The 144,179-nt window shown below is 37.3% G+C and overlaps 3 protein-coding genes and 1 non-coding gene across 9 annotated transcripts; 2 read left to right on the top strand and 2 right to left on the bottom strand.

Annotated features, from left to right (window-relative positions):
- Positions 1–45,445: 45,445 nt before the first annotated feature.
- On the bottom strand, positions 45,446–49,501 carry GNG11 (G protein subunit gamma 11). The gene is made up of 2 exons (XM_003982762.6): positions 49,365–49,501; positions 45,446–45,867 (listed from the first exon to the last, which is right to left on the bottom strand). Exons 1-2 carry the CDS (start codon positions 49,458–49,460, stop codon positions 45,742–45,744), a joined length of 222 nt encoding a protein of 73 aa, XP_003982811.1. The 5' UTR covers positions 49,461–49,501; the 3' UTR covers positions 45,446–45,741.
- Positions 49,502–53,550: 4,049 nt separating this feature from the next.
- On the bottom strand, positions 53,551–109,893 carry GNGT1 (G protein subunit gamma transducin 1). 6 transcript variants are annotated; one of them, XR_002153665.1, is made up of 4 exons: positions 61,928–62,062; positions 61,734–61,839; positions 56,833–57,042; positions 53,551–53,879 (listed from the first exon to the last, which is right to left on the bottom strand). XR_002153665.1 is itself a non-coding variant. In XM_045052384.1 (4 exons), exons 3-4 carry the CDS (start codon positions 61,827–61,829, stop codon positions 56,914–56,916), a joined length of 225 nt encoding a protein of 74 aa, XP_044908319.1. In that variant the 5' UTR covers positions 61,830–61,839; positions 81,881–82,086; positions 109,822–109,893; the 3' UTR covers positions 56,778–56,913. The 6 variants fall into 6 exon arrangements, 4 of the variants coding, with proteins under 4 accessions (XP_044908319.1, XP_044908318.1, XP_019681025.1 ...); XR_002153666.2 differs by lacking the exon at positions 53,551–53,879 and adding an exon at positions 55,727–55,767 and having other exon boundaries at positions 61,928–62,061; XM_045052384.1 differs by lacking the exons at positions 53,551–53,879; positions 61,928–62,062 and adding exons at positions 81,881–82,086; positions 109,822–109,893 and having other exon boundaries at positions 56,778–57,042.
- On the top strand, positions 75,342–79,588 carry TFPI2 (tissue factor pathway inhibitor 2). Its single transcript, XM_003982759.6, has 5 exons — positions 75,342–75,673; positions 75,977–76,159; positions 76,797–76,976; positions 78,199–78,369; positions 78,970–79,588. The coding sequence occupies exons 1-5, from the start codon at positions 75,586–75,588 to the stop codon at positions 79,050–79,052; spliced, it is 705 nt and encodes a 234-aa protein (XP_003982808.1). The 5' UTR covers positions 75,342–75,585; the 3' UTR covers positions 79,053–79,588.
- On the top strand, positions 80,525–80,665 carry LOC111559680. The gene has a single exon (XR_002740792.1). It is a non-coding gene; the product is annotated as a U4 spliceosomal RNA (small nuclear RNA).
- Positions 109,894–144,179: the final 34,286 nt, after the last annotated feature.

Below are 144,179 nucleotides of genomic sequence, written 5' to 3'. Positions count from 1 at the left end.
ATTTAAAAAAAAATAAAAGTTTTCAGCTTAATGCCCCTTGAGGGGTTTGTATATTTTACACGTCTTATTAACTTTACTGAAAAATTGCTCTGAGGAAAATAGACAATCACAAACCATCCAAATAAAATCATCTTTCAACAATGCAATAACACAGCTCCATCACTAAGTACACGCAACATTTTGATCAGGTACTCCTGTCAAGGACCAGGCAATAGTCTCCTGATTCAACATACACAAAATTCAAATGTATGAAGACAACCATGTATTGAAGACCAGAAATATCCCAGACACTATCCTACTTTACACATTAAAGCAGATTCTAAGTCATTGTCAAGGAGAAATGCTTTATTGACTTTGATGCCAAAAACTTTGGGAACAGTGGACTTATCCCATGTTATGACCCTTTAACAAAGATCTGCAGGAAACCAGACTGAAGTATCCAAGTGCCCACTTTTATTAACCACAAATGATTGAAATGAGATAAAACGGGAAACAAAAAAAGCATTGCAATGCTAAGCTAATTCCTGTTGCTTTAAATACAATAAAAATGAAAATTCTTCTTTTACAGTTACCCAGAAAACCAGAGTTCAGAGATCTTGCCTACACTCAGCTTGACTAGTAAAGAAATAAAGCTGATAGCATCAAAACATTCTTATGTTTGAATTGTCATTCTACCACTTAATGTGAATATTATATATCTTTATATATATATATATATATTTCTGTATGTATACATATATACATATATAAGTACACATACCATGAGTAGATATATTTCTGTATGTATACATATATACATATATAAGTACACGTACCATGGGTAGATATATTTCTGTATGTATACATATATACATATATATATGTACATGTACCATGAGTAGATTCCTTTCAAATGTATCGTGCTTAGTAAAGCTCTCAAAATAAGCCTGTCATATCTTCTTTGCTCCACTTTTGAAAGTGAAGGCTTAACATCCTTTCTTCACAATGTGAAAGATGATCTGGATGGGAGGGGGTAGGAAAGAGCAAGGACAAAAGAGTGATTTGGGTTTTCTATCAAATAATGTAAGTCTCCCATTAATCCACTAATTCTCCGCTCAGTTTTTCTGCAGCTCTTCTGAAACTGTATTTTACTTAAACTTTAAACAAATTTTTTGAACAGCTTAGAAACTACGATGTAGATTTTTCACACGGACCCTTCAGGTTCCAAGTACTGATACTAGCAGAAGCCTGTTTCTGCTCATTTCAGCTATTCCTTGGCATTTGTCCAGAAGGAACAGGCTTCCTTTCAGTTCCATCTAGCACAGCCACAGAATTATATAATCACATGTCAAAACAATGACTCGGAGGCACTGTGAAATCCTACAGTGACTTACAAATCATCCAAGAAAGATGTAAGTTGTTTTTTTTTAACAAGTATATTTTGTAGACTCATAATACTTTGAAAATTGAAAATCAATATATGGTGCTATGGTTGAGCATAATATTAAAAGATAGTATCAGGACATTCTTCAACTATTCAAAAGACAATGGCATTTTCCACCCTTGTTCCTTCTATCTGGGATCATTTCAGCTTTCCAGTATGGTAAGAGCCTGCTCATAATCAGAACAAAAAGACGACTGAATGACAATTTAAGTATCTATACAAAGACAGCATTAATTGGCATGTAATCTCTCCTATCGAAAGCTGGGTCACCTTTGCTATTAAAGCTTGCAGATACTTTCTAACACATGACACAAAAATGCTTGCATTCCTGGGGCGCCTGGGTGGCTCAGTCCATTAAGTGTCCGACTTCGGCTCAGGTCATTATCTCGTAGTTCATGAGTTGGAGCCCCACGTCCAGCTCTGTGCTGACTGCTCAGAATTCTGTGTCTCCCTCTCTCTTTGCCTCTCCTCAATTCACGCTCCATCTCTCTCTCAAAAAATAAACATTGAAAATTTTTTTAAAAAATGTTTGCATTCCCTTTTTCAAATAAAAATGTTAATTTTTTCACAAAGCCACACATAATTTCCTGACCAAAAATAAAAATGATAACCTGCCTTTTCTGAATACACATGCCCCTGTATAGAGATTTTAGAAAACAGAAAAGTGTCAAGGAAAAAATAAAAATCACCTATATTTTCACCTTCCAAAGACAACTGCTCTTAATATTCTGGTACATTTTGTTTTAGTTGTTTCAAGTTTTTGGTTTGAAAGAGTTTTAGACTTACAGAAAAGTAGAAGAAATAGCACAGAGGACTACCTTAAATGCTTCACATAGCTTGGCTTCATGTTAATACCTTGCTCTTAATATGGTTAATAACCATAGTACAATGATCTAAACTAAGAGATCGACATTGGTACAATACATTCCAATTTTCCTAGTAGTGTCCTTTTTCTGTTCCAGGATCCTCTTTAGGATTTCATGTTGCATTTAGTTGTCCTATTTCTATAATCTCCTTTGACTTGTGTCATGTGCAGAAATTGACACTTCTGAAGAGTACTCATCAGTTATTCTGTAGAATGTCTATCAGTTTGGTTTTGTTTGATGTTTTCTCGTGATCAGATTGAGGTTATGTATTTTTGGCAAGAATACAACAGATACGATGTGTCTCTCAGTACATCATATTAGGGAGTATGTGATGTCGACGTATCCCATCATGGATTACGTTAACTTTGATCACTTTGTAAAAGTTGTGCCTGCCAGATTTCTCCACTCTAAAGATATTATTTTCCACTTTGTAGTTAATACATATTTTGGAAGAGGTACTTTCAAATGCAAATGTTGCCTTTCTCCTCAAACTTTCACCCACTAATTTTAGTAACCATCAGTGGATCCTGCCTGCAATAATTTGCTGGTATTCTAAAGGTGATTCTCTGTTTCCTTCATTACTTTCTCATTTATTAATTGGTCTACTTTTCTAAGGAAGAGGTCTCTCTCTCTCTCTCTCTCTCTCTCTCTCTCTCTCTCTCCACACACACACACATTTGGGGTTCTTCCCACATCCTGATTGACTTAAAAAAACATTTTACATACTGTACAATCCATTCTTCTGTTTTGTTTTCTTTTTTTTTTAATTTTTTTTAACGTTTATTTATTTTTGAGACAGAGAGAGACAGAGCATGAACGGGAGAGGGTCAGAGAGAGGGAGACACAGAATCTGAAACAGGCTCCAGGCTCTGAGCTGTCAGCACAGAGCCCGACGCGGGGCTCGAACTCACGGACCACGAAATCATGACCTGAGCCAAAGTCGGCCGCTTAACTGACTGAGCCACCCAGGAGCCCCTTCTGTTTTGTTTTCAAGTAGCTTTAATGCATCTTAGAGCAAAGCTCAAGAATGTTTATGGAATACAAATTGTCATTCTTTGTGGTGCAGAACTCTGTGACTTTTGACAAATGCTTAGAGTCTTGTATCTACCACCATAGTCACGATACAGAATACACAGGTACCCTCAACCCTCAGCCTCCAGAAACAATCGAGAAGTTTGTGGCAATCACCAGAGCAGTCTTGCTGAAAAGAAACAAGTAAGCAAACAAATAGCATCTCCCTGTTCACTGCTCTTGCTTTTCAGTCTCCCCATCACAGGGCTCAAATGCCAGGTACTGAGGTGTGCCTGGGAAGTCTGAAGACTGCCTTCATCTCTCTGTGTCCTTACTCTTACTGCTGAATTCCTCACAGTCACGTCACCAGCTGTTTACAATGGGTGGTTTTATACGCATAGGAAATCACTCTCTTGCTGCGCCCACTTCCCTCACAGGCCAGGTCCAGTAATCAAGACTGAAAATCTATTTTGCTAAAATAGCTTACCCTGAGCTAGTTCTAGTATGATGGGAATGAGGTGCTCCTTTGTAGTTCAGAGAGCTACAGGGTGCTGAAGCCCCCAGAACCTCACTAGAGACAATGCGAAGTTTGAGCTTTAGTCATCAGGCAGCGTTGCAGGGACCATCAGTGGACAGGATCCAAGAAGGACTTGCTCAAGCCTGCTGACCAGCACGGGAGGCCTTCTGAAACGGCAGGCTTCGGGACAGCAGTGAGACTGTGGAGTCTCTAAGAACCCTGGATGCTCTTGTTCCTAGTATGGACAGTCTTTCCGCTCGCACGTGAAGAAGTTTGGAAATCTGTGGCAGCTGTGACTACAAGCAGCCCAGAACTTTTGGGATATCTGTGAACTATACTTCAGGTATCTCCACAAACAAATGGTTCATTGATCCTTGAGAGCTAAATGAAGACACTCTCCAATTTTCCTGCTCTCCTTTGGATTCCTGGTACTCTTTAATGTCAGAGCCAACTTTTCTGTTTTGAAGTTGAAAAGGCTGAAGAACTTAGCCAGTTTACAGCTTCAAGAAATAAATGAAATGGAGAAGGTAGTAAGGCTGTCTAGAGGCAGTACAATAATAGAGAGCCTTCCCACTGAAATGTACAATTGCTTTTAAAAAATTGTTAAGGGCAGATGGGAGAAGAAAAAAAGATAAGGATGATTCTGTCTGCCCACTTTTTTTTCTAAGGCAAGGGCTGAAGATTTTTCAAGTAAAATAGGAATATTCAATTTTACCTCCATGTAGGGATTCTTATTTTAGTCTAGTACGAAATGGTTTTATACCCATCTGAAAACTCTCTTCTCAGCCAGACATCAGATTGGAGCTGGAGGTGCAAGCAGGGGTGGGACAGAAAAAGCACACACGCTGAATCAATCAGCCAGGGTTTGAATCAGCCTTTCCTCAATCACCAGCTAAGTGACTTTAAGGAAGTCACTTAATCACTCTGTCTCTCTATTTTCCTATCTGAAAAGCAACACATACCTCACAGGTCGTTACTACTATCAAACAAAAATTTTGTGCCAAAATGCCTGGCACATAATAGGTTTTCTAGAAATGTTAATTGAACCAGAAAACAACTGGTTATATGCGGTTCAACGTACTTTACCTGTAAGGCAACTCCAGTGACAGCATTTCACATGCATAATGGTTTTGTTCCCTGGCTTCCTGGCACTGTGGTGGACATCATAACTCAGGAGAAACAAACTTCATCTCGGATGGCAGCTTGCACTGTATAGCTGACACTTAACAGTCAATCACATATGAATAGAAAATACGCTAATGTCTATGGCAGAATTATGACCAAAGACTTGATGTAGAGTGTCATTCTCTGGGTAGGAAAGAATACAACAGGAGCTTGATGCCTCAGATGCATGTTCTATTTTAAGAAAACAATGCCTCCTTCAGGAACTTTCTCAAGATTACTTTTTTTTTTTTTAAATCCCAATTGGACTTTTCTTTTTAATTGCAACTGCTGAAAAGAACTGCAAAATACAAAAAAAGCATTTTTCTGCCCCTTTAAAAGTAAGCTGACTTGTGGGGCACCTGAGTGACTCGGTTGGTTAAGCATCTGACTCTTGGTTTTTGCTCAGGTCATGATCTCAGGGTTGGTGAGATCAAGCCCCACATCAGGCTCTGTGCTGACAGGGCAGAACCTGCTTGAGATTCTCTCTCTCCCCTCTCTCTGCCTCTCCCAGGTTCTCTCTCTCTTTCTCTCTCTCTCTCAAAATATATAAATAAACATTGAAAAAAACGTTAGCTGACTTCCTGGAAAGTTACTGTTTAATTAAAACTTTCTCAGTTAAATCTCATTAGCAACAAACCCACATCATTAATAAAATTTCCTATTTGTTGCCTTAACTGAACTAGAGTAACTATTTAATTTATTATCTAGACTGAAACGCTTTTGGGAATAAAAGTGGAACTATTCTGGGTCCATAAAGCATATTTGGAGATGGTTTTGGGAAAATCTGGACAGAGGGTTACTCTAATTTTCCAGAAAGGTTAACTAGCCTGATCACCAATATCTAAGAGGACTGACGCACACACGTGTGCTGTGGATGCAAGTGACGCTGCTTGGATTCAGCAGAAACATTCTATGATTCTTTTTCTCCTTGAATTGGAAGATTGGCACATAATTGTCATTTTAGCATTAACTGTTATTCTAAGAAAAACGCTCTATACCTAAATTGTCCCCAGATTTCAAAGCAGGAGTAGATTTCTTATATTGATGGCCTGGACTTTGATTTACTGTTAATGCATTAGAGACAGTATGCCACTTTTGTGATTATTAGATTTGAACCTATCATATGGCACCCTCCTCCCATGTGAAGGGACACATTATTTTCAACAGATCTGAGAATAATACATGGTTATAAGACAAATGTGGGCTTTTAAATAATGTGTGAAGGGAAACAGGAGTGCCTATGTATATATTATATTCTTAGATATTTCTGTTTAAATATTACACTATACACAGTATATACTTGAGTCTATTAGATTTATTAGTTAGGTACAGTGGGAGTTGTCTTGATATTATGCAATATTCTTTCTGCCAAATAATCTGCTTAATAACATAATAACACAAACATCCTCAGTAACTGTTATGATATGTAACTCACAGTTATTTAAAATGTTTTGCTAATGGCATCTCCCCTTTTCCAGGAATCCGACAAGGCCTATTTATTCTATTCTATCTATGCCCTGCCTTTTTCAAGCTTTTTATGTTCCCTTTGAAAATTCACCACTTAGCTCTATCTTCTAGTTAGTATAAAACTGGAGACACCAAAATATTTAAAGAAAAAAAAAAAGGAATGATTGCAGTTTAAAACCCTCATTAATACATTTTTTTTGTCAAAAGCCAGATACTATATAATATTTAACACGTTCATCCCCAGTTACATTTGTAAATTCCTTTTACTCTTCTTTTTTATAGGATTCATTCATTTCCTAATGCAAGTAGTGTTGTGAGCTCTGCCCTATGTGCTGAGCACTATCATCCTCGGGAAGATGACAAACAAAGTGACTAAGACACGTGCACTCTCTCAAGGGGCTCACTAACCAATTTTTGTTATTTTAGAATAAGGTGACAGGGTAAGGATTATGACTGTATATTTGTATTATATGGGCTTAGGGTTCAGAAAAAAATGTGCAGAATATGTAAATTCTAAACTTCTCTCAAAGTCTAGCTATTTAAAAGGTCAAAAAAAGTGTTTTCTTCTCAAGTGCTAACAGAGACGAGGGACATCTGCCAAGCAAAGAGCTTCAACTTGATCATGTGTTCATTAGCTTCTCTACACGCTGCCATTCAGACAAGAGGAGACCCTTACTGAACATTCTGGGGGTTGTCAGGCTGAATGAGTGCATTTCCCAAAGGGGAAGTCCCATTTTCCACTGATATTTAATTATGTCCTTTCTTTTTTTCTCTGTTAAACAAAGGTCTTGATAAATGGTCTTTGCAAAAGCTACCTATTTACCCCCTTCGTGAATGCTAGATTATACAAAACTGCATTTCAGAGCAAAACATCTTTAATGCAAATGCTCTTGTATAACACCAATTTTGTATAAGAGATTGATTATGAATTTAGTTATTTTATTAACAAAGAACCAATGACTGAGCATGGTTAGTAATTTATACTTTCCTCTATGAACACAAAAAAAACTGTCAAAATTCATCAAATTAATAAATATTTGGGTAATGATGACTTATCCAAGTTGATTTAAAATAAAATATATTAAATTTCCTACAGGTCGATGTTGAAAGTCAAAGCTAAATTCAGAGAAGTTGACTAGACATTTAAAATCATCATAAACCAAGTACGAATAGAACCAACTGTCATTTCCAAAATTATAAAGCGTCAAGATCAGAGAGAAGCAATATGAAAAATAAGCATGTAAAGAAGTAAAATAACCACAAAAATAAAATATAGGAAGATATGTTGTGTGAGATTCCAGTAACTGATAGAAACTGAAGGAAGCAGGAAAATACCTCCATGAAGTTAGCATATCCTCAGGTGATTGTCTTGAATGTCATGGGTTGGGTTTTTTCTGCTTCCCAGACAAAGACAGGTCATAAACACATCTTGATCCAAGGAGCAAAGTGGCCTAGCATCTATGTCTCCTTCCTGGTCACTCCTATCCATCCACATTATAACAGACAAATTCATGAGCTTACTTGTTACATTGACAGCTGGAAAGTCACTACCAAGTTACGGTAATTTACAAGGGAGGGTGCATTCTATGGCAGAGCGAGGACTTCAGGGAAGACAGAGCCTTCCTACAGCCATTCAGTGTTGGAGTCCCTTGTTACCAAATAATCACACACTTCTCCTGTCTGAGTTCTGAACAAATTGAGAAGTGGGCTCGAGAGTCAGATAGTGATCAAACTATCTACTGAAATTTCATTAAAGCTGGATTAGAGCATTCCCTGGGACCCAAGAACAAAAATATGCCTCTAATTCTTTCTCCTCTGCACTCCTAGCTATTCACCCTGTCAGGGGCAATGAAATTGGACAGAAGGGCAGGCTTTCCTCTCACCAGGAAAGAGGGACATGTGAGGTTCCTAAGGTGAGCTGAGGAGAGGAATAGAGGGACAAAATGACAGAAAAATAGGTGACCCATGAGCTGGGTATTTTGCACCTTAACTTTCCTAACATGAACCACTCGTTAGATAAATCACCTTCTTAGAAAAAAGGAGCGATTTCTATCTTATCCTTCACAGAAAGCTGAAGTCACTGGTGAATGGATAAGGAAGAATGTGAGAAGAAAAGATGGGAAACTTTATACAGGTTGAGAAAAAAAATGCCGATCCTCTAAACCAAATGCAGTAAGAAACAAAAACCTCTTCAATTACATTTGTCTGGGTTGTACTTACTTTCTCTGACTCTCTTTCTCTCTATATATACATACTCTGACTACACACACTCTCTCTCCCTCTCTCTCTCAACCACTTATTCTGATACAAAATCACATCTGGCTTCTCATTATTACTTAAACGTTTCACATGTGTGTCTCCTTTCCCCAACTACAGATTATAAATTCCAAAAGGAAGATAGAGTCATGCAGCAAAAGCACACGGGCCTTAGGTTCCCCAAGAATCGGGTGCAAATTCCAGTTCTGCAATTTGCTTGGTACATGATCTTGGATGAGTTGCTTAACTCTTCAGAGGCAAAATCTTGTCTATTAAATGATCCTAACTCCTAGGACTGCTATGGAGCATACAAACAATAATGCATATAAAACATTGACTGAATGTGCTTTAGTCATGCTGACACTTGTATTTTTCTCCCACAGAAGGCATCTGTTATCTCTTTTGAATTCTGCACATTGTCCAAAGTGGCAAATGATTTAATGGCTATTAAGCTCCCGTTGCCCTGCCTTGGGAGCCACTACTGAGCAGATACTACTTTCGTATGTATGGTTTTAGAATACTTGTAGATTTTTAGTGCTTGAATATTCTAGTCTGGTAAGTTAGAAATAATCTGCTTTTCCATTTAGATGTATTTTGTAAAACTATGCCAGCACATTTGCAGTGAATTGTTTCTATGAACAATTGAAGGCTTGTTACAAAGGGTACAACGTTTCAGTATATAAGATGAATATATTCAAGATGAATACAACGCAGAACATGGTGACTATAGTTAACAATATTGTACTGTATACTTGAAATTTGCTAAGAGGGTAGATCTTAAGTGCTCTCATCACACACACACACACACACACCGTAACTATGGATACATTAGCTTCTTTGTGGTAAGCATTTCACAACGTAAATGTTTATCAAAACATAAAGCAGTACACATTCAGTATATGCAATTTTCATCAGTTGTAACTCAATAAAGCTAAAAAATTATATTTAGTTATGTTCACCAATATTTATAGATTTGGTGAACCACCAAGAGAGTTATGCTACATTTAATTTGAAGTGGAGCTGGTGGGAGTTGTATGGAGGAAATAGATTATAACTAAACTGAAATGTATACAAATTTAATGTGTTCAATATTAGGTCAAGAAAACAGGAAGATCAAATGAAATGTCATTTTACTGTCTCGTGTAAAGCAAACAACCTTCTATTTATATGCTCTGGTCAGTATGTGTCAAATAAGTTTCTCCCAGGAGTAAATTTGTTTATCCTTCATGGGCCAAGAAATGTTCAATGGAAATGCTCGTTAGCAGTTTTCTTTTCTTTTTTTTTAATGTTTATTTATTTTTGAGAGAGAGAGAGAGAGAGAGAGAGAGAGAGAGAGAGAGAGAGAGAGAGAGAATGAATATGAATGAGCAGGGGAGGGCTGGGGAGAGAGGGAGACACAGAATCTGAAACAGTCTCCAGGCTCTGAGCTGTCAGCACAGAGTCCCCGCCATGGGCTCAAACTTTTGAACTGTGAGATCATGATCTGAGCTGAATTCTGACGCTTAACTGAGTGAGCCACCCAGGCACCCCAGTAGTTTGGTTTTTCAAATATTCATGGAATGCTGTGGTAATTTTAGGGAGGTTTCACAAGTAGGACTAGATTCTATTCTTTCTGGTGGTTTATGTGATAAATTCTGTGGAATGAAATATACTAAGCTAAACAATACAGCTCTTAACCATCTATGAATAATAGCATTTTTGGTACTCAAATGCAAAAGAACTCGTTAGAGATTGTTAAAGATCTGTAAACAAAACAGAAATTTTGAGTTATGAAAAGACTTTCTAATGCAAAATTCAATTGCGTTTTTAAAAAAGGATGTAAAGTCTAGTTTCAGTTTCTCCTAAATACGATTTAGAAATATAATTTCCAAATAAGAAAAGCTTCCCATGTCATCGCTCCTGCTCCTACCACCATTACCAATACTTTTGCACATACATGTTTTAAATGTAAGCGAAACCCCATGAAGCTGAAAGCTAATAGTAGATGGAATGGAAAGAGTGACATGAAGGTTCAACTTGCACACCCGTGACTGCCCCCTAAATAGCCCTCCTTTTCACTTCTGCATCAGTTGCAAGGTGCAGCACACTTCTGGAGGACCCACTCTGCCTTCCATCACTTCACATCCAGACAGCATACATGAAATCAGGTACCAGTCCACATTTACAACCTGTGTAATTTTTCAGAGAAGTTAAGGAAACTTAGAGCATTTTTCTAGGGTGAGTCCTGACTTGATTTGTGAAAGACAGGATTTGTTTTGTTTCAAAACAGAGAAATTGTATGCGTTGAACTACCTAAGGGATCTTAAGATATATTTATTCTTAATTTGGTGGCGCAGATTCATGCCCCCTCCCCCCTTCATTTAGAGGGGTGCAAACCTGGCAGCCATGTTGATACTGAAGAACTGAGTGTCTTAGCTGTTGATGACCAGGACTAAAGTCAACGAGTAACCCCAGTTAAATCAATTGGATTATTTCTCAGTGTGCTACAATGAGGGCAGTCTCTCCTTCCCCCCTCTTCCTCCTCCCTCATCTCTTCCCTCCCTTCCTCCCCCCTCCTCCCCTACACACACACACACACACACACACACTTTTTCTCTAGCTGGAACCATGATCCACAGAACAATTTCCACCCCTCAGATGGAAAAGCAGCAGGGAGGGCGAAAAACAACAAAAAACAGCAGAATGGGGGAAAATGTGAGAGAGACAGTCTGGAGGACATCTTAGCGCTCGGTTTTAGTCCTTATCTGTCTTTGGCATTCTTAGGACATTTCTGTTTAATGATTTTCTTTTTAGCTCAAGCTATTTCAAGTTTCTTTCTCTCACTTGTAATTAAAACAGTCCCAATTAGTACAATCTCCCACTCATACCCACTGGCACAAGATAACATGGACTGGTTGCCAGTATTTTGCTCATACTCAAAGACTGGTATACATAACTGTAGTGTCCCCAGAGAACTCCAGATGATATCTCTGTGAGTAAATGAACAAAACGGAGGCTCTGTCATTTGCCTACTGCTTCAACTTTCTTAGGAGTCTCTGCGGCAGTACTAGGTCCTTTGGGCCTGCTCTGTTCTGCAGTCAGCTCAGGCTTGGCTCATTTATCAAAACTGTCTGGTTTTCTGTTCCCTGCCTGGCCAAAGTTATTCTTGCTACATTGGCTAGAGGAAGGTGGAAAGGACCTAATGGGCAGAAAATTAGGAAAAGTTGAAAAGTGTGGAGAATGGGAGAGGTAAGGAAAACAAATGATAAAAGAGAAGGAAAGCCAAACAGCCAGAGACAGGGGGCTTGGTCAGAAATAAGGGAAAATAGGTGGACATGATAAGAAAGGGGAGTGAAATCAACAAAAGGAGAGAATAACGCAAAAGACTGCATTAGTAAATGGTAACGGCATTTTTGTTGCTCTATCTTCTTCCAGTCCCACTTTTTCCTGATTTTCAGTGAAAAGATGTTATTCCTTAATGGTTCTTTAATCTCAGCAGGTGTTCAAACCTCCTGTACCTTCTGTACCTCCTGTAAATGTGGCCACCCTAGACTTGCTCTGCAGGTTATGATTCTCAGCCCGGGTTGATCATTGGGAAATATTTAAAAATACTGATGCCTGGGCTCCACATCAGACCACGTATATCAGAATCTCTGATAGTATAACTCAGCATTGATATTTTATAATTTATTATTTATTTTTTAATATTTATTTATTTTTGAGAGGGGAAGGGGCAAAGAAAGAGGGAGACAGAATCTGAAGCAGATTCCAGGTTCTGAGCTGTCAGCACAGAGCCCGCCCAATGTGGGGCTCAAACTCACAGACTGTGAGATCGGGACCTGAGCTGAAGTTGGCCTCTTAACAGACTGAGCCACCCAGGTGCCCCCAGCATTGATATTTTAAAGAGCTGCCCAGTGGAGTTGAAGTCTGCTCACTTTCTACTTCCTCTGATCCGAGCTTATGATAAAAGCTCTTTTATTATGCCTCAAATTTCTTCATAGCTGTAGTATGTCACTTCCCTTCTTCTCTAAGATCTTACAAGTAAATTATCACATATCCTTTCCCAGATAACTCCTCTATTTGTACTCCTGATTCCATCATCTGCTCTTTGCTACACTAATTTGCTATTGTTACTTCTCTTTCTCATTTCAACTTCTATCTTTTCTGAACCTAAAAACTGCCTCAAACAACTTTTTGTTAAGGAATCTTCCCTTTCCCCTACTTCCTCTTCTGGTATCAGCTCATTATCTTCACCATCTTTCCAAATTCTTTTTTTTTTTAATTTTTTAATGTTTATTTATTTTTGAGACAGAGAGAGACAGAGCATGAACGGGGGAGGGTCAGAGATAGAGGGAGACACAGAATCGGAAACAGGCTCCAGGCTCTGAGCTGTCAGCACAGAACAAGACACGGGGCTCAAACTCACGGACCATGAGACCATGACCTGAGCTGAAGTCAGACATTTAACCAACTGAGCCACCCAGGTGCCCCACCATCTTTCCAGATTCTTAAATAGTGTTTTTATGTTTCGTGTTTCAGTTAGGTTTCATGTAACAACTCCAGTGGCACCATTCAAAGGCCACTGGTGACTTCCTGGTGCCCAGATCCTGTGCCTTTTTTCAGTCCTCATTCAGCCCCATCTCCATGCCCCATTTGAGAGTGCTTGTTCCCCAAGTCCTCCCGATGCTCTGACCTATCTCTCCTGCTTTTGGTTAAGATGTTCCATCTGCCTCCCTATATCAGTCCCCCAAAATATCACTCACCTTTAAATTTTTTAAGTTTATTTATATATTTTGAGAGAGGGAGAGAGGGAGAGAGCAAGCAGGGGAGGGGCAGAGAGAGAGGGAGAGAGAGAATCCCAAGCAAGCTCTGCACCATCAGTGTGGAGCCTGATGCAGGGCTTCAACTCATGAAACATGATCTGAGCTGAAACCAAGAGTTGGATGCATTACTGACTGAGCCACCCAGGCAGGTTTTTTTCCTAATTTTTCTTAAAGTTTATTATTTTTTTTAATTTTTTTGACGTTTATTTATTTTTGAGACAGAGAGAGACAGAGCACGAACGGGGGAGGGCCAGAAAGAGAGGGAGACACAGAATCTGAAACAGGCTCCAGGATCTGAGCTGTCAGCACAGAGCCTGACGCGGGGCTCGAAATCACGGACCGTGAGATCGTGACCTGAGCCGAAGTCGGACGTTTAACCGACTGAGCCACCCAGGCGCCCCTTAAAGTTTATTATTTTGAGAGAGAGAGAGAGAGAGAGAAAGAGAGCGCGTGCGCGCAAGTGGGGGAGGGGCAGAGAGAGAGAGAGAGAGAGAGAGAGAGAGGGAGAGAGTTTCCACCTTTAAACCTCATTTCAAACTTTCCTCCATCCATAAAGATTTTATGTCATTGAATTCTTACATCATAGAATTATGCTCTACCACTGTTAACAGGAATCCTTCCCATTATAATTAATTATTTTTGGTGTTTTTTTAATCTTTTAATTTTTTAAATTAAAAAAATTGTTAATGTTTATTTACTTTTGAGAGAGAGAGAGAGAGAGAGAGAGAGAATATATGTGTGCATGAGCCAGGGAGGGGCAGAGAGAGACAGAGACACAGAATCCGAAGAGGCTCCAGGCTCTGAGCTGTCAGCATAGAGCCCTAGATGGGGCTTGAAATCACAGATCAGGAGATCATGACCTGAACCGAAATCAAGAGTCGGATGCTTAACCGACTGAGCCATCCAGGAGCCCCTCATTTCAGGTTTTTAAATGCTACCCTTAACAAAACATATCTATTTTTTGGAAAAAAAACTTTAAAATTTTTTCTCAAAGAGGTACCAACAAGTCTAAGGGGGGGTACTATTTGGATGTGCGGAGTAAAGAAGGCCTAAGGGCCAAGGTTGGTTTCCAGGTGTCTGACTTGAGCAAATGACCTCTGATAAAGAACATGTTAAAGGAGTGAAGGACAGGGGCACCTGGGTGGCTCAGTCGGTTAAGCGTCCGACTTCAGCTCAGGTCACGATCTCACGGTCCGTGAGTTCGAGCCCCGCGTCGGGCTCTGGGCTGATGGCTCAGAGCCTGGAGCCTGTTTCTGATTCTGTGTCTCCCTCTCTCTCTGCCCCTCCCCCATTCATGCTCTGTCTCTCTCTGTCTCAAAAATAAATAAACGTTAAAAAAAAAAGGAGTGAAGGACAAAAACTATTACATTATAGAGCAGAGCATGCTGTATGCAAGATGTCTTGGGCTGCTGGTACAGACTCATAAGTAGGACAAAGACACACATTTTTGTTGGAGCTGGGGCTATGGAAGTAACTCTATTTCTCTATTAAAAGCATTTAGAGTAAGAAGGGGTCAAAGACAGAAGCCTGCAGATACAAATATTTGAGAATCAAACAAGGGAAGAGATTCCAGCTTCCTGTTTATGTAATACTCATAGAATGGATATAATCAAATACTTTGAAATATTTGATACCAAATAGGTACATTACAACTTTCAGCATATTTATCTTGTACACAAAACAAGGTACTGCACCATAAAAGGAAAGTAAATCAGTCTAGCAGGAACTGTGTCTCCATGAACTCATTCTAGTTTTTAATCACTCCCCCCTCCACACACACCCATCCACCCCCACCAAATCTTTGCTTGTGGTTCTGCCTGTGACACTTCAAGTTTTCTGTGTCTTGCAACAGATGCTAGTATTTACAGAGTATGTGGTCTTGTCTGTTAGAACAGCTCTTGTCCCTAGAAACGCCTAGTGATGGCAAGTGCCTGGACCCTAAAGTACCCACTGAAAATGTGGTCACAAGTTTGCTAGGTGATTTTTACAAGCTAACAACTACAGCAACTGTTACAGAAAAACATGTAAGAAGAGACCAAGTGAAGCATCAAATAATGCATCTGATCAAGTATGATTGCATCTTCTTAGTTTTAAAGACTTCTTTGATATTTTGTTACCATAATCAGCCTCATCCCGAACACTTTGGAACATCATGTGTGCTAAGTGCCTTTACTCCTTCTAACAACTCAGTTATGATCATCTTAAAAAGCAGAAACTGAGGGTTAGGACAAATTGCCCAAGGACACATTTTTTAAAAGAATTGTGGGGTTTTTTATAGTTTACTTATTTATTCTGTGAAAGAGAGAGAGAGAGACAGAGACAGAGAGAGAGAGAGAGACTGAGACCCATGACGGGGAGGAGGGGCAGAGAGAGAGGGAGAGAGAAAGAATCCCAACCAGGCTGTATGCTGTCAGCATGGAGCCTGATGCGGGGCTCGAATCCACAAACCATGAGACCATGACCTGAGCCAAAACCAAAAGGAGTTGATGCTTAACCAACTGAACCACCCAGGCGCCCCAGATCACATAATTATTAAATGTTGATGATCACCATCACGTGTAAATGTAGCCCAAGAGCTCCATCATCACAACTACTGTAACATCCTCTCTTGTGCTACCACCAGAACTTGAGACTTACTAAAAGCTGTCTTAACCAACCTCCACCTAACAAGTGGACGAATTGATACTCTCCATTTCCTTAACAGCACAAGCTGATACCCTACGCATGCTGCACATGACCAGGATGTCCCTGCACTTCTGCTCCAGCAGGTGAACCCGTGCACTCACCCAGACGCAGTTGGTGTTTATTTTCATACCTGCTTATGCCATTTTTACATTTCATTTTAATTCTGTGACTTAATTTAACATTACATAAATCAGTGGTATAGAAGGGTTAAAGAAAGGAGGTTGCTGTTTAATGAAAACAAAGCCGAAAAAATTTACAAATAATTTTGAAGAAGATGAATTGTTTAAAAAAGGATGAATATGAATTGTTTAATACTTCTATTAAATTAGGAATGGGTAAGATATTATAAAATTTCTAAAATTTCATTCAACATTCAAATTGCTTTGCAAGTCTGTAAACACAAACACTTGCTTCGTCTTTCATAAAAGCCAGAATGGAGCACTAAGCATTGCATATGGTTGTGGTTTATGAGGAAAAAAAAGTAGGCACTCCATTCAGTAGAAACACATTCAAAGCAAGTATCTTGGCACTACATCAAATGAACATACCTTTGTAAGTTTTAAATTTACATATAATATTCAGAGACTATATGTACCTTTGTGTGTATGTGTGTGACTCACAGTTTAATCAACTGTTTTGATTACCTGACCAACTGCTTGTCCTTTTACATCAAAGAGCAGGACTTTTTTTTAATTTATTTTATTTTTATTTTTAACTTTTATTCATTTTTGAGAGAGACACAGCATGAATGGGGGAGGGCAAGATAGAGGGAGGAGCTCCAGAGAGACAGAGACACAGAATCCGAAGAGGCTCCAGGCTCTGAGCTGTCAGCATAGAGCCCTAGATGGGGCTTGAAATCACAGATCAGGAGATCATGACCTGAACCAAAATCAAGAGTCGGATGCTTAACCGACTGAGCCATCCAGGAGCCCCTCATTTCAGGTTTTTAAATGCTACCCTTAACAAAACATATCTATTTTTTGGCAATAAAACTTTAAAATTTTTTCTCAAAGAAGTACCAACAAGTCTAAGGGGGGGGGGGTACTATTTGGATGTGCGGCTCCACACAGCAGAATTCAAAGCAGGCTCCAGGCTCTGAGCAGTCAGCACAGAGCCCAATGTGGGGCTTGAACTCACCAACTGTGAGATCAGGACCTGAGCCAAAGTCGGACACTTAACTGACTGAGCCACCCAGGAGCTCCAGAGAGCAGGATGTCTACCAAATATCTAATACCACCCTTTTCACAATGTATTGTTTGCTAACACGTTTGTCTTCTTACTAGCTTGTGAAGTCCTTGATTATAGCATTAGCAGTCTCCCAATTATTATATATATCTTTGAAAATTTTTTTTTTTTATATTTTGAGAGAGAGACAGAAAGAGAGAGAAAGAGAGAATATGAACAGGGGAGAGGCAGAGAAAGGGAGAGAGAGAATTCCAAGCAGGCTCCAGACTGATAGCATGGAGCCTAATGCAGGGCTTAAACTCACACACCATGAATTCATGACCTGAGCAGAAACCAAGAGTCGGTCACTTAACCGACTGAGCCACCCAGGTGCCCCTGAAATATATCTTTGTACTAAATATTTTAATAAAAATAAGCCTATTGAAAACTTGCAGTAGCACAAAGATAAAACCAAACTTTTGTAATCTTGATCCAAGGAAACTTAGGCAAGTTTCCTTGATCCAAGGAAACTTAGGAAACTCAGTTAGCATATTCTATACCTACATTCCAAGAACTGTTACAAATATTACCTAAAACACATTTGCCCTTGCCCTTTTTAAATCATATTTTTCATATATCTTGGAATGGTAAGTAATTAGTTTAATCCAACTCCCCCCTCCATTTAAAATTCTTCTTAGGTGATACAGGGAAGGGATCTAGTATTTATTATACACCTATGATGTGGTAAAAATGGGTTAGGTACTTTACATGACATTTAATTGTTATAGCAACCCTGCGTGGCAGAAATTATTACACTCATTTTACGGATGAGAAAACTAAAACTCCAAGGAGAGAAGTATTGTTCAGTGTTACATAGAAAATGAGGATTCAAATACAAGTTTGCCTAATTCCAGATTCTATGGTCGTTCTGATGCACTGTGGTATTTGTCACCAAGGAATAATTATATAATGTGGGTAAATAGCAATAAGAACTTGAAGGGAATAGATTTTTGTACAACCTGCTTATTATTTAGTTTGTTTGTTTATCATGTAAAGGATCTCGTGCTGTTTTTTAAATAAGCCTCTAAAGGGTAAAGATTTAAGAAGGAATGATTTACTTATTCTGAGACTAGAGGTATCTCCATCCACAAATGGTATGATTGTGTAATCCATGTCTAAGAAAAGAACTAGATTAGGTAGATAGGGAGAGGAAGGGAAGGAAGGAAGGAGAGAAAGGAGGAAGGAAGGAATTTGCAGGCCATTTATAATGGATCTATAATATACATACAAACAAATACACATACATACATATGTAAACGTGTACATTTCAACTTATGTTGCTATTTTTCTAGATCAAATAGTTTGAACAAGAAAATATACATTATATTTAAATGTTAGCACATGTATGTCCCTGTAAATTCTTCACCTGCAACTCTTTTTAAGTATTTGCTACAACATTACATAAAATTCATAGAAATTCATGCAAATATATATCTGTGATTTCCCACTATTACAGCATGCCAGAAACTCTGTCTCTTCCTCTGTGTCCCACTGGGTGCACACAATTTTGTTTTCAACAAAAGTGCCATGTCCTAACCATGCAATGCTGACAGTCCATAAAATAAGTTGTGTTGCTAAGCAGCCCATCTTCTAGCATCTCAGCAGTTCTCTTTATCTTTTATGTAACTCTGTCAAACCATTGTGAAAACAACCAATAGCAGGTTCCTGGTTACATATTTGTATGTGTGTAAGAGGGAGAGAACATTCAGGCTTAGAATAAACTCTGCCTCTCTCCATGTTTTTCAAGCCAACTACACATTTAAACCTTCATCCTTGTTTCTTTAATAAGGAGAAGGAGGACTTCTTCCTTTCCATTGTAAAAGTTCTTATCATAGAAGTTCCCCTTTGAGAGTAGGTCTAAATGTTAGGGATATCTGGTTTTTTGCCCTGCTCCAATATGCATATTCTATTAGTAACTGAATAACAAAAACATATTTTGGAAGGGTAAAGTTACAAACCCTTCGGGAGGAAAATGAGTTGTATAATGAAAATGCTACCAGGCACTTAACTAAAGCAGCTCTGGCAGGGACAATTATAATATAATTTATCACCAGAAAGCACACTTAGACGCAGAATACATAATCATCTTATCAGTAAGCTGAGAGCAATGGCAAAACTCATTTGAATTAAGAACCAAAAATGTAAGTCTCAAGGAAATTATAAGGTGTCAAGCAATCAGTAAAATTGAGATGAACGCTAACAGTCTTTTAAGAGGTATATTTAATTTCCGGGGGAATGGAAGTTTGTAACTATACAAAGGGTTAAAAATGTACTATAAGTTTAGGAGTAAGAATGGCTTGTGGGGGATGTAGATGTACTTGAAATGGATTAAAATGTTCTACTTTTCTTTTAGAGAACTATATACTTAGGTATTATAACTATAAAAATGTTTTTCTAGTGTGTCAACCATGCTCAAATAAAAGAATTTTAAAAAATAAAATTATTTCCATTACTGAGAGCCTAAAAGTACATCATTCAGAAACTAAACTGCATTGAATGCATAGCATTTAGGTATTCTCTGCTATAGTTCCAATTTTGTGTTGTTTTTAGGGGACTCTGTGTTGTGTATAAACCACCATTATGCTCTTTTAGACTCAATCTACCCACAGTCACCTGCACTAAAGATGTCATATCTGGCACACTTAAATAGCACTTTGTCCTTTTCAACCATTTTCACCTGTGCTTTTGCAAGAAAACTGCCCCAGGTAGGTGAGAAAAGAACAGTATTTTTTGTCCCATCCATTCTCTGGGGAGAACTTAATAATAAATGCCCTGGCCCCGGGTTTTCCCACCTCGGCTTGGATGCAGCCTTGTGAACTAGGGGTCCCTGTGGGCACAACATGACCAAGTCTGCTCCTTTTCCTGTTTCTCTGCAATGCTGTCAAGCCAGGATGCAACTTCCAAAAGGAACTGTTCTAAGAAATAACAGAAAAGTAAACAAAGAAAACGCAAAACCATACAATTAAAATACATTGGAAAGCGGCAGAGTCCAGTCTAGGATATCTAAAGACTACAAAGAAGCAGTTGCAGCAAAGGCATGAGATGTAAGCTTAACCCGTCTTGATTTCAAGTTAGTTTTGCCTTATACTGGATGTGTGTGATTGGCTCTGATGTGTAATCTGTGCACCCTCAATTTTTGTTTCAATTTACTTGTTTTAATGTGTAAAATGCGATTAGTAACTCTGACTTTATAGGGCTGTTATAGAATTAACACTATGGATGCTAACTTTTCTGTCAACTCGTAATTGTGATCAAATGTAAGGCATTTTTTATCCTCTTGAAGCAGTTTTGATTAGGAAAACCATGCTATACACAATTACAGTTGGTGCTGCCCTTCAGGGATGTACAGCTTCTTTATTGTTAGTTTAGAACTCCCAAGTAGATTCAATCATACTACTCTCTGTGACCTCTCCAGTGAGTGTTGCTTTGTGTCTGAGAACCTGACCATAACCCACATGTAATAAATTAAAAAAACAAAAAAAAATTTACCTGGTCCGGCAGCCTTGTACCTTCTACAGGCACTCTCCACCCCAAGATCTTGCCCCTACCCTCTCTGTCCAATTTTGAATTTCTCTCCTAGGTGAGACTTTAGTGTTTACTTCATTTGGATAGCGCTGTTATCAGACTCATACGTAATCCACCGAAGCCACTCCCTCCCTGGTTTAAGTTTTTCAGTTCTATACATAACTGAAAATCTCTTCCTTGCCCTTCTCCCATTCTTCCTGTAAGGGGATGTTCTTGTTAAATGAGTGTCATTTCCCAGTATTGCAATATCATATACATTTAAAAAGAATCCTATGCATAGGATTTTTTGCATTGCCTTAGATCCTTCCTGTGAAAAAAGCTAGGCACATCAGTCCCCACACAAATCACTGCCATGACCAACTCAAAGCATCATTTAGGGCATGAGGAATTTCTGACTGAGACACCCTCACCCTCACCCCAGGCTTTGCCTAAGACTGAGGCAGAGCAGGAGAACTGAGGAACGTCTTGCTTTAAATACAAGGCAGTGATGGCCTACCTCACGGCGATAGATGGCAAACCTCTATTGGCCTTGCAGATAGAGACCCTCAATAAGGTGCAATAAATTAAGGCCTTTTTTGTGTGTCTGGGGGTGGAAGAGAACCTGCGATGATTCTCCAGCACTCCCTATCTTACACTAAATATGTCCTTTATACACAATGACCAGCATTCAATTAAAAAAGATAAACAGACATGAAAAAAAAAACAAGAAAATACATCAGCAGGATAAACAGTCAATAAACAAAAACCCAGGTACGGCACAGATGTAAAACTGATCAGACTGGGACTTTAAAGTAACTATTACTTTGGACCACCCCCAGCAGTAGCCCATCAATAGCTCCCTAGCTACTCCAATACTGCTTCTCAAAGAACACCTGGGAGACCACCAGCGGCAAGCATCTCCTGGGAGCTGACTTGGAAATACATATTTGGGGCTCACCCTGTACCTACAGAATCTTGGAAGGCGGCTCAGAAATCTGTGTTTTCACAAGCCTGCCAGGTGGCTGTTATGTGTTCTAAAACTTATGAACCACTCTACTGAAGATATTGAATTCACTACCATAAATAAACACAAGACTGAAAAGAGCTGTGCCACACAAACATTTTCAGAAAATAAAGGAAGGTGGAACGATTTTGACTCATTTTGGGAGGCCAGCATAACCTTGATATCACCGGGATAGAAAACTCTAGACCAATAACCCTCATGAACTCATATATTTAAATTTTAACAAAATATTAGATAAATTAATCTAACAATACATTTAAAAAAAGATAACACATCATGACCAATGAGATTTATTCCAGGAATGCCAAGTTGGATTGACAATAGAAAATCAACCATGCAGTTCATACTAACAAAATAAAAAAGAAATAGTATACGATCCATTTAATAGATGCAGAGAAAGCATTTGACAAAACTCAACACCCATTAATGTTAAGAATTTCCCATCAAGGTGGGAGTAGAAGAAAAAGTCCTAAATCTGATCAAAGGAGTCTACAAAAACCAACAGCTAATTTCTACTTAAATGTGGAACATTATGCATAAAGTTTTCAGAACAGTGCCTGGTACAAAGTAAGCACTAAAAAGGATTTGAAAAAAAAAACTGCACAAATTTTTAATTTGTCTTTACAGATATGATACAAGTAACCACATGTGAAAATTTGTGATATAATATTAACTTTTATCCTGGCAGAAAGTACATGTTCAACAGATGTTCTTTTATATTTTCCCATGGATCTCTACATTTTTAAAGAAATTTTATTTGCACTTAGTTTTGAAATTCAATGATGTTATGAATACTTCAGTACAGGAAATGAGAGATTTTGAGTCACAAAATTAATTTTAAGTACTTTTAATTTTAAATAGTCTTTCTCTCTAAAAAATGGATAATGCCTTCGTATTTTCAGACTAAAAATCTTTGCAGCAAAAATACAAGTTTTTGATGGTGTGCATGTGTGTGTTTCTGAGAGAGAGTAAGGGTGTATGTATTTGACCTGTCTGCACATCAGGATCCCTTTTTATCTTTCTTAATGTTATGTGTCCATCTGAATGAGACCTGGGCTTTGCTTACAGCACCACATATCACCAAAGCACATACATTCTGATGTGGCTCAGTGCTCCCAACTGGACCTCTGTGTTCCCGTAATATTTCCCAATACAGACCCTAAAAATCAAAAATCCATTTAGAGAAGTACAATATTTCTCTACCTCTCTTCAGGTTTTGGAAGGATAAGAGGTGTTCTTCCTTAAAAATCTGCCTTAAGAGATATGTACTACTCCTAAGTCCTTAATTCAAGCTCTCTGGACTCCTATTCTCTCGTCAGAAAGAAAAGCACCCACCTTTATCTATAATAATTCATATCCTCAGTACAGCCCTGTGATATGATACTAATATTATCCTCATTTTATAGATAAGGACACTGAGTCAAAGTGAGATCTTGCAATTTAAAGTGCTATAACTAGTTAAATGGAAGAGCTAAGTTTTGAACCCAGGTAGACCAGCTCTGGACTCCCAGCTCTTTTGTTTTTTCTTTTGGTTTTTTAAATTTTTTAATGTTTATTTACTTTTTTGAGAGAGAGAGAGCACGTGCACATAAGCGGGGGAGAGGCAGAGAGCGAGGGAGACCCAGAATCCGAAGCTGGCTCCAGGCTCTGAGCTGTCAGCACAGAGCCCGATGCGGGCTGGAACCCCTAAACCATGAGATCATGACCTGAACCAATGTCAGACGCTGAATTGAGTCACCCAGGCGCCCCTGGATTCCCAGCTCTTAAACAATGTATATACTGCAACTCATATTAGTCATTTGCTTAATGCCGTCATTAAACTGTAGGATTCATAAAGCCAGCCAACTAATTACCTTGCTCACAGGGCTTAGCACATAGATTTCTAAGAATTAGATGTTGAATGAATGAACACTTTCAGGTAGCTATTCTTATCCCTGATTTATAAATGAGGAAACAGAGATTAAAGAAAGCAAAATTATCTACTCAGAATTAAGCAAATAGTACATCCAGAATTGAACCTGGATCACTGGCTCTGAATATTTTTCTCATTCCTCTTAAAGGACACCATACTAACTCTTCTTTAGATATCTGGCATCTCCAGAAAATTAATAGACAGCAAAAAAACACTAGAGAGAATTTGGCCTTGTGAGAGATAATATATGAAATCACTTTGGTCATGAGGCCTTTATAAAAGGAAGTACTCAACATCACCTACTGGTGATGACAATGGCCTTGAGGTACCTGATGATGATGGTGATGAGGAGGAGGAGGAGGAGGAGGAGGAGGAGGAGGAGGAGGAGGAGGAGGATTCCTATGATGAAGAATTAGTCTTCATCAAGAATCCAACGTTCTACTCCTGGGACATAATATTGTTTTTCAGGCATAAAATATGCACACTTTGATGTGTTCTGTAAAATAGATGTGCTATTTAATGGTCAGACATTATCTGGGCAAGTAAAAAATTCACGCAATTTGGTAATAAAACATCAGATATTGATTCAGTACTGTCATTAAGATAACACTGCACAATCTAGGTCACAGTTGTTTATTAAAAAAATTTTTTTATGCGTTTTACTTTTCTAACTGCATATTTGACACTATATAAAATGTGTTTCAGCAGGAAAATGGTAGGGTTCCCTGGGTGGCCCAGTCAGCTGAGCATCAGACTTTGGTTCAGGTCATGATCTCACAGTTCATGAGTTCGAGCCCTGCATCAGGCTCTGTGCTGACAGTGTAGAGCCTGGAGCCTGCTTCGGATTCTGTGTCTCCTTTTCTCTGCCCCTTCCCTGCTCACGCTGTCTCTCTCTCTGTGTCTTAAAAATAAATAAACATTAAAAAACAAAACAAAACAAAAAACAGGAAAATGGCAAAATAAATGTAAGTTAAGGTAGACTGGACTGAAAGATATCAATACAATCACAATAAAAAAATATAAAAGAGATAAATCAGATTTGCCTGTATTCTCTACAGATTCAGAGGGAAAAATGGAAAAATTCACATTTTAGCAGATAAGTAATTATTAGTGTTAATCACAGCAGCCTTCTTACCAATAGCAACGAAGTCAGAAAGCCATTGTCTTAACAGTGATGCTCAGTGTAGTTGTAGCCTGCTACATACAATTGTTTTCTTAAAGAAGGAAACTAAAAAGTAACTGGAAGAGCCGCAGTTTGCTACCATTCAGGGTCAGCTGCAGGGATAGCCACAGGGTCTGTCCCGGTAAATAATGGTCTGTTGCTGTCCAGACAAGCTGGTGAGTCATTCCCAGACTTGCCCTCTGGATACAATCGTAATTACTGGAAAATTTCACAATTTTCTGCCTCATGATGTGAATAATAAGAAAGCACAAATGTATGTTTAATGACCAAATAAAACATTTGTTTTGGTGTCTTGAGTGACCTGATCTAATGCTTCAATCTTTTGATCGATAAAAGACTAACACCTTCCACTAACTCTTAAAGTAGCAAGAAAAGGAAATGGTATCAGTAAGATATGTGTTGACAACAACCTGCAAATAAAAAACAAACTAAAGCGTATTGTCCTTACTTGTATGCCCTCTTTCCTTCCTCACTTCCCTCATTCATTCATTCAGCAAATATCTTTGGAGCACCTATCATGAGCAACGCCGAGTGTGGCCATGTGTTCTATGCCGCCAGCACACTTCACATGGAAATGCAGCAGGGTATGGTAGATAACATCCAAACAACCATGGTAAGTGAGGCTGGATCTTCATCCAGAACTTCTAGCTGAGGTGATGAGATAAGGTTTCTGAGACCTCTCTGAGACCCTAGCCAATCCAATGAGAACTCCTTTTTAAAAAATACACTAGCCTTCTGTTTTTCTTTACCTTCCTCTTAACCAGAATGTGTGTATTCCATCATCCAACATTTCAGTAACACTCTTGGTCTCACTCTAAATGTCTGTATTTTCTTCCACTTTTAATCTCATCAGCTTTGCAAAATACCAATCCTAGATAAACCCACCTACTGATGGCCTCTTTCTTGTATTCTTTGTTGGCATTCTAATAACTTTTTTTTTCATATTACTCTGCCGTCACTTTACTCAGGGGTGACTCTTTTAAACTTTTTCTATTCTCCTGAAACTTTCATCTCTGCCACTTCCCACTTCTTCCTTGGTGTCAGCATGTGACATCACCTACTATCTCAGAGGGAAAATAGATGCGATCAGTCAGTCATTTCTTCCCAACACATTCCTTCCCTCTTCATCCATTTGCACTCTCTCTCTTTTTTGCAGGAGAGGACCTGGTCCTGTTCCCTGTAAAATCAAAATCTCCCAGCTGTGATTTGTAGCCTATCATCTCGCACCTGATCCTTCATTCCCCTTCAACTACAACAAACTTCTCAAAAACACTGTGCATCTTTTACTGTTTCTAATTCTTTATTTCCTGTATGCTCTTTCTCTTCTACCCAGGAGGTAATATTTGGCTGTTCTCCAGGCCAGGCTCAGGCTCCCTTCTGCTTTTACTTATTTCTCTAAGCAATTCCATGGTTTTCATTAGTGTCCATGTCTCTATGGGACATAAATCTTGTGTACCTCCTAAGATGTCCCTCAACTGCTTCCTTATTCTTTTTTCTCAGCACCCCACCTAGACCTGGGCATAGCTCTCCTGCAGGGTTGTTTAATTTGGGTGTTACAGGTTGAGTAGACGTTTACAAGGCAGAGCATAGCAGTAGAGAAAATTATCCCAGATATTGAAAATGGCAAAACAAGGGCAAAATTCATAAGAATAAAAGATCAAGGTGAATTTTGGAATCAGGAAGTAACCTGCTTGAATGAGCACAAGCTTTACAAATAAGTTGAGCCTGGTCATGGAGGCAGAGAGGCACCCAGGCCGCACCCAAAAAATAACAGCAATCCCATGAAGGGTTTCAACAAGGGATAAATGGTATCAAAACAGTGCTTTAAGGTGACAAACCTTAGGCCCTCATGCGAGGTGGCTCTATGGAAAGAGACAATAGAAACTAGAACACAAAGTTGGAATATAACTATTTGAGACTTTCTGTTTTTGGGGGGATAAAGACCTGATTCAAGATGGCAATGAGAACTGGAAGAAAGAATGGGCCAGAAAACACCGTGAAAGATGGCAACTAAATTTGATGTGCAGGATATGCAGCGGATGAAAATCCAGGCTAAAAAGTCTTGTGAAGGTTGAAAGTCATTGGAAAAAGAGACTCACTCTTTAACGTTCAGAAGGGGATTTGAATATGTGAAACTAGCATCTAGGAAAGAAGCCTGGGGTGTTCATATTTATTTAAAAGTCACACTCAAAGAGGTGATAGCTGACTTTTCTAAGTTGAGTTTTCCAAAGGTAGAGGCAGAAAAAGGGAAGAGGAGAAGGTGGAGGAGAAGACCTTAGAAGGCATATAAAATGTTAAGGAAGGAAATGAGGAAGAATAAGCAAAGAAGAAATTTAATTTGTGCAGGGCCAGAGAAGCGAAGGAAAGGAAGCATGTCAAGAATGTTCTGAGACACCGAGGGGGAGAGAAAAGCACTTGGCAAGTTCAGAGTGTTTTTAATCCTTGCAAAGGATTAAGAAGAGTTTGATGAAAACAGCTCAGTCTTTGAAGAAACGTTGCGGTTAAAAGGAAAAAAAAAAAGTTCCGTTAGTTTAAGGAGGAAGTAGAATTGCTGAAAAGTTGATATTCTTGCCTATTTTAGGCTAAGGAAAATCTGACAGCACGTTTATACAGTGTGGAAAGACAATTATTGGAGAGAGGAGACATAATATAGTAAAGAAACAATGAAGTGAAAAACAGTTTGGAGGGTGGAAGAAACAAAAGGAATGTAAGAAACAGGGAAAGATAAGTTCCAGAAAAAAGGAAGGACGCCTTGTCCTTCCAACCATTGCTGCAAATAGATCAGTTGTGAGGACCTGAGAATGATGTGCTCAGAAGTCTATTCAAAATGGATGAGATAAAGTTTTAAGGCACTGTTGGAAAAGGAAGATAAGGGAGGAATCGGATCGTCCGCAGTTATTCATCTCCTAAAATGGCTATGTACCAAATAGAAGAGAGGGGCTGCCAAGATAGTTGTCCAGCATTCCTTTTGAAAAGTGATTAATGATAAGTTTTGCCCAAATAATTGTTGTATCTGTTATATTTAGAAAAGTCTAAACCTGAGAAAGCAAATAGGTTTAATCTGTCATGTCAACTCCAATTGATCAGCAGGCCGGCAATGCCATTGAAAAGGACTATGAGGCCTGTTCTAGCTCAGTGGGAGGGTACCCTGTGATTGATCAGTCATGTCTACTTTGGGCCAAGCATGGAGGGTTGATGTATTTGCTAACTCTGGAACCATAACTATAAGCTATTTAGCACAATTTTCTGATATACAGATCAGAAGCAAGACAGCATTTAGATATTCAGCACAGGCTTATATCAAAGTGGAACTGTCAGGGGCACCTGGGTGGTTCAGTTGGTTAAGTGTTAAACTTCAGCTCAGGTCATGATCTCACAGTTTGTGGGGTTGAGCCCTGCATCTGGCTCTGTGCTGACAGCTCAGAGCCTGGAGCCTCCTTCAGATTCTGTCTGTCTGCCTCTCTCTCTCTCTCTCTGTCTCTGACCCTTCCCTGCTCATGCTCTGTGTCTCAAAAATAAATAAATATTAAAAAAAAAAACACTTTAAAAGTGGAAATATCAGGCAAAGCCATCCTACTTTAAGATTTCTTAGCTGAAAGATTTGGACTTTGGAACCCAAGTTTTGAAACGTGCAGAGTCCAAGCAGAAATGTCAGACCCCACTCATTTCTCTAAGCTGTTTTCAGATTTCACATTTGCTCCTTCCTTCCAAGTTCATGTTGGACTGGTGCGGAAACACATTTGGACTTTACATTTAGAAAAGTATGACCAAAGTTTGCAGCACTATCCAGGACTGGTTGTCTGATTTTTTCCCCCAGTAAAAATAAACAGTGTTCTAGATTGAAATAGTTTCCAAAATGTACTCTTTTTAGTAGGATGAAGAGAGAGAGAGAGAGAGAGAGAGAGAGAGAGAGAGAGAGAGAGAGAGAGAGAGAGAATGGCAGGGAGGGTGGAGAGCAATAGCATCTCTATACATAGAGAAGTCTCTACAGATGAGGCGGGGTAGGTGGGGTCGCCATGGTAAAACACGTTCTATAGTGTCAGTCCCTATCAAAGATGCAAATGTCCATCAGTGGGCCTCGGAAGAAGGGTGTGGTTGGGGGCCTGTAGTCCTCTTCATTTGCTTCAATGCCTTAATTTAAACTGGATATAGAAATTAGTTCTAGAAAAGAAAAATCAGAGGGTCCATCATTTCAGTAAAGATGTTTTACTAAGATACAAATATTGATGTATTTCTTGAGTATAATTAACTTTTTGATTAATGTTGTTGAAACTAATTTCTATATTTAATAGTTGCATCCTTGTTTCTATACTTGTGTTATAAAATTCCTCTGCTATTATGTAGTGCATTGTTCATGTGAAGCTGTTTTTAAAGGAAACACAGCTCTGTCTTGATAAATATCAGGAAACTACCAGATGTTTCCTACTGTCTAAGCCAAGCCAGTCAACAGTATGATCATGCTTTCACTGACATAATTGTGAACTATATACCACCCACAGCGCCTCTCTAATGAGAGTCCACTGCTTTAGCACCCAGCAAAATGTACAATTTAAAAAGTTAGAAAAATAAATAAAACAAAACAAAAATGAGGAACATCATTCTAGTATTATTATTTTACCTTTCATACAAAAGAAAATGCAGGAATCCTATTTGAATTCTTAATCCAAAAAAGGAATATGAGGAATATCCCTCTAATATTATTATTTTACCTTTCTTATAAAAGAAGATGCACGGGTCATATTTGAATTCTTAATCCAAAAAAGGAATAGACTTGCTTTCTAATATCATGTAACACTTCCATAAATACAATTTATATTTTTTTCTCTCCTGAAAGTGGAAAATTACTAAAGAGATTAGACAGAGAAAAAGTTAACATGTTAAGAATAATATATTAAGAAAGGCTAATGGCCAAGCAAGTTTCTTATCTGAATAACCCAGAGCTAGTTGTAGTGCCCTTGCTGAGCCTGCATTCTAATGCTGAGGCCACCTGCACAGGGGTGAGGTGGGGAGGGAAGACAGGTTTTCAGACTGAGTAAATGGCATCTGCAACAATTGGGATACAGAAAAGCTTACGGCTTGCTTAGCTATCAGCCAGCAGTCCCCTGGATAGGTATATACAGAAGAACAATGGAAGGACATAATCAATTAAAAATGTTTGGTGTGGAACCTGGAAGCCAGGCTGAGTAGTTTGTACCTACATCATTAAGCAGGCAAAATAAGGTTATGGGAGGTTTCTGAAAGAAGAAGCATATTATAGGATTTCTGGGGACACTCTTCATGGAGAGGGGTAAAGAGAAAAGTGTGAAGGGCAGAGGTCATGGCATATTTGTGTATAAGAGGCTGGAAAGAGTGGTTATCATACAGGATGGAGAAGCTCCAAGAGGCAGAAGCAGGCAGAGGAGCCTGGTGGGTGAAGTTTTGAAGTCAAAGGAAGAAAGGGCTTTGAGTAGAAAGCAGCTTCCCGTGATACAGAAGGTCATGAGTGAAGGAAAACTTAAATGCACTGGATTTGACAGAGTCATGCGAAGAAAGTGGGTAGTGAGAATGGAGGTGGGATTGCAAGATTTCAAAGAATGAGAAGTTAGTAAGGGGTGGAGTGAGGGAAACAATATAGGCAATGCTCTCAACAGTGGAAATTGAATGACAGCATGGAGGGTATTGCTCACACAGGAAGCAGGAACGAGGGAAAGTTTCTCTTTTTGTTTTAGTATTACAATTGTTGTTTTTATCATTGATTTGGGGCAAGTTACATTTTTAGGCAGAAAAGAGGAAACCAATCAAGGGTGAGAATTAGAAAATATAAAGGAGACAGCATAACTTGTGGTCTTATATCCCAGGAGATCCAGGGATTTAAGAGCTCAAAAAGATAGTCTTAGTTTAAACAACAAAAAAAAAGGAAAATGCTTGCTTCCCTATCAGAAAAGAGAGGGACCAATAAAGAAAGATGACCATTCTCCTGTAGGAAGGAGAAAAAGTAGGAAGAGTGTACATGTGATACATTTTCTACTGAGTAAGAGGGTAGGGCACCTGCCAGCAAGATGGCGGGCTGAAGCAAGGCTGGACTCTTGAAGAAAAGAGAGAAAGTTGGTAACCGATGCGGTGGAGAATTCAAATAGCAAGTAAAAGAATCCCAGTGCAGCAAAGGGCCTAGCCAAGGTTAGTCAGGTTTTCTCTATACCTAGTCAATACCCTGGAAGCTGAAGAAACTCCAGACTATGATGGTGGAGAGACTGATCTTCATTAGAAATTAACTGGAATTTGGAAGTGAAACAAAGCAGTGAATAGAGGATGTGGAGGAGATTATGTTGGAGGACGGAATAGCAAGGCTTGGAGAAAGGACAGCAGGAAGACAGTACCAGAGACAGCAGACATTCAACTTGAGGTTGTTTCCTTTTTTATCATGTAACTTCCTCTTCACTTTAAGTAGTGAATAGTATTTGCTACCTACAAAAATGCCTTGTAAGAAGAGTTGTGGGGAAACAAAGAGAATACTCAGAGAACAGCATGGCAGCAGGAAATAAAATGCCAGTGGGCAGGGGCGGGGGTAGGTGGGGTAGAATTCAGAACCAGAGGTGTCCTTGAGAAAGTAAGTCTCAGGAATTCACATCCACGGGCCCTGACTTCCCACAAGACTTGCCACAGGAGAGCCGAGTGAGTTTTATCAAGCTTTTAAAGGATGGTGTGAAATTACCTGACATTGGAGTGATCCAAGTATGGTGTTAAAATGGCTGACTCCCCAGGCCAGGCTGGATGGAGGCAAAGAGACTCAGAATGTGGAGAAAATTGGGGAAATTTGGGGGGCTATTAGAGGGGGATGTGGACAAGCACCCAGATTTATATAAAGGAAAGGGAGGAATGAAGGCCTAGAAAACTCACAAGGTTGGGATTGAAGGTGAAAGAATTTTCAGTGACACCAGTGCTCGCAGAGGTAAAGGGGAACAGAAGATAATAGAAACGAAGTGGTGGCTGCAATACCGAAGCACAAGGACAATGCTGGTATTTTGATATTTAAGCTGGTGATTTATCATAAAGCAGGATGTGGCTGTCATCATATTCTATATTCTGCCCGAGGTGCTGCTTCCCCTGAAAGAGGGTCAGGGTCCAGGCCTGAGGTGCCTTTGACCTTCTGGCTCAGATGATTGATGAAAAAAATCCTGGTTTAAATAAATCATCTAAGAGCACCAGGGGTCAGGCCCCTGACAATTTACCAGGCTTAGAATAAGAAGAGGAAGAGAGTGAAGTGCATCAGTAATCAGCCTGCAGTGACGGCCTGGGAATTACATGAGGTGGTGACCCCCCCACCCTCCATTACTCTCTTCTACTCCCATAGCCCCCTGCCACATACTCCCCTGATCTCCCTGTTGTCCCTCCCCTCCACCCACAATTTTCAAGATCCTGTTATGGATCCCAGAAAGTGCAGAAGAAACTGGCTTTGGGAGAACTACAAATGATTAAAACATAAGATTCACAATGCATTGGTAACCTGGGAAATCAGAATTAAAATAAGAACATTATCTTTTAGATAGTTTCAAAGGGGAGAAGGGAGCTCAGAATATTTTCTGTGGTAGCAAAAAGCGTATATATCATGAGAGAATGTAGCACAAAGAAATATTTCACAAAATTAGCATAACTGTGTGATTAAGGACCTCACTCACCCAACATCAAAAACATTACCAGCATCCCAGAAACTCCCTTCCATCACCTTTCAGTCACACATACACCTAAGAACAACCACAGTCTTGGTTTCTTATACCACAGGTTAGTTTTACCTTAGAAAAATTCACTGCCAAAAAGCAGAAAGGAGAAGACATGCAAATTTCTCATCATTAAAGAAACACAAATCAAAACAACTACACACAAAAAAAGTAAAAAGTTCACTGTCATTTTGTTCACATTTTTCATATTCTCTGGGCATAGCTCAAGACAGAAATTATGAATATCTCAAATTGGTGATATGCCAACAAAAATATTAGTATTCTAATACGTTAAAGTAACTCAGTACAATGGAATAGTGGGATGTGCAAAACTAGTATTGTAATCACTTGGGTTAAGGAAATGAGAACCTCTAAGTTTGAAGTGTTAAAAGGGACCTCATCTTAGGAGTTGACAGATTAGGGAGAAGGATGGAGTCAAAGTCTGATGTGATCAAGGAAGAAGCAAGGATGGTAGGTAACTAACTGCATTCAAGAAGACAGGATGGTGAAATCAGGCAGTCTGAACTTCAAACATCAATAGATGAGGGTCATGCGGTGGTGGTTAGGGTGAGGATATGGCAATGGAGGCCCCCAAGTCATGAAGGGAAATGAATAGAAGAAGGAGCAGTCTCTTGGACTAATTGCGATAATAGGAAAAGCTAATGGAAGGAGATAATTGGGAACATGGGTCAGTCTGATGACTATGGAATGGGAGGTAGACGGGGCACAGAGGAGGGCACACAGGGCTTGTGCTCCAAGTCTCCTGGAAGTTCTCAATATAGTGAGACAGTACCTGTTCTCAACTAAAGGGTCCACACAACCTCTTTCATATGGGTTATGTAGGCAATCTCCTTCTTAAGGAAGGATCCTGTTTTAGTTTTTGTTTTTTTTATTAACACTTTTGAGATTAAAATAGACTGACAAAATAAAATAATAAAATAAAATAAAATAAAATAAAATAAAATAAAATAAAATAAAATAAAATAAAATAAAATAAGACTGACTTACCATCAGTAAGGAGATATGTTGAGGATACATACACAATATATTAATTTCAGAAGGCTGACTCCTGAAACTCATTTCACATATATTCATGCATACTACAGGTTAAGAGCTTTTGGTTTAAGAAAAAGTATGTTTGAAGAAACAGCTCATCAACTGAGGATATTTATTTAAACAAAGGAAAGTCAAAGTCCTGATTTAGATGTATAACCTTTGGAAACCCCTTGACCTCTGGGGCTTAATTTTGTCATCTCTAGGATGAAAATAAATCGTAGGGTCTTTAGGTGTTCTGAGACTACCAATTTCAGTGTTGGAGGGGAGAGTGGGGTGTTTCCCACACAACACCAAGCAATTCTTGGACATCATCTGGGAGTGTTGGAATTCAACTCAATTCTGACACTGTCTACCTAAGACATCATCAGATCCCACAGGTTAAGGGTTCAGTGCTATAAGACTGGCCCCCTCCCACTTCAGGCACTAGCTACAAGTCCAGATTGTTACCTATACTTCTGACTGGCTATAAATTAGAGGTTCCTATGTCCTCCTCCTTGGGTTTGACTAATCTGCTACAGAGGCTCACAGAACTCCGAGAAGCATTACTTAATAGATAACCGGCTTATTATAAAAGGATACAACTCAGGTACAGCCAGGTGGAAGAGATACATACAGCTTCCATGTTCTCTCCCATTCCCTAAATCTCCACTTAGACACCCAATCTAGAAGCTCTCCAAACCCTGTTCTTTTAATTTTTTTTTTTTTTTTTTTTTTTTTTTTTTTTTTTTTTTTTACGAAGGTTTCATTATATAGGCACTATTGAATCATTGGCTTTTGGCAATTGATCCAACCTCTGGCCCCTCCCTTCTCCCCTCTCCTGAGGGCAGGGGGTAGGACTAAAAGTTTCAACCCTCTGATCACCTGGCTGGTTCTCCTGGCAACCAGTCCCATCCTTAGGTGTTTTCTAAAAGTCACCTCATTAACATAGCAATAGACACCTTTGTTGCTCTCATCACACAGGAAATTTGAAGGGTTAAGAGCTCTGTGAAACAGGAGGAAGACCAAATATATATTTATTCATAAATCACAATATCCCGCCAGGTTTAATACTTACACTGTGTACCTCTCAGGATCAAATGAAATAATGTGATGATGCACGAAACATATCAAAAGACCATACAAATGGAAGTCACTATTAGTGGTACACTTATTTATTACTTGTTGGCCTATTCATCCCAAGAATCTAGCTTTTCCTAGAAAATCAACTACATGAGGAGCAGGAAAACATCTTTCTTCCTCCCACTGGTGAGTAAATGGGTGAATCTCCTCATCCATGCCCTGAAATCAGGACTGGAAAAAGAAATTCAATTAAATATATTTCAAATGGAGGAAATAAATTTCAAAAGGGAGATTTCTTCTAGATTCTTTAAGTGGCCCCAATTATTAATTAGATGATTAGAATAGTCTTTTTGACTTTAGATTTCAGTGCATTATGATTTTTTAAATTATGTTTATTTATTTTTGAGAGAGAGACAGAATGAGTAGAGGAGGGGCAGAGAGAGAGTGGGACAGAGGATCTGAAGTGGCCTTTGTGCTCATGTGGGGCTGATGTGGGGCTTGAACCCACAAATCATGAGATCATGACCTGATCTGAAGTCAGAAGCTTAACTGACCAAGCCACCCAGGAGCCCCTAGATTTCAGTGCATTATAAATTATACCAACAGGAATTATACAGTGCCTGATACACGAGATTCTAACCCAATACCTTCTATCTTTTATCCTCATTCATTTTCACCCTCTGTTTACTAAGGGTTGACTATGCCAGGTACTAAGGGGAATACAGAAGATGTGTGTGATGCAGACATATACCCTTGATCCCCAAGCAAAGATGAGACACTCTCTCCTTTCCTTTCTGAGTCTCTCAGACACCCTGTACCTGCTCTCTCTCTTCAATAAATTTCAATAAACTCTGCTCCCACTTCGTCACTGCTCATGTTTGATTTCTATCCTGCATGAAGCCAAGGACCCTCTTGGCTTGTCCTGCGAGATCCCCTCTGGGTCTTTGGACCTGGCGGGCCTGCATCACTAGTACAAATCTTATAGGGTCCTCGTGAGGATAAAACAGGTTAATGTGAACAAGACCCCTGGCACAAAGTCAGATAAACTCAATAAATGTCAACAAGTATCAGGGATAGGCGCACGAATAGGAAGAAGCCTCTGAATAAGGAGACTACAGACCGGATACTTTCATTGTGGTTTTGCTGCACTAATTTGCAGCACAACACTTATAAATTTCACTGACCTATGGCTTCCACAGCTTGTAAACTAGAAGGACATAGTCCTCAGGACCCCCTTCATTTCTGATACCAATTACAAGTTCGGGGGTACCCCAGACAACTCTTAGAGTCAGTAATTTGCTAGAAGGACTGACAGAACTCATTGAGAGCTGTTATATTCATAGCTGCAGTTCATCACAGCTGAAAGAGTCAAATTAAAATCAGCCAAGGGAGGTGATGCATGGAGCAGAGTCCAGGAAAGTTCCAAAGATGGAGTTTCCAGTTGCCCTCTCCCAACGGAATCATGGACAACACCTTTCTCTCTCAGAAACAATGTGCAACAATATGCACAGGATATTGCCCAGCAGGGAAACTCACCAAAGCCTTGGTATCCAGAGTTTTTACTGGGGCCCCACAGTCAACTATCCACATGCTTGGTCTGAGTCTCCAGCCTCCTTAGAGATCAAGCTGATACCACAAGACTCCAAGACTCACTATAAGTCACATTATTATATTTCCTGGCATGGTCCAAAGTCCCCAAGTAAACAAAGACACTCCTATCGGCTAGGACATTCAAAGGGCTTAGAGATCACCTGGGGGGGGGGGGGGGAGGGAGGACATGAGAGGTAGGGGAAACCCACGCCTCAATTTGGTCAAGGTTAAAGTCTTTACTATATACTATCAAAAACTGAACTTTCAGCTCTAACAACCTAGACTAACAGTTTTCAAACTTTTATCAACTGGAACCTACAAAAAGAAATGAATTTTTGCATGTCGACCTGAACACATATGTTTCAAAAGATAAATACTTACCCTTTCACAATATAGAATGTAGGCTGATATGTTATTTGTTTTATTTTATTTTACTTTATTTTTAATTAAATTATTGGTAACATTCCACTAAATTGATCATGACATGAAACACTGATCTAGAGCAGAGTCCTGTGGGCCAAATCCAGCCCACTGCTTATTTGTATAAAAATAGTTTTATTGAAACATAGCCACACTCTTTTGGTTATCTACTTTATTGGGTGTGGCTGCTTCCATATTGGAGTAGTTGCCACAGAGATAGTATAGCTTGTAAAGGCTAGTATAGTTACCATGCGGCCCATAAAAGAAAAAGTTTGACAACCTTCCATCTAGTGTACCAATATGACTTATGACCTCAGGAAATGCATTTATACTATTGCCTTATGTCCCTCTTAATATGTGACAAATACATAACCTTACATCCAGTTTTTAGTTTATACAAATACATGATAATGACACAAAGTTTAGAGTACAGGCTCTCAAGTAAATTTTGTGAAGGAAAGTCTCTAACCATTGCTTTGAAAATGTCCTTCTAAATAGGATAAAATTATCACGTATTTTCAGAGTTAGCTACCAACGCAATGGATGCACTAAGACTGTAAGCTCATGATTTGTGTGCCCTCAAACTTGTGACTGTGTTACTCACTAATCAAAAGGTATTTGCAAACTCTTTCCCTTCCAGATAAATTGAACTCTTTCAACTACAACAAAGTATGAGGAATTATGTGAGAAACTTCAGGCATAATAAAAGAAATCAGAAGCCTCAGAGACACTGGTCAGGATTAAAGAGAAGGAGTTCAACTTTAGTAAGAGAAGTCTTATGCCAAGAAAAAAATTCCAACACAGACAAATACCCAAAGAAGTATCAGTAGAACCCTCTAAAGTCCAGATTCAAGCAGAATGTTCAGAAGAATTAAAACAAGTGCAAATCTGGGAGGTGACTGTAAATTAAACAGCAAACCGAATTCTCTGGATTTCTCTCTGATCACAGCCATCTAAGATAGAATATTAGGAAAAGACTAGAAAGAAACGCAAGCTGCCAGAGGATGAGCAAGGAGTGGCATGATATTTTTAGGTTCTGAAATATTGGCAGGATTGGCTTATAATAGCCCTTACCCTCAACCAGACTGGCTGGTCAGTTGCTGGGAATAAATCTTGTGACTTCTCAGAGGTTGGCTCCATTGAAAATGAGTCCTTCTGCATGAAGAGGTCATCAGATTGCAGGAGGCTTTTCTATTCTGTAACATAAGATGAAAAGGGCATAATCAGAACCTCAGTCTTCCACTTCCTAGAAATTGTTGTTTTTATAAACTGAGTTAGTAAAATTAATTTTCAAGAGGCTGCTCATTTTCTCATGCAGTTTGGATTTGCCACAGTAGCTATGAGGATTTGTCAAGTTACCGAAACTCTCTCAAATTCATTTTGCTACTTCTCCTCTCACGATAGATTTCTAATCCACCCCTTCCTAATTTTTTGAATTACTAAGTGTGTGCCGTGACTATCCCACGTTTTGCCTTATCATCGGAACCTTCTAGCTTTTATTCTAACAAAGTGTCTTTTCCCATGTATCCCTAGGTTATTCCTTTTGGCTTCCTGTTGCCCCAGGTCAAGGCCAAGATCCTCACTCAATGTGTTGGATAGATTGCAAACTGCCCCTAACTTTCTACCCTTCCTTGTATCTACACCCTTTGCCATATGATTTTGCAGCTCTTACACTCAAGAGGGAGCTTCTATTTTTCTTCCCTTTGATTCTGGTTTGGCCTTGTGTCTTCCTTCACTAAATGCAGGGAAGTGATGGTGTGCTAGTTCTTTTTTCTAGGCCTTAAGATACCTTTTATACTTCCACTTTTCTCAGAACTCTGCCACGCTATGAGAGCAAGTCCAGGAAAGTCTGTTAAAGGATGAAAGGCATATAACCCAGTCACCAACTTTGCCCTAGCCAACTCCAAGCTAACCAGTTAGCTCTCAGCTCATCCGTTGGGTGACTACAGATGAATCAATCAAGCTAGCTGTGATCAAGAGAACAAGGCCCTTATAAACTGACTGGTAGACTCATAAGCAATAATAAATATATTGTCTCATTTATTATTTATTTTATTATTTATTTACATTTTATTTTATTTTATTTTATTTTTTATTTTTTTATTTATTTTATTTTATTTTATTTTATTTTATTTTTATTTTATATTTTAGAGACAGCATGAATAGGGGATAGGGACAGAGGGAGAGATAGAGAGAATCTCAAACAGGCCTGATGAGGCACTCGATCCCACAGCCCTGGCATCATGACCTGAGCCAAAATCAAGAGTCAGACATTCAACTGACTGAACTACCCAGGCACCCCGTTAATATATTGTTTTCAGGCATTGAATTTGGGTAATCTATTACCCACAATAACGGAAAAAGCATTTCAAAGACTTTTTTTTTCTTTTTTACCGAAGATAGCATGTCCAATTAACTATAGATTCCTTCTGCTTTTGATTTATACATTTGACAAATGCTTTTAATCTGCTAAATTACTCTCAATAAGTGAAATTTCTCTTAGTTTAATACTTTACAAATTATTTTCCTTCATTTAAGGTATTGTGCCTCATCCATGAAATGTTCCCCCCAAAAGGTAGAAAATGTCCTAGTCTTACTGTAATCATTCACTTGTTATCCCTTTTTTCTCACTTAATCCACTTACACTTTGTACATAAATTGATTTAATTAATTGGACTTGATAAATGTCACTACCACTTGTTTCGACTGCCAATTCCTAGAATGCAGAAAAAATATTGGCTGAACTTGTCCAAGAGTGTCATGTTTATAGGCCCTTAACCCATTTGTTGAATCAAATTAAAACAAACTATTTTTAAATGTCTAAATTATTCACTGTCCCAATTGAAAAATCCAAACGTTAATAAATATTAATTTATTCTACCTTATATCTTTTATATTAACGTATGTAAATAAGACTCAGCTGAAACCCCAATTGCTTGTGATATTTGAAAGATGAATTAAAACAAAAAAAGAAAAAAAAAGGCAAGTCTCAGTATTCACAGTTAAAGAGCACCCACATCCATGTTGTGGTGTTCCTTGCTAATGCATAAATTCAGTTATAAAGATGAAACATTTACCACCAACAGCCTTTGAACTGTTCTTAAGTAATCAGTGACCTATGTTAATATTTACTGTCATTTTTAGACTATGTTTTCAAAGTATTTAATGTATGTTTAAACGTTTCTCTCCTCTCCTCTTCATTTTTCACTTTTAGATTGGGACACATACAGGTTTCAATACTATTTCAAAACACTCAATAAGCCAAGACCAACTCCCTTTCTCTCCTTCCATATGCTACACCAAACAGAGCTATAAAAGCTTGAATGAATACACTACTTCTGCAGAATAAATATTTTTTTACATATTTATAGTTCATCTCAATGCTTCCACATGGGATTTGAAGATATTTACTGATAAATGCTGATCAAAATGAAAACATGAGAACCTTTTATGGATTCAAACAGCTCTACTCATAGCATAGAGAATCCAGCCTAACAATTCCCAAACCAACTCTGGTTAACTGGGTCATTAACATGGTGTCTCAGGCTGGCAGGAAGAAGAGGATGAGATGACATAAGCTAAAGCCTGTAGCTAACTTTATTAAAGAAAACATCCAAGTTTTTTCAGAGAATGAGTTTGATCACTTCTTAGAAAATATTCTTTACCGGGACGCCTGGGTGGCTCAGTCGGTTAAACGTCCGACTTCAGCTCAGGTCATGATCTCGCGGTCCGTGAATTCGAGCCCCGTGTCGGGCTCTGTGCTGACAGCTCAGAGCCTGGAGCCTGTTTCAGATTCTGTGTCTCCCTCTCTCTGACCCTCCCCCGTTCATGCTCTGTCTCTGTCTCAAAAATAAATAAACATTAAAAAAAAAAAAAAGAAAATATTCTTCAGTACCTGTATGCAATTCTCTAGGGCTGTGATTCAATAATTTTGGTCCTTACCAAAAGTAAGTCCTTACAGAGCCTGATTTCTTTCTTCTAGATACTCTACCATAATTTATATAGCCTCTATCAGATAGATTCCAGTACTAAACTGAGAGATTACATTAATCAGCAAATGAGCAAATGCAATTTGGTATATAATTTGAGTTTATCACTGTTACAAAAATTTAGGGTGTGATACGATTTTTACTAAGAAAGCAAAATTCACCCACTTGGTACAGGTTAAAATTTTTATGTTGGGCTGTGATTACAGGAAACCAACCAACCTGCCCACCCACCAACCAGCCAACCAGTAAAAGCAACTGAAATAAGCTACTGTAAAATGCTATGTCATACATCAGGGCTAAATATTTCTGAGGTGATAGGAGCTGGCTCTACATGTGCCAAAAACCACTTCAGAAAATGGTTGAGCTAATAGTTCTTCTCATTCTGCACATATATATTGGCTTGTGTAAGAGAGGCAGTACTGCATATTGTTCAAGGCACAGTCTGTGTTGCCAGTTACCAGTTACAATAGGTCTATGACTTTGTGTAAATCATTTTCCCTATATATAAGGTACTTGTAAGGATCAAAAGACATAATCTATGTAAAAAGGCTTACTCCAGTGTCCAAAAAATATTAAGCATTTCATTTGTGTAAGCTATCATCATCGTTATGCCATCATCAGCGTCATCAGTAAAAAGTAGAAAAAAACACTTTCCTGTTATCCTAACCTATACATCATAATATACTCTGTAATTTCTGTCTACATCTGATTAATTATAATTTCTGTAAATCCCATGATGTTAAGGACTTTGTCTAATTCACCACTATATCCCTTGGGCCTAAACCAATACCTGGCACATAGAGCTCCAAATACTTTTGGTTTTTAATAGATAAATGCATACATTTTTATATATGCCAACGTGAATTATTTTTCATGACTGCTAGTTTTACAAAGATCTTTCCTTCCATTTTAAGTGTAATTTTTGCACAATTACTTTAAGGTCAATTTCTGAAATTTATAAACCACCTGTTTTAATCCCCCTTTCCTATTTTCCTGTCCAATGAAGTTAGGTACTCTTTAATGTCAGGTTTAAAAAGGAGGTCATCACTTAATGTATGTGTGAACTCAAAGGAAAAGGAAGAAATGGCATTAATGAGTCTCTACATTCTCCTAGTGCTGGTGGATGGTTTTTTATGGTCTGTGGATTCATCTCCTCAGACTGAATGTAGCCCAGATGGAAAAGGTGCTGATGATGCCCTGGTCTTCCCTGGTCAGGACAGCCTGATACACAGAGCAGGGTATCAGGGTTCATTCTAGCAGGAGATACCCCACAGTACTTTCCTTCCATGACCATCCCTCTCCTCCCTATTAAATGAGAAATACCTTCTGATTAGTCCCTGCTCCCCTAGACTGTTACAAGTAGGGGCTTATTTTTCATTGATTATCATCCTTCTAAGACTCATTTATAATGAATATAACAGACTATAGTAACTATTATTATTAATATTTTTGTCTTATCAGGATAAGCTGAATAGATCAAAATATACTATTAGATCATGTTAACTATACAAACTTATTTCTGATTCATAGGACATTAATATCAAAATACACTTACTCACCAAATCCTAAACATAGTAAGTATAAAACTTGCTTCCATTTGTTATTTTTAAATTAATTTTACTTTTTAAAGTAGATAACACATTTACAGGGTACAAAAATCAAAACTTTATAAAATTACTATTGGTTTCCTGTATAACCTTAAAATGTTCCTTCAAACAAATAAAAGCAGATAAAAATGGGTACATGAAAAGATGCTCAACATCACTAACCATCAAGGAAATACAAGTGAAAACTATAACGAGATATCACCTTGTACCTGTGAAAACGGCTTTCATCAGAAAGACAAGAAATAACAAGTGCTGGTGAGGATGTGGAGTAGGGAACACGTGTGCACTGTTGCTGAGAATGCAAATCGGTGCAGCCACTATGAAAAACAGTAACTCAAAAAACTCAAAAAACTGAAACTAGAACTACCATATGATCCAACAATTCCACTGCTGAGTATTTATCTGAAGAAAATGAAAATACTAATTTGAAAAGATGTCTGTACCCCCATGCTCATTGAAGCATTATTTACAATAGCCAAGATATGGAAACAATCTAAGTGTCCATTGATGGACAAATGGATAAAAATGTATTATAATTAGATGGAATATCTATACAAAATGGAGTATTATTCAGCTATAACAAAAGAAGGAAATCTTGCCATTGCAACAACATGGATGGACCTTGAGGGCATTATGCTAAGTGAAGTCAGTCAGACAGAGAAAGACAAATTCTATATATAATCTTACTTTTTTATGGACTAAAAACAACAACAACAACACCCAAGCTTATAGATACAGAGGTAGTTGTAAGAGGCGGGGGCTGGGGTCATTGAAATGGGTGAAGGTGGTCAAAAGGCACGTGAAATCACACTATAAAAATACAGGAAATCAAGGAAATGCAAATTTAGAAAATATCGAGACACCAGTTTGCATCCAACATGTAAAATAATCCATCTTAAAATATCATGTACTAGTGAGCTTGTAATGTAGATTCTGCTTAGAAATAGGAAAACCAATTTTGCTAATTTAATGAGTTCATAGAACCTGAGTCTCAATACACAAAGCATAGTCACTATTTAATCAGATACCAAATGATTAACACAACTATATACTTGGAAGAAATTGAACCCATGATTTAAATTCTACTTAACAAATTCCCACTCACTAAAGGTTACTTTTATAATAAACCCAAATATATAGTTGCTATATTTTTCATTTTCTTCCTAATGCAAGCTAATAAGTTTTTAGCAGTTGAACACTTGAAAATCAAGAGGATTTCATTATACTTCTACATGTTTGCTGAATTACTATGATGAAACAGTAAGAAAAAAAGAGCAGAATTAGGTTTAGTGGAAACATCTATAAGATTGGAGATTTATTAAGGAAAAACCAAAAGTGGGCTAAGCTGTCATCTGGCTGAAAGTAAATGAAAAGTCAAGGCTAGGACTTGGAGGTGTACATAAATGGATAGCCTTCTAATACACAACCCTCAAGAAGTTACAGGATAAATGTGTTGATCTGGCCCTCCATGAAGGAAGCAGGCGATCTGATCTGACCAAGAACAAGAATAGATGCTTGTTTCCTCATGCAACACAAGAAAACCCCATGACTTGAGAGAAATGAATGGCTCATTAAAGTCAGACTTCCTAAGCCCCAAACCATTAAAATCTCAGGCCACTCTAAATGTGAAATGACATTCCAATACTAATTGTTCTTTGGCTGTTGGAAAAATTATGCCTTTACTGTTCTTAAATCTCATCTTGGAGTAGATCATGCTTTGGGCTAAAATTATCCCTGGGTTCTCCGTAATCCCAAATGGCGTCAACACTTGGAAAACAGAAGGAAACTGAAGGAAATAGTCCCTGCTCTTGGTTTGCTGTAACCTGCTCTTTCAAAAGCCTGGAGCATCCTGTTCCCTCTCAGAGCGGGAAAGAAAAGTAATTTTAGAGCGAGGAGGTTGCTATGCTTTAGGAAGCTGCTAGAGGTCACAGATGCCTCTCTGGTTTGATAAGGTATGGGTCTAGGCAAGAGGAAAAAACTAGTCAAGGAGAAACCTGGGCTTCTGGTGTCACATTTAAAATTGCAAGGCAAGATAATAACTAAGCCCATTTGAATGGAACTAACCTGTAAGGGTTGTGCTGGTCTTTCTTTTGGCTGAAACCTTGAGCAATTTCCATTCAACAGAATGGGGGTGGGGGGAAATGCTCAAAGAAAGGTCCCTTTCTTTGAGGTCAGTGCTACGGGTGCCTTCATAAAGTACTTGAGTGGGTCATGTACCTTGGTGTATTGCACCCAGGGGTTAAAACTATAGCAGCTACCATCCTTCCATGAAATGTTAAGCCATGGACCAGAGAAGGTTATTTGCAACACCTATCACTGACAAAGGCTGAATGGTCAAACTATGTGAAGAATGCCTACAGATTGATGAGAAGTCAAAGCTAATTTTAGAAAGAGAAAAAGACTACCTGGTCCCTTTGGAGGATAAGAAAAGGCGGTATGGTTGGCCTGGGCTTGCTGGAAAAGGCTGGTTAGAGTAGGTGCAGAGCCAAGCGTCCATGCCAATGCCACAGAGCTGGAGTGTCGCCATACCCAGGACCTGCAGATCTTGTGGGAGATGCAGCTCCCCGAGGAGGGCATACCAGTGCTGACCTTCTGGGTATTTCTCCAGCACCCCAAACCTGGCCTTTCCCAAGGCCACTATTGCAGCAACACTTTGAACAAGATCTGGCTGATGATAAACCTGGGAAGCACTAAAGTGGCTCCTGACTCAGAGACTCCAGCTCCTGTCAATGTTAGGAATTCTACTCACTCCGTTCCCTAAGAGTTACAATTAGGTAAAAAAACATCCCAGAAGTGAGAATTCAGCCCTGTAAACCAACCGAGATTTGAAGTAGAGAGAGCTGGATTGGAGACCTGATCAAATCATCTAAACTTTTGATACATGTCCCAAGCACGTGACAGGTTAAGGGGAAAAACATAAAAGTAAATGCAAAAAACAAACACAAAAACAAAACAAAGAAAACTAAAACACTTTTTAAATCACCAACAGGCATTTTCCAGAGATAAAAACTTTATTTAAGGCATCAAGCAATACACTGAAAAGAGGTGAGTCACGCACAAGTAATGTCCTTATTTCCATAATTGTATGTTTGATACTCTCTGCCCTCTTGAAAAGGGTGTGTAGTTAGCAAAGATGAGAAACAGTTTTTATACATAATCATATCAATAGAAGTGTTTAAGAAAGTCTTTAAATTTTGTTTTTCTTTCTTTGAAAAGAATTTTGGTTGTATTTCAGAAAACCAAAACAAGCTAGTTCTTCTACTCAGGATGAAATTTCTCTCCAGTTATTTATGAAATAATACAGCTGCCTTTCTCTTTAAAAGGATTCTTGTCTTCTGGAATTCCTTTCACAAGAGGATCCTCTCCAGAACGTTCTTCAATATAGTTCTTTATTTCTTCGGAACATTTAGACACCTTAAGAAGAAAAAGAAAAAGAATGAATTAGGTCAAGATCATCTACACTTTAGTGAAATCAATTTAATTGAGTACAGCCAGCACTTTAAAAAATGAAATAATACGAAAATATTAGCACAAAGCATGTGTAATACATATGCTACATATGAATGACACAATCTAAAATACCTTTCTTACTATGGTGAGGGCCAAAATGTTTGAAAGTCACCGCATTAAACAGATCATCCCCAGCAATTTCTATCCATTGTGCCTCATATGACTTCCTGCCACTGCTAAAATACAATTATGGTGTATCCATAATATTTTAGGAACTGAAACATACCCCGTTTTCAATTTCCCATGCTAATGAACAGGTGCAGAAATAGATAATCCCCAATTGTTTTGGGCTGCATCCTGCCAAATTTCTCACTTATTATGGGCGTGTGCCATGTTCTGCAATTTTACAAAATGATGGAAACACTGGAGAAGGCCTGATGCTGGGAAGGTTGAGGTTGCCTATTCATACCATTTGTGTCTCTGTTCAGAATCCCTTCCCACTGCTGGAGGGCAATGATCATAACAACAGATTTATCTGAGGTTTATTAGGCTTATCTGAGACTCTTGTGTTTATGTAATTAGTTGAGACTTTTCCTACAAAGGAGAAAGGATTGAATACTTTCCTCAGAAACTCTATCCTTTAGAAACGGTTGCATGAATGAGTTTAAAAAAGAAAAAGGAATAAAAAGGAAAGGAAAAGAAGGACTAGTGTCTTAGTGAAGGTCTGCATTATGAATAAGAAATTGGAAGTAAAAATTACAGAAGCTCTAGCAAATTCTAATATAGACTTCTTAACCCTAAGAAACTGTTCCCATTAAGTTTATAATCTAGATTAGCAATCTTCAAATTGTTTCAATGGTAATCACTAAAACATGTTTGCATAATTATCCCCAAATGCATATAATTATAAATAATAATTATTTACTTATAAATAAGCACAGATGCTACTGTGTTAATACATAATGCATAATTATAAAACATAAACTGGAAACTGTCAAATGATGAGGCTTAAAATCTAACCAAAAGTAGAAATTGTAATATCTTACTCCCATACCCCAAAGATTCTTTGCACACAATGTAAAGACCACTGTTCTAAAAAATTAAAACTAGCTGATGTAGTTATATGACTTAAAATGTGGAGAAATAACCATCTATTCAAGTGCCACCCTCTCAGGTGACAATTGCTTTTATTTGTTGTTGACATTTATAGTGCATGCATTTTATGTGAATTGTCAAAAGTACAGATACAAGTATCTATAACCTGGGGTCTGTCTCCCCAGAGCTATTTGTGGATAAGATTAGAGTTCCCCCAAATTGTGTCTTTCTTACAGAGGCTTCTTCATTAAGTTTCCGAAGAGATCTGCAGCCTCTGAAAGTGAATAATTACTCCTCTGAGCATTTCCTTCCACGATCAAGAAGATAGGTTTGAACAATTAGCTGAAGCCAGAATTCAGCCTGTGAATTTTGTGTCCTTGGCCTGAGCAGAGCACACAGCTCAGACATGAACAATTTATTGACAGAATAATGAACTGGGCATCAGAACACATGTGTTTCAGTAAGTGCTCTATTATTATCTCCGAGGTCTTAAATAAGAAGGTGGTTAGCCTCCTTGGGATTCAGTTTTTTATCCTGAAAAGTGAAAGCACAGAAGGATCTCTAAGAACCATAATGTTTGTATAGCACTAATACTCTATAATTCAAAGTGTCTGATAACATATGTTTGAGTACTATTATTAGGATTTAGACACCTCTCCTTGTATCCCCTAAGGCTATCCCTCATGTTTTCTTCGGGCATACACTTGGAGTTGGAAAACAGATCCAGCAGGGTGTGTCCTAAAGAGTGGAGGTGGGGAGCTGCCAGGGAGGAACAGGGTAATGAATGATACCTTTAATTTCCACACAGTCAGCTGCACCCAGGCTCCTGCCCGATTTCTAATTTGAAGCTTAAAATACCTAGAAGACATTTGTCTCTTTTTCTCCTGTAAGTTCTGCACACTCTGTTACTAGGATATTACAACTTTGTACAATGCTTTACTTCAGTATATGCAACTCTGTTTAATATGTAACCTCTACGAAGCAATGTGTGAAAAAAATCTAAGCGGCCAACACATACTGCACTGTGCCATCCACAAAATGGGTCCCTTAAAGTTTCAAGAAATTACCCTATTGTTTGGGTCTTATAACTTTGCTTTTTTCCTTTAAACACAGCAGTATTTTTAAAGCTACAAAAACTTTGAACAAGGATAGAAATAACTTTGCACTCCAAAATCTAGGAAGCATAGGGATTTGGAGGTGAAAGGTTAAATTTGAGAAAAGAAATGCACAAAGAGTAAAACTCAAAACACCTGCATCTTCCAATTATCACTCAAAATGTTCATCCTGAGTAACAGGACTGTGTCATGAATAGATTTACTATAAGTAGAGCAGGAAAGCAAGTGAGCATATTTACCATACCTGCTTAATTTACATTTTTTCCTTAATTTTTTCTAGTATTAAACCATAGAAAAATGAAATTAATTTATTTTTATTTTTATTTTTATTTTTTGCTGGGGAGAAAGGATTAGAGCATTTCCTTTAAAAAATATTTATCCTAAAACCTATTCCCGGACTACAGGTTGCCTGATTGAGGAAAAAAGGAAGAAATGCATGCTCATAATACCAGTAAGAAATTAAAGTAAAATTTACAAAATCTCCAACAAATTTCAGTGGAGACTTCTGAACACTGAGGCATATGTTCTCACTGAATTTGTAATCCACTTTAGTGGCCTCTAAGATTTTTAATCATGATCACTAAAAAGAGTTTTCAAATGCACATCAGTATATGTATTATTACTTACTTATATATAAGTGTAAAAATGCTGTATTCGTTCATTGTGCGTACTTCTAAAACAAAGTGGAAATATAAAGGGATGAGAGTTACAAACAAATAAAAATAGGAATTGTAAGGTTTTGTTTCCAAGCTCCAGTGAACTGTTCATTGCATACCTCTGGAGAGGCCTCCTGAAATTCAAAACTATGTAATTCAAATTACCTAAATTGTGATGAATTAAATAGTGATAAAACAAAAACACCTTTAAATACCAGTCTTTCCCTTAATGAAAAAGATCAAGGAATGAAATAGCCATCTGCCTTCTTCCTATAATTTGAGTTTTTAAAACCGTCTAACAGCGGGCAGAATTTTTTTTGTCCATGGTCCCCCATTCTAGGCTCAGATGCTCTGACAGCTGGCTTTGAATTAACTCATGGGATCCTTGCGCTCTCCTTTCCCTCTTGTGATTTCCCCACATCAACTGGCAGTTGCCAGGTACAACCAAAGCCCCACTTCAAGAGACGCTGGTGGGGGGGCGGGGAGGAGTGAGAAACCAAAGAACAAAAAAGCTGTACTGTTTTACTGTAACAAACCAGGCAAAACCACCCTTGGTTCATTTCAGAGAAGGGAATAATATTCTGGGACAATTTACCTGTTGCCTCTGCAATTTCACTTCTTTGCGCAGTTGCTCAACTTCCATCTTCAGCTTTTCCTTTTCTGGCAAATCTTCGATGTGAAGGGCCGGCATTTTCAGCCCAGAGCTGGGCCCGAGGACTGCTCTGCAAGTGGAGTGGCTGGAAGTGCGGCGAACCAGGGCGCGTCCCCAAGTAACTGTGGTGCCCGCGCACCCCGCCCTCCGGCTCAGGACGGGACCGCCTCCCCGAGGTGGCCCCCAGAGCCCTGAGCGCTCAGCTGTCCCCGGGTCTTCTCCACGTGCTGGCCCTGCCCAGCGCCCTAGGATCTCTCTAGGGCTCCCACGACCCCGGGTGGCCGGGCCCTGCGAGCCCGGGGACGGTAGAGTTGGGAGGGAGCCTGAGAAGCTCGGTGCTGCGGGATCTCCGGGCGGGATGCTGGCCCTCTGCCGGCTCCCGAGTCGGCCACGCCCGCGCGGGACCGGCCAGGGCTGCCGCCTGAGGGTTGGGGCTGCACTAACCCACTTTCCTGGAGAAACAACTGTAAAGTTTTACTTTTTGTTCCTTTTTTGTTTTGTTTTGTTTTCCGTTTCCAAGTCACATCCGGGTTTTGTTTGTGAAGCAAGAAAAGGAGGACACTGCCCTGCAGGAAATAACGACCCTTCACCTCTCCAAGAGTTTCAAAAATATACAGCATGTTCCTTTTCCCCAGTTAACCTACATGTGTACTGCGGGAAACGTGAACGCTTAAGAAAAGGCCCAAGAGGAAAGTGAAACTGACCTGTAATCTCAGAAACACCCACCACGTCTGTTGATGGACCCAGTCGGTTGAGTGCCTGATACATATTTACATATTGGGGGATCAAGGAGTCATTGGGATGTGAATATTGTTTACAACTTGCAGGACCATTTTCTGGCAATCGTCTGCATCCTCCACAGCAGAGTTTTTGTTCTTTCTTTAGCGGAATGTTTTGGAATGATTTAGTGGACACACGGATGATACTAGAGAAGACAGAAGCAGCAGTCTTAAAGTTCTTACCAGAAAGTATTTCTCCACTCCCTATCAACCAAGGATTGGGTGACTGTTGACACCATGGGTCTTGAATTCCTGGCTCCAGCACCTTTCTGGACATAGGCAGCAGATTCACTAAGTATTGGTTTCTCCACTATCTGCAAAGCAGTATTCATCTTGCTGCCAGGAAAAGTGTCTGCTATGACAAATGCTTACCTGCAATGTAAGGTTTCCCTTGACTATAAACTAAAGCCTTCTTAATGATGGTCAACAGACTAGAAGAAAAATAAAGCATTAAGGGTAGGAAACCTTCCCAAGCAGTCAGATAGTTCTCTTTTTGGAGATATTACCTCCTGCCTACAGAACCAGATTCAAGAGTGGTGGCATGAACTGAGTTTTTCAGGGCACTTGACCTGAGACACCCATTGTCACTCCCTGTCTTGTGAGCAGAGGTTTTGTTTGCTCACAATTTCTGTGTTCCACCCACTTATCTTCAATGAATATCTTGGAACAAGAAGGACAACAAGCTACTTGGTGATTACTCTGGGTCTAGTCCCAGCTCTGTCCCTGGCTAGCGCTGGAAAAGTCCTTTATTTATTTATTTTTTCTGGATTTTGGCTTTCTAATTTATACAATATATGATGCGGAAGGGGAGAGGTGGATGAGCCAAGGTATGTTTTGTTTCTAATTGTATGCATGTATCCACATCTGATAAATCACTTTCACAAAGCAAACTGTTTAGGAGTTTCTTTTTCTATATTTGAAATACCACACATTCCAGGATCTCCCAGGCTCAAAGAAGTCAAATCAGCTGCCAAAGTTTTCCCCTGTTAGTAAGCTGTGAGCCAAGACAAAAAACTAACATCTGTCTCCAAAAGCAATTTGTATTTTCTGATTCCCCATTGCTCAGATTTAAAACGTTGGTTAAAAATAACTTAAACAAGTTAGTGAAAGTAGTTAACGTGACCCAAATTAAATAAACTCAGCACCCAAATTAAATAAGTTGCTTAAGTAACTTAATGTATTTCTTTCTGGTCCAAATCATAAAAGCCGAATTATTTTAGCCTGGAAATTTTTTCTCTATGAAATCATCAACTTGCATGCAGTGATAAATATTTATAAAACCACAGTGGTTCTTTCACTTCTTCCACAGTATTATGAAACTTAAATTAGAGATTAAATACATATTATTATTTTTTGTTTTTATTCTTATCAAATAATGCAGGGTCCTAATATCATATTAAGTTAATTGATTAAACTAAAATGAATTGAGAAATGCTGAAATCCATGACCACACAACATTTTGAAAACTGTCTTGTTTGGTTTTACATGGTAAGATGCTGGGAACACTTTTTAGAAGAGCATGTAGCCCCCATCCCTAGCATGGAATGTACCTCCCAGACAGCAACCATGGTAAGTAATTTCTTGTGTATTCTCACAGAAATGTTCTACCAGCAAAACCGTTTGGATAAACAGATTTTTAAATCCATATCAGTTATATCCAAACGTAATGTTAGCTTTTTACTTATATTTTACATATAAGTAATAGAAGTTATGATTGTTTTTTTTTTTTACAAAATAGTATGTGTACAAACCATTCTGCAATGAAAATAACAAGTATAACCAGAAAGTAACTTTTATTAGCCCATTATCTTCTGACAAATGTTTTAAAGAAAACTACTTAAGAAAATTAACCATGTGTTTATTTCCTATCTATCTATCTACCTACCTATATATCATCTATCAAACCTTTTTTTTAAATTTTTTTTAACGTTTATTTATTTTTGAGACAGAGAGAGACAGAGCACGAATGGGGGAGGGGTAGAGAGAGAGGGAGACACAGAATCGGAAGCAGGCTCCAGGCTCTGAGCCATCAGCCCAGAGCCCGATGCGGGGCTCGAACTCACGGAGTACAAGATCGTGACCTGAGCTGAAGTCGGACGCTTAACCGACTGAGCCACCCAGGCACCCCTCATCTATCAAAACTTTACACCCAACATGGGGCTCAAACCCATGACCCGGAGTTCAAGACTCGCAAGCTCCACCAACTGAGCCAGCCAGATGCCCCTATTTCTACTTTTAAAGTATAAAAGAGCAAAGACCATGAAATATTTACCTTGACATGCAAAAAAAAAAAGAAAAGGAAAAAAAGGAAAGAAAAAAAAGAAAAAAATTCTTTGGCTATGTTTCTGAATGTTTTAAGTATGTTGTTAAAAATGCATATAAAGGAAACTATATAAGAAAATATCAAGAGTGTTATATTGGAGTTGATTTAATGCTAGGTTGAACTCAAAAAGACCAGGATTCTGGTCTTATTTTGTCTTATGTTTTGTTTTGTTTTGTTTTGTTTGTTTTTACAGGACATATATTCTCTCTGCCTCTGTTTTGTTAGTGTAAATAAACTAGGTTATTTCCCAAATTCTGCTCTTCTGGAATTTATAAAGTTCATGATGACTGTTTAGGCCATTAAAATGATGATTTCTTTAAGGAACATATTTAACAAATATTTGATGCACTTGGTTCATTTTATTTTACTTCAACTTATTATAACAATCAGATGGAAAATTTCACAACTGACCCATTCAACTGTGTGCATAAGCTTCCTTTTCTAGATGGAGATAATATGAAGTAAGAGGATGACCTGTGTCTCATGCTCCAATTATCCTTTTTATTTTTTATTTTTCTGAGAGACAGAGAGTGAGCACACTTGAGTGCACTGGGGAGGGACAAAGGGACAAAGAATCTTAAGCAGGCTTCATACCTAGCTTGGAGCCAGTCATGGGCCTTGATCTCATGACCTGAGATCACGACCTGAGTCAAAATCTAGGGGTGCCTTGGTGGCTCAGTCCATTGAGCTTCAGACTCTTGATTTCAGTTCAGGTCATGATCTCATGGTTTGTGAGATCAAGCCCCACCTTGGGCTCTGTGCTGATAGCTCACAGCCTGCTTGGGATTCTCTCCCTCCTTCTTTACCCCTGCCCTGTTCATGCTCTCTCTCTCAAAAATAAAAATTAAAAAAAAAAAAAAAAAGAGATGCTTAATCAACTGAGCCACCCAGGTGCCCCTAATGCTCCAACTATCTTAACAACTACTTATAATTCATATCAAATATGATTTATCAATTGTGCTTATACAAGACGTTAATTTCCACTTAACTGGTCATTCTTATTACTCATTTTACTGTTTTCCTCATGTTAATATTGTTTTAAGAATTTAGGAAGTTTGATATTAGCCTTGTTTTCAAATCTGGCTCAAATCAAATCAATCCAAATTAGAATAACTGTTTTTTTTTTTTTTCTTGCTAAAGTTTAAACTCACTTATGTGTACAAAATACCCTCAAAGTGCAAGTATCTCAAATGGTATATACTGCAGTATGTATACTTAACTCATTCTCACTACTGGTACCAGGAAGTTTTGTTGAAGAGCCAAATGCTAAGGCTATGCCAGGAGTCTCTTTTGTTTCCCTATAATCTTACCTCATTCCTTTTTACCTAGTAATCCATGGTCCTGAAATAACAACTTCTGGAAAGAAAAAAAAAAAGGTCACTCACTGTTGTAGCTGTATAGCCTGTGGAACAGTCATGATTATCACATCCTTCTTCCTAAACCATCTTTCTCTGTCACTCCTTTCTATGATTTTTATCTTATTCCAACTTCTGCAGATAATCTGTATTTTTTTTTAAGTTTATTTATTTATTTTCAGAGAGAAAGAGTGCAAGTGGGGGAAGGGGCAGAGAGAGAAGGAGACAGAGAATCTCAAGCAGGTCTGCACTGTCAGCACCAAGCCTGACGTGGGGCTCGAACTCATGAAACCATGAGATGATGACCTGAGCCAAAACCAAGAGTCAGACGCTTAACCAACTGAGCCACCCAGGTGTGCTGACAATCTGTATTTTTAAGCAACACGAATGTTACCCTACTGTCGATTTATTCCTCAATTAAGCTAATAAGAATTCTGAATTATCCAATATAAAAAGTATTACCCTTTCCTGCTTTTAATTGAACACTTAGTCAATTAAATTGTAGAGACAATTTATTAGTTGGTATGGCAGTTTCAATAATAAACAGAGCGTCTGGCTTGGGGAATTTACAATACAGAATTGAGATCAAGACAACCATACCAACTGTAATAAGAGAAAGCAAAGCGATGTTAAATGAGTTAAAACATTTACAGAATACTCTTGGGGTGGAGTGAGGGACAGAGAAGATAGTTTTTAGTGAGTCTCAGAAAGGAGTAGGATGCAAAAGGCTGAAGTGAGTTAGAGAAGAGGACATTTCAGGTGGAGAGATCAATACGACTAAAACTGCAGAAGGTGGGGAAATGGGGTGTCATGTCAGTGGTCATTTAATAGTTAAGTTTGTTGGCTACAAGAAGTCTCCAAGGTTTATTATAATAGAGGACATTTGCTCATTTGCTCATCTCTATTCTAAGTGATTTTAAATTTTCATATAAGAATCCATCCTATGCTCTCATTTTATACATGAAAAAAACTCATGATGTTCAAAGAGTTGAAGTAGAAAGTGGACAAACCAAAGCTTTAACTTAGAATTATCTGGCTCTCAGATCTATTTCCAGTTGTTAGAGATGTTAGTTAGGACCATGCATGTAGAGATGTTGGTTAGGATCATGCGTGTTATTAAGTGCCATAGCAAGGACTTTGTATTTTTTTTAATCAGGGGGAAAAAATAAATGGAACACTTAATAAACATTAATTTGCATCAAACTGCACATGGAAAAACCCTTGAGATGGACCACAATTAAACAAGTAAAACAAGTAAAATATATAGTATGCTAGATGGTGGTGGGAGTTAGGGAAGAAAATAGAGTGGAACACAAAGACAGGCAGTGCTGAAGGGGTGCTTGGAAAGGAGTTTTATAATTTTAAACAGGGGAAAAGAGCTTCTGCTGAGGAAAGGGTAGTTTATCCAATAGTTTATCCTGGAATCCCTTAATACCGAAAGCATGTCTATATGTGATAGAGTGTGTTGTTAACCATGCAGCCAGAGATCCGGAGTCTGGACCTGAGAAACTTGCCAATTCACTTCTCTGAGCCTGGATTTCCTCTATTTCAAAATGAAAGGGTTGAGCAGGAGTCAGCAGATCTTTGCTGAGCATTTACTACCACCAGAGTGGGAAAGCACCATGCTAGGAGCCAAACTTGGGACCACATTGACATTCCCTTCCAGACCAAATAAAGATAATTCTTACCTTGTTTTTAAAATGGATGACAGGGGTGCTTGGGTGGCTCATTCAGTTGCGTGTCTGATTTTGGCTCAGGTCATGATCTCAGTGTCCGTGAGTTCAAGCCTCGCGTTGGGCTCTGTGCCGACAGCTCAGAGCCTAGAGCCTGCTTCAGATTCTATGTCTCCCTTTCTCTCTGCCCTTCCCCTGCTTGTGCTCTGTCTCTCTCTGTAACTCAAAAATAAATGAGTATTTTTTAAAAATTTTCAAAAAATGGATGACAATCAGTGTGCCTGGGTGGCTCAGTCAGTTGAGTGTCCAAATCTTGATTTCGGCTCAGGTCGTGATCCCAGGGTCCTTGGATCAAGCATCATGTCAGGCTCTATGCTGTGCGTGGAGCCCGCTTAAGATTCTCTTTCTTTCTCTCTCTCCCTGCCGCTCTCCCTCTCCCATAAGTAATTAAAATAAAACAAAAAGAACATCAATTAGCATTTCCTTGTATTCTGATCACTGACGTATCCAAAAATAGCACTGTACGTGTGAGATAGGATAAGGAAACAGTAACAACAAAAGTAGTTTCCAAGTTGGGGTAATTAACACTCATCACTTGTTACAGAAACAAAGGCAAATTATCTTAGTCATTAGCACAAAGGTAGTGAGATTTGGCTTATGTCAACTCAATAAGATGCCAGGAGGAAACTGATTAGGAAGATGATACAGAACAAAGCTACTTTTCTACCATTTTGCTCTTCCGCTGCTATAGGAAAAAGGACCGTATTGGTGACAGTCTTCTTAGAGATGGGATGGAATAGCACGTATCTTAAAGGATTCTGGATATGCATCTAGTTCCTTTCTCAGTAACACTAGTTAACACTTATTGGGTCTTACTGTGTGTCAGGTGGTACACTAAATGCTGTAATCACTCTAGTGTAATATTTAACCCCAAGTAAAAGGGGATAGAACCATTATTCTTTCTTTCCTACAGCAGAAGAAACTGAGATTTAAAAAGATTAAGTAACTTATCCAAAGTCAGAGAGGCAGTGAAGTGCCAGGGCCAGAACTTTCTGGCTTCTTATGACCTTTCCTCAGGAACTGCGCTGCGAGATCATGATCTGAGACCATCACTTACCCGACTGAACCACCCAGGCGCCCCATGAAACAGTAGGTATCGTTAAAAGAAAAAGGTCACTCAAAATTCACTGTACTAAACAGTTGAAGAAAAACAGATTTATACATTATCACATCCCAGTTTTTATTTAAAGTTTATATTTATAAATTTAAAGCTTTACGTACATGCTTAATAGAATTCTTATATATGACCAAAAACTAGTACTGTCATTAAAGCTCAAGATATTCCAAGGATTTTTTTTTTTCTTATGAAATCACACAGCCTCCTTTGAGCTCCTTGAAGGGATTTTTGTCCTCTGGGATACCCTTTACTAGTGGATCTTCGCCAGATCTTTCTTCAACATAATCCCTTACTTCTTCACAACATTTGGAGACCTTAAAGGAAAAGAGAAAGAAATGACACATTTGGTTCAATACAAATGCTGCAGAATCCAAGAATGTATTTATTATAATTTTTGTGTTCTTTTAAATGTGGTTCTGCTTTCCGCCAATGCGTATGTACTTTCTAGGAGAGAAGAAGGAATAGCTGTTCACCAGAGTGAACACTGATTGAATATTTTTCCTCTTTCCAAAAATGTGACCTGTAAAGGTGGAAGGGAATGAATAATTGTTAAATTCCAGGCTTATCACTGCTCCTGGATTCTCAGAAGTATACACATGTAATGTTATTTTAAACTCATTTACAATGATTGATGATGACAGTGCATTAGAAGGTGACCTCCAAAAGGTCAGGGACCTTTGGCTGATTTGTTCACATGTATCGAGAACACAGACTGCATTTAGTTGGTGCTCCATAAATAAGTATTTGTTGAACTGAGTTTTTTTTTTATGAGATTGATCTTCCCTCATATGCACTATTATAATAATGAGTTCATGAAAAATCAGGCTTTAGTACTTTAATGGGCTCAGCCAGAGCCTGAATGATCCATGTAACATTTAACCCACTTTTTAGAAAGAGTCAATGTTCTATAACATATATAAATACAAATGTGTGTGTGTGTGTGTGTGTGTGTGTGTGTGTGTGTGCGCGTGCATATGCATGCATATATACACAGGATCAAGTTATCATTCCTTTTAACTTTCAGCTTGTTTCCTCTTCACTTAATACATCATTCATGAAATTAACATGAAACTACTTCATTTCCGGCAGCCCATCAGGTGGCCATTCCATAAGCTATCTAGGTATTGTGTTTTTTTAATAAAATATTTATGCTATTTTTATATGAAAATTTCCAGCAACATTAGATATAAGACTTAAGATTACTTTTTAACTCTGTAAACTCATTATGTACATATTAGAAAACATCATTCCTAACTGAGGCAAGACCTTGGTCAGATGGCTCCTTCAATTGGAGTTTATATACAATTTTAAAATATGCAGTAATTCAGATTCACATTTGTTCTTTCTCAAAACTAAGATTTAGATTCACTATATATATATATATTTTTTAATTTTATTTTTTTTTATTTTTTAAAATTTATATCCAAGTTAGTTAGCATGTAGTGCAACAATGATTTCAGGAATAGATTCCTTAGTGTCCCTTACCCATTTAGCCCATCCCCCCTCCCACAACCCTTCCAGTAACCCTCAGTTTGTTCTCCATATGAGTCTCTTCTGTTTGGTCCCCCTCCCTGTTTTTATATTATTTTTGTTTCCCTTCCCTTATGTTCATCTAGTTTGTCTCTTAAAGTCCTCATATGAGTGAAGTCATATGATTTTTGTCTTTCTCTGACTAATTTCACTTAGCATAATACCCTCCAGTTTCATCCACGTAGTTGCAAATGGCAAGGTTTCATTCTTTTTGATTGGCAAGTAATACTCCATTGTATATATATATATATATATATATATATATACCACATCTTCTTTATCCATTCATCCATCGATGGACATTTGGGCTCTTTCCATACTTTGGCTATTGTTGATAGTGCTGCTATAAACATGGGGGTGCATGTAGATTCACTTTTTTTTATACTTCTCCGAACACCAGCTTTTTGGGCCCCAATCAGATGTCAGGAATAGAGGTTTAACTGCTGTTCTAATTCTGGAGTCAGCGAGGGGTTGGTTTTGACAATGTCTAACTAGGATCTGGGGCTAAAAGGAGCAATAAATTACCCAAAACCCATGTGAGTGTGTTGTTCAAAATGTATTTCAGTGAAGCTTATTATAAGTATAGATAGTTTAATATAGGATTATATGGCATTGTGGAAAGCATGGACTCGATTCGGGCCACTCCAGGTCTGAATTTTGGCTCTACCCACTTACCCACAATAGACCCTTAGGAGAGTTCACCCAAGGTTTAGTTACTTCATCTACGAAATAGGAACAGCAACACTAGTTCCATTCAGTTCCCAGCATACAACAGATTCTCAATCAAATGGCAGCTATTTTTAGCTATTACCACAAAGATTATCTTCAATCTTTGCCCACTGAATTGACATATAGTCATTGCAAATCTGTCCTCTAAAAGTGGGATGCAAGCAGTTGTCTTATTCTGACAATAGTGCCTTGATAGCAAAAGAGGTTGAGGCATATTATGAACTAGTCTGGGTCTCAGACTTCAATAACAATTTAAAAAGTAGTAATAATAGCAGAAAAAACTTGCTATGTCCTGGGTATTGTTTTCAGAGCTTTATATATATTATCCCATTTATTCCTCCCAATTGTCCTCTGAATTAGATTTTGTTACTATTCCCATTTTACAGAAAATATCTCAGGTGAGTGTTCCACAGAGAGAAAGCTGTGGAGCCAGAATCTGAGCCAGGGATATGGTTCCAGTATCTATCCACTGGACCATACTAGAAGGATGCTATACCATCCTGTATCAGAAATGTCAGTTCAGGACCTAAAATTTCTGTGTGTGTGTGTGTGTGTGTGTGTGTGTGTGTGTGTGTGTGTGTGTAGGTTGTGGGTAGGTGTGTGTGGTTTGGGCAGTGTGGTATTAAATTAGTTTCACTTCCAAGAGCGAGGAGACATTGAGTAGTAGGGAAAAGGAACCCCCAAACCTGACAGATGGTAAGATGTATGTGATGTTTACCCAAAATTAAAAAAAATAAAAATTCCCAGGTGAGCTTGCCATAAGTGAATAATAAACATGAACACAACCAAATTGCCTTCAAAACAATAATCCTGAAGATATAAGTAATCAAACAGCTTTTGGATGTTTCAAGTAAGAAAAAAGAACTTTCCTTTATGTCAAAAGTTTATGTTTCCTAAATTATAAAGATTTTAACTTTTTTGTTGTGAGTTCCAAGCTTTTCATGATATTTATAAATTTAATTTTTTTACAACAAAATATGTCTTGCCTGTATGGAAAGGGCAACAGGGAAGTTTGAGACAATTATAAAGGGGAAAAAACCCCCAAAATTCCCATATTTATTGGGAGTAAGAGTTTTGAGCAAAGTACAAAGATAATGCAAACTACTCCCCCCTTTTTTGCTCTGGCTTGATAAAACAAATGTTTGAAAAAATATAAAACATACTCTTATTACTCATGGAGGAGTTTTTGTTCTACTTACTTTCCTAAAATGAAGAGATCTAAAATACATATCTACATCTTCCAAGCTTCAGTCACTGTTTGTTTGGAGGAAACTTTTATTCCTTTGCCATTTCTGGTCCTTTTAACAGCAGAGAACTCTTGGTAACCATTTCCAAGATCTGTCAGATGTTTTTAGGAGGAACGAGTGAGTTCTTGTGCTTGAACTCATTTTTGTTTGCAAAGAAGGAATAGAATGTACTCCTTCATTACTAGCCATGACAGTGCTGGAGGGGATGAGGTTTTGGCTAAAAGTATTTAAACATCAAACTATTGCATTAAATAAAGAGAAGCTTATCAATTTAGAAAAGTAAAAATAAAATGCCTATATGTATTGCTTCACTTTACTGCTTAACTGAAATATGGCCTCTGTCTCATCTTCTTTCTTTCTTTCTTTCTTTCTTTCTTTCTTTCTTTCTTTCTTTCTTTCTTTCTTTCTTTCTTTCTTTCTTTCTTTCATTTTTTTTTTAAATTTATTTTTGGGACAGAGAGAGACAGAGCATGAACGGGGGAGGGGCAGAGAGAGAGGGAGACACAGAATCAGAAACAGGCTCCAGGCTCCGAGCCATCAGCCCAGAGCCTGACGCGGGGCTCGAACTCACAGACCGCGAGATCGTGACCTGGCTGAAGTCGGACGCTTAACCGACTGCGCCACCCAGGCGCCCCTTTCTTTCATTTTTAAAACAACTCTATAAAAATGTAAAAAAACATTTTTAGCTTAGTGGTCATACTAAAACAGGCTAAAGGCTGGATTTGGTCTATGAAAAATAGTTTGCCAAATCTTTGATTTATAGTCTAATCAAGAGATAATTATGATTACTAACTTTCTTAATCTCTGATGAATTTTTACCCAAACAATTTATTTTTAACTACATTGAGCTTCTCCAGTAAATGGTGTGGGGGAGGACAAACAATTTCCCCTCTACTCTTTTAGGTTCTTGGCTGAGACACCCCTATAATAAAAAAAAAGGCAGATTGACAGGAGAAAAATGCACAGAAATTTAATAACGTGTACCTCCTGTATATACGGGAGAGACCCAGGAGAATGAATAACCTCTCCAAAATGACCTAAGATACCCCCTCAAATACCACCTCCAGCTGAAGACAAAAGATGTTGGGGGATATGGGGAGCAGGCCAGTTATGGGAGGTTTCCAGGAAAAGCAGTCATCAAAAACCCACTTAAATCAAGTGGACTTAAGTCCTTGCCTTCTCTACTGATACGAGTTTCTAGAGATTTAGAGTCTTCTCTAACCCTAAGTCTCTAAATGCCTTCTCAGAAGAAGACACCCTTACAAATGGAGAGTTCTCTTATAACTGTAAACGTCTCTTACAAAAGGGCAGCTTTTACTTAGTTTCCAGAGCTTCTCTACTATCTGCTGTTTCTTAAAAATAATCAGCCTAAAATAATGCTTATGCCAAAGGAACATATTTTGGGGTGGCAAATTCTGCTCCCCTGCAATGGTTTCTGACCCAGTATTCCTACTATATCTACAGTTTAAAATAAAATTCAAAAGAGAACAGCAGTTTACCAGCATTCTTTCCAGTGTTACTTCTTTCTTGAGCTGGTCGACTTCCATCTTCAATTTGTCCTTTTCCGTCAGGTCCTCAATATTGATCACTGGCATCTTTTGCCTGCTGAAAAAATAGATAGTTCATGCACCTGAATTGCTGGCCTTTGTTTAAAGCCAATGTTAGCCAACACTTCCCTCCACTCTTAACTTACTAAGTGAATTCTTTCTTTGTTTTAGTTTTCTGTGATAATGGATTTCTTATGAACGCTCTCTGAACAATTCTAGCACTACACGCTAGCGTTGCAATTTTAAAGCTCCTTTATAATCTTCACTAATATGATTAAACCAAGCATTGGACTCTAAACACCTGCTAGTAGGTTTGTGGGGAGAGGTCAGTTTAATCATATGTAATCTGCAACACCAAAAGCCTCTCTTTTTCCCTGTTTTTTTTTTTGACACAATTTAAAAATTTGGGTCTCCAACCTTCTTCTCCAACACCAAAGCCCTCCATCATATGATTTATGCCATTTAAATTAGTTTGAGGTCATTTTGAGGACTGCCCATTAATCCCCTAAATCGCTAGAGTACTTAATCTGGTATTAACAGAGAACCATACAAAAACTGTTATTATGAGTTCTTTATAAATAATAGATTGAACTATGAACCAATAGAGTAGAAATACAGCAAACAATCTTATTAATCAAAAATAAACTAGCATGTTACTCTAAACAATACTTGGGGGGCGCCTGGGTGGCGCAGTCGGTTAAGCGTCCGACTTCAGCCAGGTCACGATCTCGCGGTCCGTGAGTTCGAGCCCCGCATCAGGCTCTGGGCTGATGGCTCAGAGCCTGGAGCCTGTTTCCGATTCTGTGTCTCCCTCTCCCTCTGCCCCTCCCCCGTTCATGCTCTGTCTCTCTCTGTCCCAAAAATAAATAAAAACGTTGAAAAAAAAATTTTTTTTAAACAATACTTGGAAGTGTGTAATAACTGTCAATGCATTGGATAACAACGATGAGCAAATGGAGGTTAAAGGTAGCATAGTGGGTCTGATCTACTGACGCTCATCATAGAAGAAGGATCTTTTGCACTCTCAGAAATCTCTTCTCCTTGATTTTATCAGTGGGCAAAGGGGAAGATAAGCAACTTTCCAGTTGCTGGAACTGTCCAGTTCCATAAGCAACTGTCCAGTTGCTGGAACTGTCCAGTTCCATATGCAACTGTCTGGAAAATATTTCATTGTAGCCAAGTGGCATCACTTATAATCTCTCCTTTTTTGGTCCTCTCTTTTTCTCCTTTGTCTCCCTGGTCCAATTTTTATAATGATATGTTTTTATTAAAGTAGACACATTCAGGTCACATGCTATTTCAGCAAACATTGTACATCTACATAAAAATATTCTGCTAATAATTTATCAGAAATTAACTTATTTCCCTGTGCTTACACAGTGTTATCATTTCTAAAACCTTTGAGGAAACATTATTTCCTTTCTCAGTCTTATAATAGACTGTTGTTCTCTGGGAAAGTGACATTTTATTTATTTATTTTTTAGGTTTCAGTTTTTATTTATTTGAGAGAGAAACAGCATGAGTGGGGTTGGGTCAGAGAGAGGGAGAGAGAATCCTAAGCAGGCTTTGCACTGCCAGCACAGAGCCAAACGTGGGGCTCAAACTCATGAAACCACGAGATCATGACCTGATTCAAAACCAAGAGTCCAATGCTTAACTGAGGGAGCCACACAGGCACCCCAGAAATAGACATTTTACTATGTTTTTAGGAATAAATGCCAGCACAAATATAGAAAAAAACACTCTATCAGTACCCAAAGTTAATGTTTCCTATACTTTTTTTTTTTTTGCTATTTTGTTCCTATTTTAAGAAACAATGACAACAAAAAGTTTGTTCCTTCCTATGTAATTATTGCCTCGTATTCAAGAGCCCATGCTCAAGTTTATTCTCCCCTTTCTTCTCACTACCTTTAGACTATCTATAACCATTCACAAGTGTATCTATCTCTGCTGATCATTTTCAGCTGTTGACATTGGCCTTTGCACAACTTTTCTCCATTTTGGAAAACTAATTCCATTTGGTAATGGCTCTGACACTTCAATGTGTGTAAAAATCACTTTAGGACCTGTTAAAATATGAATCCAATCTAAGAGGTTTTGATTTGGAACAGGGTTTAGAATTTAATTTTCTCTGTTCTAGAGAATCCCTACCATATTTTTGCCAATGAAATAGTCACTCATTGGCTCTTGATAGGTGTGTGGCCCTGATCATGTTACTTAACTTCTCTGTGCCCCAGTTTACTAGGAAATAGAAGCAATATTATTACTTACATTGTAGATTTCTTGAGAGGAATAAAGATTACATAGAGTATGTAGTACAGAGCTAGTGCTCAGTACATGTTAGCTGGGTACCTCCAGGTTTTCAGACTGTGTTATCCTACATGTCATTTGCTGATAGGTAGCTTTATAAGTGCTTTTAAAGGATATCATGTGGACATAATTTCACTCATTTAATATCATGCATAGCAGACACTGTTGGTACCCTGCCTATATCTCCCTTTCCAGGGTGGGGTATTCATCTCCCCAACACCTGCAGGTGTTGACTGCCAAGGGTAAGCCTTCTGCTTAAGTTTGTTCTTGGCTGATGGAAAGCACTTCAGCTGGTGATGTCTGGGAGATTATGCTTTCAGCTGGCCCGTGTAGCACATGGCTGGCTGAAGTGGGGTTCTAATAGCTCAGACCACTTGCCTCTGGGCAGAACAACCTTATGATTGAGAACCTTCCAGAGCTCCCATGGGATCAGGATCAGCTAGACATCTGAAACTACAACTTTGCTTAACTTCTGCTTCATCATGCTTTCCACCCTCCTTCAGAGGTTTCTCCTGAGAGCCCACCCTTGATAAGTCACTTGAACAAGGAAAGCCTTAGGCTCTGCTTCTAAAAAATCTAAGGCACAATGGGTTGTAAGGACCTTTATAAGAGCATTCATATCTTTCATAACTTTTATGTCCTTTCTCCTGAATCGTTCAATACATAAAAGAGGATCTTGAAGTTGAAAAAGTCACTTGCAACCTATGTCATGAAAATTCACCTAGACACAGAGAAAAGTGCAAAGTTCTAACATGATTAACAAATGATGTCCCAACTCTAAAACGCTGTGATTCACGATATTTAATAATATTTTAAGTAAAACACATTTCCTTTGATGGAGGTGAATCTTAGAAGATGTGAGAATGCTTGCCAAATTTGATGCCACAGGACTTGCATGAGAAAACTCAAAGAGCGAATATCAAAACTCTAACCTCCCTCAAGGACACCCCAACACACAGAGAAGGGCAGTGTATATTGTCTGCATGGAGACCAAAGGCTCAGAGTTGCACTGAGAGGTTAGAATGAATTTAGATGTGGCATCATCTAATCATGCCTTATCCCATTTTACAGATGAAGCAAATGCAGTCCAGAGATTGAAGTGCCCCAAATTATACAATGGGTGGCAAACGAGCTGGGGTTATAACACAAGTGTTTGTTTTCTGGTCTGGGGTATTTTCGACTCCAGCATACTTATCTTTGTTTTTGTTTTTGTTTTCAGCACACTGTTACCCTTCTTCAAATTAGTGTAAAAGAATAGATTTGTTTTTTCATACTCTAGAATTACACAGAAAGAAAGCACAAAATTGAAAACAAAGGGCATTAAGCCCACTCTGCCATATCCCCCCCTTTCCCCCCCCCCCCCCCCATACCTGGGTCACTTATATTCAAAGCTTCCAAGTTGACTCACCTGTCTATGGAAAGTCCTAAGAGGGGCTAGATCTTATAACTGCCCCTGCCCCTATTACCAAGCTCACCTATTACTCACCCCATCTTTACCAGAATATAAAAGGGAAGGACAGAAGACACAAACCAACAAGCTAAAGTAGCAATTTATGGCTAACTCAGGGGAGAAACATACCCTAGTAGAAGATATTTGCCTTTTTACTTCTTCTTCCATCCTTCACTACCATCAGAAGAAATAAGATCCAAACCGGCAAAGGGAAGAGAAGAGGGAGGAAGTATCTCAGAGTTGTGCCCCATCAATACAGCAGTGTTCTCAGTGGAGGCAATACTGCCCCCTCCAGGGCCTTTTGAAAATATGTTAGGTTGTTAATGGTTTTCGTTGGTTTTGTGGGTGTGGGGGAGGGATGTAGGGAGGATAAATCTGTGTAGAGTAACTTAAGTGTCTCACGCTTAATATCTTCAGCGTTTCCATTAGGATTCTTGCTGATTTATTCTAGAATTAAAGTGGGCTAGTATAAAGTTCAAAATCTACCTGTTTTCTGTTTGTTTTTACACATTATAGATAAGCATATTTTGAAGTAAGGAAACCTGATAAAATATTTTACTTATGGGGAGCCTGGGTGGGTAAGTCAGTTAAGCATCCCACTCTTGGGTTTCGGCTCAGGTCACGATCTCACAATTCGTGAGTTTGAGCCCCACATCTGGCTCTGCACTGACAGTGCGGAGCCTGCTTGGGATTCTCTCTCTCTCTCTCTCTCTCTCTCTCTCTCTCTCTCTGCCCCATTCCTGCTCTCTCTCTCTCCCTCTCCTCTCTCTCTCTCTCTCACACACACACACACACACACACTCTCTCTCTCAAAAAAAACTTAAAAAGTAAAAAAATAAAATAAAATATTTAACTTATAAGGGCTATTATAGGGGGAATTATTGAAATTACTTATAGAAGTCCCCCATTTGATAGAGGACCAATCGCACATTCTTTGAAATAGAAATATTGCTAGCACACTTTAAATATTTTGACTTAAAAACATTGAATTTGACACTTTTTCAGAAACAAATCCACTGTATTATGTACAACAAATTTGTAATCATATGGCTATAAATTTTCTTATCTTGTACTATTCTTTTTTGTCCTGAAATTATACTTGGGACTATAAAAATAGCTAACATTTTATTCATTCATTCAGCAAATATTTACTGAGTGCTATTATGTGCCAGATGCTTGAGGGTAGAGCAGAGAAAAATATAGAAGACACTGCCCATGAGGAATGTACATTCTAATGAGGGAGAAAGACGATAAACAAGATAAAATGTACCATATATTAGATTGTGATAAGTGCTAGGGGAGGTATAATAAGTAATTTGTTTATTTCACAGACATTTATAAGCTCCTACTTTCTAAGTCTTGCTCTTAGCACTGGGATGCAATGGTGCATACAACAGGTAAGTTCCCTGCTGTTGCAGAGCTTAGATATAATGAAAAGACAAGTAAAACAAAAGGAACCAACATAGTGATATCAGATAATAAAGGCTATAGTTTCTGATAAAGAGTGACCGCTATGTGAAGCAACATCATATAGACTGGTTAGAAGTAGTGTCAGTGGGACCAAGTCTGTCAAGAAGGAGCCAGTAAAGATAAGGAGATGAGCATTTCATGCAAGGAGAAGGGCTAAGCAGAAGGAAGATCTCATGCAAAGGACCTGAGGTGGAAACAAATTTGTTGTACTAGGAGAATAGAGAACACAGTGTAACTTGAGGGAGATTCGATGGAGAGTGAGGGGGTGAGGTCAGTAAGGGAGAGAGCAGTCAGATCACATACAGTCACTCAGAGGAACGGTGAGGAATAAAATGAGAAGCTAATGAAAGGCTTTAGATTTTATCTTGAAGTGAGGTATTGTGACATGCTCTGATATGTTAAAAATACTCTGCTGTGTGGGGCTGAGTGGGGAACAAAAGTGGAAACTGGGAATTTATGTAAGAACTTAACACAATGGTCCCTTAAGAACAAATAGATTTGAACTATATCGGTGGCTGTGGATATAAAGAAATATGGGCAGATTAAAAATGTGACTTACAGGTAGAACCGACAGGACTATTGATGGGTTGGGTGATGAAGACACGGGCATGTCAAGAGTAATTCCAGTTTTGGGCTTGAAAGTCTACATAGAAGTGTCATTGACAGAAAGAAGGAAGATCAAGGTTTATGACTAAGACTTCAGTTTAAGACACATAATATTTGAGATGTCTATTAGCCAAATACAGATAATAAGTAGAGGTAAGTGTTTGGAATTCAGAGGTGAGATCAAGACTATACACAAATATGCATATATGTGTGTGTGTGCATATATGTATGCACATATATGTGTGCATATATATGTATATATATATATATATGTATGTATGAATATACATTTGAAAAACAGTACAGTTAGAGAAGAGTTCTCAAGGTTGAGCTTTGAGTCACCCCAACCTTTAATGGGCAGGCAGAGGAGAAGGACAGATTGAGAAGGAATACCAAGTAAATAGAGGCAAACCAGAGAATGTGGTGTCATAAAAACTAAAAGAAAAGCATTTCAAGGATGAGGAAAGATTTGAAATTGTTAAACATTGTTGAGACAAAAGGTAGATGGAAAAAATGTGGTCCTTGGTGACCTCAGGGGCAGCTGTTTTGGTTGTCATATGAATTGAGAGGTCCAGTAAGATGTGGAAACATAATGAGGTGCCCTTGACAGGAGTACTTCCTGTTCTTCTTCGTCCCGAAATGGAAGTTTAATTGGAGTGCAATGTGGAAAGAAAGGAAGATAAGGAATTGGAGCAGATAGTGAAGAAAACATTTCTGGTAAGTTCTGCTGGAAAAGGGAGCAGTGAAATAAGGCTCTAACTGAAAAGGGATAGAGAGTTAAATATGAACTTTAAGTTTGGGATGAAAACAGTCTGGGATGAAGCACTGTTGTTACAGAAAAGTGACAGGAGTCAAGTCCTTGAGAAGGCAAGAGGGGAAAAGAGCCAGAGCAGTTGCTAAGGGGCTGGTGTCTGATTGGACCAGGGCATAACTTCTATTGTAAGAGACAGGAAGACAGAGAATGCCGGAGATCCCATTGACCTGTAGGAACAACTCACATTTCTCTGGCTCCTTCAGTAGATCTGGTCCGTGCCACTCTACTCAACTCCCTCCTAATACAGACCTTTCAGTTTGACTCAGTGTTTTCCTTGGCTAATAGTCAAGAAAGAAAAAAAAATTAGTAAGAGTCTTAGGAGATGTATTGCCCTTTCAAGCTGCAACTACCGCCTCCCCTCACCCCCAAATGGCAGGTTGTCCTTCCCGTGTGATTTAAGATACAAAAGCTTTTCCACACAAAACCAGAACAAATGAACATTTGAAGGGTTTATGGCATTTTAGTAAGTAATGTGTAACTAACATGAGATTTGGGTTAGAGCATAAAAATGACAATATTTTTGTAAGAAAGAGTGTCTTTATACTAGAAAGGTCAAGGTCCATTACTTTCTGCTAAATATAACCCTTAAAATAAGGACTTTAGTGATTAACTCTCTCAATCCTCTAATCTGATTACTAACTTTGGCAGATGTTTCTCTTGGAGCATTACAGCAATGTATTTAAATTGTATCTATTTGTATTTAATCTATTTGTTTTCAGTGATAAACTTTATGTTTGAGTAAAAAGGAAATCTGAGATAAAATTGCCCAGGTACTGAACTAAGGTCATGAGGAAGTGTTATATATGATAAGCCTGACATGGGTCCCCACTACTATGTAAGAAAAAGAAAAGTGCACACAGTGAGTAAGAACACGGGATCGGGATTCAGACTGCCTGAGCTAGCTGTATAGCTTTGGCCAACACACATACTCACCTGAAGTTTCAGTGCTCATTTGCAGAGTGAGGAATATAAAGTATTTCCCTCAGTGGTTACTGTGGGAGATTTAATGAGCTAATGTATGCAAAGTACAATGTATACTCTCAATAAACATCACATTCATCATTATAGTTATTGCTATTGAGGTTCCCACATGATATTCAGGAGTTAGAGACAATTTTCTCTGTCTTCCCCACTTCCTGACATGCCACTCTCTGGTGGATTGGTAGCCCAGGCTAGAGTTTTGGACAGATGGTGAGACTGTACTGTGCCTGAAACATCTTGGATGAAATAGTCCCAAATTTGTCCCAACCTTCTAGATGCCCTACATAGTTAAATATGTAGCACCCTGAGCAAGAGAAAAGATGGTCTGCCTCCTAGATAGGCATGATAGCTGAGGGAACATACATCTGGGTAGAAGAGAAAGGGGGTTTCTGAGATTCTACCTTCCTACAGAAGGCAACGCTTTGCTAGAGCCACAGCATCTTTAAAAACCAACCAAAAAAGCTAGCTGTTGAAAGAATGAGTCTCTGTGTCCCATAGGCATAGAAGATACAATGTTAGATATGTTTATATGGATTGCCTATTATTTTGAATTGAGCTCTTGATAAAATGTTATTTCCTCCTCTATGATCCCATAAAACCTAGTACATAATTCAATATTGTACCAAAAATACTATATTGCAATTTGGTTATGTGATATTCATCTGTCTACCCTATTATGCTATGAGATCCCTAATGTGTTCGTCTTTGTATCCCAAACACCTAGCACAAGGTTTGGCACATGTTAAATATTAATTCTGCTTATTTTAAAAATAGGTGAATGAAAAAATGACCATGGTACAAGACATATTAAATACTCCATTATCTCGTTCTCCCTAAGGAGAACAAGAATAATAAAATTAGGCATAGGGAAGGTTTCATCCGCTTATGTGGCTCCATCTTATTATAGAAGACTCACAGATGCACTCTATGTCCGACAGAGGGCGCAATAGAGTAAACATTTGGTATGTGGTCCAACTCGCGAGAAAAACGCCTTGGTGAAGGAGTTGCCTAAACTTTAACAAAATCCTCGTGATCCCTAATCTCTCAGAAAAGATTAACTGCCTTTCTTATCAAATGTGTAAACTTCTTGTTAGAGCCAGCTGGATTCATTTCAGATTTTATTTTGTGAGGGCTTAACCTAAAAGGCAGCAAGAATTTTGTTTACTAAGGAGTTATCAGTGTAATTCCTTAAGTGACTATGTTATATAATACATATCCCCCAAATCACTGGACTCAATTAATTCTCCTCATTCCTTCATGAGCTAACCATGCCACCTCTCCCTAAGGTGTCTGACAGAGAGGAGGACCATCTGCCTCAATCCTTTCCTAAAATTCATGATGACAGTCCAAGCATGTGTGGCTCTCAAAAGACAGAACATCATACTTCAGGACTGGGAATTCTAGGAGCTAATGTGTTCCAAATCAACCTCATATCCATTTTTTACTGGGTCGGGGGTGGTGGTGGTGGTGAGAAAGAACAGAAGCAAGGATCTGACACATGCACAGGTGCTCCTGAAGTCACTGTAGCTTCTGTGTGCTTCAATTCTGGTTTTTAGTGTTTTCCTCCAATGCCTTGTACAGTAGAAAGAGCCCATGTGTGGGCTTAGAAAGAATACAGGCCTGCGTATCAGAACTTGGATTCTAGTCTCTGCCAACAACTAAGGTAAATAAACATGACCAGCCATTTTCTCTCTCCAGGTCTCAATTTAGAATTCTGTGAAGTGAAAATAGGGGAATAGATGATATTGATAGTTCCTTTAGCATTCAAATGATAAGAATTCCATGCCTTATTTTACAGAACTCCAAACTATTTTGAACCTCTACTTTCTGGCCACAGCTACTAAAGCTATTACTTGGTATAACAATGACAAATCAATTTGGGTGACTGTTCTTCCCAGTTCCCTCCAGCCTTGCACTTCCTGTTGACTTTGGATAAAGGAATTCTTTTCCTTTGCTATGTGGTAACCTTTGGCCTAGATACTAGTTTAAGGATATAGAAGTAATATGACGTCCCTATGGAGGCTGATTGTAGTAGTCATTTGGCCCTTCCACATGGTCCTAAGTATAAATTCATTAATTTAAAGTAGTCCCAGGAAATTTAGATTCCCCTTATATTGGAAGGTATCTTTTTCATGGATATAAAAATACTGAAGTGTTTTGCAATTAAGAGGAGTAATTTCCTTCCTGATAACCTGGCTTGAAAATCTCAAACTTCTACCTGTCTTCACTTGTTCAATTCTCCTTCCCTGTCTCTGCTCAGTGGTCACAGGGGTGTTAAAGATGCATCCTATGGGGCGCCTGGGTGGCTCATTCAGTTAAACATCTGATTCTTAATTGTGGCTCAGGTCATGATCTCAAGGTTGTGAGATTGAGCCCTGCCCTGAGTAGGGCCTTGCTGACAGCATGAAGCCTGCTTGGGATTCTTTCTCTCCCTCTCACTCTGCCCCTTCTCTGCTTGTTGCTTGCTCTCTCTCTCTCTCAAAATAAATAAATAAACTTAAAAAAAAATAAGAGATGCACCCTACAGAACACAGAATAAAGGAAGGAAATTAACATTTCTAGAATATCTCTGAACTCGAATTTTGACCTGTGTCCACAAACTCTACACCACAGAGGGGTGAAAAGCTTGGTTTTGGCCCTTTCCCCTTCCCCTCCATGTGTTTGTAACACAGCACATCTGAGTACTTAGCAGGACTAAGTACACTGCTCTGGCTGAAAGAATCCTGAGGCTCATTTCCCCAGAAGAAACCATCATGGATAGGTATCTGACTGTGTGACACCTTCCCAGGCAGAGGGGTAGCCTCTGAGCTCAGCCAAGAGGAGAGCTGGTGGGAACAATGTCACAGGTTTCAGTCTTACAAGGCCAGTTTTCTGATTGTATTGCTGTTTGTCTGATCATGTTGCTGTTTCCTGATTATGGTTGATACTCGATCTTAAAGTTTTGTGCCAAGATTCTCAATGGGATTCTGGGCCTGTGTGTGAGAAGCTGAAGCACATCTCTTTGCGTGCCTACGCACTTGCCTTTCAATCCTTATAACACACATGTAAACAAGAATAGTCATTTTACCCATTTTACAGATAAGGAAACTGAGGCTCAGAGAGTTTATGTGACTTGTCTGAAGGAGCAAGGAATAAAATTCATTTTCCCATTGCAGCATGCAATTTCCCAAAACAATCTGCCCTAATCCAAAAGATTCCTCATTTTATATGAAGCAAAAGATGATCAAAAAGTACCAGCACCTGAGAACAAAGAACAGATGTGACAACAGCCATTGCTGAATGACAAGTTTGAATCAGTCCTTTAATTTAGTTTAGTCCACGTGTGAGATATATGTAATCATACTCAGAAGAATGAAACTAGATAGATTTGAAGTTGAATTTTCCCCTGAATGTGATACTGGCTGTTTGGTAAAATTTCCCTCTCCTATTAACACTTGAGAGGTACAGAGAGGGTCTAATCTGCTCCTCCTAGGAATGTGTCTTTCCCAAACCAGCTGGCTGAAAAGTAGTTGGTGTGCTAAAGCCAGCTCACGCTGGCTCTGGTGGGTTGACTGTACCTATCTATTTCCAACTCTGGTAGCCTGACCCTGGCCATGATGAGAGCATTTATACCATGGAAATCAGTAAACTATACACACCAAAAACACCACCCCCGCCCACCCCCTCCCGGTATTCCCCTTCCTGAGAGCTGGTTGTTAAACATTTATCTTTATATCTTGGACTGTCAGTCTTAATCACAGATATTTGGTAATCTGACAGCATCCGTAACACTGAATATTTCCAGAAGAGGCTAGTTTTCTTAAGAATATGATCCTATGCTGTGACATCAGGATAAATGAAAACTGGCACAAGGGATATAGTGCGCAAAATGTCCCAGACTGTTAAGTGTGAGCATAGTGTTTCTCAGAAACTTGGAAGAGAACTCCCGTAAACTCCATCCAGACCCTCAGGAGAAGCCAGGAATAATTATTCTCTTGAAAATATTAAATATAACAAGAGGAAAAAGGGGAGGAAGGGAAGACACATTCATCAAGAGAACCCATTAAAATATTCTCTAAAAATATCTTTAACGTTTTATGTGAAAACCAAATGTGAATAATTTGTGTAAATAAAAGGTTAGACTGAGGCTAACATGTTAAAGGAGCAGTGAACTTTAATAAAGATGCACTGACAATTAGGAAATGTGCAGGAAGGGGCAAATCTGTGATCCCTTAAGCCCACTTCTCTTTGGACTTTGATGTTCCAGCTCAAAAAACATAGCTACAATACTTACACGTGGCTCAGGGGGCGGGGGGTATAAAATGGTATAATCAATTTGGAAAAGTGGCAGTTTTTAACATTCATAAATATTTTACCTGAGAGTAATAAAAGCTGTGTGTGCACACAAAGTAGCTTTATTCCTAAGAGTCCCAAACTAGAAACAACACAAATGTCCACTAACAGGACATCTGTAATATATTCAAACATTGGAAGAATGGACTCAGCATTTAAAAGGAATGAACTATCAATAACATGGTGTGTCTTAAAAACAGTAGTGGAATCCGGATGGCCAACAGGCACATGAAAAGATGCTCAACGTCGCTCCTTATCAGGGAAATACAAATCAAAACCACACTCAGAGACCACCTCACGCCAGTCAGAGTGGCTAAAATGAACAAATCAGGAGACTATAGATGCTGGAGAGGAGGTGGAGAAATGGGACCCCTCTTGCACTGTTGGTGGGAATGCAAATTGGTGCAGCCACTCTGGAAAACAGTGTGGAGGTTCCTCAGAAAATTAAAAATAGATCTACCCTATGACCCAGCAATAGCACTGCTAGGAATTTACCCAAGGGATACAGGAGTACTGATGCATAGGGGCACTTGTACCCCAATGTTTATAGCAGCACTCTCAACAATAGCCAAATTATGGAAAGAGCCTAAATGTCCATCAACTGATGAATGGATAAAGAAATTGTAGTTTATATACACAATGGAATACTACGTGGCAATGAGAAAGAATGAAATATGGCCCTTTGTAGCAACGTGGATGGCAGTGGAGAGTGTTATGCTAAGTGAAATAAGCCATACAGAGAAAGACAGATACCATATGTTTTCACTCTTATGTGGATCCTGAGAAACTTAACAGAAACCCATGGGGGAGGGGAAGAAAAAAAAAAAAAAGAGGTTAGAGTGGGAGAAAGCCAAAGCATAAGAGACTTTAAAAACTGAGAACAAACTGAGGGTTGATGGGGGGTGGGTGATGGGTATTGAGGAGGGCACCTTTTGGGATGAGCACTGGGTGTTGTATGGAAACCAATTTGACAATAAATTTCATATATTGAAAAAAAAAACAGTAGTGGAGCCAAAGAAGTACAAAACTTTATAACGTACATACTTTAGGATTCCATTTGCATGTGATTGAAGAACAGGCAAAACAGACCTCTGGGGATCAGAAGTGGTTGCCCCTGCCTGGGATGGGAAGGACTGACTGGGAAAGGGTATGAGAGAATGCTCTGGGGTGCTGTAAATGTTCGAATTCTTGATTTGGAATAGTGCTGTACACTTGAGATATTATGAGCCTTTGATTAAATGGAGATTAGATCTTGATTGAAATGGGTACATACATATAAATGTAAATAAATATACATACTCAAATTTCTAACCTAATGAAGGAATCTATTGCAATGAGCCAAGCTCCCCTCAGCCCAAAGAATTTCACACTCTCTTTCTGCCCTTGCAGTACTTGGATTTCGAGCTTTCAGAACATGGACTCAGGCTTCAGGGTGATGCTGCAAGTTGGAACCTTGTGCAATCACCCCCAGGTCATTTCCCTCTAGCTTGCCGACTTCCCATCACTGACACAATGCCACATCTGGCCACCCCCGCCAGGCCGCGAGAGAAAGTTTGGGAGAGGCAGGTTCAACCTGGTGGGGAATTCCTCTCCCCCGCACACTTTCCAGCGCCCTGCTGTGGCGGGTCACACAGCCCAGTAGGGCATGAATCAGCCTCCCTTCCAGGCTCCGCATAGGCACGCTCCGCCCCGTCCGGGGTCGGAGGCGGCTCACCCTACTACATAAAGCAAGCACCCAGCACGTCGGCACCCAGGCCGCCTAGAGGCTGGACTCTGTGGACCCTTTTCCAACGGGACTTTCAAGGAACGCCTCGCCCCGAGGGCCAATTGAACCGGACACCATGGACCCTACTGGACCTCTCGGGCTGTTACTTCTGCCGTTGCTCCTGTTGGAGACCGTGCTGGGAGATGGTGTTCAGGAGGCACCAGGTATGGGCTGGTCTGGGACCCCCCTCTTTGCGCCGGGCTTCCGCTGAGGTAGGCAGTGAGGGTGCTGTGGCAGTGGGGCCCCCAGCACCCGCCCTCTCCACCCGGATTTCCCCGGGCCCCTGCCGCACAGGGAGTCTAAAGCCGTGGGAAGAGGCACTCCCGCCGAAGTTTGTACTTTCTCTCCTGCAAACCCCCCCTCTGCTCGGAACAGAACTCCCCCGGGAAGCCTCTACCTTCCCGGGAGACGGGAGACATGGCTGACCTCCTTCCCTCTCTCAGGCTCTCCTTTTGACCCTCCTGTAGGAAACAATGCGGAGATCTGCCTCCTGCCCCCGGACGAAGGGCCCTGCCGGGCCCGGATCCCCAGTTACTACTACGACAGGTACACGCAGAGCTGCCGCAAGTTCATGTACGGGGGCTGCGAGGGCAACGACAACAATTTCGAAACTTGGGAGGCCTGCGATGAAGCTTGCTGGAGGATAGAGAGTAAGTTGTTGCGCGCAAGCTCAGAACTCTTGCGCGCTCCTTGCAGGGAAGGGCTGGTGGTAATTTAATTTTATGCCTCCTTGAAGACACTGTTTCCCCATGTCGATCATCCATCAATCTGAAACACTTTCACTGGATTTTATTATTCAAGTATGATTTAGCTAACTATAAATTTTTTCCTTTTGTCCCTGGATGCCCAAACATGGTTTGGCTTAGTACAGGGATATTGTGGAGATTCATGATACTGTTTTCTATTTTACTTTAGTTATATTTATTGTATCTGTTAAGGCCAGTAACAGAACATGGGAGTTTGCAATTCAGGGAAGTAAGCCAAAGGAAAATACCCATCCGTGTGAATAAGTTTAATTAACTTCATGTGTAGAAAAATCAGAACACCCTGTGAGCACAGAGAATTCCCACTACGTTTGGCTGACTCAGGTCTGGAGCCACTGTTACAAAAAAAAAAAAAAAAAAAGCTAAAATAACTGGATTAATGAAAAGTCTCTTGGGGATTTACTATCCCAGTACTAAATGTGATGCTGTTTTCTCCCCAGTTGTTTCTGAAAATATAGTAAAGGTTTGATGTAATACTAAGATAATTTTTGACTAACACTGTTTTATGCCCTCCTTTTCCTAGAAGTTCCCAAAATTTGCAGGTTGGAAGTCAGTGAGGGGCAGTGTGGAGAGCCCAGAGAACAGTATTTCTTCAATCTCAGTTCCATGACATGTGAAAAATTCCTATCTGGCGGATGTCACAGCAATGAGAACAGGTTCCCAGATGAGGCTACCTGTATGGGCTTCTGTGCACCAAAAAAAGGTAAATACTACTTTTATGGTGTTTCTATTTCGTTTCTTTATTAAGACTTTAGGAGTAAAAAAAATCAACAATTTGATGTGGAATTCACATGGCTTGTGTTCTGGTGGTTTCACATATAGTATGATATCCATCTTCACACAATTGCCCTGTGAGGAAGTAGAATTATTCCCATTTTTACATATTAGAGGACAGGCTACCAGAAGTTCATGACTTACCAAGTTCTCAGGGCTGGAAAGTCACAAAGCCATGCATGATTTTAGTTTTTGCTTCCTCTTCTGGATTGTTTCTTTAGAACTATTTCTTATCTACTTAATTTACACATAAAAATTACAGTATTCTGAATGTCATGACCTCAGGTTTGGAATCACTTATTATAGGAGACAGTGGAATATATACAGACTTAAGATGGTGAAACTCGAAAATCTCTATCTAAAGTTTTTGGCTAGATTTCTGTATCCTTTAGTAACTGCAAATTGCAGGACAAAGAGATCTCTATCCTTCTTTGTTACCCTTCTTTGTTCTTACCTACATCCTCACCCCCTCACTCCCTAAAAATGATGTGTTACTAGGGCAGCATTTTTGTAGAGAGAGACAATACAGGCATTTTCCCTTGGCATAGCAGACATACACAAATATATACAAACTTAACAAACAAGGAAAACTTGCTTTGGCAGAGATTTGAGGGAGCTCTATAGCTATTTGCTGTGTTCAAAATGTAAAATCTTGAGTTAATGGACAGATGGTGGTTGCTGGTATTTCCTTTAAATTTTTGTGTGTAAACGTAAATGTTCCAGTGGCTACTTGGGAAATAGATACATACATTCTTGATTAATAGTGGAAGGAGAGCTGATAAAAACATTTAAAATAAACCTACCAACACAAGAAACTTTACTAAAGCATGACATATATCAGCCCTTGAAACATAGCCCATTTCTACAGACCATATCTGTTCTTTGGGTTCAATTTTTTTACACGTTCAATTGATACAACGACATAGCTTCGGAAGAAATTCTCTCCAGTTTATGAAAATTTTAGATTTAGCAAAGTATAGCATGTAAGCTCTCTTGAAAATTGAGACACACTTTTTAAATGGCTTAGTATGATATTTTGGATTCAGAATGAAGCTTCTATGGGATTAGATTTTCTTCAGTTACTTCAGTAATCACAGCTTATTAATTCTGGTATTACTGCATTTCTAATTTTATTTTCTTTTTTTATAAAGGTCCATCATTTTGCTATAGTCCAAAAGATGAAGGACTATGCTCGGCTAACGTGACTCGCTATTATTTTAATCCGAGACACAAAGCTTGTGAGGCCTTCACCTATACTGGCTGTGGAGGGAATGAGAATAACTTTATTAACATGAAGGACTGCAAACATGTTTGTGTAAAAGGTAGTGATTTTTTTTCTTCATTCCATTTTTAAACTAATTTTATAAATAATTTATAAGCAAATTTATATTTTTATGTATCCATTTTCCTAATAGCATATTGACATTTCAAGACTACTTCTACATAAATAGCATTTTAGTAATGGTCAGTTTTGTCAAATCCTAATGCTGTCTAGCTACAATAGACAGTAGCTGTATCCTTGCATTTAAAATTTTTTTTTTTCAACGTTTATTCATTTTTGGGACAGAGAGAGACAGAGCATGAACGGGGGAGGGGCAGAGAGAGAGGGAGACACAGAATCGGAAACAGGCTCCAGGCTCCGAGCCATCAGCCCAGAGCCTGACGCGGGGCTCGAACTCACGGACCGCGAGATCGTGACCTGGCTGAAGTCGGACACTTAACCGACTGCGCCACCCAGGCGCCCCTGTATCCTTGCATTTTAAAGGTAGAAAGTTACTAACTTCAGTGGATAGTGAGTAAAACTGACTTTATAATCATTAAAAACAGTTGAGGTGAGCTGGTAAGCATGTTGGCACTGCTGATTTAAAGTGAGTGTATGGGCTGGAGATATATGATATTTATTTTTACTTTGTTGACTTTAGCTTTGAAGAAGGAAAAGAATAAGAAGATGCCAAAACTTTTCTTTGCTAACAGACGGCTGAAGATTTGGAAGAGGCAATTTTAACTTTTTTTTTTCTACATTTCATTTTGTGAATGCTACTGCCTTTACGGTTATATCTGAATAATAATATGATAACATGGGTAAATGAATCATTAATGATTTACTTGCCATTTTTTATTGCTACAGGTTACTTTTTTGTATATTTTTATACATAACCAGCTGCTACTCAAATGTGAATCTATTATTTTTAATTTACTGTTCACCTATATGAGGTTGAATTCTTACTGTGCGTAAGATATAAAAGCAAATATGACTCACCCAGTTCTTGGGGTTGTTCTTCCTGAAATCAGAAGGTGATAGCAATTGAAAAGCATAAGACAGTATAATCATGTTGTCTTAATACATATGATCATAAAAAGGACCAGCAAATACATTTCATTTTGCATTTAAAAGTTGAATTATATTTTAAGTCCAAGGAAACAAACCTGCGGATTTATCAACACTTGAGAAAAATATTACAAGTGCTGTTAGGTAGACATGATTAACTTCTGTTTCTATTGTGTCATTTAAAGGATAATAAAATAACTTTTTTGACTGAATAAAAAGTTTGCAAATTTATTAAAATCAGAAATGTTTTCTTCTGGGGATAAAATTCTCTCTCTCTTTAACTGTGTTTCCATCCATCATCCCCATTCACATGTATATATATGTTTATACATATAGAATAGGTGGCTTTTAATATTCTATTGTTACCTTACTTCCTAAGACATAATAAACTGGAGACCACTAAAATTGTTAAAATTTTTAACTGTTCAAGGTGTTTATTTATATTAAACCAGAGAGCATGCATGAATTTAATAATTTAAGTTCCACTAATGAAATATTCTTGATAAATATGATCATTCCAGTTAAACAGTTTTTTTTTCTGTAATGACTTTTTTTTTTAAATTCCTACATTTTCATGGCAAGATTAATATGTTTAAAAGTATTCCCCTAATCTAGCAAAATTATAAATGCATTTGCCCTTTGCTTTAACAATTCCTCTTTTAAAATTCTAGCCCAGGGGCACCTGGGTGACCCAGGGGTCACAGTTGATCATCCCGCTCTTGATTTCAGCTCAGGTCATGATCCCAGGGTCATGGGATCAAACCCCTTATCAGGCTCTGCGCTGAGCATGGGGCCTGCTTAAGATTCATTCTTTCTCTCTCTCTCTCTCTCTCTCTCTCTCTCTCTCTCTCTCTCTCTCTCTCTCTCTCCCCTCTTCTCTTCTCTTTCTTTCTCTCTCTCCCTCTGCCTCTCTCTCTCTAATAAAATCAAAACAAACAAATCTATCCCAAAGGTATTGTGAGAACAGTACAAAATGGTATAAGCCTGAGGACATTCATTGATGTATTATTCGGAACAACTGAAAACTGGAAACAAACCAGATAATCATCAATAGGGGATTGGTTGAAGAAATTATGGATGAAAAATGAGCAAAATATCTATATATGGATATTATCTTATCCTCAGAATACATTTAAAAAATAGGGTCTAGCTTTGCGCAGTGGCAGTATCGTAGCCAATGAGGTTTATCCGAGGCACGATTATTGCTAATTAAAAAATAGGGTCTAGAACAATATGAATAAAATATACACATCACAGAGGACATAAGGATATTAAAAATAGTTGCCTATACCAGGAAGGAGGAAACAGAGGATGGGACAGGTATGGAGATATTATATAGTTTTGATCTTATACCACGCAAACACTGCATAATTTAAAACCAAAATTAAAAAGAATAGAAAGCATTCCTTCTGCAATTAGAAATAAACTAAAACAATTGAACCCAAATGAATATCAGATGGTGGCATAATTATACAAAGAATATGTAATTGTTTCCGGTGACTTTCAAAGCCAGTATTTTGACTATATGTCTTTTAAAGGCTATGATCTAAGGGTCATATAAATTCTGAAGAAATCTGAAAATGCAGATTAGTAGTCATTAGTAATATTGATACTGTTATTTTGAACCTATCATATATAGAAAATATATTTCTTTAGAAGTCAAGATTTTCAGTGTTAAGAGAAAAAGACAGAAGTATGAAATTAAGAAGTTAAGAAAAAGCCTTTAACTTTTAAATTGGAATTACAAATATTAGTATGAATTCAAAATACATTTTCTCTTTTAAAAAAATAAAAGTGTTTTCCATCTTTCCATTTAAAAGCCCTTGAAGCAATGATAATCCAGTGGCAGTAAGTACACCTACCAGGGTTCTGAGGAGAAATCACCAACTCCAGGTCTAGAACTGGATATATGTAAGATGAATTTAGGCCATCTTATTCCAGATAGTGAGGAAGCTATCAAAGACTAATGAATCAGGGGCACCTCGATGGCTCAGTTGGTTAAGCATCCAACTTTGGCTCAGGTCATGATCTCACAGTGTGTGGGTTTGAGCCCCACATGGGGCTCTGTGCTGACAGCTCAGAGACTAGAGCCTGCGTTGGATTCTGTGAATCCCTCTCTCTCTATTCCTCCCTCACTCACACTCTGTCTCTCTCCCCAAAATAAAAGAAACATTAAAAACCATTTAAAAAGAAGACTAATGAATTATATCATAAAAACAGGAGGGTAACAACAAGGGCCTTTCAATGATCTAAAATAAGGCAATATGAACATCAAAACAAATAATGACCACAATATATATAAATATATAAAAATGAATTAATAATTACACACACATGCACGCCTCCTTGGTCACATTTGGAGACTGCTAGGGCACTCTCCCATTACTTTGAAAACTGGTAAGTTAACAGAAAGAATAAAGTATTTATCCTTTTTTATTTATCCTTAAATTTATACCACTGGGAAACTAAATAGTGTATAAAAGTTATTCATAGAAGAATCTCACCTTATACATGCATGATGTTAGAAGATACCTCTAATGAAAGTATGCATCTGGGTAATGATAATCCGTGGATGCCGAAGTCGTGGCTCAAAAGGTTGATGGAGGAATTAGGCTTATGTCTCTGAATCCATGGATAATTTCAGTGGCAACAGACATTCTTTGCTTCTTGATATGATGAAGTAGCACACACCTCCTCCCCATGAAGAAATCTTGAAGAAAGAAAAAAAAAATTGAACCTGAAGTTAATCAAACCTCTAGATCTATCATTCATGAGGCAATATTGGGGATAAAGGAACAAGTTGGAAGAAACCAGGGGAAGTCAACCAGCCAAATCCATAATGTTGGCCACTCTACAGGAAAAATACCTTACGTTTTCCAACAAACCAATGAACTTTTTAAAAGGAGTGAGAGGAGGAGCCAATGCTTTTATAGCTTTTATATGGGATGCAGCATGTCATTAAAAGGTTTTTGGTGGAATAAGACCTGTATTTGTGACTACTCTTGGTGGTTTTTGAGAATGATCAGAGCAAAAGGGTCTTATGTACTCTGAGGATCTTATGTACAGAACCTTTGGGAATTCTGGGGATTCCAAGTGCTACAGGGAAGCTTGATTTGGTATTTGCTGCCTTTACGTCCCCTGCAGCCAAAGCCCTCAGGAGATGGCTCAGCCTACATTCAGCTACAGCTGCAGCTTTCTGTCCAGCTCGGGTAGGAATTTTGAAAACAGTTTTCTAATACGCCAGAACCTCTGCCATTTTATTTTAATGAGGAAGTATATAAAGCTGTTGTAGGTCATCCTGCAGTCTAAGTGAAATTCCTTCTCGCCACAGCCTGAAGACAAGTCACTGCTGTGGTTTCACCAGACAGCCTGATTAAAAGGAATGTCTCGTTCTAGGTACAAAAAGACACAAAATAGAACAGGCTGGCTTTAAATAACATAGTCTTTTATTGAAAAAAAAATTACTCTGGACCGCCACTCATTCCTGCTCTATGCACACACACTGTCACATGTTTAACCATACAAACTGCAGTGGAGGCTTTAAAACTGCCTGGATCACAGCATCTCTAGATATACATGCTATCTCTGCCAACAGTCTCGTAGACATTTAGCTAATGATGTAACTCTGTAATGTTCTTTGGAGTATCTGTTCCTGTATTGTAATAGTGGCTCCAGTAAAATATGGGTCTTGTGATAAAAATAAGGAAAGGTGGAAAAGTGGAGTTTGTAGTTTTAAGAGATTCTTCGTCTAGGTATTTTAAGCCTAGAATGAAGGCAAGCAAATGTGGGCATTGGAACCATCCAAAATTATTTTCTCTTCACTCAGTATTCAATTGGTAACCAAGTATATCTGTTCAAGACTATTCTAGTGCTGCTTATCTTATTCCAGGAAAACTAAAACATTTTCCCAAATTTCCTCCCTGCCTGTCTGCTCCCTATCCAATCATCCACACTGATGCCAGGGTAATCTTTTTGAAAAAAAAATCTTATCAAGATTTACTCCTCTTAAACTCTTCAGATGTTTGCTGTTGAATCTTCATGTTAACTGCCCAAGCCCCTAGTGTGTCATTTAAGGCTTCTTAAAAGTGGGCCATGACATTCCTCTCCAGATGTATCTCCCCCATTCCAACATCACCAGTAAGCTACATTTCAGTTGCACTAAATTATGTTCAGTTTCCAAAGAATGTGATACTGCTTTGGCTTTTTTGGTAATGTAATTAACGAATTTTGCACATGAGAACCATCCAGGGAGCCAGTTATACGGCAGGCTCCTATGCCCAATGACTGGGGGTTTTGATTTAGTGGGTTTGAGTTAGCAAAGATGTACATGACAGACAATGACTCCAGATGATTAGAAGGTACACTTGTGCCACACTTTGAGGAACACTATTTTATGCATCAGTGTAAGTTTTTGTTTTCTTTGAAATGAATAGCCTTCCCTCTTTACTAACCACTTGGTAAGCTGAATCTTCTTATTGGCGGCATTCCTTGAGTTACCTCAACCAGGTTTAATCATTTGTCCTGTGGTTTCGCTATATCTAATACAACTTCCTAGTTGCACTAAGATAGCATTTAGTTATTTTCCTAGGATTTTTGTTGTTAGGGTGTTCAAGTTTTTCATGCAAAACTAATAGGTTATATTTTTATTTTGAAATATGTTATTATACTCACTGTATACTATATAGAAAATTAAAAGTATCTATAAAGATAAGAATAAAAATAGTCCAAAATTTCATCACTGAATAAGAACCACTCTTCTGTTCCCTTGAAGTGGAAGTAACTTAGTCAAGAGGTATGAACATGTTAATGCTCTCAGTATATGCTGACAAATTACATTACAAAGTTCTATCAGTTTATCTCTATCTAAGAATCTAAGAATGTATGCAAATGCCCAACACACTGGGTTTTAAACGAGCAGAAAAATAAATTCACTTCTTTGTCATAATAGAATTATATCTCATCATTATTTTAATTGGTATTTCCAGGATTATTACTAAGGTTGAACCTTTACAAATTTTATACATTTTCTTTCATTAAAGGTTAATACTTCCTTTAAACTCAGCTCAAAATTTTTAACATAAAAATAGAGCTTAAATTTTACAATTTAATTTTAATCATGAAAGGTTTCAACTGTACAGAAAATTACAGAAAACTAGTATAATTGACCCAGTTTAGAAAAGATGTCAGATTTGTTTCAGGAGCTTTTTCTATATTAATGGAGCTCAAGATTCAAAATGCACCTCATCCTATTTTCCTCTCTCATGAGAAGTAACTGCTCTCCTGATATTGGAGTGTATACATTCTCTGCATATTTCTTTTTAATTTTTTTAATGTTTATTTTTTGAGAGAGCACGAGTGGGGGAGGGGCAGAGAGAGGGAGACACAGAATCTGAAGCAGGTTCCAGGCTCTGAGCTGTCAGCACAGAGCCCAACGCTGGGCTCAAACTCATGAACCACGAGATCATGACCAGAGCCAAAGTCAGATACTTAACCACCTGAGCCATTAAGGTGCCACAATTCTCTGCATATTTTAATGCTTGTATTATAAATATAATAACTCATAGCAACATGAAGTATTGTTCTATGTGCTTTAAAATTACTCATATGGTGTCACACCATATATATCCATTGTCATCATGCATTTTTACTATTGTTTTGGATATACCCTCTAAATCCATTTTGTTTTATGAAGATCTGCTTCATTTATTTTTACTACTCTATAGTATTCCATTACATAAATATAGCATGGTGTGTTCATTTCCCTGTTGATGGATATTTACTTTATTCCCAAATTTTGGTTATTATAAACAATAATGAATATTTATATACATATCTCATTACACACATATATGTGCATAAAAGTGAAACTGTCAAAGACAAGTTCATTCAACCTACTAGATTTTGCCAAATTGCTCTCCAAATACTTGTAGCCAGCAATGTATACAAATTTATATTTCTTCAAGTTTTTGCAACATTGTGCATCAATGATGTCTTTATTGACATTCATATAAGTGAGAAGTTATACCTCATTACTGTTTTCATTTTTATTTTCTGATTAGTAATGGGATTGAAAATTATTTTTTCACATTTTATTGGCTATTCTTCTATAAATTGCCTCTTTATACTCTTTTCCCATTTTTCCATTTGACTTTGTGTCTTTTATAATTAACACATTTTTTATGCATTCTGGGTAAGAATTCCTTGTTAGTTATATAATATAGAGATACCTTCTTCCAATTTGTGTAAACAGTGATGTTTTATTTTCCCTTTGCCTGTTGGATTATGATGTTACCTTATTGCATAAAATGTCAGAAATCTGGGTTAATTTAGCACTTTCTCAACTTTTAAATTGATTATGTAGCCTCATTACAAGAAAGCAGGAAGTATGATGTTTGTGCCAAAGCCCAGATCATGTGCTACTTCCTTAGTAAAACAGTAACATTTGAACAAAGAGATAAGAAAGGTTTTATGTATTATAAGAAGTATTATATTGCATATAAAAAGAAATATTGGAAGAAATATTGGCTAGGAATTTCCCCAAACTAATTAAAGACATGAATATACATTCAAGAAGCTCTGTGTACCCCACATAGAAAATAAAACAAAACAAACAAAACCTACTAAGCACATCACAGTCCAACTTCTGAATGCTAAAAACAAACTGACAATCTTCATATACCTAGAAAAACAGAGATAATACCTCCAAATGAGCATCAAAAAGGCCGATGATTGACATTTCCACAGAAATTATGGAAGTCAGAAAATGACAGATTAACATTTTAAAGTGCTAAAGAAAAACAAACAAACCCTGCAAACCAATATTCTATATCCAGCAAAAAATCCTTCAGAATCGAAGGATAAGTAAAGATGTTTACAGTTAAACACAGCTGAGAGGATTTGCTGCCAGCAGATTTGCACTACAAGTAACATTATTGGGAATTCTGAAGGAAAATGATTCCAGATGGAAGCACATAACTGCAAAATGGAATGAGAACACTAGAAGATGTAAACATCAAAAACTATAAATGAGCCCATCTCTGCTGCTGCTCTCACAGTGCGGAGCTGGGACACATAGCTGTGTTGGAGACGCCGCCCTCAGGCCGCAGGAAGCCACACCTGGAGAAGCTGCTGTGGGGGATCACTTGAAGCCTAGAGTCACCCCCAGGTGTGACAGACGTTACTATCATAGGAAAGTCACCTGCTGAACATCCTATGGGTTTCTCCATGGGAACAAAATAATAACTGCATGCTACCTGAGGATGTGAAGAAATTTTTTCCTGATGACCAGTGGCTGCCACATGACATGAGTGTGAAGCTGGACGAGCACACCATTCCAGTGGGCAGCATGACACCTAACAGCATCTCCAAGCCAACTTGACTCAACCAGTCTTCCATGCATTCACTCCCTAATGCACCAGCCTTGGCAGGCCTGGAGGATTGGTGCACTTGAAGCCAGTGAGAATGTCCAGAGAAGCCTCACTTTGATTCTTACAGTGTGATATTGAGTTGGATCCTTGCAATGGGAAGGGAAGGTTTGCCTTGCCTACAAAAGAGGGAAGCCAGCAATAGCACAAGATGCTGAAATTTGGCTACTAGATAGAGAGTTATACAGGCATTTTATTTTTTCTTTTAATTTTTTTTTTAATGTGTATTCTTGAGAGAGAGAGAGAGAGAGAGAGAGAGAGAGAGAGAGAGAGAGTTGGGGAGGGGCAGAGTGTGAGAAGGAGACACAGAACTGAAACAGTCTCTAGGCTCCAAGCTGTAGCCCGATGGGGGGCTTGAACCCAAGAACTGCTGGATCATGACCTGAACCAGAGGTGGATGCCCAACTGACTGAGCCACCCAGGCGCCCCTATACTCGCATTTTCTCACAGATACCTTTACCGCTTAGTATGTCCTGCTCCTCATGTATCTGGGCCTGCCACAGTGGCAGTATGACTTCACCAGCTATGGCATCCCACAAGTCAAGCAATGGTTCAACATTTATAAACCCATCACCTACAACACAAACCAACTCATAGAAGAAACCAACTCCTTCATGAACAAGCTGGATCGCAGCAAAGTGTTCAAGAGCAAGAACAAGACCTTAATCCCCCAAAAGAAAGAGCCCAACCAGCCTGCAGGTGGCCAGAAAGGGCCCTCAGTTCCTTCCTTCACCTCTAAATTCTCTTGTAGCCCTGGAAACCCTGTTGGAAATGAGCATCCCCACTTCCCTGCCAGTCCCACAGCGATGATTTCCATGCACAGACGGCCCAAGCCTCTTCCCATCTGAGTGAGCCAAATCCTAGGCCTTTGACTCCTGTCAGCATTAGCCAAGAGTTCAAGGGCATACTCAGGTCTCCCCCAGAGTCCTTTCCTTACCCTCAGCTTTGGAGAGCTGTGGAGTTTCAGAACTTGTTTAAGTAGCTAAACAGATCTGTAAAGAGCTTTCCTTTCTCTCCACTCCCAACCCTCTACACTTTTCAGCAGTGATTAGAGAAGGGCTCCAGAGAAACCATTGGTTTTGACCCATGAAGCATTAGAATGGTGCTGCTCTGTTGGTAACTGTTAGCCACATGTGACTGTTTATATTAAAAATTCAGTTCCTCAATTACATTAGTTATGTTGTGAGTATTCATGTGGCTAGTATTATCATCACAGAAAATTCTCTTGGGCAGCACTGCATCAGAATATTTTCATGCTGCCCTTTCCCAGATTAGTTTATTTTTGTTAGAGAATGTGGATATCTCAATTTGATGGGTATCATGTTCCATTAAAATTCTTAAAAAAATTTTTTTATGTTTATTTATTTTTGAGAGAGAAACAGAGACAGAACATGAGTGGGGAGGGGCAGAGAGAGAAGGAGACACAGAACCGGAAGCAGGCTCCAGGCTCTGAGCTGTCAGCACAGAGCCAGACACGGGGCTAGAACCCATGAACTGTGTGATCATGGCCTGAGCTGAAGTCCAACGTCAACCGAGTGAGCCACCCAGGCACCCCCCTGTTAAAATTCTTGAAGCTACAATTGTATATGTGCTTTTTGTCTTTCATAAGTAATTCTCACTCTGCTCCTTTTTTCAGTTTCCTATAAAGTTTGTTGTTTCCAGTAAAGGAAAAAAACTATAAATGAACATTCTGCTTACAAGCATTGAGTATTATATCTTATGCATATAAAAGCTTACATTTAAAATATATGAAATTGGGGCGCCTGGGTGGCGCAGTCGGTTAAGCGTCCAACTTCAGCCAGGTCACGATCTCGCGGTCCGGGAGTTCGAGCCCCACGTCAGGCTCTGGGCTGATGGCTCAGAGCCTGGAGCCTGTTTCCGATTCTGTGTCTCCCTCTCTCTCTCTGCCCCTCCCCGTTCATGCTCTGTCTCTCTGTCCCAAAAATAAATAAACGTTGAAAAATAAAATAAAATAAAATAAAATAAAATAAAATAAAATAAAATAAAATAAAATAAAATATATGAAATTGATGGCATCAAAGGTGTTTTGACTAATGGAATTAAACTATTTTTGTTTCTTGTATGCTTTGGGAAGTATTACAACTTACCGTGTAGAACTCATACAGTGACTTTAAGAATAATCAATGAAATAATAACAAAATATATATAGCTAAAAAGCTAATAGAGTAATGAATGAAATAATAAAAAAATAAAACAATGACCAGAAAAACAAATAAATAAATAAAAGACCAGAAAAGATAAATGAAGAAACAAAGATGAAACAATTAGAAAACAATGGCAAGATGGTTGACTTAAACTCAACCATCTCAGTAATATAATAGGTAATAATAGGTAACTAGAAATTAATATAAGATTATTGGAAAATCTCTAAGTGTTTAGAAATTAAATACACAGTTATATAGCACATGTGTCAAAAAATAAATCACAATGAATTATGTTTTAAATTGAATGAAAAAATGTGACATGACAAAAATTCCAAGAAGCAGTTAAAGTGGTGGCCAAAGGGAAATTCTTAGCTCTAAATTAGTATACTGAAAAAGAAGTTGAGAATCAATCTTCCAATCTACCATCTCAAAGAACTAGAAAATTAACTACAAATTGAACATATTTAAGTACTCCCTAAGGAATAGAAGAAAATGTTTTAAAAGCAGACATCATTGTATGAAAGACCTAAATGTAAGACAGGAAGCCATCTCCTCGAGAAGAAAGCAGGCAAAAACCTCTTTGATTTTGGCCGCAGCAACTTCTTACTCAACACGTCTCTAGAGGCAAGGGAAACAAAGGCAAAAATGAACTACTGGGACCTCATCAAAATAAAAAGCTTCTGCAAAGTGAAGGAAATAATCAGCAAAACTAAAAGGCAACTGACAGAATGGGAGAAGATATTTGCAAATGACATATCTGATAAAGGGTTAGTATCCAAAATATATAAAGAACTTATCAAACTCAACACCCAAAACCAAATAATCCAGTGAAGAAATGAGCAAAAGACATGAATAGACACTTCTCCAAAGAAGACATCCAGATGGCCAACTGACACATGAAAAAATGTTCCACATCACTCATCATCAGGGAAATACAAATCAAAACCACAATGAGATACCACCTGACACCTGTCAGAATGGCTAACATTAACAACTCAAGCAACAACAGATGTTGGCGAGGATGTGGAGAAAAAGGATCTCTTTTGCATTGTTGGTGGGAATGCAAGCTGGTGCAGCCACTCTGGAAAACAGTATGGAGGTTCCTCAAAAAACTAAAAATAGAACTACCCTACATGCAGCAATGGCACTACTAGGCATTTATCCAAGGGATACAGGTGTGCTGTTTTCAAGGGACACATGCACCCCCAGATTTATAGCAGCACTATCAACAATAGCCAAAGTATGGAAAGAGCCCAAATGTCCATCGATGGATGAATGGATAAAGAAGATGTGGTATGTATGTATGTACATATGTATATATTATACACACACACACACACACACACACTTACACACACACACACAATGGAGTATTACTTGGCAATGAAAAGGATGAAATCTTGCCATTTGCAACTACATGGATGGGACTGGAAGGTATTATGCTAAGTGAAATTAGTCAGAGAAAGACAAAAATCCTGTAACTTCACTCATATGAGGACTTTAAGAGACAAAACAGATGAACATAAGGGAAGGGAAGCAAAAATAATATAAAAACAGGGAGGGGGACAAAACAGGAGAGACTCATAAATATGGAGAACAAACAGAGGGTTGTTGGAGGGGTTGTGAGAGGGGGGATAGGCTAAATGGATAAGGGGCAGTAAGGAATCTACTCCTGAAATCATTGTTGCACTATATGCTAACTAATTTGGATGTAAATTAAAAATAAAATAAAATAAAAAAATAAAAAATAAAATTTAAAAAATAAAAAAATAAAATAAAATAAAAAAGCAGACATCATTGTAAAGAAAATGAATACATCAAAAATTATTTCTCAAAAAATCAAATATTTTGTTAATAGCAAGATATTAAAGAAAGATAAAGAATATAAATTATCAATATCATAAGTGGAAAAACAGACATTACAAATCCTAAAGATCTTGAAAATAGAATGGATATTAACAAATTAATACCAATAAATTTGATAATTTAAATAAGCAAATACTTTTAAAACCACACATGACAAAATAAGAATAACTATATCATTTGAGAGGTCCAGTGCAAAATGAGAGTTTCTTTGTTCAAACATTGATAAAAAATTTAAATATGGTGACAGTAAAGCATTAAATTAGTGCAAGACATTTATAAGTGCATGTCATTTCCCAGATTATATGACCATGGGCTGGCCTTGCTTCTAAAACTGACATACAAATGAAAATTCTGATCACTTATATATCCATTAAAGAAAATGAAGCCACAATTTTCAACTTTCCAGAGATTTAACATGAAATAATGCCAATTTGCAAAATCACTTTCAGCAAATAATAACATTTCCTATTTTTCGAGTCTCTAATAGGGTAATAATTGGCAAAAGCATTAAATGACAAATATCATACCATCATCTTAATAGATGCAGAAAAGATATCTGATAAAATTGAACAGCAATTCATGATAAAAAAATAATCTCAACAAATAGGAATATAAGAGATCCTCTTTCATCTGAAAATGGAAGTCCACAAAAACCTATGGTTAATATTGTAACTAAAAATGAAATATTGAATACTTTCCCGGTGATTTGGAATAAAACAAATTGGTCCAATACTATCATTTCTATTCAAATTTTACTGGAACTCCTCAACACTGTAAAATTTCAAGAAAAGGACATAAAATCTATAAATATTGGACAGAAAAAAGTAAAATTATCATAATTTTCAGTAACATATTTGAATAGCTAGAAAATATAAAGGAATCTACAAATTATATCATTTATAAGTGAGTTCGGCAAGGTCACTGGACACAAGATCAATATAAAAATAAATTGTATTTCTATATACCAGAAACAAGCAATTAGAAAATGAGATATAATATACAAGTGTCCAAAAAATCAAATGCCTAGGAATAAATGTAGCAAAATATGTACAAGAACTCTACCATGAAGATCAAAGTCGTTGCTGAGAGAAATTAAAGATCTAAATAAATGGTGATCAATCAATTGGATATCCATGTGAAAAAAAAAAGTGAACCTTAATGTCTACTTCATACAATAAACAGAAATTAACTGGAAATAGGGCATAAATTGAAATGTGAAAGGTAAATTATAAAGCTCTCAAGGAGAAAATGTAGGAGAATATCTTTATGACCTTGGAGTAGTCAAGGGACATAGGACCGAAAAACACACTATAAAAGACATTGGTGAATTGTACTTCATAAAAATTAAGATGTTCTTTTCATCAAAAGAGATTTTAAAAGTAAATCAAACACTGGAAAAAGTTAATTTCAGTGCATATATTGGACAAAGAACCCATATCCGGACTATAAAAAATTTCCAACAAATCAATAGGAAAAAAATCAATAAAAAAATAATGGGACACAAATATGAACAGGAACTTTACAAAACAGAATGTGCAAACTGCAGATAAGCATATGAGAAGGTGATCAACAGAATTAGCCATCAGGAATACATTTGAAAGCCATAATAAAATACTACTATCTACCCATAAGCATGACTAAAAAGAGCTAACAGTATCTAGTGTTGGCAAGTATGCACAGGAACTCTGGCTATCACACATTGTTCAAAAGAGTGTAAATTGATACAACCATTTTAGTCAATTCTTTGGCAGAATCTGCTAAAACTGACCATACAGGTACCATATTACCCAGCAATTATACTTCCAAGTACATGTCCAACAGAAATATGATGCATATGTCTATCAGAAGACATGTAAAAATGGTCATTTTAGCTTTATTCATAATAGTAAAAATCTGGAAACATTTCAACTATCCACCAACTTGAGAGTGAATAAATGAAATAATACACAGTAGTGGAAAGAAAGATCCACTACTGAACAAAACAGCACAGATAAATTTAGCAGAAGTAATACTAAGACAAAAAAAACCATACATATTGTATAGTTTCATTTATATGATGGTCAAGAATAGGCAGAACTAATCTATTGTGATAAAGGTCAGAAGATAAGTTGCTCTTTATTTTGATAAAGGTCAGAAGTGAGTATATTAACCTTAAAAGGAAATGAGGTAGGCTTCTGGGGTGGTGATAACAGTCCATATCTCAATCTGGATGGTTGTTATATAGGGACATAAATTAGTAAAAAAAAAAAAAAATCACTTTTTGTACTTTACTGTATGTAAGTTATAACTCACTTTCAAAAAGCATGAAAAAATATTTTTAAAAATTTTTAAATGTTTTTATTTATTTTTGAGAGAGAGAGACAGAGTGCGAATGAAGAAGGGGCAGAGAGAGAGGCAGACACAGAATCTGAAGCAGGCTCCAGGCTCTGAGCTATTAGCACAGAACCTGACATGGGGCTTGAACCCAAAAATCATGAGATCATGACTTGAGCCAAAGTCAGATGCTTAACCAACAGAGCCACCCAGCTGCCCCCAAAAATATTTTTAAAAACAGAAGGGTGAGACTTTTAAGATGAGAAGTTAGAATTGATGCCAAGGTTTTGTTATTGTTTTGTTTTTTAGCCTAGAATCTGGAAGAATAGCAATATCATTAACTGAGATGGGGAAGGGTTAACCATATGTTAACCCATATGTTATGGGTTAGACTGAAAGCTCAGTGTTGGACATGCTGCATGTGGAGATACCTATTAGATCTCCAATTCAATGTGTAATTGGTAATAGGGATCTGGAGTTCAGGAGCAAACTGTCCACTGGTGTATAGATGACATTTTTAGCTTTAAGACTGGATGCCATCACCAAAGGAATAAGGATAGAGAATATAAGCAAGGATGGATCTCTGGTGTGCTGTCATGTCAAAGAGGGGGAAGAAGGGAAGTGGAGTGGAATGCAATGCAATGCAATGCAATGCAAACTGAGAAGGAGCAACTAAAGAGGAGGGTTATGTCCTAGAAACTGAATAATGAAAGTATATCAAGGAGAAGAGCATAACTGACTGCATCAGATGCCATCGATAAGTAAGATGAGGAATGAGAATTGAATATTAGTTTAGCAATGAGGATATTATCGAGGACCTTGGAAAAAGCAGTTTAGGGGACATAGAGGGAATGCAAATCTGGATGGAGTGAATTTGAAAGAGAAAGAGGGGCACCTGAGTGGGGGCTCAGTCCAACTTTGGCTCTGGTCATGATCTCATGGTTCGTGAGTTCAAGCCCCACATCGGGCTCACTGCTATCAGCACAGAGCTCACTTTGGATCCTCCATCCTCCTCTCTCTACCTCTCCCCAGCTTGCGTTCTCTCAAAAATAAATAAAGAAAAAAAAAAAGAAAGAAAGAGAAAGGTGGAGTTGGAGACATTCCTATAGACATCTCTTTTAAGAAGTTTTGATGCAAAGGAGAGGAAAGGAGAAGTTATGCCACGTAGAAGTAGGATCAAGCATTTTGCTTTTTTTTATATAGGTTAGGAGAAATAACAGATATTTATATGCTGAGGGCAATGATCTAGTAAAGAGCTAATATGGGAAAGAAAAAATTTGGAGCTATATTTTTGTATAGGCAACAGGAGATGGGATCTAGAGCACAAGTGAGGAGATTTGCCTTGGATTGGCTCATGGGTGGTTGATCTGTGGCAACACATGGGAGGGCAAGGTATGTTATGTAGATACTCGGAAGTGAGAAGATGTGGTGGCAGGCGTCTGTGGAAGTTATCTTCCAATTGTTTGATTTTCTCAGTAAGGAAGCCAGTTATCAGTCGAAAGTGAGGAAGGGAGAGGAGGTTGAGGTGGTTCAAGGACAGAAGATAATATATGAAATAGACTTTCAGGAGAAGGTAAAGATGAATGGCCTTATGGCATACACTTTGATGGTCTGACAGCCTAGCTGGCTGGCTTGAAGTGTGTTTTCACGAATACGGTTTTGAATTTTTCTACAGTTAGTAACAGCTCATGGGCTGACATAAAGCAAGTGGAGAGATTAATTTAACCAGGGTTGTAATTTTTGTGATGTTAGCACAATACTGAGGAATGCACAGAATGGAGTTATGGAATTGAGAGAAGAACAGATGCAGGATAAATGGAAGGATATGACTACAATTATTATCTATGAAATGTAAGCTAGATGAAGAGAGAAGAGAAAGCATCAGGGGAGAGCATAAAAAGTGGTAGGATCAACAGACTTTCAGTCTATTGTATATTGCTGTTGAAATATATTGCTGAGAAAGAAGGTAATAATAAAGGTAATAATAAAGATTAGAGAAGAATTAAGTGATATAGAGACTAAAATAACAACAGAATAGATCAATGAAATCAGGAGCTGGTACTTTGAAAAAAGTCAATAAAATTGATATCCTCTAGCCAGACTTATCAAGACATAAAGAGAAAGGACTCAAATAAATAAAATCATAAATGAGAGAGAAGAAATAACAACACCACATAAATACAAACAATTATAAGAGAATATTATGAAAAACTATATGCCAACAAATTGGACAACTTAGAAGAAATGGATAAATTCCTGCAAACATATAAACTATCAAAACTGAAACAGGAAGAAATAGAAAATTAAAAAAAAATTTAACATATATTCATTATTATTATTCATATTATTCATCCAGGCTCTGAACTGACAGCACAGAGCAGGGCTTGAACTCACAAACCGTGAGATCATGACCTGAGCTAAAGTTGGACACTTAACCGAGTGAGCCACTCAGGCGCCCCTAGAAAATTTGAACAGAACCAATAACCACCAAAGAAATTGAATCAGTAATCAAGAAACTCCCAACAAACAAAAATCCAGGACCAGATGGCTTTACAGATGAATTCTACCAAACATTTAAAGAAGAGTTAATACTTATTCTTCTCTATTCCAAAAATAAGGAAAAAAAGGAAAACTTCTCAATTCATTCTATGAGGACAGTATTTACCCTGATACCAAAGCCAGACAAAGACAACACTAAAAAAGGGAACTAGGGTCAATATCCCTCATGAACATAGATGCAAAAAATCTCAATAAAATACTAGCAAACTGAATTCAGCAATGCATTTAAGTAATCATTCATCACAATCAAGTGGGATTTATTCCTGGGTTGTAAGCGTGGTTCAATATTTGCAAATCAATGTGATACATCACATCAATATGAGAAAGGATAAGAACTATATGATTATTTCAATAGACACAGGAAAAGGCATTTGACAAAGCACAACATCCATTCATGATAAAACTATCAATAAAGTAAGTTTAGAGGGAACATACCTCAAAATAATAAAGGCCATCTAAGAAAAACCCACAGTTAGCATCATCCTTAATGGGAAAAACTGAGAGTTTTTCCCATAAGGTCAGGAATAAGACAAGGATATCTACTCTCACCACTTTAATCCAACATGGTATTGGAAGTCCTAGCCACAGAAATCAGACAACAAAAATAAATAAAAGGCAACCAAATCAGTAAGGAAGAAATAAAACTTTCACTATTTACAGATGACCTGATACTGTAAATAGAAAACCCAAAGACTCCACTAAAAAACTGCTAGAACTGATAAACAAATTGAGTAAAGTCACAGGATACAAAATCAATGTATAGAAATCTTTTGCATTTCTACATACACCAAACAATGAAGCAGAATTAGGATAAATTAAGCAACAATCCCATTTACAATTATACCCAAATTAATAAGATACCTAGGAATAACCTAACCAAAGAGGTGAATGACCTATACTTTGAAACTACAGAACACTGATAAAAGAAATTGCAGACCACAAAAAGAAATGGAAAGATATTCCATGTTCATGGATTGGAATAACAAATACTGTTAAAATGTCTATATGACCCAAAGCAATCTACACCTTTAATGCAATTCCTATCAAAATACCAACATCATTTTTCACAGAACTGGAACAAACAATCCTAAAATTTTTATGGAACCAGAAAAGAACTCAAACAGCCAAAGCAACCTTGAAAAACAAAAGCAAAGCTAGAGACAACACAACTTTGGACTTCAAGTTATATTACAAAGCTATAGTGATCAAAATAGTATGGTATTGGCACAAAAACAGACATATAGATCAATAGAATATAAAATCCAGAAATAAACCCACAATTATATGGTCAATTAATCTTCAACAAAGCAGGAAAGAATATCCAATGGGAGAAATACAGTCTCTTCAACAAATGGTGTTGGGAAAACTCAACAGAAACATGCAGAAGAATGAGACTGGACCACTTTCTTACACAAAAATAAATACACAAAAATAAATTCAAAATTGATTAAAAACCTAAATGTGAGGCCTGAAACCATAAAAATACCAGAGGAGAACATAGGTAATAACTTCTTTGACACTGGCTCTAGCAGCTTCTTTCTAGATATGTCTCCTGAGACAAGGGAAACAAAAGCAAAAAATAAACTATAGGAACTTCATCAAAATAAAAACCTTCTGCACAGTGAAGGAAACAATCAGCAAAACTAAAAGGCAACCTATGGAATGGGAGAAGATATTTGCACATGACATACCTGATAAACAGTATCTGAAATAAATAAGGAACTTCTAAAATGCAACACTCAAAAAACAAATCCAACTTAAAAATGGGAAGAAGACATGAACAAACATTTCCTCAAAGAAGACATACATTTGGCCAACAGATACATGAAGAAATGTTCATTATTTATGATCAGGGAAAGGCAAATCAAAACTATAATGAGATATCCCCTCACACCTGTCAGAAAGGCTAAAATCAGTAACATAAGAAATAGGTGTTGGTGAGGAAAAAGGAACACTCATGCACTGTTGATGGGAATGAAACTGGTATGGCCACTCTAGAAAATAATATGGAGTTTCCGCAAAAAGTTAAAAATAAAACTACCTTATGATCCAGCAATTGCACCACTGGGTAGTTACCCAAAGAATACAAGAACACTAATTCAAAGGGATACATACACCCCTATGTTTATAGTAGCATTACTTACAATAGCCAAATTATGGAAGCATCCCGAATGCCCATCACTAGAAGAATGGATAAAGAAGATGTGGTGTGTGTGTGTGTGTGTGTGTGTGTGTGTGTGTGTGTGTATGTGTATATATGTATATGTGTGTGTGTATATATACACACATATATATTGTGTGTGTATACACACACACACACACACAGTGGAGTAGTATTAAGTCATAAAAAATGAAGTCTTGCCATTTGCAATGACATAGATGGAGGTGGGGAGTATAATGCTAACAAAATAAGTCAGAGAAAGACAAATACCATATGATTTCACTCATATGTGGAATTTAAGAAACAAAACAAGCGAGAAAAGGAGAAAAAAGAGAGAGAGACAAATCAAGAAACCGACTATTAATTATAAATAACAAACTGGTGGTTACCAGAGGGGAGGTGGGGTGGGGGGGGGGGGAGGTTGGGTTAAACAGGTGATGGGGATTAAGGAGTGTACTTGTCATGATGGGCACAGGGTGATGTATGGAAGTGTTGAATTACTATATGGTATACCTGAAACTAACATAACACTGTATGTTAACTGGAATTATAATAAAAACAAAAAACAACAACAAAAGAAATGCATTGCTGATATTTTTTCCCCTCTGTGACAGTCTTTTTGCCTGAAGCCCCAAAGGGTTTTCTTTCATTTTAGACTCTATTAATTTTACTAGGTAATATATCATAATTGATCAGAATTTAAAGATCTGTTTTCATAGTTGTTTTTCTTCTTGCCACATATATTTAATTTATACACACACACTACATGTTTTGCTTATTTTCTGTATCTAGAATTTTTCTTTTGAATACCTTTCTCTCTCTCCCTCTCTCCCATTTTGTGTATGTTCTCTTGGCTCTTTTAATTCCTTATTCAAATGTTCCTTATTTTAATGCCAAAGCTGCTTTCTGTTGCACAGTTTGTAATTATCTTGAGTTCCAAAATGATTGTTTTCCATTTCTTTCCTGAGTTTAGTCAATTCTAATTTTTTCCGTCTTTCTATATTTTGTCATCTTTATTATTTATTGTTATTCAAGTCATTTTTTATTCTTATTTCTTAGCCTTTATTTTATGGTGTGTTCTCTTATCTACCATTGCTGGTTTAATATTATGGATTTTGTATTTGAGCACTGGGTTATAATTTTATAATTTTTCTCTGCTACATTTTTAGGGATATTTTTATCCCGTGAAAAAATTGAGTCTTTTCTCTTTATTATAGCTTCATAAGGATGTTGTTTGATTTTCTGACCATTTTTAAAAATTTTTTTTTCAACGTTTATTTATTTTTGGGACAGAGAGAGACAGAGCATGAACGGGGGAGGGGCAGAGAGAGAGGGAGACACAGAATCGGAAACAGGCTCCAGGCTCTGAGCCATCAGCCCAGAGCCTGACGCGGGGCTCGAACTCTCGGACCGCGAGATCGTGACCTGGCTGAAGTTGGACGCTTAACCGACTGCGCCACCCAGGCGCCCCTTTCTGACCATTTTTAAATGTCTTGGATTTTTGTACATCAGCAACAGCCAGCATCCCTATGGAGAAGGATGAAAGGTTTGGGTGATTACTAGGTTTCTTAGTTCAAGAACATACTCTTCTGTTGGTACTCAGAGGTCTTTAGGAAGTGAGTCCATTGTTGCATGTTGATGTGTCTTCTACTTTCTGTGATTCTTTTACTTTCTCTGAGATTCTTGCTTTCTATTTCTTTCTTCGTCCATTCACTATCAGATCTTCAAAGGATATTTACTTCTTTAGGGCTGGTGCACTGCCACCTCTGGTTCTACAACTCACTATCCCTTCTCTCTCCCAACTCCTTCAAAGGTTGTGGCTTTGATCCACTAGGCTTCACACTCTCATTGAGGTAAAACCCTCTTTTTTGGGGGGTTACATCATCACACTTCACCAACTGCAGGATCCTACTACACTCTGCTTTCATGCATAATCTTCACATTTTTCCCCAGTTACATGTAAATAAACGCTTGTGTGTTCCTTTTCTCTTAGTTTCACTCTACATATAAGTTGTGGGTGATTTTATTAGATCTCTTTATGAATCTGTACAGTCTTTGGAGGGTGTGTGGAGAGATTACTATTGAAGTATCCACAATTATCCAAGGGAAATCTGAAGTCCAAAATAATGTTAAAACTAAAATAATATTTTGTTTTAAAAACCGTAATTTTCCTTTCCTCTTTTTTAAACCTGCTTTGATTCTTACATTCACATCTCTTACTGCATACAGAATGTAAATTATATGTTGACATTACCTTCAAAGCCTAAGCTCCTTAACCCATGAATGAATTTGTAACTTTAGCTTATTTAGTATTTGATGCTAATAGATTCTTCAGCAAAGACGCAAATTGATATAGTCCTAGACTAGAGTTTTGCATCAGAGGCCAGCAGTTCCCCTCTGAGACTAAAATGGAGGTTAAGCTTATGTTAATCTTGCATGTCTTACTTAGACGATTCTTTTGATATTTGATACTGAAGAGGTCTGCCCTTTGTTCTTAGCCATCCTCCCCTGGAAATTTTTCATCTGAATCACAGTGCTATAATTCTCATGACAAATTGATATTCTGCATTGTGCTGTAATCTTTTCAGGTAACTTATAAAACATTGTTTTTTACAGGAATAAAAAAATAGAGTTGTTCAGCTATAATTTTAATATATTCTTAGTCCTTTTATATTTCTTGAGTTTACTGGAGCTACATGAATGATGGTATATCATCAGTTTAATTATTACCTGCTAAAAACAAACTTTTGTTGCAAATATAGTCTACAATTTTAAATGAACAACCAAAGCTATTTACAACTTTCTAACAAATATTGCTGTCTGTAATAAAATGTGGTAAAATGTTATTTTTTAAATCAAACTTTGTATGTAAATGTCACTTCTCATAACTAATAATCAAGGGTGGCTTAATATTATGCATTATGCATCAAGGAGACAATTATCTTTAAAATCAGGATATTTCTATGTTAGGTCAATAGTCGTAAAGTGTATTAAAGCATTTAACTGCTAAAGGCCAGGTATTTGCCCTTTTAAAAAACAGACAAATGGTTATTTCTTGACTTTCTTTTCTAAGGATTTGTGTCAATTTTTATAATAATGTAACAGTGTTTTATTTCTTTTTAAAAGTAATTTCCTCAAAATGGAAAAACATTCCATGCTCATGGATTGGAAGAACAGATATTGTTAAAAAGTCGATACTACCCAAAGTAATCTACATATTCAATGCAATCCCTATCAAAATCACACCAGCATTCTTTCACAGAGCTAGGACAAACAACTCTGTAATTTGTATGGAACCAGAAAAGACCGTGAATAGCCAAAGTAATGTTGAAAAAGAAAACCAAACAACTCAGGCAACAACAGATGTTGGTGAGGATGCAGAGAAAGAGGAACCCTTTTGCACTGCTGGTAGAAATGCAAACTGGTGCAGCCACTCTGGAAAACAGTATGGAGCTTCCTCTAAAAACCAAAAATAGAACTACCCTATTATCCAGCAATTGTACTCCTAGGTATTTATCGAAAGGATAGAGGTGTGCTGTTTTGAAGGGGTACTTGCACCCCAATGTTTATAGCAGCACTATCAACAATAGCCAAAGTATGGAAAGAGCCCAAATGTACTGACTAGTGAATGGATAAACGAGATGACTAGTGAATGGATAAACGAGATGTGGAATATTACTTGGAGATCAAAAAGAATGAAATCTTTCCATTTGCAACAACATGGACAGAATTAGAATGTATTATGCTAAGAGAAATAAGTCAGTCAGAGAAAGATAAATAGCACATTTCACTCATACATAGATTTTAAGAAACACAACAGAAGAACATAAGGGAAGAGAAGAGAAGCAAAAATAAGATAAAAACAGAGAGGGAGACAAACCATAAGAGACTCTTAAATACAAAGAACAAACTGAGGGTTTCTGGTGGGGTGTTGGGCAGGGAGATGGGCTAAATGCATGATGGGCATTAAGGAGGGCACTTGTTAGGATGAGCACTGGGTGTTATATATAAGTGATGAACCACTAAATTCTAGTCCTGAAATCATCATTATACTATATATTAACTAACTTAGATCTAAACAAATTACAATCTAAAAAAATAAAAAAATTAAAAAGTAATTTCTTCACTATTTGAATATATTTATTCAAGTTAATTTTAGAATCTGTTTTTCATGTTAAAAACAATCCCATACCAGTAAGTGCATTTGCATAATATGTATGCATATATAACACAAAGGATAGAATTAGGGTCATATTTTCATCTTCTTTATTTTATCAAATTATATTATGATGTTTTTCTAGATCCTACTATCAAGACAGGTGGAAGGTCCAGTACCAATCTATGAAAATTCTTTCCCTAACTTGTGATATTTTAAGACTATTGGGAGCTAAGAGGCTTCTTCAGTCACAAATGATATTTAGAGTCAGGGAGAAGCCGCCTTTCTGTCCATGGTCCCTATATGCCCTTTTATGGAACAGGATGCACTGTCAGCAAACATCTGCACCTCCGCTTTGCTTCTCTGTGGCGCAACTCCTATGAAGGAGTTGTTTTACTCAGCCACTTGTCCAAATCAACTGGTCCTACAAAGGAGAGTAGGCCCACATTGAATCCATATCCTGTTTACTAATGTTGAAGTCAAGGATACTCCTCACTCAGGCACACCCTGCCCTTACTGACTCATGCATAGTCACCTTCTTCTGAAGATGTTCCCTGGAGGTGTTGTCTGAATGGAATCAGACATGTTTCAATTAGTATGTGTGTAACACTTGCCCTTTTGCCTGTGCCAGTAATTCGTCAGAATTCCATGATTTATTACACTCTATGGAAATAAAAGGCTGACAAAACTCTCTTTTCTGTAATGGAGGTAGAGCCAACACTGCAAGGACAGCTACCATAAATCCATGCATCTCACTTCTTTTTAGTGATGACAATCCTAAATATCAAACTGCTTCTTTCTTTTTTTGTTGGTAAGTTCCATGCCCAGTACAGAGCCCAATGTGGGGCTTGAACTCACAACCTTGAGCTGAGATCAAGAGTCAGATGTTTAACTGACTGAGCTACCCAGGCACCTGAGACCTGCTTCTTTTAAAGATGAGCTACCTTGACTATCTTAAAGACAAATACAGGGGTAAAACACACATGGACTTGTTGGGAATTATATTAGAATAACAAAAAAATACTCCTTAGTACATCATGATTCATTTAAATCTTTTCTATTTAAATTTTGTTTTTCATTTTTAAAAAGTTTTGTTGTTTGTGTCAGAGGAACTGTGTTATAAATTACATATTCTAACTGGTAATTACTGTTAAGTTGAAAAGCTACTATTTTGGGACTAGTTATTTTCTGATTAATCAAACACTAAATATTTCTTAACTGAAAAAATATTTTAACATGACTTTTAAAGTTTTTCCACAGAGTAAACCACAAAATTTGCAAGTAATAATTATATTTCCTGTTGCCAATATCTAAACAACTGGTTCTTTTTCTTGTCTTGTTGCATTGGCTGAAATTTTCAGAAACAGTGATACATAATAGTGAGGAAAGTACTTCTGTCTACTTCTGACTTTTATCAATATACTTTTTGTGTTTTTTAGTTAACTATGCCATTGACTGTAGGTTTGAAATTAATATTTATCAGATTAATGAAGGATAATCTTCTTCCTAATTTACTAGGAGGTTTTTCCTTATATCAAGAATACATCATGGATCTAGCTTGACATATATTCAGTATATAAATATGGTATTTTTCTCCTTTGATACTTTGATATGATAAATTATCTAATAGATATATCAACATAGGTTTATCAATAAATCCTAAAATATAACATTTATATTAATATTAAAAATTTTAACAGTGCTAAACTTAATTTCATAATTTTTATAAAAATTTAGTCTAAATTCTGTAGTTTTTCTCTCATGCTCTCTAAAATGTTGGCATTAATGGTATGTCAGGAAAAAAAGTATATTCTAAAATATTCTATCATTTTTCTATGCCCTGTTTTTTTTTTTAATCATATTATCAGGTTTATTTATTTGGTTTTTGGAGGATTTTAATAACTCATACCTTAAACTGTGTGAGCCTAGCACTCTGTTAAAGAAAGTTATATAAAATTTTCTATCTTATTTATGACTTTTAATTTATTCAGCCTTTCTATATCTTCTTGGGTTGCTTTTGGTAATTAAAATTTTCCTTTAAAGTAATTTCATTTAGGCTTTTGAAGTTTTTAACATTAAATTTTATATCACATCTTTTTAAGGAAAAAATTCATTATTTTATCCTTAATTATGGCTTTCCCTACTTTATTACACTTTGTTTTGTTTTTTAAAGTTTATTTATATTTGAGAGAGTGAGAGAGAGTGTACACACTAGCATGGGGGAGGGGCAGAAAGAGACAGAGAGAGAATTGGAAACAAGCTCCAGGCTCTGAGCTGTCAGCACTGAGACTTACATGGGGCTCCAAATCACAAGCTGCGAAATCATGACCTGAGCTGAAGTCAGACGTTTAACTGACTGAGCCACTCAGATACCCCTATTACACTTTTAAATGAACAAATTTTCAACGAAACATGATTCTGTCATTTGTAATATGCTAATAAATCAATTTTTGGTTTATATTTATTAATTTCACCATCTTGATTTTGTAAGTACATAGTTTTCTTTCCTTAGTTGAAAGGGCTTTATATGAAAGATTTGAAAAGTAATAAGAAATGAAATGAAACAGCATAAATCTGTGGTTAAATTTAAATAAACTCATGCAAAAAAACCCAATAATACTAATTTTAGGAGGAGTTAAAATAATAGAATTAGATTGAAATATTTTATGTAAGTGGAAAAGAAACTGCGATAAGAGTATTCTAGGAAACTAAAGGTATTTACTAATATTTTATTTTTTTAGGTTAAGTAAGATTACTATAAAATACAGTGTGTGGTTTTCAAATTATCAAAGAGAAAAAAATGAAATTAGAAACAATTCACATGAGGACAAGAAAAGAGCAAAAAAAGAATCAAACGATACAAAAGCTAGGACAAATAGCACAATAGAAGCTGATAGAAACAAATACAATGATGATTACATTAAATGCACTTGGAAAATATTTTAAAGACAAAGATTATCTTCCCGAAATAAATAATAAATTTAGTTCTTTGCTGCTCAACAGAGACAAATCTAAAACATAGACAAATAGAAAGTCTGACTAAAAAGTATTGGAATACATCCCAGGAAGATACCAACCAAAAAACGTTAGTATATCTCTATTATGTAAGGCCAAAATTTCATCTACTATTCATATTTTAAAAATAAATTCAGCAGGAAAATATAACTATTCTAAATTTCTGTGTACCTAAGAACAGATTATCTATGTTTATCTATTCATAGTAAAACAAAAATTTAACAGAATTATAAGGATAAATAAACAAATATACCAACATAGGTGAAAATGTTGATAGACTTATCTCAATAATTGGTAGATCAAGATACAAAAAAAGAAATCACTAAGGATATGCAGACTGTTTAAAAAACTCAAAATTAATATAGTTTGTATCCAATGGACACATGACACACTGCCCCAAAACTACAGAATACACATACTTTTAGAGTAGCAGTGACCAGGGGCGCCTGGGTGGCTCAGTCAGTTAAGTGTCCAACTTCGGCTCGGGTCATGATCTCACGGTTCTTGGGTTCAAGCCCCACATTGGGCTCTGTGCTGACAGCTCAGAGTCCGGAGCCTGCTTCTGATTCTGTGTCTCCCTTTCTCTCTGCCCCTCCCCTGCTCATGCTGTCTCTGTCTCTCAAAAATAAATAAATGTAAAAAAAAAAATTTAAAGTAGGGGTAACCAAACTTTCTTTGCAAAGGGCCCGATGGTAAATATTTTAGGCTTTGCAGGACATACAGTTTGTTTTTTTGTTTCTTTCTTTCTTTTAATTTAAATTCAAGTTAGTTAACATACAGTGTAGTATTGGTTTCAGGAGTAGAACCCAGTGATTCACCTCTTCCATATAACACCCAGTACTCAATCTGAACAAGTGCCCTCCTTAATGCCCATCACCCATTTGGCCCATACCCCACCCACCTCCCCTCTAGTATACCCCAGTTTGTTCTCTGTATTTAAGAGTCTCTTATGGTTTGCTCCTTCTCTGTTTTCATCTTATTTTCCCCTCCCTTCCCCTATGTTCTTCTGTTGTGTTTCTTAAATTCCACATGAGGGAAATCATGGTATTTGCCTTTCTCTGACTGACTTATTTCGCTTAGCATGATGTATTCTAGTTCCATCTACAATACAGTTTCTACCACAACTGCTCAACTCTACCACTGTAGTATAAAAACAGCCACAGACAACATATAGATAAGTTTGACTGCATTCAAATAAAATTTGATTTGCAGAAACAAATGGCTGGCTGGCTTCAGCCTTTGGGCCATAGTTTGCTGATCCCTGTTCTAAAGCATACATATAATATCAATGAATATTACCACCTGACCATAAAGCAAAACTCAACTATTTTTAAGGTATGGATATCATATAGGTAACATTCTTTGAAAAGAATACAGTTAGGTTAGTTATCAGCAATAAAAAGTTAATTAGAAAATTACTTCTGTTTGGAAATTTAGAAAAACCCTCATGGGTCAAAAAGAAATAATTGTAAATTAGAAAATATTTTGACCTGAATAATAATGAAAACATACCTATCAACACTTGTAGAAGGCAGCTAAGAAATACTCAGAAAAAAAGGTTTGCATTTAATGCATATATTAGAAAATATGAAAGTTTTAACTTAATAAGTTGAGCATCCAAGTTAAGAATCAAGATTAACAAAAATAAAAGAATTGGTGCCAAAGTAATCTTAAGAAAGAAAAACAAAGCTGGATATATGACAATCCCAGACTTCAAGATATACTACAAAGATAAAGTAATCAAAATAGTATGGTACTAGCACAAAAACAAAAACAGACAAAGATCAAGGGAACAGGACAGAGAGCACAGTAAAAAGCCCGTACTTATATAGTTAATTAATCTATGGCAGAGGAGGCAAGAATATACAATGGGGAAAAGACAGTCTTCAATAAATGGTGCTGGGAAAACTGGACAGCTACATGCGAAAGAATGAAACTAGACTGTTTCTTACACCATACACAAAAATAAACTCGAAATGGATTAAGGACCTAAATGTAAGACTTGAAACCATAAAACTCCTTAAAGAAAGCATAGTCTCTTGGATATTGGCCTTAAAAACATTTTTCTGTATATGTCTCGTCAGGCAAGGGAAACAAAAGCAAAAATAAACTATTGGGACTATACCAAAATAAAAAGCTTTTGAACAGCAAAGGGAACCATCAACAAAGCAAACAATTTATTGAGTAAAAGAATCTACTTGCAAATGGAATATATACTAAGGGGTTAATATCTAAAATATATAAAGAACTTACACAACTCAACTCACAAAAACAATCCAATTAAAAATAGGCAGAGGACCTGAACAAACATTTTCCAAAGAAAAAATGTAGATGGCCAACAAACACATTAAAAAATGCTCAACATCATTAATCATAAGGGAAATACAAATCAAAACCACAATGAAATATCATCTCTTACCTGTCAGTATGGCTAAAATCAACAAGTAAGTGTTGATGAGAATGTGGGGGCAAACGGAGCCCCTTGTGCACTGTTGGTGGGAATATAAACTGGTGCAACCACTGAGGAAGAGCATGGAGAATCCTCAAAAACTTCAAAATAAAATACCATCTGATCCAGCAACTTCACTACTGGGTTTTTACATACACAAAACAAAGTCACTGATTTAAAAAGATATACACATCCCTATGTTTACTGCAGCATTATTTACAATAGCCAAGATATAAAAGCAACCTAAGGGTCCACTGATAGATGATAAAGAAAATGTAGGATATACATACAATGTAATATTACTCAACCATAAAAAAGAATGAGATCTTTCCAATTGTGACAATACAGATGGACTTAGAAGGTATTATGGTAAGTAAAAGAAGTCAGAGAGAGAAAAATGCCATATGATTTCACTTATATGAGGACTCTAAAAAACAAGACAAACAAACAAAAACAGAACTGGTGTTTGTGACAGGGGAGGAGGCTAGGAGGATGGAGGAAACAGGTGCAAGGGAGTCACAGGTGCAAACTTCCAGTTACAGAATGGGGAAGTCACGGAGATGAAGGTGCAGTATGGGGAATACAGTCAATAATGGCTTTGTATGGCAACAGATGGTGACTGCACTTACTACAGTGAGCATAACTTAACATATGGAGTTTTTGAATCCCTGTATTATGCACCTGAAACTAATATAGCATTGTATGTTAAATATGCTTCAATACAAAATAATTTTTAAAAGGATTGGATTGTCATAATAAGACTGACACAAGAGACCAAACCTTATTAATGGTATCAAGGATGCAAATAATCAAAGAGCATAGTTAACCCATAGAAAAGTCTAGTACTTTTAGGTGGGCATTCTCAGGTCTTTTTTTAAAACCGTATTGGAAATTCTCTGGCCCAGAGCACCCATATTGGAGGAGCTATTTAGGTCATAACCCATCTCTGCTTTATACTCAGATAGTTGTAGCTTACATGATGTATTTCAGGCAATCATGTCCCATAAATCTATAGATTCCAGGTTCTTTATTTTAAGCAATTCTAAATGGCCAGGCACACCCTGCTAAAAGCCTTTCATAATAAAGCCTTTCCTTCTACAAACCATTTAGTCTATTTGCTATGAGGTCTGTCATTGGTTTGTTTACAAGGAGATTAAACTAGAGCATTTGCCTTCTTTCTTTTCCAGGGCAACTCCTCCTCTGGTCAGGAGAGCAAATGCATTGCAGACCTGCTGTTTTAATCATTTATTTCCCAAGAAACCAGTCAGAACAATGGAATAAATTTAAAAACAAACCAAACCCCCAAAACTCAAAAAGTGGAAAGCCATAGAAGGATTAATGGTGTAGAAACAGAGGTAAATGGACAAAATACACAATGCCAAACAAAGAAACCTTTGTTAATTGAAAATATCAATAAAATCGACAAACTTCAGGCAAGATTAACAGAACAAAAACAAGGAAACAAGGCAAAAATAATCACTATCAGAAGACATCAGTACAGATATGAATACAGGTTACAAGGATAATACTCTATTTGCTACAAAAAAGAGCCTATTTTTATGCCAATATATCAAATCTTAAATTGAATGAACATAACCCTAGAGGAGAATCTTCAACCATGCAAGTAATAAAGAGAAACAGGAAAAGGATTGATTGGAGCTCTGAATGTTATTAACGGTAGAATTTAAGACTGAAAAGAAGTGAGAACAAGGGTAGCAGAATGGAATGATTTTTGTTATATGCTCAGTCAATGTAGAAATGAAACACCTAACAAAAATCAGGAGGCAGAGGAAAGAGAAGGTGGAAAATGGAATCAGCTGTGGTAGGACTCAGAGGAAACCACTTATAGCTGAGACATCAAGTAGTTGGAATAATAGCATATTCATAAATATAAACACTAACGTCACCCTGTTGAGTAAAATTATGCAATTAAATTACCAGAGGAGGGTAGGAGATATGAGTTAATTTTATTGTAGTTCATAGTAGGGAACAAATAGTTAAGGGCTAAAGAAAGAGAGAACTGAGGGCATTTTATAAAAGTAAAATTGCAAAGTACCCAATAAAAGAAAAGAAATACAAAGAAATATCAGAAAGCCGGAATAAAAAGCAAAAAACCTAGAACACCTAGTGAAATATATATATTTAAAAAACAGAAGAGACTTCTGGTTTCCAGTCTGACTCTTATAAAAGCTTGAAAGTTGTCATTCTGTCCTCCCAACAACAAAAACAAACAAACAAAACCAACAACTCTTCTTAGATCCATCAGATAACTGATGTCACAGGGTAAACTGCCAGCCTGAAAACTAAACAGGTAAATAACAGAGAATCACAGCTTACCAGGAGCAGAGCCCCAGGAGCAGCTTACAACAGAAGCCAGGAACTGGTAGGAACACGGAAATGTAAATCAACTTAATTGCTGGAAACTGAGCATGGGCTAGTTTGAGAGATTAAAAACTCCTGGGGACCCAGCTTTACAAAGGTAAATGTAATTTTACCATACAACCCGGCATTCATGCTCCTAGAAGTTTACCCAGTGAGTTGAAAAGTTATGCCAAGGGATGCCTGGGTGGCTCAGTTGGTTAGGAGACTGACCAGCTCAGGTCATGATCTAACAGTCTGTGAGTTCGAGCCCTGTGTCAGGCTGTGTTGACAGCTCAGAGCCTGGAGCCTACTTCAGATTCTGTGTCTTCTCTTCTCTCTACCCCTCCCCTGCTCACGTCCTGTGTCTCTCAATAATAAATAAATGTTAAAAAAAAAAAAGAAAAGTTATGTCAAAACAAAAACCTACATGCGAATCTTTACAGCAGCTTTATTTATATTTGCTACAAGTTGGAAGATGTCCTTCAACAGGTGAATGGATAAACAAACTGTGGTTCCATTCCACAGAATGGAATATTATTAGCAATAAAAAGAAATGAGCTATTGAACCACTAAAAGACACAGAGGAACATTTATTAAATGCATATTGCTAAGTGAAAGAAGCCTCCTAGAAAAGGCTACATCCTGTATGATTCCAACTATATGACATTCTGGAAAAGACAAAACTGTAGAGATGGTAAAAGATTCGGTGGTTGCCAGGAATTTGAGGGGTGAGAGGGAGGGATAAATAGGTGGAGCACGGTGGATTTTTGGGGCAGCGGAACTATTTTTTCTGATGTTCTATTGGTGGATACATAACATTATATACTTGTCAAAACTCACAGAATGTACAACACAAACAGTGAAACCTAATACAAATTTTGGACTTTAGTTAATAATAATGGATCAATATTAATCAATTGCAACAAATATACCACACTAATGCAAGATGTTGATAATGGTGGAAATTGTGTGTGGGAGAAGAGGGGATATGTGGGAACTCTCCATATTGTCTGCTCAATATTCCTATAAACCTCAAGCTGTTTTAAAAAAATAAAGTCAATTAATTAATTAAAAAGACGAAACAATGTAACACACTATAAAAGAACTCAAACACACCTGTCTTATCAGTGGTATATTCCTGTGGTATAGCATTTTTTGCTGTTTGTTTTACTTTGAGTCTTTAAAGCTATCTTCCTTTACCGTGAGTTTATAGTGTGGTTTCATAGATCCTATGCTGGTTGTACACTCTATGCCTTTTGGTATGAGAAGAAATCACTCCAGCCCATTAAAATAGTGTGTATAGGCTTCCCTTGTTCTTATTCACTGACACTCTGTCTAGTGTCCAGATCTCTACCTCAGAGCTGCAGCTAGAGATGGACTGACACGCAGAGAACAGTGATCAGAGTTCAGCAGATAATAAACTAACACAGATTTGCTAGATTGATTTATTGTATTCTTATGTTCCACTCTAAAAGGCTTCCTGACACTCTGAACTGGAATAAAGCAATAAAGACAAAACAGAAAACCTCAGACGGTGGCTCTTCTCCTCTCAGGCTAGTCAATAGCAGTTGTTTGTAAAACCATAATTCCTATGATCCAATATTCTGTGATCATCCCTCTTCTCCCTTCTCCATTTCCTTCTGCATTGTTTACTGGGAGTCACACTCTCTAATTGGCTACATATAAAAAGAATGCTACTGATGAGAGATTATGATATTCTGCTTCCAAGATAGCCCTAATAATACTCTCCTGCTTTCTGGTATTTCTCCCTGTTGTGCAGCTCCTTCCCACACTGGATCAGGATTGGTCTGTGAAACCAACAGCATACAGCAGAGGCGATGGCATGTAACTTCTGGGATTCCAAAAGCTTCCATCTTGAGCATTTTCTTACTCTCTTTCTTTCTCTTTTCTGGGTTATTCCTTCTGGGTAAGGCCAGTTTCTACATCTTCCAGACACGGAGGTAGCTCATGGAAAAAACCATTTGGTGAGGAACAGAATTCTCCAGAACCGGTCAAGCGTCGAGATGACTGGCGCCCTGGCTGACATCTTTACTGTAATCTTATGAGAGCTGCTGACCCAAAATCACCCGGATGAGTTGCTTTCAGATTCCTGACACTCAGAAATTATGTGAGATAAGAAATGGTTGTTGTTTTAAGCTGCTCAATTTTGATATAATTTGTATGTTTGTCAAACATTAGTACTCACAAAGTGTACGGATTGTTGATGAGTTCTGTGGTGGTTTAGCCAAAAAAAAATTTTTCCCCCTAAAATATGAAACAGACAGTAAAGGATCTTTCATTCAGAAAAGGAAAATTTCTCTTTTTTCTAGCATGGCTGCACAAATGGGCAGGAGTTTGTTTTAATTTAATTCCTTTAGTTTTGCAGTTAGTGCAAATGTCTTTCAGACCCTGGTAATAGATTTCCTAGCAATTTTAGTTTTCACCATCATTATGAGTTTATTTTTCTGTATCTTCATATTTTGTGATCACATATTTTGTGATCATTTGGTAAAATATATAATAGAATTATTAAGCCAACTCAATTTTGAACCAGAATCTTGAACCTATAAAATTAATTACATATGATTTCAATTATTTTATTTATTAATGTTCATTTCATGGGTCAGGTTCTGGTATCTTGGTAAACGTTCCCCAACTATGATTGTCAATTTTTCTGTTTCTTTTTTCAGCTCCATCAATTTTTGCTTCATTTATTTTGAGACTCTTTTGTTTGGTGCACACATTTAGCATCATTACATGTTTCTGGTAGATTGGTCCTTTTATCATTATGTAATGTCCCTCTTTCTTTCTAGTGATTTTCTTTTCTCTGAAATCTATGTGATCAGACATTAATATAACTCTTCCTTTTAAAAAATTAATGTTTATAATAACAAATGGTAGTTACACTTGTGATGAGCATAGCATCATGTTTAGACTTGTTGAATCTTGGTGTTATATACCTAAAACTAATGTAATATTGTGTGTCAACTATCCTTCGATAAAAAAATAGATTAAAAAATAAAAATAATGTTTAAGTTTTTAACATTAAGTTTCCCACATTTTTAACTTTTAACCTATCCACATCATTGAATTTGAAGTGGGTTTTTTTTTGAAGTGTTTCTTGTAAACAGTGTATGGTTGGGTCATTTTTTAAAATCCATCCTGTTTTTTACTCAGTGTATTTAAGTCATTTACACTTAACATAATTATTAACATGCTACAACCAATCTGCCATTTGTCATTTGTTTTTCTGTTTCTTGTTTGTTTATCTATTTCTCTTTTCTTGCCTTCCTATGGAGTATTTCAATATTGTTTTAAGATTCCACATTGATTTATTTAATGTATTTTGAGTACATCTCTTTGCATAGTTAACACAGTGGTTGCTTTGAGTATTACAATATACATAGTCTACTGATACCAACATTTTACCACTTGAACCAAAGTGTGGAAAGTTCATTTCCAATTGAACTTTCCAAGTGTGGAAAGTTCATTTCCAAAAGTCCCTTGACTTTTTCCACTTTAAAATATAATTGTCCTGAGTATCAGGTAGCATTATAGGTTTTATTTCTATCATCAAATATAATTTACAAAACTGATGAGAGAAGGGGCACCTGGGTGGCTCAGTCAGTTAAGTGTTGAACTCTTGGTTTTGGATCAGGTCATGACCTCATGGTTTGTGGGTTCAAGTTCCGCATCAGGCTCTTCGCGGGCAGTGTGGAGCCTGCTTGGGATTCTTTCTCTCTCTGCCTTCTGGCTCCACTTGTGCTCTCTCTCAAAAAGAAAAAAAAGTGGTGAGAGAAAGAATAGGCTATTATATGTACCCCTATTTCTTCTCTTTGTGCTATTCCTTCTTTTTTCCTGGTACCTAAGATTCTTTATTTTATAATTTCCTTTCTATCTGAAGTACTTGCTTTAACCAGCCTTTAAAGGTAGGCCTGCTAGCAAAAACAAACAAACAAACAAAAAAACAAACCTTTTAGTGTTCCTTTATCTGAGATGTCTTTAATTCTCTTCAATTTCTACATGATAATTTCACTGGATGTAGAATTTGCAGCTGAAAGTTATTTTATTTCAGCACTCGAAAAATGTCCCAATTCCTTCTGATCTCCATGATTTCAGACAAGAGATCATGCAAATTGATACTCCCTGTGGGCAATATGTCCTTTTCCTCTGGCTGCATTCAAGATGTTTTCTTTGTCTTTAGTTTTCAGAAGTTTAATTATGATTTCTTTAATTTATCCTGTTTGAAGTTTGCTTAGTTTTTTGAATTGTGGCTTTATTCTTTTTCCACATTTGGGAAGTTTCCATCTATTATTTCTTCAAATACTCTTTCAGACTCCTACTCCTCCTCTCTTTCTGGAATTCTTATGATATGAGTGTTGTTATCTTTTGTTATGGGCCTATAGGTTTCAGGCTCTGTTCATTTTCTTCCTTCCTTCCTTTATTCTTTCTTTTCTTTCTTTCTTTCTTTCTTTCTTTCTTTCTTTCTTTCTTCTTTCTTTCTTTCATCTATTTTCTCTCTGTTTTGCAGATTGGGCAAATTCTATTAATCTGTCTCAAGTTCACTGATTATATGTTCTGTCATGTCCACTGTACCACTGAGTCCGTGCATCATTTTTGTGTGTGTGTTTGTTATACGTTTCAGTTATATAATTTCCCTAGAAGTCACTTAAAGTTGGCTGATCAATTCTCCTTGGTGGTGGTGTCAGGCTCACCTAATGTCAAAGGGGTTTCCATTAAGCTCCACAGGGGAATGAGACTATGTGGCTGCCTTCTGTCGCTAGGTTAGAGGTCAGAGAATAATGAGTCTGCCTTGTCTTTTGTTTGATGGAAGGGACATAAGATTCCCTGTTGCTGTATCATTCCACTAGTGCTGGATTCCCAAACCACTTTCCTTCTCACCGCCTTTCAGAATTTTCGTTTGGTTATTGCTTACGTTATTTCCAGGGATTGTATTTGTGCCTCATCAAAGAGGAGCAGGGAGAAATGAGTCTATGCCATTTTATTAGTCTCATTCATCTATTCTTGATTTCTTGACAGACTTCCCTTGACATGGTACTTGACATAATCAGTCCTGAGTATAGTTGAAACTCTACTACCTATTTATTTAGAAAATGTGCAGTGCTGGGTGATTCTTTGTGTAGAGGTGGCCACTGGTTAGACCAAAGCATATTACATAAGAAAGAACAATCTAGTTATATGCTATTGATTGACTATTTATTGGTCCAAAAGAAAGGGCACTGCTCAGTGATGGAAATTTCCTAAATCAATCAGACTAGCTTTTATCCAAAAATTCTGAACAATTTATTTGTATAAAACTGTACAAATAGCAGTAAGAAAAGTCAATGAGGGAGATCATGAGGAGACAGAGAGAGAGAGAGAGAAGGAGGAAGGGATGGTAGAAGGGAGGGGAAAAGAAATTGAAAGAGAGGAGAGAGGAAAAGAGATACAGGGAGAGACAGAGATTGGGAAAAGTTCATCTGCAGAGTTACCTAGAAAACTAATTATCTTTTCTTTCCAGTTTCCACTGATGTGTTCATAGACTAAGCACCCGTCCTCTGTAACCTCCATCTCCAGAATGTGGCTTGGATAAGTGTTTGTCCCTCACAAAGAGAAGACTCTCATTTATATATCAGACTACCAAAATAATGCACAATACCCAAAACTTCTAATGGGATGTTATTTGGAAATATAAGCTATTCTTTTTTCTTGATCTTTCTCTCCATTCAGGGAACTAGACTGTGTGGCAATCCTCAGGAATGGGAGTTTACAACAGAAAATTGGGAAAAGGTTTTGTAATTTCAAAAGCCTGGGCCTTGAGATAACTTGGAACATAGAAAAAGGATGTGGTAAAGCAGCATTAGATTGCCTACTCCTAGAAGAAACACAAGGCTTTAGATGGTCTCCTATATCAGGGGAGCAGCTTGGTGATTCCAGTACATCCAAGAATGAGACTGAAATGTCAGGAACAGCGCAAAATCTGGCAACACCTTACAGATAGGACTGAAGGATGATTCAAAGGGATCTGTGTGGCTGGCAGTTGGAGACCAGAATAAGAAAGTGTCAGAAGGCATATACACGGTTGTTGATAAACATGGAAGTCAGATGTGCCCCTCCTGATGCTCTGGAATTACATGAGCCCTCAGAATCTTAGATATAACCCCAGGGAAATTTAAGTGAATTCTCATTTGCTGAGATTACATTTTTATGGCATGGTTGGAGAGAAAGTTAAAAGAAAATGTTGCCATTAACTTTGAAGTCTCCATGTGCCTCTTCCCTCAGATGTAACTACTTTTATAAGGCTGTGTTCATTATTTGACTGTTTTCCTTTTTAATTTTACCACATATATATACATCCCTAAATAAATTTTTATTTTTCATATTTTTGAATTTTACATAAATGTAAGCATACTGTATCTATTCTTCAGTAAAGTTTTTCATTCAACATTTATGTTTCTGCATTTCATCCAAGGTGAGGCACTTGAGTTCATTCATTTTCACTGCTGTATAGTATTCTATTATATGACTACATGGCAATTATTCATCCGTTTTCTTTCCAGAGAGCATGTGAATCATTTTCAGATTTTAGCCATTATAAATGATATTACTATTAACTTTCTTAACATGTCTCCTCATGCACATATGAAAGAGGCTCCCAAAAGCAAACCTAAGAATGGAATTACTTGGTATTCATAAGGGTGGATCAGCTGCTGATAGAAACCATTCCAAAATCTCAATGACTGAACACTATCAACATTACTTTTCACTCACTCCAAGTTACATGTGAATAGTGCTGGTTGGTTCTCACGGGCAGATTGCTATGCGTGGTACTGCTGCAGTCTTCTACCCTTGGCCCTACAGTGGCCTCAGAAAGGATCATGGGAAAGACAACAGATCAGCATTCTGGTTTGGGAATGCCACTCACAGATTCTGTTCACATTCTGGCGGCCAGAACTAAGCATATGATCAACACTAGGTACCAGGACTCTAGGGGCTTCTCGTCCCTGTCCCAGGCGAGCAGCAGTGGCACTACTCGTACACTGTGGAAAGGGAGCATAAATCTGCAGTGGTTCTGTTCTTAAGTTCTGCTACAGCTAAGTTGTGAAGTGTGCTTATGTTCACTTTTGGAAGAGCATTGCAATTTGTTTTGTAAGAGCTGGCAACGAAATGCATGCACACTAGCAGCATAGGAGGGCCAGGTGCTCAGTTGTTTTGTCTGTACTTGATATTCTGAAAGCCACTTCACCAAACAGACTGCTAATTTGTAAATTATTTTTAAAAATGAATTCCTAGAAGGCCTCTCTTAAATAAATCATGTAACTATTTTATGGTGAAAGAAATGAAGGAAATGACCTTCAATAATCTATAAAGGTCAGGCCAGCAGTGCCCAGATTTTATGTTCCACAGCCCAGTCATCTTTTCTGAGGGTTTTAGTAATTTCGGATATATTCAGTGTAAGGTTTTTTGTTTCTTTTTTTCCTCCTGTAGGTTTAAATGTTTATCGTAATGCCTTGCAAATTATTGGCAATCAACAACTGTTCTTTGAATGAATGAATAAATGAATTTCCAGGAAACAATCACATTTCAAAGCTTCATCATATGCTTGTATTATGCCCCCCACCCCCCCACTTCAGGTTGGAATCACTGGTTTGTAAAAAGGACTTTAAAACCACATTGGGGTAGGGGGCAATTATCTGATGATATAAATGGCCAATTTTTCCTTCCCTGTAATAAAAAGCAGAAGTTACTTTGTGTCAGACTGTGTTGCTTCTTGCTTACTAGCCATAGATACCTATTTTGAGCAAGAAGTGACTAGTGTGGCTTCCTCTACCTGCCATGTTTCCATTCTTACGTGGAGATTAATCACTACCTGGACCACAGAGGCTTGTACAGACAGCACTTGTTCCCCCGCGGAACTTATAAATCAAATATTACAAAGGTTTTTTTCTTTCTTAGAGAAGTCTAGAGCAGGAAATGCTAACTTCATGGAAAGCAACATGCCTTTCAACCACGTAGAATGAAAGAACAGATCAGTCTAAGTTCTATGGGGCTTCAGGTCTATTACTTTCAGAATGAAGGTGTAAAGGATCAAGGACGTTAAGAAGTACAAATTGCATGCAATAGTGGTTACTTTTTGCCTTTTCTTATTAAAGCTTTTCCTAGACTATGAATAGTAGATGATTACAAATACTTTGATTTTCTATAGAAATTGCAAAACTACATTTGTTATGGGAGAAAAAAATCAACTTTGTCCCTTCAGAATCATTTCACATTTCTTCCTATGTTGAAAAGAGAAGGAAAAAAGTAACTTTTTGTTCTTTGTAATACAAAGCATAATTAAACAGAGAGATGTGGATAGCTCAATGCTGAGATTTATACTCCCTAGTGCATAAATTGCGTTTTGTAGAGAATGAGTTGTGCACTATTTAAGTGAGGTGTGGTAGCATAATCACCTTGGATCAGTTTGCTTAGCTTACAAGGTCAAGGGTCCCTGGGACAGTAAGTAAGCTTTACCCAGCTGCAAAACAGTAAGCTGAGATGGGTAGGGCTGAAGGTGAGTGGCTGATGTGCCATGCTTCTGGGGAGCATAGCAAAGAGCATTTTAAGGCAGAGTGAGCAGTTCTGTTTTAAAAAGCCCTGGGAATAAGACTTGCCAGTGTTCTGGGGTGGTCGATTGAGTACTTTCTTATAGGAATGGCTAGATGTCCTCCTGCTAAAGACAGTACTTTAGAAATAAATGCAGAAGCTTCTTTGAGATGTGATGGCTCAGAGTCAGGGACAACTAAAGCTGATGACGTGTGTGAATAAACATGAATTAATTTTTTCTCAGCCAGTTCCTGGTGAAGGGATCAACTTGTGTCCTCATGTAAGGGGAAGGAATTGCCTTTTATCTTGCTCCACTACTTGGGTGAGTCCACCATAGACAGCACAAGAATCATCTGATAAAATGAGGAGAGTCTGGAATGCATCCCCTCTGGGGCATCCTCTTGCTTCTCCAGAGGCAAAGGACAGATGCAGACCCCACTTTTGGTTAGATGCAGCCACAGTGTGGAGTGAATATGGTGAGAACAGTTAACCAGTGGTGACGGAGGGCTGTAGGTATTTATGTAGACGAGTCTATGGTAGCACAAAGCAGAGTAATACCAAAAAGAAAACTGCCCTGGGAGCAATGGTAAATGTGAGAAGTGTATCTGTCAGGAGGGACCCCTTGTGAGTCTCAAGCTAGAGCAGGAGGGCATGCTTTTCTCAGTTCAGACTGGCCATTGCTTACCTCTTGAACCACAGAATTCTCTGACAGTTCCACAATGCACAGGGACTTAAATGTAAAACATGCTGAACATCACCTCTGACTATTGGAAGAGAGAATAGACTAGAGAAGGGGAAGAGACAAGCCTTCACAGAATAACTTGGACACAGGTAATCAATCTATGGATCCCTTTCCATTGCAGATCTATCACAGGTAGAAGGGCTATCGTGCCAGCATGACTGGAGATGACAGGGACTGAAGGAAGGCTGGAGAGAAAACTTTCCCACTCTTCCAGTTTGTCACTGTGTGGGACAGGCCCCTAAAGACTATGATTGTGGACTTGCCTATTTCTCTCTTTAATTTTGTCTGTTTTTGCTACACGCACTTTGAAACTCTCTTATTAGATGCATATAAATTTCTGATTGCTCTGCCTTCTTGGTCAAAATCCTTTTTCATTGTAAAATGTATCTTTAACCTTGAATTTTTTGCCTGATATCAATATAACCACTCCAGCTTTCTTATGCATACTGATTGCTTTAATTATCTTTTCCCATTCTTTTATTTCCATCTATCTGTGTCTTTCTTTTAAAGTGCATCTTCTGCAGAATCCACATAATGGGATTTTACTATTTTATCCAATCTAAAAATCTCCACCTTGATGCAATTATTGATATGATTATCTTGAAGTCTACCCTTTGCTATTTGTTTTCTGTCTCCTATCTTTATTTTTCCTCCTTTGCTTCTTTCCTACCTTAATTCTGGGTTAAATAAATAGACATTAGCATTTCACTTTATTTTTCTATCAGCTTTTATAGCTGTTATTCTTGGGTTATTTTTCTAGTGGTTGCTTTAGGGGGTGCATTTATGTGTCTTTAGTTTATTACTGCCTACTCAGGGTTAATTTTGTACTACTTCATATAAGAATCTTGCAAAAATATTTTTCATGTATGCAACCTATATTCTTTATGTTATTGTTGTCATATATTACATCTGTTTATATTTTGAATTCCACAATAGTTTATATATTTTTTGAGTGAGAGAAGAAAAAAAATCTCTTCTATATTAACCCACATATTTATAATTTCTGAATTTCTCTTCAATCATTTCTGTCAGACTGGTTTTTCCATATGATGACAGATCTCTTCCACTTGGAGAACTGCGTTTTACTTAATTATAATGCGAGTGTTTTGGTGATGAATTCCCTCAGGTTTTGGCTCTCTGAAAACATCTTTTTCATTTCTATTTTAGATAAGGAGAACTCTGCTTACAGATTTCTTTTTCTTTTGACAATTTAAAGGTGTGGTTATTTGTCTTCTGGAATACATTGTGTCTGATGAGAAGTTGGCTCTCTTTTGCACTGTTGTTTTCCAGTATATAATGTTCATTTTACTCTGACTGCTTTTAAGATTTTTATTAGGGGCACCTGGTTGGCTTAGTCGGTTGAGCATCTGACTCTTGACTTCAGCTCACATCATGATTTCACAGATTCATGAGATTGAGCCCCACACAGAGCCTGCTAGAGATTCTCTCCCTCTCACTCTGCCACTCCCCTGCTCACGCTCAGTCTCTCTCTCTCTCTCTCTGAAAAAAAAAAAAAAAAAAAAAAAGCTTTTCTCCTAATCTTTGATTTTCAGAAGTTTGACTAAAATGTGCTTCGCTGTAGTTTTCTTTGCAGTTATCTTTAAGATTTATGGGGACTTCTTGTTCTAATTTTTTAAACAAATTTGGCAAAATTTGGGCCATTAGTTCTTAAAAAAATTTTTGTCTTCTTTTCTCTTTCCTCTCTTTCTGTAACTCCAATTACATACGTGTTAGACTGGCTGATATGTTCCCAAAGGTCTCTGAGGCTAGGTTAATATTTTAGCCTTCTGGGGGGCCTGGGTGACTCAGTCAGTTAAGCACCTGACTCTTGATATAGGCTCAGGTCATGATCACATGGTTCGTGAGTTTGAGCCCCGCACTGGGGGGGGCCTGCTTGGAGTTGTCCCCTCCCTCTCTCTCTGTCCCTTCCCTGCTTGCTGTCTCTCAAAATAAATAAACATTAAAAAAAATTTTAGCCCCTTTTCTCTTTTTCAGATTATATAATTTCTACTTATCTACTTTCAAGCTCACTGACCAAGTCTTCTGATATGTCCAATCTGTTGTTAAGTCTATCCAGTGAAATCTTCACTTCAGATGTTATACTTTTCAGTTCTAGAATTAGTTCTTTTTTATAGTTTGCATTTCTCCACTGGTATTATCCATCTGTGATAAATTCATTCAAGATGATCATATAACCATGGTCTGTTAATTCCAATATCTCAGGGTTTGTTTCTATCGATAGTCCATTTTTATATCCTTTTTTAATATCTTATATTTTTACTTATCTAAGAATTTTTTCAGGACTTTATCAAGGAGAAATTGACATGTAATAAACTGCAATCTTTATGCAATGTGTAAATCTTTATTTACACACACACACACACACACACACACACACACACACACACCTTTGAAACGATCACCACAGTCAAGAAATGAACAAATTCTCTATCCTCAAAAGTTTCCTTTCCTTGTGGCCTTTTGTCATCCATCCATCCATCCATTCATCCATCCATCCACTATTTTTCTTTCCCAAGCTACTACTAATCTACTTTCTATCACTATAGATTAGTCTGTATTGTCTATAAATATATGCAGTATATGGAATATATGTATAAATATATGGAATATGCATAGGTAGAATCATACAGTACATACTCTTTTTGCCTGTCTTCTTTCACTCAGTATAATTATTTTGACATTGTTTAAATACAGCTGATTCCTTTTTGTTACATTGTATGAATATACCACAGTTTGTTTATCCATTCATCTACTGATAAACATTTGAGGCAATTCTAGCTTTTTTTCATTGCAAATAAAAATGCTATGGACAAGCATGTAAACATTTTGTATACACATACATATCTTTTTCTCTTGTGTGAATACATAGTGAAGGAGGGCCTGGATTATATCTATGTTAGGTGTATGTTTCACTTTTTAGGAAACTGAAAAACTGTTTCCCAAAGTGGCTGCTCCATTTTGCAATCCTGTTATCAGCTAATGAGAGTTCTAGTTGTGCCACATCCTCACCAACCTTTGGTATGGTCAGTCTTTTTTATGTTAGCCATACGCATGATGTGGTATAGAGACTCTAGTTTCTGTTATCTTCCTCTGAAGAGTGTTGCCTTTTATTCTTGCAGGCAGACATCTTGACTGATATTAGTGTTGGATTCTGTGTTCCCTTTAGGGGGCAGCAGTTGACATCTCCACTCTGTTCTTTTAGAATTCCAACTGATGTTTACAAAAGGGCTCAGTACTGTCTCCCCTGTGCATACATGGTTTAGGTGTTTGAGTTATACCTATATTTTTGTGTTTTCTCCTTTGTGGCTCCTTTACTTTGAGGTTTTTGCTCCCACTTTCCAGCTGTTATGGCTGCCACCGGCTGTATTATCTCACTCCCATAACATTTAATGGCTTCAGAGGAAGAGTCAAAATTAGTTGTTTTTTTTATATCTTATTGAGAGTTTATCACTGATACCTGCAGAATGGTTATGATGGTACAAGCTACTTCTCCTTTACCATAAACAGAATACTACATGACTTTTAAGATTGAGCAGCTCATGCTAAACTAGCTGTCAAATGATGCAAGTTGACTTAGATTGATGCCTGTGAGTCTCCGAAACTGAATAAGGAAGAGTTACAGCCAGTTTGGTATTTGCTTCTTATAAACGAAATCCATCCTAATTATGGGTGGGTACTCACAGGACTGTAATTCACCTAGTCAACAATCTTCTTTCACATCTGAATTCCTCAGAATTGAGACACCCATTTTCCACAAGCAAAGAGCCAATGCAGTATCTCCAAGGAATGTATCATAAGAGGCAAGATAAACATTTTTAAATTATGTCACCTTTTTATAGGAAGTGGATGAAGACTTGAAGCCAGAACGGAAGACCAAATGATATGGGGGAAAGGTGGAAACAATGAATAATATTACAAAGTGGAAACAGGGCAGTTTATATACATTTCTGAACTACTGATTTTGTTTTCATTTGCCTTTGAACTTGACTTGCATCTTCTTATGCCATTCCAGTGGTGAGGGATATAACTTGCAGAATATGTTAAAGGAAGAACAAAAGAATAAGCCAATTCAGCTTGTACAAAGTTATTTCCATCTAACAATTTCCCACTCTTGGTTATGGGATGGAATACAAATGATTGAGTGACTCACTCTTGGATCAACAAATCTTATCTTTGATGTATAACCAGATTTATTTTTGTCCAAGGACAGATATTTATTAGTTACTTGCACTGATAATGGTTAGAACATATTAATATATCGTTATATTTGTATCTCTCTGTCCCACTTGTCAGTGGAAGAACAAGGAATAATGACGAATAATTTGAGAAATGCATACTTCAGACAATTAAATCTATGACCTTCTCAAAGTATTTCAGCCTACTTTTTTTCAATTTATATACTCCACATTATTTCATTTCCATTTGCAGATTGAGGAAAAGTGATTGAGCCACTGCATTTTCCCTTGTCAAATATATTTCATTTGACTTTAAGGAATTTTAATCATTATACTTCCTTATTTCTTGGAAACATGAGCCTGAGACCATAGTCTAGTTAAGATTCTCTTTCTTTATCCTGCTTTTCAGTTTGAAAAAGGAATTTTATTGACCTTTATTGGGAACACAGATGTTAAATTGCCAAATGTCCTAAATCTAGATAGATGTGGCTTAAATCATCTTTCCTGTTGGTTTGAACTTTTGAGTCTGTTTAGCTATTGATTCTTGTCAGCATGAATTTTAAACAGCACCAAATGCTGTTTTCTTAAACTTTCCGCCAAGGAAGCACCCTTTTCCCTATTATTTTTTCTTCCCATGAGCTTGTGTTTTAAGAAATATTTTTAATCCAAAGCTCACATTTGATGTACAGTACCTCATGTGGCCTTGTAATAGATAAATATATAATTTTTGTTGGGAATTTTAAATCATGGAAAAGAACCTGTAAGCACACACTTATTTTCGGGGGTAAGTCAAATAATGCAAGGGCTTCAATAAGGATGAGTTAGAATACAAGAATAAGAATACAAGAATATCAGGTTTCCTTAATAATATCTATCTTCTCAGAAACACTTTTAGAAGTTTAAGTAAAGACACATCACTAATAAGGTCACTAATTCCTGCCAATATCTAGAGAAGAGAATTGATGGTGTGACAGAGTTACAAATGATATCATATGGTGACATTTTACCAAACGTATTTAATTCGTAAGGCATTGAGGTAAAAGTAAATCACACAGAGTATTAATTATTTCAATGCATCTAAATATCCTCAGCATTGTTTTCCCAAAATTTTCCCTTCCTGTCATGTCAGCTATTACAGCTTTCATGGATCTGCCTTGGTAGAAAATGATTCTCCCTATTTAGAGGTGATAGGATGTCACTCTCTAAATTGGTAATCCCCAAGCACTTTCATTTATGAAGCTTGTACTTATACTTCATTCCTGTCAAGTGAAATTATAAAGTTTATATCTTTACTCCTTCATGCAATTCCCAGAGTCCCTGTGGGTTTTCAGATACCACTTCCCCTGGCTTGGGGTTCCTTATCTGTAGAGAGCCCCAGGCTTGATTTCTTTCCTTATTCCTCTTCCAGCCTCCATCAAAACTTATCCTTTCCCTAATTAGCACCACATCATGCTCACTCCACAGTAGCACAGGGCTAACTCTTACGACAAATGCATTTATATTTTACATCCCTAAGGACAATGGGAGCTTTCTATTGGTGAAAGTTTTATCTTTATCTTCAGCTTTCCTCAAGAACAGGAAAAATAGTTGGTAATTTTACCCTCTTCACTCTCCTGAAACTGCTTTTGGTAAAGTGCCACTGATCTAATTGCCGTACATTTTTAAAGCTTTTATCTTATTTGCCATTTCCTCAGCATTGATAGACTGTCTACTTCTTTCTGAAATTTTCTCTTCCCTTGAATTTGGAAACACAGCTCTATCCAGGTTTCCTGCTATCTCTCTGACTTCATTTGCTTAGCTCTGTCCTCTTTCCTGAAATAGTGGTGTTTCCCAGCGTTCTATACTTACCACCATTTTCGTCTTAGTTTTTCCTTGCTCCTTGAATAAACCAATTTATTTCCATGACTCTGTGTATTTTTCATAAATAATTCATCTTGCTTTTTTGTGTGTCTAAACTCTTATAAGTCTTTCAAGACCCATTTGGGTCTCAGTGCCCTTTAATGGTGCTTCAAAGTCCAACTCAGGTATTGCTTCTTCCAGGAATTATTTGCTGGTTTTTCTATATAGAGCAAATCAACCTCTACCTTGTAAAATTGCTGATTTATATACATGCTTCCATTGTTGCTTTTGTTATACTATTAACGTATCACTTTTCTTCTGGGACTCTATGAGCTTCTGAAGGGCAAGGTTTGTGTCTTATTTATCTTTGTATCTCCAGTGCCTAATACCATATATGGTATATGGTGCATATTCAATAGGTGTATTGGGGCACCTGGGTGGCTCAGTTGCTTGAGCATCCTGCTCTTGATTTTGGCTCAGGTCATGATTTCACGGTGGTGAGATTGAGCCCCTTCTCAGGCTCTGTGATGACAGTGTGGAGCCTGCTTGTGATTCTCTCCCTGTCTCTGCCCTTCCCCTGCTCATGTGTGCACGTGCAATCTCTCTCTCTCTCTCTCTCTCTCTCTCTCTCTCTTTCTCAAAATAAATTAACATTAAAAAAATAAGTGTATGCCAAATGAATGAGGGAGCTTATGGATAGATAAGTAAACAAAGTGAAGGATATTTAACTGTATTGATTCACTGTTTTAGTCACTGAAGCCAGTTTACACAGCTACAGTAGCAGTAAAGTATTGGAAAGGTCTAGTCCCAGATGCATGTAAGTAAATGGTACGTTTGACTTTAAAATCATGCCATCATATCTGCTTCCACAGTATATAAATCCATGTGAACTTAGAAAATAAAGTATTTCTTTTATTCCTCACATTTTCTAATAGCCTTTAAAAAGGTTCCACTGACAAACCATCGTGTCCATATCATATATACTATCTTTACTTATACTTTGCTTGTGTGATGTTCAAGCATTTTCAACTATTTGAATTCATTTGGCTGCAAATTTAATATGACTAGAAACTAAGAAAGAAATACCAAAGGAGAGACTACTTCTCAGAAATAAAATACGGTGTATATTTTTCACTTGTTAATACCATCCAGTTTTCAACATTCCAGGAAGAAAAAATGCATTTACAGCTAATGGTTAGGGACTTTATGATGAATAATTATTGCGTTTAATAATACATGCGAGATAATTTCTTAATGAGTCCATGAGAGTCTCTGGTGAAATTAAGAATTATTATAATAAGATTTAATAAAATTAACTGGTCTTCAATATTGTGCCAGTCATTTCTAACAAACAAATCTGGTATCTTCATTTCTAAAAACAGCAAAACTGACAAAAATGATTAATCTTTGGAATACACCATCTTGTATATTCTTAGATCAACCATCACCACTTATTTAACTTTGGGGAAATAACTAATTTGAAGTAATGGAGTTTTTCTCTCTTGACACCTTGGATTTGGAACATCTTTGGGAAAAAAAAGAAATCGTATCCTCAGACTCCACGGTTACATAAAATCTTTTTGTTGATTATGTTCTCTTGGCTAAGCTAGAGAAAATAAAATGGTTTGCTTGTTATATCATTATCTCCAGAGTAAATTATGTGGATGCCAATAAACTCTCTAAGTTTATTGAAAGCAAGAAGGATTAGATTGCAACATGCAAACAAAAAACTCGCCATGATTGCTGCTTATTTTCAAGCACATCCTTGCATATAATTGGCTCCTTTTCCTTAAAAGAGGCCCGGTTTTTGCTTCATAACTTCATGTACAAGATGAAAATATAATTTCCTAGAGTTGATTTATACAGCATGTCAAGGAGAGAGTAGCAGCATTATTTATTTATTTTTGGATGAGAAGGACTTACTGGACAGGAGGAAATTTTTCCTGTATTTCCTTCCTTGATTCTGCTTTAAAACCAAGCTCATAAAGGCAAGAAATATAAGTCCAACTGCTTTTCTGGCAGTATTAGGAAAGCAAAGTATGGCAGTCACAGAAATGAAACAACAAAATTGTAATAACTATTATGGTTACCTTTTGGTAAAGTGCAAGAAAGTCTCCAGAACATCTCAAAGGAGTAAATAACTTTTCTTTGAATATATTCAGAGCACAGGGAACTCATCAGAGATCTAATGTTGGGATTTCTGTAATGGCCATAATGGCAAATCTGGTAAATTTACTCATGACCCTAAGATATACCCATAGAGTTATGCCTTTATATCATATCCCCCAAAGCCTCTGTGTTTAATCCAGTAACTATAATTGATTCTGGCCAATTAGTTCATTATAGATGGTTATGGTGAGTCAATCCAGAGGTTAAAAAAATAGCTGGAGATCTAAAAATCATCCTGTTAGGCACCCTTTTGGTACCAAAGTCCAGGTCAGTTGGAATTCTGTGAATCTGGATATAAGAAGTGGTTCATCATCCAGCCTTCATAGTCTTCCTAACCAAAAATGCAAAATATTTTAAAGACCAAGTCAAATGTAAAATTTGGGATGAACTCAAGGCTAAGGATAATGCAAAGAAATGGAGAAAACCTAAAAGCATTGTGTTCATTTATTCTCAAGGGCCACTGACTCCAAATAAAATAAGAATAATACAAAATGCATCAAGGAGGTCATTATGTTATCCTAAGGAATTTTGATAAGTATGAGTCAACTTAGATCAACATAATACAAATCCTACAAAAAAATTACCAAACACCCAAAACAAAACGTCAGTAAGAAAACCATACAACAGCCTATTGTATACAAACCAAACAGTCCAACTAAATAACCTGTAAGGCATAATTACAGTGTAAATGACATGGCATACCAAGAAAAGAGACACAAATTGTTACATAATATCAGAAGGGAGTCCATTTTAAAAATCTCCAGGGATCATTATCCTCTGCTGGAAGCCAGCACAGCTGCTTCTCACCTAACTTCCTACAAAGCAACATAATGATCTTTTGTATTTTTTGATGAAGCAATAAGTCACAAGTGTACACACACACACACACACACACACACACACAACAGAGTTATATCCACATTAAGCCTCAGGAATGATTAACACGTTACTGAGTCCACCAAAACAGTCTAATATTTTTCACACAAAATCCTAGCTACCAAAGATTAGTTTGCTTAAAAGTTTCCTTGCTGCATGTAGAAGAATGGTAAATCTTCCCATATATTTACTCAGAGAAGGGAAATGAGGTAAATCTTGGGAACACGACCTTATGTTTCTGGTGGGATTTTTAATTTCAATCTAATTAACATGAAATTAAATCATCTTTTTGGAAGTCCCAGAACACGTATTGTGAATGGGAATGCTTGAGATGTACATAATTGCTCATGTTAAGTAAATTACTTTGTGGGAGTATTAGGTCCCTTAATCAACAGACTGTGAGGAAATATGCAAATAAATTATTTTTCAGTCAGAGACTAGAGAAGAAATTATCCGAAGATGAACAGTTGAAGTAGCTAGGTATCAAGTTTTATTTATTCTCAATTTACCTTTGAAGTGATAATATATACAACACACTTAAGATCAATTAACTTGTAAATACTATAAATTAGTTTCCTAGCAAACATATCAAACTTATCCTTATATTTCAAAATTAATTTCTTAAAGGAGATTTGACTTCTAGCAATTTTTTAACTGTTTAATCACTTTGAACTACTTGGATGAAATGAACTAAATGAATGTGAGTAAATAAGAAGTAAGTTCTGACTTTGTTGCTATATATGTAAATCCCTGATGAAGTCACACTTACAGGATGGACTTTTTGCTTTGGGTGATTTCTTATGCCAACAACTGTTACTAGTGAGTCTTTGATGAGAATTGAGGGTGACTAAGTAATGCAATAACCCCTCTTTATTGAGTGGATTTGGGGAGATTAGGCCAAGCCCATCTGCCTGTGTAAATACATAAGTAATATATCTTGTCCGTGGCAATCTGGAAATCTTTCACTTGGCTTAACACCTTTCCTGATGCCATTCCTATAATGGTACCTTAGCAAATATATAGAAGCCTAAATTCCAGAAAAAATAAAACAAAAATACATCAACTAGATTTTTATACTAGTAAATAAAACTCCTGCACTTTGAATGAAAAATTAAATTATGAGGACAACTAAATTGGCTAATTTTGGACAAGAGTGCATTTGGGGAAGGAAGTCACTCAAATTAAAATTTTATAGTCTCTATATAAGCTGAATATTTGCCAGATAACTCTTTTAGTTTGGTCAGAAACACTAAGTTATTAGAGATAACTTAGAAGAAAGTTAATCCACCACAATGGATTCCTATCAGTAAAACTCAGGTATAATCTTAGTAAGATCCATCATATCATTTGGTGAATACTTTGAGTGACTTTTTGAGAGTTGTATATTTTAAAGATATTTTCCTACCTGAATGTGCTATCATTCACATAATTAGTGTCAATATTCTAGGACAGAAGGAGTTCACAATCTGGAAGGATGAAGACATTAATATTTTATAAAGAATTAACTACTATTAGAAGGATGCCACTTAGGATATCATATTCAGGGTTGTAAAAGAAAAGGGCAACAAAAGATGTTTGAACACAGAGATAGAAAGCACAGCAACTTTAAAATGCCTATGAGAAGGTGAATCAATAGAAAGACATAGGATCTTAGACACAGGATCCTAGAAAATCTAGAATCAGAATACCTCCCTCATAAAGGAACCTGAATACCTATCAGGCAGGGATACAAGAGAGTAGAAAAAATAGATGATAAATTTTGAGTCTTCAAATTTGAGTTTAGAGGTATCTGTTAAACAGTCATGAGGGGAATAAAAGGTTTGACAGGACAACAATGCCTGTTAGAATTTGTCTTTGATAGAGCAAAGAATGAGTTTCTGCAGAAGATTCTATGTAAGCATAAAACCACAAGCCAACTTGGCAGACCCTATTTCCACATAAAGTCTGACAGGCAGAATTTCATGATATATTAGTCCATGGATGACCAAACTTCCTCCTTTAAAAGACAGGAACCATGCCTGGGTGAAAAAAGGAAACGGAAGGTGTCCATTAAAATAGATAACACTGTTGTTGGGTTTTTCCCTTCAACTGACAACTATTAACTAATTGTTGCTTTATCTGGGTTAGAACATCAGAATGTCAGACTTCCCTTCAGTCTCCAAGAAAACCATCATAGTATTCTCTTGGTTAGTCTTTTCCTTTTTCTGTGGGCTTTAAAAAATTATGGTATTATTACTCTATTTGTTTCCCTAACTTCTCAACTTCCTGCAGATTTGTTGCTGAAACAATGTTCCTGAAAGATTTGCACAATGATACAGACTTGATTATATGAATAGGGGAGCAGCTAGTCTCAGAGGGTAGTTTCCCATTGGCCAACTGATGGGCCATAAACAAAGCCAGATACCCACCAGGCAGAGAAACTGAGGCTTGACAAGAGCTGCTGAAGAGGACATGTGTGTCTAACTTTTTGAAAAGCCTAGGAGATAAGTATTGATGTGTTCCCATTTTCCTGATCTCTCTCTCTCTCTCTCTCTCTCTCTCTCTCCCATGAAGTTTTGCCCAGGGCACAACATTTTTCACTACAATGAATATTATTAAAATAAACATTCTACTCTTACATATTTTATAATTGAAAGAGACCATGAATTCTATCTAATCCAATGTCTTCTCAATCATAGTAGCTGATATTCCTTTTTCTCAAATGAAATCCTACATGGAACTCCTTTGTCATAATCCCATAGGTCTGTAGAGAAAGGAAGAGATTTCTTTTATGTTCCATCTTTCATTGCACTATCTTTCCATGATTTTCCTAAAGGTGTTCCTCTATTTTCCATTTTATCTGGGAGACCCCTTTCACATTTCCTCACACTAACCCTCTGTTTAAAATTCTAAGCACATGGGGGCGCCTGGGTGGCGCAGTCGGTTGGGCGTCCGACTTCAGCCAGGTCACGATCTCGCAGTCCGTGGGTTCGAGCCCCGCGTTGGGCTCTGGGCTGATGGCTCAGAGCCTGGAGCCTGTTTCTGATTCTGTGTCTCCCTCTCTCTCTGCCCCCCCATTCATGCTCTGTCTCTCTCTGTCCCAAAAATAAATGAACGTTGAAAAAAAAAATTAAAAAAAAATAAAATTCTAAGCACATGGGTGGAGATATTCTTCCAATAGATTTCTTTTGGCAACTTTCAAATTAGGAGAGTACTCTTGATGAGTAATACTCATTGGCAACTCCTAGGAGCCTCCTTCCCCACTCCCACATGCATTATTCCCCAGATCTCAGGGGTTTCTATTTTATTTAATGGAATACTTCCAAAAAAAAAGGCTCCAAACTTGATATATAGATTTTTAAAAATCCTAACACAAACTATTTTTCTTCCTATCAAATAGTGTAGAATGATGTAGCCACAAAACTGTACTCTTCTTGAAATAATACAGTTTAGAAAAATATTAATTTTCTATACCAGATGATAATAACATCATATACTTAGAGCCTCAGAATATTTATCTAACAATTTTGAGAACTGTGTATATGAGAGACTGTTTTTTTTTAAGGTTTACTTATTTATTTTTGAGAGAGAGAGCATAAGCAGGAGAGGAGCAGGGAGAGAGGGAGACACAGAATCTGAAGCAGGCTCCAAGCTCTGAGGTGTCAGCACAGAGCCCGAAGCAGGGCTTGAACCCACGAACTGTGAGATCATGTCCTGAGCTGAAATCAGATGCTTAACTGACTGAGCCACTCAGGCTCAAAGAAGAGACTGTTTCTTTGTTGTTGCCGTTGTGTGTGTATATGTTTTACTAACACATGGTTATATTTTCTACTGTCTCAATCCAAAGTAGGAATCTATTATAGATAGGCACAATATATGTTAACCATACTGGAATTAAATAAAATTTTAAAAATTTTTAAAAATAAAAAAAAAATAAGAGCACAATGAGAAAAAAAACATTTTCTTGCAAAGGTGACTACTTAATAAGATTTTAAATTTTTGAATATTTGTTTCTATGTACTTTTTAATCTCTTCTTTTATTTCTTGGTTGACCCATTCATTGTTTAGTAGCATGTTATTTAACCTCCATGTAGTCTTGGAGACCATGGAGTCTTTGCAGATTTTTTCTTGTGGTTAACATCTAGTTTCATAGCATTGTGGTCAGAAAAAATGCATGGTATCACTTTGATTTTCTTATGTTGAGACTTGTTTTGTGGCCTAATATGTGATCTATTCTGGAGGATGTTCTGTGTGCACTTGAAAAAGAATGTGTATTCTTCTGTTTTAGGATGGAATATTGTGAATATATCTGTTAGATCCATCTGATCCAGTGTGATCAGTTTCCTTCACACTGTTTCTTTGTTGATTTTCTGTTTGGATGATCTGTCCACTGATGTAAGTGGGGTGTTAAAGGCCCCTATTATTGTATTATTATAAATTACTTCTTTTATGTTTGTTTTTACCTGCTTTGTGTATTTTAGTCCTTCCATGTTGGGCGTACAAGTATTTACAATTGTATCTTCTTGTTGGCTTGTGCCCTTTATTATTACATAGTACCCCTCTGTCTTCTGTTGTAGTTTTTGTAGTAAGTCTATTTTGTCTGATATAAGTATTGTTACTCCAGCTTTCTTTTGACATCCATTTGCATGATATTTTTCCATCCCCTCACTTGCAATCTACAGGTGTCTTTGGGTTTAAAATGAGTCTATTGTAGGCAGCCTATAGATGGGTCTTGTTTTTTTTTTTTTAATCCATTCTGACACCCTATATCTTTTGATTGAAATGTTTAGTCCATTTACATTCAAAGGAATCATTGATAGATATGTATTTACTGTCATTTTGTTATTTGTTTGTGGTTGTTTCTAAAGATTTTCTCTGATCCTTTTTTGTCCTTCTTGCTTTTATGGTTTGCTGATTTCCTTTAGTGATACGTTTATATTTCTTTCTTTCGGGAAAACTGGACAGCAACATACAAAGAAAATGACACTGGACCACTTTCTTAACCATACACTAAAGTAAATTCGAAAGGGATTAAAAACCTAAATGTGAAATCCTAAACCATAAAAATTCCAGAAGAGAACACAGGCAGTAACCTCTTTGACATTGGCTGTAGCAACTTTTTTCTAGATATATCTCCTGGGGCAAGGGAAACAAAAGCAAAAATAAACGATTGGGACTACAACAAATAAAAATACAACAGAAAAGAAAACAATCAACAAAACTAAAGGGCAACCTACGAATGGGAGAAGATATTTGCAAATGACATATCTGACAGAGGGTTAGTAGCCAAAATATATGAGGAACTTGTAAAACTCAACACCCAAAACCCAAATAATCCAATTTAAAACTGAGCAGCAGACATGAACAGACATTTTTCCAAGGAAGACCTACAGTTGGTCAACAGATACATGAAGAGATGTTCATCATCACTTATGATCAGGGAAACGCAAATCAAAACTACAATAAGATATCCCTCCACACCTGTCAGAATGGCTAAAATCAAAAACACAAGAAACAACAGGTTGTTGGTTAGGATGTGCACTACTGCACTGTTGGTAGGAATGCAAACAGGCGCAACCACTCTGGAAAACAGCATGGAGGTTCCTCAAAAAGTTAACAATAGATCTACCCTATGATGAAGCAATTGCATCACTGGGTATTTACCCAAAGAATACAAAACATACACCTCTATGTTTATAGCAGCATTATTTACAATACCCAAATTATGGAAGCAGTCCAAGTGTCCATTAATTGATGAATGGATAAAGAAGATGTGATACATGTATATTCACATATATATATATATGAATAGTATTAATAGTATTCAGCCAAAAAAAAAAAAGAGAGAAAAGAATGAAATCTTGTCTTTTGTAAAGACAAATACCAGGTAATTTCACTCATACGGAGAATTTAAGAAAGAAACCATATGGATACATAGGGAAAAAAAAGATCTGAAAACCGTAAAACAGACTTTTAACTATAGAGAACAAACTGAGGGTTGCTGGAGGGGAGGTAGACAGGGGGTGGGTGTTAAATGGGTGATGGGTATTAAGGAGGGAGTTTGTTGTGATAAGTACTGGGTGATGTATGGAATTTTGATTGACTGTATTGTACACCTGAAACTAATATACTACTGTATGTTAATTAACTGGAATTTAATAAAAACTTGAAAAAGAATAACTAGCTAGATAAATTTTTTTGAATATGCGACTGTCCTCAAGTTACATAATGATGAACTACATGAAACAAAGATTTATTTATTTTCATTTTTTTCTTTCTCACTTTCTTTCTCTCCTTCCCCCTTTCCTTTATCTCATAAACTAATTATGCTTTCTGCTTTTGTTTTTTCATATAGTTCAGTGTTGCCATTTAGCCATCTATAATGGCTCCTGTGGAGCAAACAAATAAAATGTTTTCTCGGCTTTTGTGTCTGGCAGAGCCAGAACAAGAAAATATTCCAGCACAAATATTTGATTGTCTAGGAGATTTTTCCACAAAACAAAAATAGGAAACAGTAAAATAAAAACTTAGCTTTCAGGAACAGCTGTCTGGCAAACTCTCTTGCATTTGCAAAGTGGTCCCTGAGATGACAATCCTGGAAGGAGCCATTTTCCTGGTTTGCATGGCTTACCAGGTCAAAATGGAGTTTCCCTGCATACTTCCTTGGACCTCTCCAAATATCTAGTAGTCACCCCTCAATCAATCTTCATTCTAATTGGCAGAGGCTTTATTTAATATCCAAGCAATAAAGACAACCATACATTTTAGTTCTTAGGTATTTTCATGTCTGATAAACTGGGCTGTACAATATTCAGAGAAAAATTCCTAGTGTTGAAATTGTTATTAGAACTTTATAGACTTATACTATTATTTTCCTCAAGAAAAGAAAATTAATTGGATGGTTGAATCAATACCATGCCTATATACAAAAAATAAAAACTCAATAAAAATATAAAATAAAAACATATATAAAAATATAAAATAAAAATAAACATATATAAAAATATAAGATATAAATATAAAATAAAAAATAAAAACATACATAAAAATAAAAACTCAATTCTCAAAATCAGCATTTCTAAAACTTATCTGAAAATTATAAATTGATTGAACTTCAACAGGTTAACAGGAACTATAATTCAACTTTGAATTTAGGTAAATACAGAAGGCACTGAAAATACGTTTGCTATCATGTGATGCAGAAGAGATATGTTTTTCTCCTTTGTGGGTACATCCCTTTATCTAAGTGGATGAACAGCAATCTGCCTGCATGAGGTATGGTGCAGTTGGAATCTCAGAATGACCTGGGTGGGTGCTGAAGCCAAAATAAATTTTTTCTGTGATTCAACATCTTGGTTTTTTGGGTTTATTAACTCAGTAGGAATTAATGAAAAAATGCAAATGTCTATCTGAATAGTAAGTAACCCTTTTGTTTTGAAAACAAATGTATTTCTTCCTCAATCTCTTCTTCCCACTAACTATAGTATTTTCTGGAGGTTTATTTCTTACACTTGCCTTTGAGATATTTGCCATCCTTTTAAAAGTTGGAGTTTTGATGCTTAGTATAGTATTGCATAAGTTATGTATCCTCTGAAAATGTTCCCAACGAAAGAGCATTAGAACTAGGAATTTTAGTTCTGATAAGAAAGTATTTCCACTAGGTTGAAGTACTAACACGTAAGAAGTCAAAATTGTCTGGAGTGAACAGGTACAGAGTTTGAAGAAATGAAAAATTAATCTCACTGAACGCTTTTTAGTTGATTTAAAATAACTTACTTACTTATCACTGAGCCTCAATTGAGCCTGGAGTATGACTCCAAAGATAAAGGACTCGAATTCTTTCACATGTGGTCAATTTAATCCCGAGGCTACCTAGTGCATCAAATGAGCTCTTAGAGTGATCTATAGACAGAATTTTTAATATTAGCTCTTGGTCAATTTCCCAGTGATGTACTTCATATTTGCTTATAGGGATTTTCCTGTCATGTTGCATCTTCCAGAGCTAACTTGCTGCACACATTAACAGCACTCTAGTGGTTTATCTTCTATTAATAGATTGAACAAGATTTCTGTCTCCTTCAGGCAAGCAATCTCCTCACTAGAGTCATTTGTCTCTAGTCACAGAGGAAATACATCTCTGTCTGGTCTCTCCCGCTCTCTGTTTCTCTCTTTCTCTGTTCTCTTACTAAATAAAATGTAAACGTTGAGGAGCTTTCTGTGATATCATCATGGTAGCAGTGGTTTAAAAAGTCTCCCTGAAACTCACCTTAAAACCAAACTGATTAATCATAAAAGAAAAAAGAACTCAGATGACATTTTTTTATTGATTTGTTTTAACTATCAGATGATACTTAACACCACCAGAAGTGTTTTTTTTTAATATGAAATTTATTGTCAAATTGGTTTCCATACAACACCCAGTGCTCATCCCAACAGGCGCTCTCCTCAGTACCCATCACCCACCCTTCCCCTCCTTCCCACACCCCATCAACCCTCAGTTTGTTCTCAGTTTTTAAGAGCCTCTTATGTTTTGGCTCCCTCCCTCTCTAACCTCTTTTTTTTTTCTTCCCCTCCCCCACGGACTTCTGTTAAGTGTCTCAGGATCCACATAAGAGTGAAAACATATGATATCTGTCTTCCTCTGTATGACTTATTTCACTTAGCATCACACTCTCTAGTTCCATCCACGTTGCTACAAAAGGCCATATTTCATTCTTTCTCATTGCCAAGTAGTATTCCATTGTGTATATAAACCACAACTTCTTTATCCATTCATCAGTTGATGGACATTTAGGCTCTTTCCATAATTTGGCTATTGTTGAGAGTGCTGCTATAAACATTGGGGTACAAGTGCTCCTATGCATCAGCACTCCTGTATCCCTTGGGTAAATTCCTAGCAGTGTTATTGCTGGGTCATAGGGTAGATCTAGTTTTAATTTTTTTAGGAACCTCCACACTGTTTTCGAGAGCAGCTGCATCAGATGACATTTTCAACAAATTTTATATCACAATCCAAAATCCAGCATTTTACTTTATGGGGAGACACTAGAGACCTCCCAACAAAATTAAAGAATAATACAAGGACATCTACTATCAGCACCACTAGTAGACACCATATTGAAAATATTAGTTAATGCAGTTAGGGGGAAAAAAAGAAAAGAAAAAAACAATTACAGGGCAAAAAGCAAAAAGCAAAAGGTAAAACTAGTATTATTAGTAGGTTATAAGATAGGATTGGAATTTTTGGAAAATCCAGAAGAGTCTATGAGAAAAAAAGTATTAAAATGTACAAGAATTTAGCAAAGTAGAAGAGTCTAAAATTAGCATGAAGAAATTAATAGGGTCTCCATGTATATAAAAAATAATCTGTTAGAAATATAAGAAAGGCCCCATTCAGAATAGGAAGAAAAATAGTTAAAATATCTAGGCAAAGCCATAATATAAAAATACCTTAACAAAACTTTTAACACATTACTAAAATTACAAACTGTACTTGAATAAAGACTGAATCATTAAGTTTTTGAACAGAAAGACTTAACATCATAAAAGTATCAGTTCTCAGTTAATTTATAAAGTAACACGATAATAATAAAATTCCAAAAATGTTTTGAACTAGATAGATTAAATTGATATGGAAAAAAACCCAGCAAGAATAGTCAAGAAAATAGAAATTCATAATACAAATTCTCAGCAACCTCAGTAAAGATGGAAACTTCCTTAATCTGATAAAGAGCATGCATGAAGGGTGGAGGAGAGCCCTACAGCTAACATCATACTTAACATTCAAATACTGAATTTCTTCTCTCTAATACTGAACAAGGCAATAATGCTTACTCTCATCAATTTGATGATGAAAAATTGTACTGAAAGTCCTAGCCATTATAATAAGGCAAGGAGAGGAATTAAAAGACATGTGGATTGAAAAGAAGAAGTAAAAATGTTTCTATATTCTGAAGCAGGATTGCTTATAAAAGCCAGAAAACCTTGGGAAAGAAATTAACAACACCAATGAGCTTGCCTCTATAATTTAAAATGTGTGTTGATGCATGAAGAGACAGATCAAATGGAATAGAATAGGAATTCCAATAATAGACCCAAGTACATGCAGAAATGTAGTGTATGATATAAGGGGGCTTCCCAAATCCCTGGGGAAAATACAGGGAAATTACAGGTGGATCTCACACTGCATGATGGTATAAGAACATAGAAAATGACTATGCAAGCTGACATCATGTAAAACAATCTTAATAGTTAATGAGAAAATTATAATTGTTCTATGGTCTTTTAACATTCTTGTCAAAGCACCATAACTTCCTTCAATGTAGATTATAAATGTATAGGAAAATTTAGAAATGGTAAGAGTAATGTTTATTAGTACGCTCTAATTTAAAACATTAGAGGGGCGTTTGGGTGGCTCAGTCCATAAAGCATCCAACTTCGGCTCTGGTCATGATCTCGTGGTTTGTGAGTTCAAGCTCCACGTCAAGCTCTGTGCTGACAGCTCAGAGCCTGGAACCTGCTTCAGATTCTGTATCTCCCCCTCTCTCTGCCCCTCCCATGCTCATGCTCTGTCTGTCTCTCTCTCAATAATAAATAAACATTAAAACAAAACATTAGAGACATTTAGGGGCACGCCTGGGTAGCTCGGTCAGTTAAGCGATCTACTTCTGCTCAGGTCATGATTTCACAGTTCCTGAGTTTGAGGCCCAGATCAGGCTTTCTGCTGACTGCACACAGCCCACTTCAGATGCTCTGTCCCCCTCTCTCTCTGCCCCTCCCCTTCTCTCTCTCTCTCTCTCTCTCTCTCTCTCTCTCTCTCTCTCTCTCAAAATAAATAAATAAAATTAAAAATACATTAGAGACATTGAGAATGAAAGTATTTTAGGGCACCTGGGTGGCTCAGTCAGTTAAGTGCCTGACTCCTGATTTCAGCTCAGGTTATGATCTCAGTGTCATGAGACTGAGCCCCCACTGGGCTCCACACTGACAGCCTGAAGCCTATTTGGGATTCTCTCTCTCCCTTTCTCTGCCCTCTCCCTCTCACCCCAAATAAATAAATATTTCTTTAAAAAAGAATGAAAATTTTTTATTTCTTTATAAAAATTTATCAAGAACTTTTTAAAAAATGTTTATTTGTTTATTTTTGAGAGACAGCACAAGCAGGAGAATGGCAGAGGGGGGTGGGGGGAGACACAGAATCTGAAACAGGCTCTAGGCTCTGAGCTGTCAGAACAGACCCCGAAGTGGGGCTTGAACCCACAAACTGTGACCTGAGCCAAAGCCGGACACTTAACCAACTGAGCCACCCAGGCTCCCCAAGAGTAGTTTTAACAGTGTTTGTCTTCTTCTTGTTGTCATATGATTTATGAAACAGAGATTGTGCCTTTTTTAGGTCTTGGAAACTTGAGCTACTCCTTTCTAAGCTATCAGCTTCCATAATTTTATCCTTTGCACTTTCCATGCTATGAGAAATCCTTGAGAGTTCTAGTATGATTTTTTGTCTTCTTTCGCTAGCATGACTTCCTCAGAGACATCTTCATGTTTTCATCACAACTTCGTTCCTCATGTCCATCACCAGGAACATGTGGCTGCATATACAGTCTCGCAGAGAGCAGAAGTGTTACCATTCCCAGTCAACTGTTTTTTCTATAAATGCATTTATGTTTGATTCAAATTTACTTGTAGCATTATCATTTTTATTTCTTTAGCATACTTTTATCCTTGTTGAGCAACTCTCTCTTGATTGTCTATTTTTGTAAAGTGCCACATGGATTTATCACTGGGAGATAAGAAGGCAACACAACTACATGCTTTACTGTCTGTCCATAAGCAGAATAATAGATATACAGTGACCTTATTACCAATAGCCTCTGAAAGAAGGAGCGTGATTTGTCACTAATCACGATGTGCATCTGTTATTTACATAGTCATTTGCAAAATGAAGAGTTTGCAGCAAAGTTTGTACTGTATATAATCATCCACCACTAATATAATGTGATAAATGAAATTTGAACTATGTTATTGAGGAAAAGTGTTATTTAACTGAACTGTGGTGAAATCCATACATATTTGAACCATGAATAATGAGACTGCCTGCAATTGTTGTTGGTATAACTGGTTGGCCATTTAAGAAAAGATAAAATCATATTGGTACCTCACTTTCACACTACAATAAATTCCACAATAGATCAGTTCTAACTATAATAAAATGAAGACCACACATAAACTAGAAGAAAGCGTAGATTAATTCTTTTGTAACGAGTATAGAAAATATTTTCTTTTTTTTTTTAATTTTTTTTTTCAACGTTTATTTATTTTTGGGACAGAGAGAGACAGAGCATGAACGGGGGAGGGGCAGAGAGAGAGGGAGACACAGAATCGGAAACAGGCTCCAGGCTCCGAGCCATCAGCCCAGAGCCTGACGCGGGGCTCGAACTCACGGACCGCGAGGTCGTGACCTGACTGAAGTCGGACGCTTAACCGACTGTGCCACCCAGGCGCCCCTAGAAAATATTTTCTAATAATTACTCAATATATAGAACAAGAAATGATTAATAAATTTGACTACACTCAAAATTTTTCTCATTGTAAACAACAAAAAAAGAAAGAAAAATCAAAGGACACATAAAAAATTTTTAAAAGATGTTTCCATTTATATCATATACCATGAAATCCACAAATCAAAGGGGAAAAAGACCAGAACCTCTCTAAGAACATGGGCAAGGAATATGAGTAGAGCACACAAGAAAAAAATATTTTTTAATTCTCAGGCATATGACAAACTTGCCAGCTCTATATATAATAAAAGAAATAAGAATTTAAATTGTTCTGAGATACCCACTTCATCTATCAGATTTGCAAAAATCCAAAAGTGGTAATATTTTGTAAAACTATAGTATTATATTACAACCAGGGTACCACTTACATGTTGTCTTGTTAAAGCTCCACCCCTACTCCTTCAACCATTGGCAACCACTAATATTCTCTATCTTCCTCATTTTAAGAATGCTATACATATATGAAATCATGTCGTATGTACCTTTTGGAACTGGATTTTATAATCTCAGCATATTTTTTCTGAGGATTCATTCGGGGTTTTGAATGTATCAATAGCTTTCTCCCTTTTTTATTGCCCTGTAGTATTCCACGTTATTGATGTACCACTGTTTAACTATTCACCCATTCAAGGACATCTTGATGGTTTCTAGAAAGTCACCAATTTTGGGTTGTTCTAAATAAAACTACTATAAGCATTCATAGCCCAAGAGTGAATATTCTTGGTCTTTTGAAAATTACAAACTTAGTTTATAAAAGAATTGTTAAACTATTTTGGTGGAGTGACCATTTTACATTCCAACTAGCAATGTGTATAATCCACTCTGACAATCTGTCTTTTAACTGGTGTATTTCAACTTTTAAAATGTCATGTATTTATATATTAGGGCTTCAGTCTGCCATTTAAATTTTTGTTTTGTTTGTTCTATTTTTTGTTTTTTTAATGCTTCTTTAAGAGTTACTTTGACATTTTTTAGAATCTCCTTTGAAGAGAGTATTTTTGAAATTCTCTCTTTGTATGGTGTTGAGTGGTTGCTCTGGATATTACATTATGTATATATGATTTATCCCAGTATAATGGTGTCATCATTTTACCAGTTTGATTGAAGTACAAAAAACCTTTTTATACCTTGACCTTCACTCATTTATAATATAACGATCTTAAAAATTCAGGGGCACCTGGGTGGCTCAGTCAGTTAAGCGTCTGACTTCGGCTCAGGTCACAATCTTGCGGTCCGTGAGTTCGAGCCCCGCGTCAGGCTCTGTGCTGACTGCTCAGAGCCTGGAGCCTGCTTCGGATTCTGTGTCTCCCTCTCTCTCTGACCCTCCCCCGTTCATGCTCTGTCTCTGTCTCAAAAATAAATAAACGTTAAAAAAATTTATTTTACATACATTTAGAACCACATCGTGCAGTGTTATAATTTTGGTTCATATCAAACATACTTTAAGAAATTCAAGAGGAGAGGAAAAGCCTATTGCATTTATTCATATTGCTTATCATTTGTTTATTCCTTTCTGATTTTATAAGCTTCCCTCATTTATTATTCTATTTCTGTATAGATCACTTCCTTTAGCCATTAATTTAGGGTAGATTTACTTGTAACAAATTTTTGTACTTTAACCTCATCTAAAGATGTACTGGGGGTACCAGGGTGGCTCAGTCAATTAAGCGCCCTTCTTCAGCTCAGGTCATGATCTCATGGTCAGTGAATTTGAGCCCTGTATCAGGCTCTGTGCTGACAGCTCAGAGCCTGGAGGTGCTTCGGATTCTGTGTCTCCCCCTCTCTGTGCTCCTCCCCTGCTTGCGCTCTGTCTGTCTGTCTCTCTCTCTCTCTCTCTCTCTCTCTCAAAAATAAATAAACATTAAAAAAAAATTAGGGGCACTTGGGTGGCTCAGTTGGTTAAGCGTCCAACTTTGGCACAGGTCATGATCTCAGGGTTGGTGAATTCGAGCCCCGAGTAGGGCTTTGTGCTGGCAGCTCAGAGCCTGGAGCCTGCTTCACATTCTGTGTCTCCCTCTCTCTCTGTCCCTCCCCGCACACCCTCTGTCTCTCAAAAATGAACAAATGTTAAACAATTAAAAAAAAAAAATTAAACATGTCCTGATTTCCCCTCCACTATTGAAGGATATTTTCACTAGGTATAGGATTATAAATTTACTGTCTTTTCCTTTTAGCACTTGAAAAATACTGTGCCACTTTTTTCTGGCTTCCATTTTCTGGGGAGAAATTTGCTGCTATTCCAATTGTCTTTCCCCTATGGGAAATGTTTTTCTTGCTTCTTTCAACATTTTTTCTTTGTCTTTAGTTTTCAGATGTATAATTGTAATGTATCTTGGCATGGAATTCCTTGAATTTATCCTGTTGGTAATATTCTCAGATTCTTAATTCTGTAGATTTATTTCTCTTGCTGAATTTGGGAAGTTTTCAGCCATTATCTCTCCTGTACTTTTTAAATCTTGACCTCTCTCTTCTCTCCTTCCTACACTCTGATGATATGTTACAGTTTTTCTTATAATCCCACAGGCTCTGTTCACTTTTATTTTTCAATTTATTGTCTCTCTGTTGTTAACATTGATTGATTTGTATTCTTTCATCTTCCAGTTAACTGATTCTTTCCTTTGTCTCTACCAATTCTGCTGTTAAATACATCCATTAAATTTTTACTTCAGCTTTTGCATTTTTTTTTAGTTCGAAAATATTTATTTGGGTATTTTGTATATCTTAGGCTTTTTTGCTGTAAGTTTCTAATTCTTTCATTTGTTTCAAGTGTGTTTGTAATTGCTTGTTGAAGCATCTTTGTCAAGGCTACTTGAAAATCTTTGTTAGGTAAGTCAGACAAGCCTAATATTTCTGCCATATTTGTGGATGAATAATCATGTTTAAAAAGATATTGGTAGCTGGGGCACCTGGGTGGCTCAGTCTGTTGAGCTTCTGACTTCGGCTCAGGTCATGATCTTGCAGTTCGTGAGTGCAAGTCCCGCATCGCGATCTGTGCTGACAGCTCAGAGCCTGGAGCCTGCTTTGGATTCTGTGTCTCCCTCTCTCTCTTCCTCTAACTCACTTGCATTCTGTCTCTGTCTCTCTCAAAAATAAACATTAAAAAAATAAATAAATAAAAATAAAAAGATATTGGTAGCTATTTTTCAGTAGTTGTAATATACTAGAAACTAGTCTAACATTTTATATGTATTGGTTTATTCCTAGAGCAGATCTGTGAGGTAGGTATTATTACCATTATTATAGTCCAGGTGAGAAAACCCTCTTCCCTCTAACTCTCAGGCTTTGACTTGGTGTTCTGCCCTAGGTTGGAAAGAAAGAAGGTGACTACATAAATTTCCACTAATGGAAAATAAGCACACCACCTGTATTAAAATCCTACATTTTCCAAAC

Source organism: Felis catus, chromosome A2, assembly GCF_018350175.1.
Source record: "Felis catus isolate Fca126 chromosome A2, F.catus_Fca126_mat1.0, whole genome shotgun sequence".
Taxonomy (NCBI): Eukaryota; Metazoa; Chordata; class Mammalia; order Carnivora; family Felidae; genus Felis; species Felis catus.
The sequence above is the reverse complement of the archived record's forward strand: the minus strand, read 5'-3'. Positions and strand labels throughout refer to the sequence as shown.

Coding starts and splice junctions, on each gene's coding strand:
- GNGT1 (XM_045052384.1), bottom strand. CDS start 61,829: ATGCCAGTGATCAATATTGAGGACCTGACGGAAAAGGACAAATTGAAG. Junction 57,043..61,733: donor TAACACTGGAAAGAATGCTG/GTAAACTGCTGT, acceptor TTTTCCTTTAAG/GTCTCCAAATGTTGTGAAGA.
- GNG11 (XM_003982762.6), bottom strand. CDS start 49,460: ATGCCGGCCCTTCACATCGAAGATTTGCCAGAAAAGGAAAAGCTGAAG. Junction 45,868..49,364: donor TGAAATTGCAGAGGCAACAG/GTAAATTGTCCC, acceptor TTTCTTCTTAAG/GTGTCTAAATGTTCCGAAGA.
- TFPI2 (XM_003982759.6), top strand. CDS start 75,586: ATGGACCCTACTGGACCTCTCGGGCTGTTACTTCTGCCGTTGCTCCTG. Junction 75,674..75,976: donor TGGTGTTCAGGAGGCACCAG/GTATGGGCTGGT, acceptor ACCCTCCTGTAG/GAAACAATGCGGAGATCTGC. Junction 76,160..76,796: donor AGCTTGCTGGAGGATAGAGA/GTAAGTTGTTGC, acceptor TCCTTTTCCTAG/AAGTTCCCAAAATTTGCAGG.